The sequence below is a fragment of the Balaenoptera acutorostrata genome, chromosome 8, assembly GCF_949987535.1.
Source record: "Balaenoptera acutorostrata chromosome 8, mBalAcu1.1, whole genome shotgun sequence".
Lineage (NCBI taxonomy): Eukaryota > Metazoa > Chordata > Mammalia > Artiodactyla > Balaenopteridae > Balaenoptera > Balaenoptera acutorostrata.
This window is the reverse complement of record NC_080071.1, coordinates 98,302,166-98,446,344: the sequence shown is the minus strand read 5'-3', so window position 1 is coordinate 98,446,344 and position 144,179 is coordinate 98,302,166. Positions and strand designations below refer to the sequence as shown.

Here is a 144,179-nt window from a genome sequence, read left to right as displayed (position 1 = left end):
GCTGGAACTGCAATAGCCACCTTGCTTTCGTGGTTTGGCAAAGTATCGGCCTCCATCACCATAGGGGCCAGAACCTCTGCCTCCAAAGTTTCCTCCTTTCATGGGTCCAAAATTTGAAGATTGATTGTTGTAATTGCCAAAATCATTGTAGCTTCTGCCACCTCCAAAATTGCTTCCACTACCACCACCAAAGCCGCCTCCACCTCCTCCGTTGTTATAGCTGTCATAGTTTCTGCTCCTTCCATAGCCACTGCCCTGGTTTCCATAACCCTGTCCACCACTTCCATAGCCTCTGTTTCCTCCAGAGTAACCAGGGCCACCTCCTCTATAACCACCATCATTACCAAATCCATTATAGCCATCCCCACTGCCACCATATCCACCACCATCACAGCTGCCACCAAAGCCACCTTGACCACCGAAGTCTCCTTCACAACCAAAGTTGTCATTCCCACCAAAATCAGCTCAGTGACCACCACCAAAGTTTCCAGAACCACTTCGACCTCTTTGGCTGGATGAAGCACTAGCCATCTCTAGCTTTGAAAGGGCTTTCCTTACTTCACAGTTATGGCCATTCACTGTGTGATATTTCTGAATGACAATCTTGTCTATAGAGTCATGGTCATCAAAAGTTACAAAAGCATAGCCTCTCTTTTTGCCACTGCCTTGGTCTGTCATGATTTCAATCACTTCAATTTTCCCCAAATGTTCAAAATAATCTCTTAGGTGATGTTCTTCAGTGTCTTCTTTAATGCCACCAGCAAAAATCTTTTTCAGTGTTAAGTGGGCACCAGGTCTTTGAGAATCTTCTCTTGAGATGGCCCTCTTTGGTTCCACAACTCTTCCATCCACCTTGTGTGGCCTTGCATTCATGGCTGCATCTACCTCCTTCACAATGGCATATGTGACAAACCCAAAGCCTCTGGAGCATTTGGTGTTTGGATCCCTCATTACCACACAGTCTATGAGCATTCCCCTTTGCTCAAAATGGCTCTTCAGACTCTCATTGGTTGTTCCAAAGCTCAAATCTCTGACAAAGAGCCTCCACAGCTGTTGGGACTCTTTGGGAGACTCTGACTTAGACATGACAGCAGTAGAGGGGGGAGACTTTAACGATGCTTACTTGATGGCGTCCACAGGCAGAAAGCAGAACACTATTCCTTTAAGAAGTAACATTGCTAGCATCAGAAGAAAAAAGAAAAAAAAATTGATCTTTACAGTTGAGCAGGCACTCCCATCTTTGAGGAACTCTAGTTAATGTGTAAGGCAGACACACACTGCACATTAGGGAGGGAGGGAGGAGGCCCAAAGAAACACAGAGAGAGAATTTTATGTTTTAATTTTTTCTTGTCCTGCCTTAAAATATAAATTTTATTTCATCATCTTCCCCCTTTCGGTCATTTATCTTTCAATAGAAAGCATTAGGTGATCAAATATTTTTTCCCCCGATGCCAGGGTAGTTGCTTACCTGCCCTGGATCCATCATGTCCCTCGATGCCAGTCTTAACAGCCCAGTTCTTTCTTTCTTTTTAGGGGGTTAGTCTAGTAGAATGCTTGGCAAGGACTGAAAGTCAATTCTAGGTTGTCCAATAGGACTTATGCTAATTTTATCCCGTATGTGCATTGTGCATGCCCATTACTTTTTATAGAACTATAGATATGATCAATAGTTTCAAGTCATTTAGACATTATTATTTTAGTTGGAGTTTTGAATATACGTTGAGAGGCACAAGAGATTGATTCTATAAATGATATAGAACACAATCAATATAGCCAACAACAATAACAGAGTCAGAAGCAGAGATTTAAACTGCAAATCCCCAGAACTGAACCATTTACCAAAGATTTCATTTAGACTAGAAAGGGGACCTTTCAATGCAGAAATTAGATTTTGTATGTGAGTCATTAGATGCTTATATTAGAGAACTCATCTGATATAAAAGCACAACATTGTCTGGATTATAGCATGTTTCCCCCTGCAAAGTAGTTTTAAAAATTAAGAACCATTTGGTTTTGCAACATCATTTTCTCATCATAGAAACTTCAGAATTGAGTAGATTAATTGAATATGGTAAACAAACATGGAGGTATATGTTGATGGGGAAACATTTTATAGATTATGGGAACATCTGAAAAGTCAGTGAAAAGATTTATGAGGGACTTATATTGGCCTTGTATTGACCAAGGAATGTGATGACAAATCTGACAGTCAGTAAAATTGCCCCCAATAAGTATACTTTGAAAACTAAAGAGTTTTCTTTTCATCTTAAACATTGGGGCAAATACATAGCTAGAAATAAAACAATAACTTTTTTTTTTTATTTATAAACAGAAATTTACTTCTCACAGTTCTGAAGTCTGGAAGCCCAAAGTCAAGGCACCAACAGATTCTGCGTCTGGTGAGAGCCCACTTCCAGATTGCAGACTGCTGATTTGCTGTGTCCTCACATGGTGGAAGGGGTGAGGGAGCTCTCTGGGGTCTCTTTATAAAGGCACTAATCCCATTCGTGAGGGCTCCACCCTCATGATCTAATCACCTCCCACAGGCCCCACCTCCTAAAACCATCATATTGGGGATTAGGTTGCAACATATGAATCTGGGGGATGCAAACATTCAGACCAGTAGTGAGTGTAAATCACCAAGTGGAGAATGTGAGGTGAGAAAGAAAGAGAGAGAGTGGTAGTCAGAGACGAAGCAAAGCCCAAGGAGCTGGAGCATGTTCACACCTGTGAGGGGACAGTGAGAGAGGGAGAAGGACATGCAAACATGGGAAGGAGGGTGAAGCCCGAAGACATGGGTCTCCAAGGAGACAGTGACCTTTGTGGCATAGGTCAGTTTTCTTTTTCATTTTTCTTTTGTATATACTTAAAGTGTGCAAATTGGTGATGTGATATATATACACATTGTGAAATAGTCACTACAATCAAACTTATGAACACATCCATCCCCTCACAAGGTTACTCTGTGTGTGTGTGTGTGTGTGTGTGTGGTAAGAACACTTAGGGTCTACCCTCTGCAAATTTCAAGTATACTGCACACTGTTGTAACCTATAGTCACCATGCTTTACATTAGATCTCCAGAACCCATTCATCCTACATAACTGAAACTCGATACCCTTGACTGGAATCTTCCATTTCCCCTACCCCAGTCCCTGGTGACCACCACTCTACTCTCTGCTTCTATGAGTTCAGCTTTTTTAGATTCCACATATAAGTGAAATCATACAGTATTTGTCTTTCTGTGTCTGGCTTATTTCACTTAGTATTGAGATAATGTCCTCCAGGTCTACCCATGTTGTTGCAAATAACAAGGTTTCTTTCTTTTTTTAGGCAGAATAATATTCCCTTGTACGTATGGACTGCATTTTCTTTATCCATTCATCTTTCAGTGTACACTTGGGTTGCTACCCTATGTTGGCTATTATGAATACCACTGCAATCAACACAGGAGTGCAGGTATCTCTTCGAGATCCAGATCAATTCTTTTGGATAAACACTCAGATGTGAGATGGCTGGATAATATAGTGGTTCTATTTAAAAAATTTTAAGGAACCTCCATACTGTTTCCCACTGTGGCTGCATCAGTTTACAAATCCCACCAACAGTGCTCAAGGGTTCCAATTTCTCCACATCTTTGAAAACACGTGTTGTCTTTTGATATTTTAATAAACTATCCTAACAGGTGTGAGGTGATATCTCATTGTGTTTTTTAAAAAAATTAATTAATTAGTTAATTAATTAATTTTTAACATCTTTATTGGAGTATAGTTGGGGACATACACATATGTCCCCATATCTCTTCCCTCTTGCATCTCCCTCCCTCCCACGCTCCCTATCCCACCCCTCTAGGTGGTCACAAACCACCTAGCTGATCTCCCTGTGCTATGCAGCTGCTTCCCACTAGCTATCTATTTTACATTTGGTAGTGTATATATGTCCATGTGACTCTCTCACTTTGTCCCAGCTTAACCTTCCCCCTCCCCGTCTCCTCAAGTCCATTCTCTAGTAGGTTTGTGTCTTTATTCCTGTCTTGCCCCTAGGTTCTTCATGACCATTTTTTTTTGTTTTAGAGTCCATATATATGTGTTAGCATATGGTATTTGTTTTTCTCTTTCTGACTTACTTCACTCTGTACAACAGATTCTATGTCCATCCACCTCACTACGAAAAACTCAATTTCGTTTCTTTTTATGGCTGAGTAATATTCCATTGTATATATGTGCCACATCTTCTTTATCCATTCATCTGTTGATGGACACTTAGGCTGCTTCCATGTCCTGGCTATTGTAAATAGAGCTGCAATGAACATTGTGGTACATGACCCTTTTTGAATTATGGTTTTCTCAGGGTATATGCCCAGTAATGGGATTGCTGGGTCGTATGGTAGATCTGTTTTTAGCTTTTTAAGGAACGTCCATACTGTTCTCCATAGTGGCTGTATCAGTTTACATTCCCATCAACAGTGCAAGAGGGTTTCCTTTTCTCCACACCCTCTCCAGCATTTATTGTTTGTAGATTTTTTTTTTTAATTTTATTTATTTATTTTATTTATGGCTGTGTTGGGTCTTTGTTTCTGTGTGAGGGCTTTCTCTAGTTGTGGCAAGTGGGGGCCACTCTTCATTGCGGTGCGCGGGCCTCTCACTATCGCGGCCTCTCTTGTTGCGGAGCACAGGCTCCAGACGCGCAGGCTCAGTGATTGTGGCTCACGGGCCCAGCTGCTCCGCGGCATGTGGGATCTTCCCAGACCAGGGCTCGAACCCGTGTCCCCTGCATTGGCAGGCAGACTCCCAACCACTGCGCCACCAGGGAAGCCCTGTTTGTAGATTTTTGATGATGGCCATTCTGACCAGTGTGAGATGATATCTCATTGTAGTTTTGATTTGCGTATCTCTAATTATTAATGATGTTGAGCATTCTTTCACATGTTTATTGGCACTCTGTATATCTTCTTTGGAGAAACGTCTATTTAGGTCTGCCCATTTTTGGATTAGGTTGTTTGTTTTTTTGATATTGAGCTGCATGAGCAGCTTGTAAATTTTGGAGATTAATCCTTTGTCAGTTGCTTCATTTGCATATATTTTCTCCCATTCTGAGGGTTGTCTTCTCATCTTGTTTACGATTTCTTGGCTGTGCAAAACTTTTAAGTTTCATTAGGTCCCATTTGTTTCTTTTTGTTTTTATTTCCATTTCTCTAGGAGGTGGGTCAAAAAGGATCTTGCTGTGATTTATGTCATGGAGTGTTCTGCCTATGTTTTCCTCTGAGAATTTGATAGTGTCTGGACTTATATTTAGGTCTTTAATCCATTTTGAGTTTATTTTTGTGTATGGTGTTAGGGAGTGTTCTAATTTCATTCTTTTACATGTAGCTATCCAGTTTTACCAGCAACAATTACTGAAGAGGCTGTCTTTTCTCTACTGTATATTCTTGCCTCCTTTATCAAAAATAAGGTGACCATATGTGCGTGGGTTTATCTCTGGGCTTTTTAACCTGTTCCATTGATCTATATTTCTGTTTTTGTGCCAGTACCATACTCTCTTAGGATTTTTTTTTTTTTTTTTTTTTTTTTTTTTGGCTGTGTTGGGTCTTCGTTTCTGTGCGTGGGCTTTCTCTAGTTGTGGCAAGTGGGGGGCCACTCTTCATCACGGTGCGCGGGCCTCTCACTGTCGCGGCCTCTCTTGTTGCGGAGCACAGGCTCCAGACGCGCAGGCTCAGTAATTGTGGCTCACGGGCCTAGTTGCTCCGCGGCATGTGGGATCTTCCCAGACCAGGGCTTGAACCCGTGTCCCCTGCATTGGCAGGCAGACTCCCAACCACTGCGCCACCAGGGAAGCCCAGTACCATACTCTCTTGATTACTGTAGCTTTGTAGTATAGTCTGAAGTCCGGGAGCCTGATTCCTCTATCTCTGTTTTTCTTTCTCAAGATTGCTTTGGCTCTTCAGGGTCTTTTGTGTTTCCATACAAATTGTGAAATTTTTTGTTCTAGTTCTGTGAAAAGTGCCATTGGTAGTTTGATAGGGATTGCATTGAATCTGTAGATTGCTTTGGGTAGTAGAGTCATTTTCACAATGTTGATTCTTCCAATCCAAGAACGTGGTGTATCTCTCCATCTATTTGTGTCATCTTTAATTTCTTTCATCAGTGTCTTATAGTTTTCTGCATACAGGTCTTTTGTCTCCTTAGGTAGGTTTGTTCCTACATATTTTATTCTTTTTGTTGCAATGGTAAATGGGAGTGTTTTCTTAAATTCACTTTCAGATTTTTCATTTGAATGCAAGAGATTTCTGTGCATTAATTTTGTATCCTGCTACTTTACCAAATTCATTGATTAACTCTAGTAGTTTTCTAGTAGCATCTTTAGGATTCTCTATGTATAGTATCAGGTCATCTGCAAACTGTGACAGTTTTACTTCTTCTTTTCCAGTTTGGATTCCTTTTATTTCTTTTTCTTCTCTGATTGCTGTGGCTAAAACTTCCAAAACTATGTTGAATAATAGTGTTGAGAGTGAGCAACCTTGTTTAGTTCCTGATCTTATTGGAAATGGTTTCAGTTTTTCACCATTGAGGACAATGTTGGCTGTGGGTTTGTCTTTTATAGCCTTTATTATGTTGAGGAAAGTTCCCTCTATGCCTACTTTCTGGAGGGTTTTTATCATAAATCGGTGTTGAATTTTGTCAAAAGCTTTCTCTGCATCTATTGAGATGAAGGTTTTTGAGAAGGTTTTTCTCCTTCAATTTGTTAATATGGTGTTTCACATTGATTGATTTGCATATATTGAAGAATCCTTGCATTCCTGGGATAAATCCCACTTGATCATGGTGTATGATACTTTTAATGTGCTGTTGGATTCTGTTTGCTAGTATTTTGTTGAGGACTTTTGCATCTATGTTCATCACTGATATTGGCCTGTAGTTTTCTTTCTTTGTGACATCTTTTTCTGGTTTTGGTACCAGGGTGATGGTGGCCTCGTAGAATGAGTTTGGAAGTGTTCCTCCCTCTGCTATATTTTGGAAGAGTTTGAGAAGGATGGGTGTTCTTCTCTAAATGTTTGATAGAATTCGCCTGTGAAGCCATCTGGTCATGGACTTTTGTTTGTTGGAAGATATTTAATCACAGTTTCAATTTCAGTGCTTGTGATTGGTCTGTTCATATTTTCTATTTCTTCCTGGTTCAGTCTTGGCAGGTTGTGCATTTCTAAGAATTTGTCCGTTTCTTCCAGGTTGTCCATTTTATTGGCATAGAGTTACTTGGAGTAATCTCTCATGATCTGTTGTATTTCTGCAGCGTCTGTTGTTACTTCTCCTTTTTCATTTCTAATTCTATTGATTTGAGTCTTCTCCCTTTTTTTCTTGATGAGTCTGGCTAATGGTTTATCAATTTTGTTTATCTTCTCAAAGAACAAACTTTTAGTTTTATTGATCTTTGCTATCATTTCCTTCATTTCTTTTTCATTTATTTCTGATCTGATATTTATGATTTCTTTCCTTCTGCTAACTTTGGGGTTTTTTTTGTTCTTCTTTCTCTAATTGCTTTAGGTGTAAGTTTAGGTTGTTTATTTGAGATGTTTCTTGTTTCTTAAGGTAGGATTTTATTCCTATAAAATTCCTTCTTAGAACTGCTTTTGCTGCATCCCATAGGTTTTGGGTCGTTGTGTTTTCATTGTCATTTTTTTCTAGGTAATTTTTGATTTCCTCTTTGATTTCTTCAGTGAGCTCTTGGTTATTAAGTAGTGTATTGTTTAGCCTCCATGTGTTCGTATTTTTTACAGATTTTTTTCTGTAATTGATATCTAGTCTCATAGCGTTGTGGTCGGAAATGATACTTGATATGATTTCAATTTTCTTAAATTTACCAAGGCTTGATTTGTGACCCAAGATATGATCTATCCTGGAGAATGTTCCATGAGCACTTGAGAAGAAAGTTTATTCTGTTGCTTTTGGATGGAATGTCCTATAAATATCAATTAAGTCCATCTTGTTTAATGTATCATTTAAAGCTTGTGTTTCCTTATTTATTTTCATTTTGGATGATCTGTCCATTGGTGAAAGTGGGGTGCTAAAGTCCCCTACTATGATTGTGTTACTGTCGATTTCCCCTTTTATGGATGTTAGTATTTGCCTTATGTATTGAGGTGTTCCTATGTTGGGTGCATAAATATTTACAATTGTTATACCTTCTTCTTGGATCGATCCCTTGATCATTATGTAGTGTCCTCCTTTGTCTCTTGTAATAGTCTTTGTTTTAAAGTCTATTTTGTCTCATATGAGAATTGCTACTCCAGCTTTCTTTTGATTTCCATTTGCATGGAATATCTTTTTCCATCCCCTCACTTTCAGTCTGTATGTGTCCCTAGGTCTGAAGTGGGTCTCTTGTAGACGGCATATGTATGGTTCTTTTTTTTTGTATCCATTCAGCCAGTCTATGTCTTTTGGTTGGAGCATTTAATCCATTTACATTTAAGGTAATTATTGATATGTATGTTCCTATTACCATTTTCTTAATTGTTTTTGGTTTGTATTGTAGGTCTTTTCCTTCTCTTGTGTTTCCTGCCTGGAGAAGTTCCTTTAGCATTTGTTGTAAAGCTGGTTGGTGGTGTTGAATTCTCTTAACTTTTGCTTGTCTGTAAAGGTTTTAATTTCTCCATCAAATCTGAATAAGATCCTTGCTGAGTAGAGTAATCTTGGTTGTAGGTTTTTCTCCTTCATCACTTTAAATATGTCCTGCCACTCCCTTCTGGCTTGCAGAGTTTCTGCTGAAAGATCAGCTGTTAACCTTCTGGGGATTCCCTTGTGTGTTATTTGTTATTTTTCCCTTGCTGCATTTTTTTATAAGAGATAAATAGACTGACACCAAGCATTGTAAATGGATGACCACAACAAAAACAACAATGATTGCAATTACCAAACACGAAACACACTCATACTATGTCATAATATTGACATTCAGTCCAGTAATCCTCCACTGTAACAGCTCCTTTACTTTGCAGTGAAAATTGATTTGTATATTGTTTGCCTCTGAGTCCTTGTGGGATTTTTTTTAAAAAGTTCAAACAGAAAGTCACAAAAATTATAATCATCCTCATCAGTTCACTCAGCCCCATGTAATTAAAATTTTTTTCATCTTGATCTTTTGTTAGCACTTTATGAGTTCAGCAGTTTTTCATTAGAGTTCTGAAAATGCTTATTCATTCAGTTCAGCAGTACAGTTACCAGAAACCTGTGCTTGTCAGAGTCTTTTCTGTGAATTCCTTGAAGATGAAACCCTTTTTTTTTTTTTTTTTTTATAAATTTTATTTATTTATTTATTTATGGCTGTGTTGGGTCTTCGTTTCTGTGCGAGGGCCTTCTCCAGTTGCGGCGAGCGGGGGCCACTCTTCATCGCGGTGCGCAGGCCTCTCACTGTCGCGGCCTCTCCCGTTGCGGAGCACAGGCTCCAGACGCGCAGGCTCAGTAGTTGTGGCTCACGGGCTTAGTTGCTCCGCGGCATGTGGGATCCTCCCAGACCAGGGCTCGAACCCGCGTCCCCTGCATTGACAGGCAGGCTCTCAACCACTGCGCCACCAGGGAAGCCCGATGAAACCCTTTTATAGGAACAAATTTGCAAAAGCATCAGAGTACACCCAGAACTGTCTGTAAATGACAAAAGACTTAAAAATGACCACGGTTAAAGATTTGATGAAAGTTCATAATAGTGCAATTGACAAGGAAATTTAATTATTTCTGAGTTATACATTTTAAAGTAATAACTAGAATTATGACTTATAAGAATACCAGAACATATAAGATTTTTAGAAATTTCACGTAATGTCTGAAACAATTATTTTAACATATTTCCATACAAATAACCCAATGAAAGTTTAGTATTAGTTGTTTTGTTTGCTTGTTATTTTATACTGCAGGTTCTTATTAGTCATCAATTTTATACACATCAGTGTATACATGTCAATCCCAATCGCCCAATTCAGCAGACAACCATCCCCACCCCACCGCAGTTTTCCCCCCTTGGTGTCCATATGTCTGTTCTCTACATCTGTGTCTCAACTTCTGCTCTGAAAACCGGCTCATCTGTACGAATTTTCTAGGTTCCACATACATGCGTTAATACACGATATTTGTTTTTCTATTTTTGACTTACTTCACTCTGTATGACAGTCTCTAGATCCATCCACATCTTAACAAATGACTCAATTTCGTTCTTTTTTATGGCAGAGTAATATTCCATTGTATATATGTACCACAACTTCTTTATCTATTCCTGCGTCAATGGGCATTTAGGTTGCTTCCATGTCCTGGCTATTGTAAATAGTGCTGCAATGAACATTGGGGTGTATGTGTCTTTTTGAATTATGGTTTTCTCGGGGGATACACCCAGTAGTGGGATTGCTGGATCATATGGTAAATCTATTTTTAGTTTTTTAAGGAACTTCCATACTGTTCTCCATAGTGGCTGTATCAGTTTACATTCCCGCCAACAGTGCAAGAGGGTTCCCTTTCCTCCACACCCTCTCCAGCATTTGTTGTTTGTAGATTTTCTGATGATGCCCATTCTAACTGGTGTGAGGTGATACCTCATTGTAGTTTTGATTTGCATTTCTCTAATAATTAGTGATGTTGAGCATCTTTTCATGTGCTTCTTGGCCATCTGTATGTCTTCTTTGGAGAAATGTCTATTTAGGTCTTCTGCCCATTTTTGGATTGGGTTGTTTGTTTCTTTAATATTGAGCTGAATGAGCTGTTTATATATTTTGGAGATTAATCCTTTGTCCGTTGATTCGTTTGTAAATATTTTCTCTGATTCTGAGGGTTGTCTTTTCGTCTGGTTTACGGTTTTCTTTGCTGTGCAAAAGCTTTGAAGTTTCATTAGGTCCCATTTGTTTATTTTTGTTTTTATTTCCATTACTCTAGGAAGTGGATCAAAAAAGATCTTGCTGTGATTTATGTCATAGAGTGTTCTGCCTATGTTTTCCTCTAAGAGTTTTATAGTGTTCAGTCTTACATTTAGGTCTCAAATCCATTTTGAGTTTATTTTTGTGTATGGTGTTAGGGAGTATTCTAATTTCATTCTTTTACATGTAGCTGTCCAGTTTTCCCAGCACCACTTATTGAAGAGACTGTCTTTTCTCCATTGTATATCTTTGCCTCTTTTGTCATACATTAGTTGACCATAGGCATGTGGCTTTATCTCTGGGCTTTCTATCTTGTTCCATTGATCTTTGTTTCTGTTTTTGTGCCAGTACCATATTGTCTTGATTACTGTAGCTTTGTAGTATAGTCTGAAGACAGGGAGTCTGATTCCTCCAGCTCCGTTTTTTTCCCTCAAGACTGCTTTGGCTATTCGGGGTGTTTTGTGTCTCCATACAAATTTTAAGATGATTTGTTCTAGTTCCGTAAAAAATGCCATTGGTAATTTGATAGGGATTGCATTGAATCTGTAGGTTGTTTTGGGTAGTATAGTCATTTTCACAATATTGATTCTTCCAATCCAAGAACATGGTATATCTCTCCACCTGTTGGTATCATCTTTCATTTCTTTCATCAGTGTCTTATAGTTTTCTGCATACAGGTCTTTTGTCTCCCTAGGTAGGTTTGTTCCTAGGTATTTTATTCTTATTGTTGCAATGGTAAATGGGAGTGTTTCCATAATTTCTCTTTCAGATTTTTCATCATTAGTGTATAGGAATGCAAGAGATTTCTGTGCATTTATTTTGTATCCTGCAACTTTACCAAATTCATTGATTAGCTCTAGTAGTTTTCTGGTGGCATCTTTAGGATTCCCTATGTATAATATCATGCCATCTGCAAACAGTGACTATTTTACTTCCTCTTTTCCAATTTGTATTCGTTTTATTTCTTTTTCTTCTCTGATTGCCGTGGCTAGGACTTCCAAAACTATGTTGAATAATAGTGGTAAGAGTGGACATCCTTGTCTCGTTCCTGATCTTAGAGGAAATGCTTTCAGTTTTTCACCATTGAGAATGATGTTTGCTGTGGGTTTGTCATATATGGCCTTTATTATGTTGAGGTAGGTTCCTTCTATGCCCACTTTCTGGAGAGTTTTTATTATAAATAGGTGTTGAATTTTGTCAAAAGCTTTTTCTGCATCTATTGAGATGATCATATGGTTTTTATTCTTCAATTTGTTAATATGGTGTATCACATTGATTGACTGGCGTATATTGAAGAATCCTTGCATCCTTGGGATAAATCCCACTTGATCGTGGTGTATGATCCTTTTAATGTGTTGTTGGATTCTGTTTGCTAGTATTTTGTTGAGGATTTTTGCATCTATATTTATCAGTGATATTGGTCTGTAATTTTCTTTTTTTGTAGTATCTTTGTCTGGTTTTGGTATCAGGGTGATAGTGGCCTCATAGAATGAGTTTGGGAGTGTTCCTTCCTCTGCAATTTTTTGGAAGAGTTTGAGAATGATGGGTGTTAGCTCTTCTCTAAATGTTTGATAGAATTCACCTGTGAAGCCATCTGGTCCAGGACTTCTGTTTATTGGAAGATTTTTAATCACAGTTTCAATTCCATTACTTGTGATTGGTCTGTTCATATTTTCTGTTTCTTCCTGGTTCAGTCTTGGAAGGTTATACCTTTCTAAGAATTTGTCCATTTCTTCCATGTTGTCCATTTTATTGGCATAGAGTTGTTTGTAGTAGTCTCTTAGGATGCTTTGTATTTCTGTGGTGTCTGTTGTAACTTCTCCTTTTTCATTTCTAATCTTATTGATTTGAGTCCTCTCCCTCTTTTTCTTGATGAGTCTGGCTAATGGCTTATCAATTTTGTTTATCTTCTCAAAGAACCAGCTTTTAGTTTTATTGATCTTTGCTATTGTTTTCTTTGTTTCTATTTCATTTATTTCTGCTGTGATCTTTATGATTTCCTTCTTTCTGCTAACTATGGGTTTTGTTTGTTCTTTCTCTAGTTTCTTTAGGTGTAAGGTTAGATTGTTTACTTGAGATTTTTCTTGTTTCTTGAGGTAGGCTTGTATAGCTATAAACTTCCCTCTTAGAACTGCTTTTGCTGCATCCCATAGGTTTTGGATCATCGTGTTTTCATTGTCATTTGTCTCTAGGTATTTTTTGATTTCCTCTTTGATTTCTTCAGTGATCTCTTGGTTATTTAGTAACGTATTGTTTAGCCTCCATGTGTTTGTGCTTTTCACGTTTTTTTCCCTGTAATTCATTTCTAATCTCATAGCATTGTGGTCAGAAAAGATGCTTGATATGATTTCAATTTTCTGAAATGTACTGGGGCTTGATTTGTGACCCAAGATGTGATCTATCCTGGAGAATGTTCCGTGTGCACTTGAGAAGAAAGTGTAATCTGCTGTTTTTGGATGGAATGTCCTATAAATATCAATTAAATCTATCTGGTCTATTGTGTCATTTAAAACTTCTGTTTCCTTATTTATTTTCATTTTGGATGATCTGTCCATTGGTGTAAGTGAGGTGTTAAAGTCCCCCACTATTATTGTGTTACTGTCAATTTCCTCTTTTATAGCTGTTAGCAGTTGCCTTATGTATTGAGGTGCTCCTATGTTGGGTGCATATATATTTATAATTGTTATATCTTCTTCTTGGATTGATCCCTTGATCATTATGTAGTGTCCTTCCTTGTCTCTTGTAATATTCTTTATTTTAAAGTCTATTTTATCTGATATGAGTATAGCTAGTCCAGCTTTCTTTTGATTTCCATTTGCATGGAATATCTTTTTCCATCCCCTCACTTTCAGTCTGTATGTGTCCCTAGGTCTGAAGTGGGTCTCTTGTAGACAGCATATATATGGGTCTTGTTTTTGTATCCATTCAGCCAGTCTATGTCTTTTGGTTGGGGCATTTAATCCATTCATGTTTAAGGTAATTATTGATATGTATTTTCCTATGACCATTTTCTTAATTGTTTTGGGTTTGTTTTTGTAGGTCCTTTTCTTCTCTTGTGTTTCCCACTTAGAGAAGTTCCTTTAGCATTTGTTGTAGAGCTAGTTTGGTGGTGCTGAATTCTCGTAGCTTTTGCTTGTCTGTAAAGCTTTTGATTTCTCCATCAAATCTAAATGAGATCCTTGCCGGGTAGAGTAATCTTGGTTGTAGGTTCTTCCCTTTCATCACTTGAAGTATATCATGCCACTCCCTTCTGGCTTGTAGAGTTTCTCCTGAGAACTCAGCTGTTAACCTTATGGGAGTTCCCTTGTATGTTATTTGTCATTTTTCCCTTGCTGCTTTCAATAATTTTTCTTTGTCTTTAATTTTTCCCACTTTGATTACTGTGTGTCTCGGCGTGTTTCTCCTTGGGTTTATCCTGTATGGGACTCTCTGCGCTTCCTGGACTTGGGTGGCTATTTCCTTTCCCATGTTAGGGAAGTTTTTGACTATAATCTCTTCAAATATTTTCTCTGGTCCTTTCTCTCTCTCTTCTCCTTCTGGGACCCCTATAATGCGAATGTTGTTGCATTTAATGTTGTCCCAGAGGTCTCTTAGGCTGCCTTCATTTCTTTTCATTCTTTTTTCTTTAGTCTGTTCCGCAGCAGTGAATTCCACCATTTTGTCTTCCAGGTCACTTATCCGTTCTTCTGCCTCAGTTATTCTGCTATTGATTCCTTCTAGTGTAGTTTTCATTTCAGTTATTGTATTGGTCATCTCTGTTTGTTTGTTCTTTAATTCTTCTAGGTCTTTGTTAATCATTTCTTGCATCTTCTCAATCTTTGCCTCCATTCTTATTCTGAGGTCCTGGATCATCTTCACTATCATTATTCTGAATTCTTTTTCTGGAAGGTTGCCTATCTCCACTTCATTTAGTTGTTTTTCTGGGTTTTTTTCTTGTTCCTTCATCTGGTACATAGCCCTCTGCCTTTTCATCTTGTCTATCTTTCTGTAACTGTGGTTTTTGGTCCACAGGCTGCAGGATTGTAGTTTTTCTTGCTTCTGCTGTCTGCCCTCTGGTGGTTGAGGCTATCTAAGAGGCCTGATGGGAGGCTCTGGTGGTGGGTAGAGCTGACTGTTGCTGTGGCGGTCAGAGCTCAGTAAAACTTTAATCCACTTGACTGTTGATGGGTGGGGCTGAGTTCCCTCCCTGTTGGTTGTTTTGCCTGAGGCAACCCAACACTGGAGCCTACCTGGGCTCTTTGGTGGGGTTAATGGCAGACTCTGAGAGGGCTCACACCAAGGAGCACTTCCCAGAACCTCTGCTGCCAGTGTCCTTGTCCCCACGGTGAAACAGAGCCACCCCCCGCCTCTGCAGGAGACCCCCCAACACCAGCAGGTAGGTCTGGTTCCGTCTTCCCCAGGGTCACTGCTCCTTCCCCTGGGTCCCGATGTGCACACTTTGTGTGCGCCCTCCAAGAGTGTGGTCTCTGTTTCCCCCAGTCCTGTCGAAGTCCTGTAATCAATTCCCACTAGGCTTTAAAGTCTAATTCTCTATGAATTCCTCCTCCCTTTGCCAGACCCCCAGGTTTGGAAGCCTGACGTGGGGCTCAGAACCTTCGCTCCAGTGGGTGGACTTCTGTGGTATAAGTGTTCGCCAGTCTGTGAGTCACCCACCCAGCAGTTATGGGATTTGATTTTACTCTGATTGCGCCCCTCCTGCCGTCTCATTGTGGCTTCTTCTTTGTCTTTGGATGTGGGGTATCTTTTATGGTGCGTTCCAGTGTCTTCCTGTCGATGATTGTTCAGCAGCTAGTTGTGATTCTGGTGTTCTCGCAAGAGGGAGTGAGAGCACGTCCTTTTACCCTGCCATCTTGGTTCCTCCTTTTCCCCACCATTGCTGCTTTTAATATTTTTTCTTTGTATTTAATTTTTGATAGTTTGACTAATATGTGTCTTGGTGTGTTTATCTTTGGATTTATCCTATATGGGACTCTGTGTGCTTCCAGGACTTGATTAGCTATTTCCTTTCCCATATTAGGGAAGTTTCCAACTATAATCTCTTCAAATATTTTCTCAGTCCCTTTCTTTTTCTCTTCTTCTTCTGGGACCCCTATAAGTCGAATGTTGGTGCGTTTAATGTTCTCCCAGAGACTGTCTTCGATTCTTTTCATTCTTTTTTCTTTACTCTGCTCTGCAGTAGTTATTTCCACTATTTTATCTTCCAGGTTACTTATCCATTCTTCTGCCTCAGTTATTCTGCTATTGATCCCTTCTAGAGTATTTTTAATTTCATTTATTGTGTTGTTCATCACTGTTTGTTTGCTCTTTAGTTCTTCTAGGTCCTTGTTAAACGTTTCTTGTATTTTCTCCATTCTATTTCCAAGATTTTGGATCATCTTTACAATCATTATTCTGAATTATTTTTCAGGTAGACTGCCTATTTCCTCTTCATTTGTTAGATCTGTTGGGTTTTTGCCTTGCTCCTTCATCTGCTGTGAGTTCCTCTGCCTTCTCGTTTTGCTTAACTTACTGTGTTTGGGGTCTCCTTTTGGCAGGCTGCATGTTTGTAGTTCCCATTGTTTTTGGTGTCTGTCCCCAGTGGCTAAGGTTGGTTCAGTGGGTTGTGTAGGCTTCCTGGTGGAGGGGACTAGTGCCTGTGTTCTGGTGGATGAGGCTGGATCTTGTCTTTCTGGTGGGCAGGTCCACGTCTGGTGGTGTGTTTTGGGGTGTTTGTAGCCTTATTATGATTTTAGGCAGCCTCTCTGCTAATGGATGGGGCTGTGTTCCTGTCTTGCTAGTTGTTTGGCATAGGGTGTCCAGCACTGTAGCTTGCTGGTCGTTGAGTGGAGCTGGGTCTTGGCGTTGAGATGGAGATCTCTGGGAGATTTTTGCCATTTGATATTACATGGAGCTGGGAGGTCTCCTGTGGACCAGTGTACTGAAGTTGGCTCTCCCACCTCAGAGGCACAGCCCTGACGCCTGGCTGTAGCACTTAGAGCCTGTCATCCACATGGCTGCATATATCACAATCATTGGTCAGTGAAATTCACAGGGCAATTCTCAAGCAGCAATCAGGGGTCCATGGAAGCTGCTAGTGTTGGAAGGTCTCCTGCAGACGCAGGGGTTGGCTGTCGCTCACCGTGAGTACAAGGACACTGGCAGCAGTTCTGGGAAATACTCCCTGGTGTGAGACCTCCCAGAGTCTGCCATTAGCCCCACCTCTCATTGTGGTTTTGATTTGCACTTCCTTCGTGATTATTGATGTTGAGCACCTTTTCTTTGGCCTGTTGTCCATTGTATGTATTCTTTGGAAAAATAGGTTGGTTTTCAATGGGAACTGGGGAGTTTTAGAACCAAGTAGAACTTCAGAGTAAAGCCATCCAAGCCCTTCAGTTGCTGGAAGGAGCTAATGCACAGTAAGGATGTGGGCTGCCCAAAGTCATGGAGTAAGGGGATGGCAGGCAGAGCTCTTTTACCTCCAGGAGAGAACTGCTGTTCAAGTTTTCATTCTTGTGTTTCTGAAAATAAGCATCTGAATTACCAGTAGCAAGTTTCATGGGGCTGTAGTTGGCTGACAACTTTATATCTCTGTGTCCAAAGCTGAGTTATCCATGCATGGCTCATGATCACTCCCCAGGGACCATGGCCAGTGACGTCTGCCAGGGGTCACCCCCACAATAGTGTGGTTTCATTTCTTTGTCACTGACCTGGAAGATAGAATGGAGAACACACCCATCTACCTTGATGGATGCTGCCGAGTGAGGCAGGGGAGTTAACATCTTGGAAGAGATGCAGAATTCAGTCACTTGGATGACTTAGACAAACGATTCAAAGGGGAAAACCTTGAAAAACCAAAAAACAAGATGAAGTTCGCCAGGAATGAGATTAAAAAATAGCACCACATATGCATAGAGGATAAAGATTCAACAGGTAGAGCCCAGGAGGAAGAAATGCAACTGTGAAACGACAGTTGCTTTCAAAAGTCAGAAAATTATTTTTCCATTACCATCAGTTTTGGTCTCAAAATTCCTACAGTATTATATCTAACTTAGATCTTTGCAGTTTTTAAATTAGCTTAAAAGAACCAGGAAAAAGAAAAAAAAAATGAAAGGAGATGGGAAATACACCCTACATAAGAAAGATAAAGAATAGAACAAAAATGTTTGAGGACTATCAAGACCATCCAACAATTTTCTAGAAAAAGATATCATGTGAATATATCAATAAATGAACATAATGTCTTAAACTATTGTTTTACAGTATTCAAAGAATAAGTATTAAGGAAACTGGTTTGTCCTTCACTTTTTAAAAGAATTACTGAAGCCAGGAGCAGTGGAGCTTAGCTGATCTACAGAGAAGAGTCTGTTGCCTGGAAGTGTTATCAAAATAGACAATCAAGAGATAGTCAAGAGATGCTGTAGAATCTCCTTCCCTGGAAACTGTTAAAAATAAAAGCACTTGGTTTACTGCTTGTGTAAATTCACATCTGGAGAGCAATTTGGTTATTAAATGTCTCAAGAGGCTTATAAATACTCATATCCCTGACCCCCAAATTCCATGTATAGCACTTTGTCACAAAGCCTGAGTTCTAATTCCCACTCCTTTATTTAATGGTTCTGTGGCACTGGATATATCTGAGCCAGATGGATTTTCTTGATCCATTAAATGGACTAATAATATCAAATCAAATATTGTGTTGAGATAATCAAAATATGTATATGTGTATAACTGAATCATTTTGCTGCACAGCAGAAATTAACACAACATTGTAAATTGACTATACTTCAATAAAATAAATTTAAAAAATAAAGCAATGCATGTCCTATGTTTAGCATAGTAACTAAAGCATAATAAATGCTTAACAAATGATGGCTGTTTAGAAGGCTATTCTTGTATGCATCCATTTAGTTATGTAAAATTAGAAAATAATATTAATTAGATAATAGGTAATAAATTAAATATATATTGGTAAATCCTGCTAGTTTAACTAGTTTAACTACTAAGATAACATCATAAATGATTTGAAAAGTGGGAAAATTTCATGATATATTTATTTGTGTATTCTGGTACATTCTTAACATATATGTAAATTATAAATCTATCTGAAAGCAATACCACAAAGTTTTCTCAGGGATTATTTCTGGGTGGTGCAATAACAAGTGAAATTTTTTACATTTATGTTTTTCTATATATTCTGAATTATCTACAATGAACATATATTACTTTTGCCATCAAAAATTACAAATTGAATATTCTATTTTATTTAATTTTTTAAAAACATCTTTATTGGAGTATAATTGCTTTACAATGGTGTGTTAGTTTCTGCTTTATAACAAAGTGAATCAGCTATACATATACACACGTTCCCACATCTCTTCCCTCTTGCATCTCCCTCCCTCCCACCCTCCCTATCCCACAATTCTAGGTGGTCACAAAGCACAGAGCTGATCTCCCTGTTGTATGCGGTTGCTTCCCACTAGCTATCTATTTTACGTTTGGTAGTGTATATATGTCCACGCCACTCTCTCTCTTTGTCACATCTTACCCTTACCCTTCCCCATATCCTCAAGTCCATTCTCTAGTAGGTCTGTGTCTTTTTATATTTTTATTTTTTTAAAGCATCTTTATTGGAGTATAATTGCTTTACAATGGTGTGTTAGTTTCTGCTTTATAACAAAGTGAATCAGTTATACATATACATATGTTCCCATATCTCTTCCCTCTTGCATCTCCCTCCCTCCCACCCTCCTTATCCCACCCCTCTAGGTGGTCACAAAGCACTAAGCTGATCTCCCTGTGCTATGCGGCTGCTTCCCACTAGCTATCTATTTTACATTTGGTAGTGTATATATGTCTATGCCACTCTCTCACCCTGTCACATCTTACCCCTCCCCCTCCCCATATCCTCAAGTCCATTCTCTAGTAGGTCTGTGTCTTTATTCCCGTCTTGCCACTAGGTTCTTCATGACCTTTTTTTTCCCCCTTAGATTCCATATATATGTGTTAGCATACTGTATTTGTTTTTCTCTTTCTGACTTACTTCACTCTGTATGCCAGACTCTAACTCCATCCACCTCACTAAAAATAACTCAATTTCGTTTCTTTTTATGGCTGAGTAATATTTCATTGTATATATGTGCCACATCTTCTTTATCCATTCATCCAATGATGGACACTTTCGTTGCTTCCATGTCCTGGCTATTATAAATAGAGCTGCAATGAACATTTTGGTACATGACTCTTTTTGAATTATGGTTTTCTCAGGGTATATGCCCAGTAGTGGGATTGCTGGGTCGTATGGTAGTTCTATTTGTAGTTTTTTAAGGAACCTCCATACTGTTCTCCATAGTGGCTGTATCAATTTACACTCCCATCAACAGTGCAAGAGTGTTCCCTTTTCTTCACACCCTCTCCAGCATTTATTGTTTCTAGATTTTTTGATGATGGCCATTCTGACCAGTGTGAGATGATATCTCATTGTAGTTTTGATTTGCATTTCTCTAATTATTAATGATGTTGAGCATTCTTTCATGTGCTTGTTGGCAATCTGTATATCTTCTTTGGAGAAATGTCTATTTAGGTCTTCTTCCCATTTTTGGATTGGGTTGTTTGTTTTGTTGTTATTGAGCTGCATGAGCTGCTTGTAAATCTTGGAGGTTAATCCTTTGTCAGTTGCTTCATTTGCAAATATTTTCTCCCATTCTGAGGGTTGTCTTCTCATCTTGTTTATGATTTCTTGGCTGTGCAAAAGCTTTTAAGTTTCATTAGGTCCCATTTGTTTCTTTTTGTTTTTATTTCCATTTCTCTAGGAGGTGGGTCAAAAAGGATCTTGCTGTGATTTATGTCATAGAGTGTTCTGCCTATGTTTTCCTCTAAGAGTTTGATAGTGTCTGGCCTTACATTTAGGTCTTTAATCCATTTTGAGTTTATTTTTGTGTATGGTGTTAAGGAGTGTTCTAATTTCATAGTTTTACATGTAGCTGTCCAGTTTTCCCAGCACCACTTATTGAAGAGGCTGTCTTTTCTCCACTGTATATGCTTGCCTCCTTTATCAAAGATAAGGTACGTGGGTTTATCACTGGGCTTTCTATCCTGTTCCATTGATCTATGTTTCTGTTTTTGTGCCAGTACCAAACTGTCATGATTACTGTAGCTTTGTAGTAGGGAGCCTGATTCCCCCAGCTCCATTTTTCGTTCTCAAGATTGCTTTGGCTATTCGGGGTCTTTTGTGTTTCCATACAAATTGTGAAATTTTTTGTTCTACTTCTGTGAAACATGCCAGTGGTAGTTTGATAGGGATTGCACTGAATCTGTAGGTTGCTTTGGGTAGTAGAGTCATTTTCACAATGTTGATTCTTCCAATCTAAGAACATGGTGTATCTCTCCATCTATTTGTATCATCTTTAATTTCTTCCATCAGTGTCTTATAATTTTCTGCATACAGGTCTTTTCTCTCCTTAGGTAGGTTTATTCCTAGATATTTTATTCTTTTTGTTGCAGTGGTAAATGGGAGTGTTTTCTTAATTTCACTTTCAGATTTTTCATCATTAGTGTATAGGAATGCAAGAGATTTCTGTGCATTAATTTTGTATCCTGCTACTTTACCGAATTCATTGATTAGCTCTAGTAGTTTTCTGGTAGCATCTTTAGGATTCTCTATGTATAGTATCATGTCATCTGCAAACAGTGACAGCTTTACTTCTTCTTTTCTGATTTGTATTCCTTTTATTTCTTTTTCTTCTCTGATTGCCGTGGCTAGGACTTCCAAAACTATGTTGAATAATAGTGTTGAGAGTGGGCAACCTTGTCTAGTTCCTGATCTTATTGGAAATGGTTTCAGTTTTTCACCATTGAGGACAATGTTGGCTGTGGGTTTGTCATATATGGCCTTTATTATGTTGAGGAAAGTTCCCTCTATGCCTACTTTCTGCAGGGCTTTTATCATAAATGGGTGTTGAATTTTGTCGAAAGCTTTCTCTGCATCTATTGAGATGATCATATAGTTTTTCTCCTTCAATTTGTTAATATGGTGTATCACGTTGATTGATTTGCATATATTGAAGAATCCTTGCATTCCTGGAATAAACCCCACTTGATCATGGTGTATGATCCTTATAATGTGCTGTTGGATTCTGTTTGCTAGTATTTTGTTGAGGATTTTTGCATCTATGTTTATCAGTGATGTCGGTCTGTAATTTTCTTTTTTGTGTGATGCCTTTGTCTGGTTTTGGTATCAGGTTGATGGTGGCCTCGTAGAATGAGTTGGGGAGTGTTCCTCCCTCTGCAATATTTTGGAAGAGTTTGAGAAGGATAGGTGTTAGCTCTTCTCTAAATGTTTGATAGAATTCGCCTGTGAAGCCATGTGGTCCTGGACTTTTGTTTGTTGGAAGATATTTAATCACAGTTTCAATTTCAGTGCTTGTGATTGGTCTGTTCATATTTTCTATTTCTTCCTGGTTCAGTCTCGGCAGGTTGTGCATTTCTAAGAATTTGTCCGTTTCTTCCAGGTTGTCCATTTTATTGGCATAGAGTTGCTTGTAGTAATCTCTCATGATCATTTGTATTTCTGCAGTGTCAGTTGTTACTTATCCTTTTTCATTTCTAATTCTATTGATTTGAGTCTTCTCCCTTTTTTTCTTGATGAGTCTGGCTAATGGTTTGTCAATTTTGTTTTTCTTCTCAAAGAACCAGCTTTTAGTTTTATTGATCGTTGCTATTGTTTCCTTTATTTCTTTTTCATTTATTTCTGATATGATCTTTATGATTTCTTTCCTTCTGCTATCTTTGGGGTTTTTTTGTTCTTCTTTCTCTAATTGCTTTAGGTGCAAGGTTAGGTTGTTTATTCGAGATGTTTCCTGTTTCTTGAAGTAGGCTTGTATTGCTATAAACTTCCCTCTTAGAACTGCTTTTGCTGCATCCCATAGGTTTTGGGTCTTCGTGTCTCCATTGTCATTTTTTTCTAGGTATTTTTTGATTTCCCTTTTGATTTCTTCAGTGATCACTTCGTTATTAAGTAGTGTATTGTTTAGCCTCCAAGTGTTTGTATTTTTTACAGATCTTTTCCTGTAATTGATATCTAGTCTCATAGCGTTGTGGTTGGAAAAGATACTTGATATAATTTCAATTTTCTTAAATTTACCAAGGCTTGATTTGTGACCGAAGATATGATCTATCCTGGAGAATATTCCATGAGCACATGAGAAAAATGTGTATTCTGTTGTTTTTGGGTGGAATGTCCTATAAATATCAATTAAGTCCATCTTGTTTAATGTATCATTTAAAGCTTGTGTTTCCTTATTTATTTTCATTTTGGATGATCTGTCCATTGGTGAAAGTGGGGTGTTAAAGTCTCCTACTATGATTGTGTTACTGTCGATTTCCCCTTTTATGGCTGTTAGTATTTGCCTTATGTATTGAGGTGTTCCTATGTTGGGTGCATAAATATTTACAATTGTTATACCTTCTTCTTGGATCAATCCCTTGATCATTATATAGTGTCCTTCTTTGTCTCTTGTAATAGTCTTTATTTTAAAGTCTATTTTGTCTGATATGAGAATTGCTACTCCAGCTTTCTTTTGATTTCCATTTGCATGGAATATCTTTTTCCATCCCCTCACTTTCAGTCTGCATGTGTCCCTAGGTCTGAAGTGGGTCTCTAGTAGACAGCATATATATGGGTCTTGTTTTTGTATCCATTCAGCCAGTCTGTGTCTTTTGGTGGGAGCATTTAATTCGTTTACATTTAAGGTAATTATCAATATGTATGTCCTATTCCCATTTTCTTAAATGTTTTGGGTTTGTTATTGTAGGTGTTTTCCTTTCTTGTGTTTCTTGCCTAGAGAAGTTCCTTTAGCATTTGTTGTAAAGCTGGTTTGGTGGTGCTGAACTCTCTCAGCTTTTGCTTGTCTGTAAAGGTTTTAATTTCTCCATCAAATCTGAATGAGATCCTTGCTGGGTAGAGTAATCTTGGTTGTAGATTTTTCTCCTTCATCACTTTAAGTATATCCTGCCACTCCCTTCTGGCTTGCAGTGTTTCTGCTGAAAGATCAGCTGTTAACCTTATGAGGATTCCCTTGTGTGTTTTATTTGTTGTTTTTCTCTTGCTGCTTTTAATATGTTTTCTTTATATTTAATTTTTGATAGTTTGATTAATATGTGTCTTGGCGTGTTTCTCCTTTGATTTATCCTGTATGGGACTCTCTGTGCTTCCAGGACTTGATTAACTATTTCCTTTCCCGTATTAGGGAAGTTTTCAACTATAATCTCTTCAAATATTTTCTCAGTCCCTTTCTTTTTCTCTTCTTCTTCTGGGACCCCTATAATTCGAATGTTGGTGCATTTAATGTTGTCCCAGAGGTCTCTGAGACTGTCCTCAGTTCTTTTCATTCTTTTTTCTTTATTCTGCTTGGCAGTAGTTATTTCCACTATTTTATCTTCCAGGTCACTTACCAGTTCTTCTGCCTCAGTTATTCTGCTATTGATCCCGTCTAGAGTATTTTTAATTTCATTTATTGTGTTGTTCATCATTGCTTGGTTCCTCTTTAGTTCTTCTACGTCCTTGTTAAATGTTTCTTGCATTTTGTCTATTCTATTTCCAAGATTTTGGATCATCTTTACTATCATTATTCTGAATTCTTTTTCAGGTAGACTGCCTATTTCCTCTTCATTTGTTAGGTCTGGTGTGTTTTTACCTTGCTCCTTCATCTGCTGTGTGTTTTTCTGTCTTCTCATTTTGCTTATCTTACTGTGTTTGGGGTCTCCTTTTCACAGGCTGCAGGTTCGTAGTTCCTGTTGTTTTTGGTATCTGTCCCCAGTGGCTAAGGTTGGTTCAGTGGGTTGTGTAGGCTTCCTGGTGGAGGGGACTAGTGCCTGTGTTCTGGTGGATGAGGCTGGATCTTGTCTTTCTGGTGCGCACGTCCACGTCTGGTGGTGTGTTTTAGGGTGTCTGTGGCCTTATTATGATTTTAGGCAGCCTCTCTACTAATGGATGGGGCTGTGTTCCTGTCTTGCTAGTTGTTTGGCATAGGGTGTCCAGCACTGTAGCTTGCTGGTCGTTGAGTTAAGCTGGGTCTTGGTGTTGAGATGGCAATCTCTGAGAGATTTTTGCCATTTGGTATTACGTGGAGCAGGGAGGTCTCTTGTGGACCAGTGTCCTGAAGTTGGCTCTCCCACCTCAGAGGCACAGCCCTGATGCCTGGTGGAGCACCAAGAGCCTTTCATCCACACGGCTCAGAATAAAAGGGAGAAAAAATAGAAAGAAAGAAAGAAAGCAAGAGGATAAAATAAAATTAAATAAAGTAAGATAAAATAAAATAAAGCTATAAAAATAAAAATAAGAAAAATATTATTAAGAAAAAATTTATTAAGAAAAAATTTTTTTTAATTTTTTAAAATAAATTTTGTAATTTTTTAAAATAAAAAAGAAAAACGTTATTAAGAAAAAATTTTTTTTAATTTTATAAAGTAAAGAATAAGAAAAATTGTTAAGAAAAAATTTATTAAGAAAAATTTCTTTTAAATTTTTAAAAATAAAAATAAAAAAAATTATTAAGAAAAATTTATGAAGAAAAAAAATTTTTAAGTTAAAAAAAACAAAAACAAAAACCAAAACAAAAATGACAGACTGAACCCTAGGGCAATTGCTGAAAGCAAAGCTATAGAGACAAAATCTCCCACAGAAGCATATACATACACACTCACAAAAATAGGAAAAGGGGAAAAAATAATATATCCTGCTCCCAAAGTCCACCTCCTGAATTTGGGATGATTCGTTGTCTATTCAGGTATTCCACAGATGCAGGTACATCAAGTTGTTTGTGGAGCTTTAATCCGCTGCTTCTGAGGCTGCTGGGAGAAATTTCCCTTTCTCTTCTTTGTTCGTACAGCTCCTGGGGTTCAGCTTTGGATTTGGACCCGCCTCTGTGTGTAGGTCGCCTGAGGGCATCTGTTCTTTGCTCACACAGGATGGGGTTAAAGGAGCAGCTGCTTTGGGGGCTCTGGCTCACTCAGGCCGGGGGGAGGGAGGGGTACGGGTGCAGGGCGAGCCTGCAGCAGCAGAGGCCGGCGTGACGTTGCAGCAGCCTGAGGCGAGCCGTGCGTTATCCCGGGGAAGTTGTTCCTGGATCACGGGACCCTGGCAGTGGTGGGCTGCACAGGCTCCTGGGAGGGGAGGTGTGGAGAGTGACCTGTGCTCACACACAGGCTTCTTGGTGGCGGCAGCAGCAGCCTTAGAGTCTCATGCCCGTCTCTGGGGTCCACGCTGATAGCCGCGGCTCGCGCCCGTCCCTGAGCTCGTGTAGGCGGCGCTCTGAATCCCCTCTCCTCGCGCACCAGGAAACAAAGAGGCAAGAAAAAGTCTCTTGCCTGTTTGGCAGCTCCAGACCTTTTCCCGGACTCCCTCCCGGCTAGCTGTGGTGCGCTAACCCCTTCAGGCTGTGTTCACGCAGCCAACCCCTGTCCTCTCCCTGCAATCCAACAGAAGCCCAAGCCTCAGCTCCCAGCCCCCACCGCCCCGGTGGGTGAGCAGATGAGCCTCTTGGGCTGGTGAGTGCTGGTTGGCACTGATCCTCTGTGTGGGAATCTCTCCGCTTTGTCCTCTGCACCCCTGTTACTGAGCTCTCCTCCATGGCTCTGAAGCTTCCCCCCTCTGCCACCCACAGTCTCTGCCTGCGAAGGGGCTTCCTAGTGTGTGGAAACCTTTCCTACTTCACAGCTCCCTCCCACTGGTGCAGGTCCCATCCCTATTCTTTTGTTTCTGTTATTTCTTTTTTCTTTTGCCCTACCCAGGTACATGGGGAGTTTCTTGCCTTTTGGGAGGTCTGACGTCTTCTGCCAGTATTCAGTGGGTGTTCTACAGGAGCAGTTCCACGTGTAGATGTATTTCTGATGTATCTGTGGGGAGGAAGGTGATCTCTGTGTCTTACTCTTCCGCCATTTTGCCCAGCTCCCCTAATTTTTTTTACAAGTTTTTTTTTAGTAAAATTGCTCCACAATGTTATTGTTAGTTGTGTTAGTTTCCACTGCACAATGAAGTGAATCAGCCATATGTATATCTATATCCCCTCCCTCTTGGACCTCCCTCCCACCACCCCTTCCCACCCTTCTAGGTTGTCACAGAGCACCGAGCTGAGCTCCCTGTGCTATACAGCAGGTTCCCTCTAGCTATCTATTTTACACATGGTAGTGTATTTATGTCAAACCTAATCTCCTAATTCGTCCCACCCTCCCCCTTCCCCCACTGTGTCCACATGTCCATTCTCTACATCTATGTCTCTATTCCTGCCCTGCAAGTAGGTTCATCTGTACCATTTTTCTAGATTCCACATATATGCATTAATATATGATATTTGTTTTTCTCTTTCTGGCTTACTTTACTTTGTATGACAGACTCTAGGTCCATCCACATCTATACAAACGACCCAATTTCGTTCCTTTATGGCTGAGTAATACTTCTTTGTATATATGCACCACATCTTCTTTATCCATTCATCTATCATTGGACATTTAGGTTGTGTCCATGTCCTGACTATTGTAAATAGTGCTGTAATGAACATTGGGGTACATGTGTCCTTTTGAATTATGGTTTTCTCAGGGTATATGCCCAGTAGTGGGATTGCTGTGTCATATGGTAGTTCTATTTTTAGTTTTTTAGGGAACCTCCATACTATGTTCTCCATAGTGGCTGTATCAATTTACATTCCCACCAACAGTGCAAAAGGGTTCTCTTTTCTCCACACCCTCTCCATCACTTATTGTTTGTAGATTTTTTGATGATGGCCATTCTGAGCAGTGTGAGGTGATAACTCATTGTAATTTTGATTTGATTTCTCTAATAATTAGTGATGTTGTGCATCTTTTCATGTGCCTCTTGGCCATCTGTATGTCTTCTCTAATGAAATGTCTATTTAGGTCTTCTGTCCATTTTTGGATTGGGTTGTTTGTTTTTTTGATATTGATCTCCATGAGCTGTTTGTATATTTTGGAGATTAATCCTTTGTCCATTGCTTCATTGGCAAATATTTTCTCCCATTCTGAGGGTCGTCTTTTCACCTTGTTTATGGTTCCTTTGCTGTGCAAAAGCTTTTAAGTTTAATTAGGTTCCATTTGTTTATTTTTGTTTTTATTTTCATTACTCTAGGAGGTGGGTCAAAAATGATCTTGCTGTAGTTTATGTCAAAGAGTGTTTTTCCTACGTTTTCCTCTAAGAGTTTTATAGTGTCCAGTCTTACATTTAGGTATTTAATCCAATTGGAGTTTATTTTTGTGTATGGTGTTAGGTAGTATCCTAGTTTCATTCCTTTACATGTAGATGCCCAGTTTTTCCAGCACCACTTATTGAAGAGGCTGTCTTTTCTCCATTGTATGTTCTCGCCTCCTTTGTCATGAATTAGGTGACCATATGTGCATGGGTTTATCTCTGGGCTTTCTATCTTGTTCCATTGATCTATATTTCTGTTTTTGTGCCAGTACCATACTGTCTTGATTACTGTAGCTTTGTAGTATAGTTTGAAATCAGGGAGCCTCATACCTACAGCTCCATTTTTCTTTCTCAAGATTGCTTTGGCTATTCGGGGCCTTTTGGGTTTCCATACAAATTGTAAAATTTTTTGTTCCTATTCTGTGAAGAATGCCATTGGTAGTTTGATAGGAATTGCACTGAATCTGTAGATTGCTTTGGGTAGTATAGCCATTTTTACAATATTGATTCTTCCAATCCAATAACATGGTATATTTCTTCATCTCTTTATGTCATCTTTGATTTCTTTCATTGGTGTTTTACAGTTTTCTTTTTTAATATAAATTTATTTATTTTATTTATTTTTGGCTGTGTTGGGTCTTCGTTGCTGTGTGTGGGCTTTCTCTAGTTGCAGCGAACAGGGGCTACTCTTCATTGCAGTGTGTGGGCTTCTTATTGTAGTGGCTTCTCTTGTTGCGGAGCATGAGCTCCAGGCATGTGGGCTTCAGTAGCTGTGGCACGTGGGCTCAGTAGTTGTGGCTCATGGGCTCCAGAGTGTATGCTCTGTAGTTGTGGCGCACAGGCTTAGTTGCTCTGCAGCATGTGGGATCTTCCCAGACCAGGGCTCAAACCCATGTCCCCTGCATTGGCAGGCAGATTCTTAACCACTGTGCCACCGGGGAAGTCCCTATGGTTTTCTGAGTATAAGTCTTTTGCTTCCTTAGGTAGGATTATTCCTAGGTATTTTATTCTTTTTGTTGTGATGGTGAATGGGATTTTCTCCTTAATTTCTCTTTCTGATTTTTTGTTGTTAGTGTATAGGAATGCCAGAGATTTCTGTGCATTAATTTCATATCCTGCAACCTTACCAAATTCATTGATTAGTTCTAGTAGTTTTCTGGTGGCATCTTTAGGATTTTCTATGTATAGTATCATGTCATCTGCAACCAGTGACAGTTTTAATTCTTCTTTGCCAATTTGGATTCCTTTTCCTGCACTGATTTCCATGGCTAGGACTTCCAAAACTATGTTGAATAAGAGTGGCGAGAGTGGACATCCTTCTCTTGTTCCTGATCTTAGTGGAAATGCTTTCAGTTTTTCACCATTGAGCATGATGTTTGTTGTGGGTTTGTCAGATATGGCCTTTATTATGTTAAGGTAGGTTTCCTCTATGCCCATTTTCTGGGGAGTTTTTATCATAAATCAGTGTTGTATTTTGTCAAAAGTTTTTTCTGCATATATTGAGATGATCATATGGTTTTTATTCCTTAATTGGTTAATATGGTATATCACATTGATTGATTTACGTATGTTGAAGAATCCTTGCATTCCTGGGATAAATCCCACTTGATCATGGGGTATGATCCTTTTAGTGTGCTGTTGGATTCTGTTTGCTAGTATTTTGTTGAGGATTTTTGCATCTTTGTTCATCAGTGATATTGGTCTGTAATTTTCTTTTTTTGTGATATCTTTGTCTGGTTTTGGTATCATGGTGATGGTGGCTTCGTAGAAAGAATTTGGGAGTGTTCCTCCCTTTGCAATTTTTTGAAAGAATTTGAGAAGGATCGGTGTTAGCTCTTCTCTAAATGTTTGATAGAATTCCCCTGTGAAACCATCTGGTCCTGGACTTCTGTTTGTTGGAAGATTTTTTTAAAAAACATCTTTATTGGAGTATAATTGCTTTACAATGGTGTGTTGGTTTCTGCTTTATAACAAAGTGAATCAGTTATACATATACATATGTTCCCATATCTCTTTCCTCTTGTGTCTCCCTCCCTCCCACCCTCCTTATCCCACCTCTCTAGGTGGTCACAAACCACCGAGCTGATCTCCCTGTGCTATGCGGCTGCTTTCCACTAGCTATCTGTTTTACGTTTGGTAGTGTATATATGTCCATGCCACTCTCTCACTTTGTCACAGCTTACCCTTCCCCCTCCCCATATCCTCAAGTCCATTCTCTAGTAGGTCTGTGTCTTTATTCCTGTCTTACCCCTAGGTTCTTCATGACCTTTTAAAATTTTTCTTACATTCCACATATATGTGTTAGCATACTGTTTTCGTTTTTCTCTTTCTGACTTACTTCACTCTGTATGCCACACTCTAACTCCATCCACCTCACTACAAATAACTCAATTTCGTTTCTCTTTATGGCTGAGTAATATTCCATTGTATATATGTGCCACATCTTCTTTTTCCAATCATCCAATGATGGACACTTTGGTTGCTTCCATGTCCTGGCTATTATAAATAGAGCTGCAATGAACATTTTGGTACATGACTCTTTTTGAATTATGGTTTTCTCAGGGTATATGCCCAGTAATGGGATTGCTGGATCGTATGGTAGATCTGTTTTTAGCTTTTTAAGGAACGTCCATACTGTTCTCCATAGTGGCTGTATCAGTTTACATTCCAATCAACAGTGCAAGAGGGTTCCCTTTTCTCCACACCCTCTCCAGCATTTATTGTTTGTAGATTTTTGATGATGGCCATTCTGACCAGTGTGAGATGATATCTCATTGTAGTTTTGATTTGCATTTCTCTAATTATTAATGATGTTGAACATTCTTTCATGTGTTTGTTGGCAATCTGTATATCTTCTTTGGAGAAATATCTATTTAGGTCTTCTGCCCATATTTGGATTGGATTGTTTGTTTTTTTGTCATTGAGCTGCATGGGCTGCTTGTAAATCAGGGAGGTTAATCCTTTGTCAGTTGCTTCATTTGCAAATATTTTCTCCCATTCTGAGGGTTGTCTTTTGGTCTTGTTTATGGTTTCCTTTGCTGTGCAAAAGCTTTTAAGTTTCATTAGGTCCCATTTGTTTCTTTTTGTTTTTATTTCCATTTCTCTAGGAGGTGGGTCTAAAAGGATCTTGTTGTGATTTATGTCATGGAGTGTTTTGCCTATGTTTTCCTCTAAGAGTTTGATAGTGTCTGGCCTTACATTTAGGTCTTTAATCCATTTTGAGTTTATTTTTGTGTATGGTGTTAAGGAGCAATGGGTCTTGTTTTTGTATCCATTCAGCCAGTCTGTGTCTTTTGGTTGGAGCATTAATCCATTTACATTCAAGGTTATTATTGACATGTATGTTCCTATTACCATTTTTTAATTGTTTTGGGTTTGTTTTTGTACATCTTTTTCTTCTCTTGTGTTTGCTGCCTAGAGAAGTTCCTTTAGCATTTGTTGTAAAGCTGGTTTGGTGGTGCTGAATTCTCTTAGCTTTTGTTTGTCTGTAAAGCTTTTGATTTCTCCATCATATCTGAATGAGATCCTTGCTGGGCAGAATAACCTTGGTTGTAGTTTTTTCTCTTTCATCACTTTAAATATATCCTGCCACTTCCTTCTGGCCTGAAGAGTTTCTGCTGAAAAAGCAGTGATAACTTTTTGGGGATTCCTTTGTATGTTATTTTAATTTTGATTGATAGAGAGACAGACATTTGGTAAACAGTAAAATTGAACTGGTAGAATGAGTCTTACAGGCCTGGTCTGGACCTTTGGTTCAGCTGACCTTTGGTTCTACAACTATTGTTGTCTTCTTGTTCTAGCTTGGTGATGCTTGTCTTAGTTGAAGCCAGGTGCTAAAAACAGGGGTTAAAATCCATTCAGGTGGAGGGGGCTTCTTTAAAAATGAGAGATGTGAATCCGTGAATTAACATCTTTCACTTTGGCTGTGCATGGATTAGTTAATGCTACCTTTAAAAGTTCTTTCTATCTTGCCTGCAAAGAATCTTTCATTTGGTGTTCTTTCCAATAAATAAAATCTCCAGGTTGTAATCCACGATTATTTTCATCTCCTGGGAGCTTGCTGTAAAAGTAGTCACCATTTTTTAAAGTATCTCTATAAGACCCTGCCAACAATGTAATATATTTCCTTTGAACCATCATGAGTGCAAGTTTCCAATATATTGTTTTCCACATAAAATTATTTTCTCAGATGCCTAATGGGTTAAATAATGTACATGTTGGAGTCATGGCAATTGGGCTTCAATAGACACTATAAGTTTTGTTTCATTTCATCAGGTCTAAACCATATTTGTGTGGTGGAGTCAAAATTCCCCCTTTTTGTTGCCATGTGTGTTTCTCTTCTTTAGTGGTGATTTCTTGAGCCTCTAGAAAGAAATATTTTATTGGGTTAGCAGGGTTAATGGAGAGCAGTGGACATTCTCAAGACTGGACAGGATGAATATTTAAAGCTGCCTGTTTGGCTGCAGCATCAGTGTGCTGATTTCTTTTAGCTTCCATAGTGTCAGATTTGAAATGCCCTGTTGTTTTAATAATTGCCAACTGTTTAGGCAGTTGCATAACAATTAATAATTCTGCAACCTGTTTTTTATCTTTTTATAGGTTGTATTGCGGAGGTTAAAACCTCATTCCACTTCAAAAGCATAGTGACTGTCAGTATAAATATTTGTTATCTGCTCTTTAGCTAGTTGGCAAGCTAGAGTTAAGGCAATTAATTCGGCTTGTTGTGCTGACTTTGTTTCTGGCAAATAAAAGTTTTCAATTATGTCCACTGTGGACGTTATTGCATATCCAGCTCAATAACATCCCTGTTCATCCTTTAAGTAGGACCCATGTGTAAATTAACTTAGATCAGTCTTATCAATTGGGGTTGTTATAAGTCATTCCTGGAAGCAAGAGGGTAATCTGTTAACAAAATGCAGTTGTGGTTGTCTCCTTTCTGTAGTGCTGGAAGCAAAGTTGCAAGGTTAAGGTTATTACACGGGACCAAGGAAGTATTAGGTGCAGAAAGCAACAATACGTCATAAGAAGTTAGCTGAATTACAGAATTGTGCTGAGTGTGGTGAGAGTTTAGAAGAGACTCAACTGAGTGTGGGACATAAATTGTTAAAGGAGACCCTATTACTTTTAAGTAGCCTCACGTGAGAGAGCTGTTTCTGAAATAAGCCTTATACAGGGTGGAAGTCCTTTTGCTACCAAGTCTAATTTAGTTTTGGCGCATAAAAGCAAGTTATCCACAAGCATTTTTGTAAAAGCACCAGAATAAGACAATAACTGTCTCTAAATGACAAAAGACTTACAAAGCATGGTTAAAGACCTAATTACAATGTGATTGTCAAGGAAATTTGGCTATTTCTGAGACATACAACATTTTAAGGTAACTAGAATTATGACTGACAACATACCAGGACATTTCAAATTTTAGGAACTTCATATAATTTCTAGAACATTTATGTTAATAATATTTATCTATACAATATAATTTTAGATTTATTATTACTCATTTGACAATGTTTCCCATGTAATTTAATATACCAATTAAGCCTAAATAGTTTAATACCTCTCTTTGGGATGTTCAGGGGCCCTCTGAAGCATCCCAAAGTTACCTGGAGGTCAGAAGAAGTTTGAATTTAGAATTTGACTTGAGAAAAGTTGTCAAAGATATCAAAAGGTTTTAAACATTTGGCCAAATAGGATCATAAGTGACTGTGAAACAATACTTATTCATATAACCAAAATGACAAGAAAAGCTTTCAAAGGCAAGTGCAAAAAGTTACTGGTAAAGAAACTTTACAATCTGTTATAGAAAGCAGATCAATATTTCAAGAAACTTTGTCCTCTCAACAGAGAAAAAAAAAACAAATTCTAGTTTTAAATCATTTTACTTTTAATATTAAATTTCATTTATTTAATTAAATTTAATCTGATTTTAGTCAGTCTTGACCATGCATAAAACTCTTTTCTCAAGATTCCCTTTTAAAAATTAATTTCTAGAAATATATGCCATTTCATAGTACGATCTTTCAATAAAGCACAAAATACATTTATTAAGTTTCAAACATACGTAGTCTCTCTGTAATAAGAGATCAAAAGTAGGTAAACATAGACTTCTTTAGCAATTAATAGTTCAGTATTTTATCTTATTAAAAATGATCTAGACATTCAATTAATTTCCATCATTTAATTTAATTTAGCAGAACTCTAAAGTTTCAAGTTGCCAAAAATCTGGAGAAACTGTTTTTAGGTAGACGTACCATATAACATATTATTATTAAAGAGTTCACCCAAAAGCTTTTATCCCACTTATCTTTTTTATTACTTATGAAAATATCATCATACTATTAATTATCTTGTTGAAAAATTTTGCAACATAGATGACATGAGCTTATTGACTTTCAGGAAACCTAGGTACAATAAAAGTATTATACTTAATGGTGATGACTCTAAAGACTTTTATATTAATTAAATCCTCGATTTAAACGTGTTTTTATTCATTAAAGCATAATCCTAGATCACGTGATCCTTTAAAATTTGGGGCTAGTTTATGTTACATTTAGTTACCTAAGTTACATTTAGAAATATTTGATTTGTACAAATCAAAATTTGTAAGCACTTACTTTTAAGTCAGTTAAAGAGAGCTCTTTTACAAATTAATTTTGATAATACCATCTTAAGGTAGGGGCATATCATACTTAAAACATACACACAGACCATATATATCCAGAGACACAGAGATCTCATAATTTTCCTGCCTGAGTTTTAAAAAGCCCATTTCCTTTTTTTTTTTTTTCTTCCTTCCAGTTTTAAGTTCTATTAATTGAGCTAAGGCTGTAGTCTCAGGTGATGTTATAACTTCAAGTTTTCTCCTAGGAATACTTTTATTTTCTCCAGATCAGAATTTTGAAAAGGTGTTTTATCAAGCTGGCTTTCTCTAGAATGTCAAGAGAGCTCCATCCATGAAGCCAGCTGAAGTTCCGGTGAGTGGCTGCACATCCAGGAGCTGTTCGGCCTTTGAGGCACGGTTTCCCGTTATTAATTTGGCAGCCTAATTCAGATATGATCTGAACAACTTTCTGAGGACAGCGTGATGAATCAAATGTGTGCTGCTTCTGAGTCTAGCTCCCCAAGGAGTTACCCTTGGGTTGGTTTGACTCTCTTATGTGTCTCGATTTCTCCCTCCAACAGTCTAAAACTGCCGTGGGTGCTCAGGGCACCAGGTGATCATCCTTTATTATGCCCCCTGGGGGGCAGAATTTACTTAATGGTTGTAGTGGGGTTCTCTATGGGACTGCTACACATCACGAGGATTGATCCTCAGACACTTCCGCTAGGGTCTGTCACCTGAGAATGCCTTGTGGCCGAAGGAGCAGATGTCCCTTTTCTTTGGAGCTGAGCAGGCTCAGTCTCTCGTTTCACTAGCAGTTTGTTCAGACCATATATACATAATCTTTCCAATTTAAGCCAATTTTTAAAAAGGACAGCCAACCCAATTCACTCCAAATTTCCCCCGAGGTCCCTGACTAGGAAATGTACTGGTACCCTCTTAGGATTCCAAGTCCCAAGAAAAAGAGCTCGAGTAAAATTCAGGACGTCATTTAAAGTAATGATGTCTGGATATCAGAACTCACCAAAGCACCTGAAAGATACCAAGAAATAGGTGAGGCTCAAAGGGCCCCTGCTTGTACCAAGCACTGGTTTGGGGTAGACTCCAGGTGCTCTCTGGTGGGTGCCTCTGATATCCTGCAGACTATGACAAGAAAATGTCAACGAAAATTCAACTAACTATCAAGTTAAGAAGAAAAAAGAGAATTTTATTTGAGCCAAACTGAGGATTATAACACAGGCAGTAGATTCTCAGAAAGCTCTGAGAACTGTTCCGTCTGTTAGAAGGCATAGTCATATACATTTTTGAGACAAAGGATGGTACATCAAAATGACATACTGATATTTTACATAAAGTTCACCAAGGATACATAGTACAGGTAAGCACATACAAAGTGAGCAGCAAGTCACCCCGACCCCCTACAGAGCTGGGAAAGAACACTATTCTTTTAAGAAGTTAAACTGCTAGTGTCAGAAGAAAGAAGAAAAAACATGATCTTTACAGCTGAGCAGGCACTCCCATCTTTGTGGAGGTCTGGTAAATGTGTAATGCAGACGCACTCTGCACATTAGGGAGGGAGAAGCCCAAACAAACACACAGAGAGAATTTTATGTTTAATTTTTTTCTTGCCCTGCCTTAAAATATAAATTTTATTTCAACAAGATGTATAAATGGTAATGTATGGGAATATACTCTCAAAACAACTTTGTAATTTTTTTGCCTTAGTATATTTAAATGTGTTTGTTATTCTACATCGGTAATCACACCCTCAGGGACAGGGTGTGGACATCACTTTCTGCCACGTGGCAGTGGGGTGAGCGAGAGTAGATGGGTTCATGTGGTATTATCAGCGGGTAGATGAGGGCCGGCTTCACGCTCGCATGATTATCTGATGGGCTTACAGGCAGGAGGCAGATCAGCAGCCAGCACAGGTTTTGTCAGAGATGGGGAGGCTAGACATTAGTTGGCAGATTTTTGTCACAGTCACATACAGGCATACCTCATTTTATTGTGTTTTGCTTTATTGCACTTCACAGATATTGCTTTTTTTTTTTTTTTTTGCAAATTGAAGGTTTGTGGCAACTGTGCAGTAAGCAATCTGTTGGCACAATTTTTCCAACCTTATCTGCTCACTTTCTGTCTCTGTGTCACATTTTGGTAATTCTTGCAATATTTCAAACTTTTTCATTATTTTAATATTTGTTATGATGGTCTGGGATCAGTGATCTTTGATGTTACTACTATGATTTGCTAAAGGTTCAGATGATGGTTAGCAATAAATTATTTTAAAAATAAGGTATTACATTTTTTTTAGACAAAAATGCTACTGCACACTTAATAGAGTACAGTATAAATATAACTTTCATATGCAGTGGGAAACCAAAAATTTGTGTGACTCACTTTACTGCAATATTTGCTTTATTGCAGTGGTCTGGAACCTAACCCACAATTTCTCTGAGGTCTGCTTGTAATTTTAGACATCACTTTCTTGTTTGCTGGACCTGGGGGAGCAGCTCAACCTTAGTGAATAGGGGACCTGCTTTGCCTCAGCAGGTGGGAGGTGGCCTCTTCCTCTGCTCTAGGAGGGATGCTCTGTGGGTCTCAGTGGTGACAGGAAATGGCTGTAAGGCCATCTTACAGCTCCTTCCCAGACCTCTGTTGGATTCCACATCAATCCCTGGTGATTCAATATCAGTGCTATTATCATAGTTATTCCCTAGGTGAGGAGGGAGCACAGGACCAGCATGAGTTCAGACTCAGCTGCCCTCTTTCCAGTTGCATCATGGAAGCGGGGCATGATGTGTGTCAGAGGGTCTTGGGTTGAAGCCAGGCTCTACTACTTTCCAACAGCAGGGTACGTTATTCTTGTTGGAGCTTCAGGTTTCCCAAGTGCCAAATAAAAATAATGCTTCACTCAAAAGGTTACCCCGGTGCTGCTTGGCACTGTGAATGTAAAGTACTAGACCTGTGACCTGCATGTAGCAGTCCCCGAATGCTCCCCTGACAAGTCCCAGCCCTAGGAGCTGCAATAGTGCATGGAGGCCAGGGAAGGTGAGGACTCCAGCAAAGGTGAGGCCAGGAAGCCAGGCAAGGGTGTCGCTGTCGTTTCCCGGCTTCTCTGTGACATTGCAGATGACACAGTGACATGATGGGACTCGGGGTGTGTTCCTCCCCTTGTTGACCATTGCACAGTCATGAGTCATCTGTGCCAGGCTCCAGGTGGCTCCTGCTGGTTAGTGGGGATGTGACAGACACCTCTTGGTAAGGAAGAGGAAGATAACAGGAAAGGTAATGAGGTATTCTTGTATTTTCAGCAATTATTCATATTCTTTTGTCTTTTAATTCTCTTCTTTTTCCCTCAACTATTATCTGTGGTGCCTTCTGTAGTAGGTTCCCCCCATCTCCACTGAAGTGGAGAACCAAGGACCACTGTACTTCTCACTGTTACTTTTCCTTCACCGGTGGGTTAGGGCTTTCTCTTTCTCCAAATGGAGCACCCAGCACCCCTCCCAGAGTCTGTGCCATATATGACAGCAGCCAGCCGGCCCCTCGACCGTCTCCTGGAGCCCAGCCAGGGGCCCAGGTCTGGTTCTCATGGCTGGTCCCACCCTGGAGACTTCTGACACAATTCTGGCCGCGGAGAGAGCCCTGGCCCACAGTGACTTAGACATGTTCTGGGCGCCACCTACGGGAAGCTTGGAGGTCTGAAGGCCTGAAGTTTAAGGATCAGTGGCAGCTCGTTTGTGAACGTTCCTTCTAACTAAAGAAACTCTTTTGGCTTTGTCTCATTGATAAGTTTTTCTAAGGCATATAGGACAATTACCTACTATGCGACATTAATCGAAATCTACAAGTGATGAAAGTGAATCCAAATTGAGATCCAATTATTTTAAATATTTTTCAAATACAAGTTTTATGTTTGAATAAAGCAGCTGCTTATACATTTCTTTCATGTTCTAATCTTCAGCCATTAAAGTAATAAAACAAAAAAATCTGTTTCAGGCTTCTGTTAATGATTAGTTTGGCATTATTTATTGTCTCTTTTTTTTTTAATCAGTCATCAATTTTATACACATCAGTGTATACATGTCAATCCCAATCGCCCAATTCAGAACACCACCATCCCCACCCCACCGCGGTTTTCCCCCCTTGGTGTCCATACATTTGTTCTCTACATCTGCGTCTTAACTTCCGCCCTGCAAACCGGTTCATCTGTACCATTTTTCTAGGTTCCACATACATGTGTTAATATACGATATTTGTTTTTCTCTTTCTGACTTACTTCACTCTGTATGACAGTCTCTAGATCCATCCACGTCTCAACAAATGACTCAATTTCGGTTTTCTTTTATGGCTGAATAATATTCCATTGTATATATGTACCACAACTTCTTTATCCATTCGTCTGTCGATGGGCATTTAGGCTGCTTCCATGACCTGGCTATTGTAAATAGTGCTGCAATGAACATTCAGGTGCATGTGTCTTTTTGAATTACGGTTTTCTCTGGGTATATGCCCACTAGTGGGATTGCTGGATCATATGGTAATTCTATTTTTAGTTTTTTAAGGGACCTCCATATTGTTCTTCATAGTGGCTGTATCAATTTACATGCCCACCAGCAGTGCAAGAGGGTTCCCTGTTCTCCACACCCTCTCCAGCATTTGTTGTTTGTAGATTTTCTGATGATGCCCATTCTAACTGGTGTGAGATGATACCTCATTGTAGTTTTGATTTGCATTTCTCTAATAATTAGTGATGTTGAGCACCTTTTCATGTGCTTCTTGGCCATGTGTATGTCTTCTTTGGAGAAATGTCTATTTAGGTCTTCTGCCCACTTCTGGATTGGGTTGTTTGTTTCTTTAATATTGAGCTGAGTGAGCTGTTTATATATTTTGGAGATTAATCCTTTGTCCGTTGATTCATTTGCAAATATTTTCTCCCATTCTGAGGGTTGTCTTTTCGTCTTGTTTATGGTTTCCTTTGCTGTGCAAAAGCTTTGAAGTTTCATTAGGTCCCATTTGTTTATTTTTGTTTTTATTTCCATTACTCTAGGAGGTGGATCAAAAAAGATCTTGCTGTGATTTATGTCAAAGAGTGTTCTTCCTATATTTTCCTCTAAGAGTTTTATAGTGTCCGGTCTTACATTTAGGTCTCGAATCCATTTTGAGTTTATTTTTGTGTATGGTGTTAGGGAGTATTCTAATTTCATTCTTTTACATGTAACTGTCCAGTTTTCCCAGCACCACTTATTGAGGAGACTGTCTTTTCTCCATTGTATATCTTTGCCTCTTTTGTCATAGATTAGTTGACCATAGGTGCGTGGGTTTATCTCTGGGCTTTCTCTCTTGTTCCATTGATCTATGTTTCTGTTTTTGTGCCAGTACCATATTGTCTTGATTACTGTAGCTTTGTAGTATAGTCTGAAGTCAGGGAGTCTGATTCCTCCAGCTCCGTTTTTTCCCTCAAGACTACTTTGGCTATTCGGGGTCTTTTGTGTCTCCATACAAATTTTAAAATGATTTGTTCTAGTTCTGTAAAAAAATGCCATTGGTAATTTGATAGGGATTGCATTGAATCTGTAGGTTGTTTTGGGTAGTATAGTCATTTTCACAATATTGATTCTTCCAATCCAAGAACATGGTATATCTCTCCACCTGTTGGTATCATCTTTCATTTCTTTCATCAGTGTCTTATAGTTTTCTGCATACAGGTCTTTTGTCTCCCTACGTAGGTTTATTCCTAGGTATTTTATTCTTTTTGTTGCAGTGGTAAATGGGAGTGTTTCCATAATTTCTCTTTCAGATTTTTCATCATTAGTGTATAGGAATGCAAGAGATTTCTGTGCATTTATTTTGTATCCTGCAACTTTACCAAATTCATTGATTAGCTCTAGTAGTTTTCTGGTGGCATTTTTAGGATTCTCTATGTATAGTATCATGTCATCTGCAAACAGTGACAGTTTTACTTCTTCTTTAACAATTTGTATTCGTTTTATTTCTTTTTCTTCTCTGATTGCCGTGGCTAGGATTTCCAAAACTATGTTGAATAATAGTGGTGAGAGTGGACATCCTTGTCTTGTTCCTGATCTTAGAGGAAATGCTTTCAGTTTTTCACCATTGAGAATGATGTTTGCTGTGGGTTTGTCATATATGGCCTTTATTATGTTGAGGTAGGTTCCCTCTATGCCCACTTTCTGGAGAGTTTTTATCATAAGTGGGTGTTGAATTTTGTCAAAAGATTTTCTGCATCTATTGAGATGATCGTATGGTTTTTATTCTTCAATTTGTTAATATGGTGTATCACATTGATTGATTTGCATATATTGAAGAATCCTTGCATCCTTGGGATAAATCCCACTTGATCGTGGTGTATGATCCTTTTAAGTGTTGTTGGATTCTGTTTGCTAGTATTTTGTTGAGGATTTTTGCATCTGTATTCATCAGTGATATTGGTCTGTAATTTTCTTTTTTTTGTAGTATCTTTGTCTGGTTTTGGTATCAGGGTGATGGTGGCCTCATAGAATGAGTTTGGGAGTCTTCCTTACTCTGCAAATTTTTGGAAGAGTTTGAGAAGGATGGGTGTTAGCCCTTCTCTAAATGTTTGATAGAATTCACCTGTGAAGCCATCTGGTCCTGGACTTTTGTTTGTTGGAAGATTTTTAATCACAGTTTCAATTCCATTACTTGTGATTGGTCTGTTCATATTTTCTGTTTCTTCCTGGTTCAGTCTTGGAAGGTTATACCTTTCTAAGAATTTGTCCATTTCTTCCAGGTTGTCCATTTTATTGGCATAGAGTTGCTTGTAGTAGTCTCTTAGGATGCTTTGTATTTCTGCTGTGTCTGTTGTAAATTCTCCTTTTTCATTTCTAATCTTATTGATTTGAGTCCTCTCCCTCTTTTTGTTGATGAGTCTGGTTAATGGCTTATCAATTTTGTTTATCTTTTCAAAGAACCAGCTCTTAGTTTTATTGATCTTTGCTATTGTTTTCTTTGTTTCTATTTCATCTATTTCTGCTCTGATCTTTATGATTTCTTACCTTCTGCTAACTATGGGTTTTGTTTGTTCTTCTTTCTCTAGTTTCTTTAGGTGTAAGGTTAGAGTATTTACTTGAGATTTTTATTGTTTCTTGAGGTAGGCTTGTATAGCTATAAACTTCCCTCTTAGAACTGCTTTTGCTGCATCCCATAGGCTTTGGATCATCGTCTTTTCATTGTCATTTGTCTCTAGGTATTTTTTGATTTCTTCTTTGATTTCTTCAGTGATCTCTTGGTTATTTAGTAACGTATTGTTTAGCCTCCATGTGTTTGTGCTTTTCACGTTTTTTTCCCTGTAATTCATTTCTAATCTCATAGCATTGTGATCAGAAAAGATGTTTGATATGATTTCAATTTTCTGAAATGTACTGAGCCTTGATTTGTGACCCAAGATGTGCTCTATCCTGGAGAATGTTCCATGCGCACTTGAGAAGAAAGTGTAATCTGCTGTTTTTGGATGGAATGTCCTATAAATATCAATTAAAGCTATCTGGTCTATTTTGTCATTTAAAGCTTCTGTTTCCTTATTTACTTTCGTTTTGGATGATCTGCCCATTGGTGTAAGTGAGGTGTTAAAGTCCCCCACTATTATTGTGTTACTGTCAATTTCCTCTTTCATAGCTGTTAGCAGTTGCCTTATGTATTGTGGTGCTCCTCTGTTGGGTGCATATATATTTGTAATTGTTATATCTTCTTCTTGGATTGATCCCTTGATCATTATGTAGTGTCCTTCCTTGTCTCTTGTAACATTCTTTATTTTAAAGTCTATTTTATCTGATATGAGTATAGCTACTCCAGCTTTTTTTTGATTTCCATTTGCATGGAATATCTTTTTCCATCCCCTCACTTTCAGTCTGTATGTGTCCCTAGGTCTGAAGCGGGTCTCTTGTAGACAGCATATATATGGGTCTTGTTTTTGTATCCATTCAGCGAGCCTGTGTCTTTTGGTTGGAGCATTTAATCCATTCATGTTTAAGGTAATTATCGATATGTATGTTCCTATGACCATTTTCTTAATTGTTTTGGGTTTGTTTTTGTAGGTCCTTTTCTTCTCTTGTGTTTCTCAGTTAGAGAAGTTCCTTTAGCATTTGTTGTAGAGCTGGTTTGGTGGTGCTGAATTCTCTTAGCTTTTCTTGTCTGTAAAGCTTTTGATTTCTCCATCAAATCTAAATGAGATCCTTGCCGGGTAGAGTAATCTTGGTTGTAGGTTCTTCCCTTTCATCACTTTAAGTATATCATGCCACTCCCTTCTGGCTTGTAGGGTTTCTGCTGAGAAATCAGCTGTTAACCTTATGGGAGTTCCCTTGTATGTTATTTGTCGTTTTTCCCTTGTTGCTTTCAATAATTTTTCTTTGTCTTTAATTTTTGCCAATTTGATTATTATGTGTATTGGCGTGTTTCTCCTTGGGCTTATCCTGTATGGGACTCTCTGCACTTCCTGAACTTGGGTGGCTATTTCCTTTCCCATGTTAAGGAAGTTTTCAACTATAATCTCTTCAAATATTTTCTCTGGTCCTTTCTCTCTTTCTTCTCCTTCTGGGACCCCTATAATGTGAATGTTGTTGCGTTTATTGTTGTCCCAGAGGTCTCTTAGGCTGTCTTCATTTCTTTTCATTCTTTTTTCTTTATTCTGTTCTGCAGCAGTGAATTCCACCATTCTGTCTTCCAGGTCACTTATCCATTCTTCTGCCTCAGTTATTCTGCTATTGATTCCTTCTAGTGTAGTTTTCATTTCAGTTATTTTATTGTTCATCTGTGTTTGTTTGTTCTTTTTTTTTTTTTTAATTTTTTTTTTTTATTTATTATTTATTTATTTATTTATTTATTTATTTTTGGCTGTGCTGGGTCTTCGGTTCGTGCGAGGGCTTTCTCTAGTTGCGGCAAGTGGGGGCCACTCTTCATCGCGGTGCGGGGACCGCTCTTCATCGCGGTGCGCGGGCCTTTCACTATCGCGGCCCCTCCCGTTGCGGGGCACAGGCTCCAGACGCGCAGGCTCAGCAGCTGTGGCTCACGGGCCCAGCTGCTCCGTGGCATGTGGGATCCTCCCAGACCAGGGCTCGAACCCGTGTCTCCTGCATTAGCAGGCAGATTCTCAACCACTGCGCCACCAGGGAAGCCCCTGTTTGTTCTTTAATTCTTCTAGGTCTTTGTTAAACATTTCTTGCATCTTCTCGATCTTTGCCTCCATTCTTATTCCGAGGTCCTGGATCATCTTCACTATCATTATTTTGAATTCTTTTTTTTGGAAGGTTGCCTATCTCCACTTCATTTATTTGTTTTTCTGGGGTTTTATCTTGTTCCTTCATCTGGTGTATAGCCCTCTGCCTTTTCATCTTGTGTATCTTTCTGTGAATGTGGTTTTTCTTCCACAGGCTGCAGGATTGTAGTTTTTCTTGCTTCTGCTGTCTGCCCTCTGGTGGTTGAGGCTATCTAAGAGGCTTGATGGGAGGTTCTGGTGGTGGGTAGAGCTGACTGTTGCTGTGGTGGTCAGAGCTCAGTAAAACTTTAATCCACTTGACTGTTGATGGGTGGGGCTGGGTTCCCTCCCTGTTGGTTGTTTTGCCTGAGGCAACCCAACACTGGAGCCTACCTGGGCTCTTTGTGGGGCTAATAACAGACTCTGGGAGGCTCACGCCAAGGATTACTTCCCAGAACTTCTGCTGCCAGTGTGCTTGCCCCCATGGTGAAACAGAGCCACCCTCCGCCTCTGCAGGAGACCTTCCAACACTAGCAGGTAGGTCTGGTTCAGTCTCCCCTGGGGTCACTGCTCCTTCCCTTGGGTCCCGATGCACACACTATTTTGTGTGCACCCTCCAAGAGTGGGTCTCTGTTTCCCCCAGTCCTGTCCTGCAATCAATTTCCAGTAGGCTTCAAATTCTGTGTATGAATTCCTCCTCTCATTGCCAGACCCCCAGGTTGGGAAGTCTGACGTGGGACTCAGAACCTTGACTCCAGTGGGCGCACTTCTGCGGTATAAGTGTTTGCCAGTCTGTGAGTCACCCACCCACCAGTTATGGGATTTGATTTTACTCTGATTGCGCCCCTCCTGCCGTCTCATTGTGGCTTCTCCTTTGTCTTTGGATGTGGGGTATCTTTTTTGGTGAGTTCCAGTGTCTTCCTGTCGATGATTGTCCAGCAGCTAGCTGTGATTCTGGTGTTCTCCTGTCTCTTTATTTTTATTACATAGTCTAATAATATTGTTTCTCAGTCATTGTCAGTCTTCCATATTTTCAGTAATTTTTTAAAGCTATCAAAAACTGAGATACAAAGTTGTTGGAGAAATTAACACCTCTGCCGGAGGCCATGGGTGGGTGTCCTGCTCAGCTGGCTCTGCCACAGTGGCCCAGCTCACTTCCCCTTCAGGGGAAATTTGGAAATATCTAGGGTTTTAAACTATTTTTTAAATCACTTCAGAAGATAGAAATTGAAACAAGAGGGAAGGGGGCAGGGGACAACATTTAAAAGAATGACATAGCCCCTTGAGGACATGACATAAACTGGTCCAAGACGGCAGATCAGTCGACTTTCACTAGACCTTGAGCCTCAGTATAAGCTCATTGTAACACATCAGCTAAATGACACACCCACAGGTGCCTTGACAGTTCCAAGACCATAAAAGGTCAAGTGGGCGGTGGTCCAATTCCTGGAAATCCTCACCCCTTCCCCAAAATACCTGGAATACTCTTCTCATTAGCCTCTGAAATTACCCACCCCCTATAAAAACTGACAACCCCGTACCCTGATGCCTCTCATTTTCTGCGATGGCCCACACTCTCTCTGTGGACTGTGCATCTCTCTAAATAAATCCACTTCTTACCTCTCACTGAATTCTTACCTTTGCCTCTCACTGAATTCTTTCTGTGATGAGATATCAAGAAACTGAGCTTCATTAAGTCCAGAAACCAGGTGTGTGATCTCAATTAAAAGTTCCAGTCTGGGTTTTGGTGGGGTTCGAGTCCCGGCACATTGGTTCAATCCCAATCTGGGTTGCACGGTTTCAAAACCACGTAGGTAGCATTTCCAAATGGGCATAAACTATAAAGAAAACATTTTCTAATAAAATTGGAAAAATAAGGTTTATATTTTATTTGTTTCCTAATGGGTATTTTCTGAGGTGCAGCAAGTATGGGGATTAAATGTAATTAAAACGAGAAGCCAGAGCAAAGGTGACAACCCCACCGAGGGAACCAACTCTTTACAAACTCAGTGGCCCTGCCAGGAGAGCTTTGTTAAACAGTGTTGAAGTGGAAACCACTGTCTGAACTTTAACAAGAGAGAAGAAAAATGTACCTGAAAACGGGATTTGGTACATGGCCTGCAGATTCCTCATGGCAGTTTGTTTTTATGCCTAAATAAATAGGAGTTTTAATTGAGCCTTGGCTCCTAACAGGTTGCTGATGGTACTGCCCCAAGTCAATGAGATTAGATCCTCTCCAGGGCCCCTGGCAGTGGATACAGGGCTGGCACATGAATACCAACCTGCGGTGCTTCCCCAGCCCTCTCTCTTGGGTTGGGGCAGGGGAGTGGGGAGGAGGGTGCCTCATCCTTCTCAGGAACTGGAAGTCCATGAGCTCCACCACCAGGCCTGCCTGCATTCTGGCCAGACCCCACAGGTGCAGTCAGAGGGCTTCTAGCTTTTTCCATTCTTTCAATAGAAGTCTGTTGAGAATCTGTGAGGCAGCTAGGCAGAGGAATTGAGACTAAAAGGCAGGTAGAGGCCCTACCCGCATGGGACACACAAGACAGAGTGAACTTTTTTCTCCCTTCTTTTCTATTTTTGCAATTGTTGGTGTTGGTGTTTCCTAAATCCAGAGCGCTGGACACGTGTCAGTGATGTACTCACATGTCATCTAAGCTGAAGCAGAGTCCCAGGCACCCCTCCAACCACTGTAAGTGGGCAGAGGCCCAGAGGAGAGGTTCTGCCCCATCAGCTCTATTCAGGTGGGAAGGAGGAGCACTGCTGTGGTGGGCAGAGCTACAGTGGGACACAGGCCCTCAGGGACCACATCCAGACTCACACTGAGTCAATGGCTGAGTCATCCTGGCTGCCCCAAGGCTGGTGTCTTTAAGAGCTGTTTTGACTTTGGCTTTCATGACCCTGTAGGATGTGCAGCAGCCCTGGTGGCAAAGACCTCCCTTTTTGAGGCAGCCAAGATTCAGAGCATCCACGTGTCCCCACACGAGACCCACTTGCCCAGGGAGGAGACGTGTTAAGATGGTGGCAGACTGGAGGCTTCTCTTCCAAGCCCAAGAATAAATGCGACAGGCTGAGTGGAGAATGAAGCCAACTTGTTGCACAGCAAAAGGCTGGAAAGAGTGCCTTCCCACCCTCTACCCTTTCCACCTGGATCAGGCTGGGTGGGATTAGCAGGACTGGTCAGTGAAAGAAACCCAGACCCCAGCACAGTGGAAAGTAAACTGCCTCTGTGCATGAAGAGGTGTGTGTGTGTGGTGTACATGGGTACAGTCCCAATTGCAAAGCATTTTGGTGGGTGTGTGGCCAGCAGTCATGTTCTGTGCCCTTTGACTGCTTCAGAGTGCTACCTCATGATGCTGACTGCAGGTCAGGTGCCATGTGCAGTTTCACTGGGTATGCAAAGCAGACAGGCTCTAAATAGCTAAAAATATGCTTATTGGGATACATTTAAAGCACTTGGATATGTAAGAATTTGAATTTGGTGTCAGTGGGCTTGGGGCTAGGCCTAGTGCTCCTAGTCTACTGGTAAGAAGTAAACAACTGAGGGCCACTATACAGAGGCATCTTTACTCCATATATAGCACACTGTTGAGCCAAGCAGTTGGAAACAACTCAGAGGTCTACCTGAAATAAATTCAGAGGTCTGCTTACAAAGTACATTTCCCTGGGAAAATGTGGGTGGATCCACAATACTCCATTTCTCCAACAGTCGAGGAAAAACTGCACCAGATAAACTGAAAGAGTGTTACCAAGTCCAAGTCTGCTCTGCTCACTGCACGACAGGCCAATCAATTGGGAGATGAGATGTTGAGGCAAGGAATAGAGACTTTATTTGGAAAGCGGCAGACTGAGAAGATGGTGGACTATGGTTTCCCAAAACCCATCTTCTCGGGGTCTGGATGCCAGTTTCTTTTATAGAACTGAGAGGGGGACGAGGTGAGGAAATGTTAGGTACGTAGTCAGACATTAGCAGCAAGGAGGTGACAATGGTGCAAAGACAAGAGGGGAGTAGCCAAGTCACACCCCAACCATCTGGGGACCCTCCCCTGACCCCACCCAGAATGGGCAAAACTATAGTCGGCTGGTGGGCAACTTATCCTGATAAAGAGGGAGCACAGTAACATGAAGGAACTTCCCCGGGCTGCGCATGCCCAGACTAGACAGGCCTATGACCTATATAGTAAACTCAAACTCATTATACCATCACTATAATAAAATCCGCATGTGGTTTTGCCCCCGCCCCGTGGGCTTTTCTTAGCGAATCAAGGGTACGGGCATGCGCAATGATGAACTTATTACATAGCTCGGGACTGTCAAACAAATAATGATCTCCGTCGCTCACCCATGATTGCGCCCACCTCCTCACAGAACGCTCCTTATAAACACCCTTAAGCCTGTACAGGAGGGCTCGTTTCACTTTGCAGAAACAGCCCGCACTCTCCCTCTGAGAGTGTAAATATGCTTTAATAAACTTTGCTTTGCGCTTAAGCCCGAAGTGGTAGTCTGCAATTCTTTGCTTGCTATCACAAGGACCTAGATTGCCGGTCCGGGTCTTCTGTCGATCTCCTCGGTTTAAGCTATTTGACACAGTGCAAGCTAACCCGGTACCGAGGGGCAGGGTTCCCTGTGGCAGGCCATTATGTATGCTTACAGCTATAGACAGTCATTATAATAACAAAAGCAGTGAAACGTGGAGGTTAACGTAAAAGAAACAGATCCAACACGGAGTCAGAACTGGCTCTTCCCTGTTACAAGAGGAGCGTCAAATATATTTATTGGGGCACAGAGAGAAGAGTGGTTAATTCCAGTTACGGGCAGAAGCATGGCAAAATGAACACTTTCTTTACCTGGTGTTTGCGGATGCTCTATCATGCTTGTGCTCAGTAAGGCGGTGAGGTAATCTCTGAACTCAGCAAAGTTCTGTAGCAGTTTCTACACCAACAGCAGTGCAAGGAAGGTAAAGGAGGAAGAGGAGGGAAGAAAGCCAACAGGAGCCTCACATGGAAGAGGGAAAGCCGAGACACAGTAATTTGAATATAATGCACGAGACGGAAGAGGGGTCAGCTCCCTCCCTTTCACATCACTGCCCTACTGCAGGAGCCCAGCACCCTTTCCTGGGTAGAGTGGGGGTGGGTGGTGCTGGGAACAGTAGCCCAGACAAAAGTGAGCCTCTTGACTAGAGTATGGCACCTGCATTAATACTTTCTATTTATTTTTGGAGGGGATTCATTATAATAGCTGCCTATGGAGACACAAGATCAAGTCAAAGGCTTAGTTTTTATTTAACGTTATAATCATGAAATATAGGTAATGTCGACTAAAAAATATTTTCACAACCTAAAAGTTGAGAGTTATGTTTTATTCAGTGGGAATTTCTAGAACTTCAAGCCCGGGAGGCAGCATCTCAAGTAACCCCTAGAGAACTGCTCCAAGGAGTGAGGGGCAGGGAGCCAGAATATATAGGAGTTTTGCAACAAAGGGCGGGTAGTCTGAACAACAAAAGATTATTGTTAATAAAAGAAAACCAGATAGATCAAGTTAAGGAATTTAGTGCTTTTCTATGTATGGGAAGATGCAAGACTCTGGGATTACTGAAATCATTCCTTTAATATTCACCTCAGTAATCTGGGGCCGGTATCCTGTGTTTCCACATCCTGAGTTTCCTCAGGGCTCACCGGCTCACCTTGGAGGGCTGCAATCTCCGATGACTGTGACATCCTTTTTTATGAATATGGCAGGCAATATTCCATTTATCAGTAACAAAGGAAAAAAAAATTATATAATCCTCAGGGGAAAACATGTAAGTTTAGGCTAACTTCGTGATATCAAAGCTTAGATGACCAACTGTCTCACAGTTGTGCAGCATATGAATAACTCTACAGAATTTTTTTCTTTTGAATAAGTGTGTGTTTTGACATGGATCACTTCTTTCTGTGCTCCATTTCCCCAGAGTGATATTTGTCAGTTCATGACAGCTTATTTTTAAAATGCCTTAAGGCCAGTAACAGGAAGAAAATTTTCCAACTTCCTAGAGATTGTTTTGTGCTTTACAGCTTTCTGCACGAAACAATAAAAATGATAATAATAATAATGTTTTGCTTTCAAAACTCTCCCTTTTCTCACCTCCTTTATCTTCTTTTAATCCTTCACTGTTTCTGCCTTCGATTTACTGTCCTTTTTTATAGTTTTTAAATTCATGATTAAGAAGATATAAAAGCCAAAAACTTATTTACAGAGTGGAAAACTATGCAAGGATGCAAGATCTTATTTCAGCCAGATAGATTTTTAATGACTATTTTCATCTATGAATATTGTGCTTTTCTCACCAAGACAGCCCACAGTTTAAGAACTTCTCCTTGAACTAGAGAAATCAAGGAGGGCACAGAAGCAGACACAGAGTCTGCAGAAGCCTGGAAGTTAAAATCTTAGTACAGGAGAAAGCCTGTAACCTCTTTACATCTGGAAGGGCCAGCTGTCTTTCTCAGCGTTCCTCCTGTTGTCACCAAAAATGAAATTTCTTCGTTGAGTAGTCTTTTCCATCTTAGGTCTCTGCTCGTGCATGGTGTCAGAATAATGGCCCCACCCTCCGCCCTGCCGCCCCAAAGATGTCCATGTTCTAATCCCGAGAACGAGTGAATGTGTTATATGGTAAAAAGGAGTTTGTAGACGTAATTAAGGACCTTGAGATGGGGAGATTATCACGAATTACCTGGTGGACCCAATCTCATCATATGAGAAAAGAAGAAAAGAGAGGGAGAAGTGTGGGTTAGAGAGATGAGATGGAAGGAGGAGCGATTCAAAGCATGACTCGACCTGCCATTGCTGGCTTTGGAGATGGAGGAAGGGGGCCATGAACTGAGGAATGCAAGTAGCCTCTAGAAGCTAGGAATAACCTTTAGCTGACATCCATCAAGGAAGCAAAAACCTCAGTTCTACACCACAGGAACTGAATTCTGTCCACAACCCAATGAGAAAGGAAACGGATCCTTCCCTAGAGCCTCCAGAAGAGAACACAGCCCTGTCAATCCTGCCCACATGCCTTAGGCCAGTGAGACCCATGTTGGATGTATGACCCACAGAACTGTAAGAGAATAAATTTTTGTTGTTTTGAGCTGCTAAGTTTGCGGTAGTTTATTACAGCAGCAAGAGGAAACTGATATATGCCGTGCATTTGAAAGGTCAGGCATACATAACAGTGTCTTTCCCCAAACATGATCTCCCATTGTTCTTTCATTTTTTCTATAATCTTCTGCCCACCTGCTAAAGTGGGTAAGCAGATGATAAAGTCCTATATGATGAGTATTTTTAAAAATATGCCAGGGACTTCCCTGGTGCCTCAGTGGTTAAGAATCCGCCTGCCAATGCAGGGGACACAGGTTTGAGCCCTGGTCTGGGAGGATCCCACATGCCGTGAAGCAACTAAGCTCATGTGCCACAAGTACTGAGCCCGTGTTCTGCAACTACTGAAGCCCACATGCCTAGAGCCCATGCTCCACAACAAGAGAAGCCATCACAATGAGAAGCCTGAGCACTGAAACAGAGTAGCCCCCACTCGCCACAACTAGAGAGAAAGCCCGTGTGCAGCAATGAAGACCCAACACAGCCAAAATAAATAAAGAAAGAAAAATTAAAAAAAAAAAAAGCCAGGTCTACTTTTTTCAGGAGTTAGCTAACAGAGCATCTTCAATCAACTATTGATTGTTGAGGTGTTCTGGCTCAGCCTTGGTACAGGTTAGCTGGATTCTGTGTTCAGGGTCCCACTAGGGATCAGCTGAAGCCTCAGGGAAGAGGACATTTGTCTAACTTTTCTTCCCAATAATATGGAAAACCAAAGTTTTCTGAGAAGATATACATTTAATACATATTGAAAATATATATTGAAATGTACCTTAAAAATAAGCAAAAGAGCATTGAAGACAGACCTTGCTTTGAATTCTCTTCTCTGCATCTTGGTTACTTTGTGACCTCCAAGTGGAAAACCACTTTCATAGAAATTCCCCATCAACTGTGGGTTGCAAAGTTATCCTGAAGGTTAAAGAAAATGTATGTAAAGTTCTTAGAACTGAGATGTTACTGAGTAAATGGTGATAAAATTTTACAGGAAAGACAATAGAAAGAGAAGTACCAAAGCCTCCAGCCAAAGGCTAGCAGCAACACACCTGTGGTTGAACAAGTTGGGTTTGTTACGCATTGCAGTAAGGGGGAACAGGGGCCATGGGGATCCATGAGATTCTCAGTAAAACGTGTTTTAGAAGCTATTTAGAGGGTTAGAGCTTTGGTTCGGTGATTTAGGAGAGGGTCTAAGAAAGTGGGGCTTTGCACTACTTTCTACTAGTTAGAAAGTGGGGGAAATTCTGTGACTAACTCACTAAATCTTACCTAGAAGGAGGAGAGGCTAGAACAAGGATGAAATTATAAATTGGTAAAGAAGTAGCAGTGACTTGTTTGGTACTAACAGGGAGAGTTTGGTATTTTGAGAGGGGCTCGCTGAATTCATTTTCTCTGGGCCTAGACAAAATTATGAAGTGGCCTTGCTTTGCCTCATTCTGTCATGGTTTCAAAGTAATTCTGTCTGAGGTTAGTGTTCCATGAGATTGTTTATGCCCAATAGGAGAATAGCATGGAATAGCTGTGAGTGGGCTAGCTTGTGAGTTTCAGGGGCTGCTCTTTTCTTTCTCAGAGGTATCGGTCTTTTTACATTTTAATATATTGGTTGACAAACAAAGATGCTTCTGGTTGAAGCCCACTTCATATTGAACAGCTATACACTAGCCTAATCTAATAATAATTATAACTATTCTAAAAATTAAAACATTATCTTTTCCTTCTATACAACTTCCAGTAAACCTAAGCATACCCTCTAACATAAAATTTTGAACAAGACAAAACTGAATAAGTGAACCAATAAATTTTAACTAATATCAAACACATCTTGGGCATATGCACACAGTGAGCCAAGATATTTGCAGCATGGTGGGTTTGGGGGTGATACTTGAGAGTGGCATTATGGGGACTGGACATTTAGTCATTGTTTGATTAATTCATTACTGAGGAAAACTGCCACCCAGCCATTTCAGGAAACTGATTTTAAAACGACCACTATAGTGTTTTGCTGGTGAAACTCTCTGAACATGGGCACTCAAAGGAGGCAGAATTGAGAGGGAGGAGAAAACAGTCTAATAAAACAAATTGTGCCCAAGTGGTTTTCTCATTGAGTCACAATGACAACGACGGTGTTGGCAGGAATGAGGTTCAATCCTGACGAATGCTCTCCAGGGTGCTGATTCAAACAGCACTGAGCCCTGCTTACAATCTACTGTTCTCAAAGCAGGAGGACCCTTTCTTTTTGTAGCATCTAGTGCCTGAAGAGTGTGGCATCCCCCTCCCCCCTTTTGTGAATTTGATCATTATAAAGATTAAAAAAAATTTATTTATTTATTTGGCTGCACTGGGTCTTAGTTGAAGCATGCAGGATCTTTATTTTTAGTTGTAGCATGTGGACTCTTAGTTGTGGCATGTGGGATCTACTTCCCTGACCGGGGATTGAACCCAGGCCCCCTGCATTGGGAGTGCGGAGTCTTAGCCACTGGACCACTCTGGAAGACCCTAGAAAGATATTTATATTTATATTCCTAACTCAAGGGTATAAATTTGAGTAGCAAAAGGAGCAAGGGCACCAATGTAGGTTGGGGGGGAAGTTTCCTGTGAAGCTTCTTTTCCAAATGCAGTTTAGAGCTGTGTTGGAGAGAGGCAATTTGGGCATTCAGCATTTCAAGGCGAACACATTTTTTAATCTTTGTGATAAAGTTGAATGATAAAATACAATTTAAAAAAATAGGCTCCTCGGGTTTCATGGATATCAAAGAGAATTTAGAAAATAGCATTTTGGAGAAGAATACAAATAGGAATGCATAATATTCCAACAACCTAAGAATACACTGGAGTTTAAGAAATATTATGTGTAAAAGCATGATTCATGATTTAGAAGAGACTTAAAACATAAGGAAAAGAAAATGTAGATATTCTGACATTTCTAAATTTCCACTGGGGCAAACTGTCATTGCCTAAAGGAAAACGGACTCATTTCTTGGTATAAAGGCAATGTATTCTCCAGAGCCTTAGCCCTGTAGCATTTTTATTTCAAGTTGGAACAATTAGTGATGGATTGATTCACTGTGGAAGAATTAAAGTTCCCTACCCTCTACATATATTCTCTGTGAGCTCGTGGAGAAGGGCAGCTCTAATCACAAGACATAATTACAGATGAGTACAAGCAATTTCCCATTTCAGTTGATGAATCATACTGAAGGAAGAAGGAACTCTAGGGGAAAAGCCAATACTTTCACCTGCAGGATGCTGGAAGTCATTGCTAAGTCCAAAATATTTAATCCAAGAGAGATGCTTGATTGAAAAGTGTTTGTTAACAAGTGGCAGTCTCTACTGTTTTCAGGGAAGTATAGTCATTCAATATTCACCACAGATTTTAATACCCATAAATTTAGTTATTTGCTGATAATAAGTAACTACTACAAATCCAGGAAATGAATCAGTTATAGTGATCAGGGAAAGATAGAGGGAATCTGACAAAATGATAACTTGAGAGTGTCCCACGCCTGAGTCTTACTTGGTAAAATCCATATTCTTTAATTCCTAGTGATGGATAAACCCTGTTTGTTGGTAATGGTGATTCCTGGTTGCATTATCCCAGTGACTTTCAAACTTTAGTATGCATCAGAATAACCTGGAAGGCTTATTAAACTGAATTTCTGATTCAGTGGGTCTGAGATAAGGTCTGAGAATTTGCTGTCCTAACAAGTTACCAGGTGATGCTGTGCTTAAGGGCCACAATTTGAGAACTATTGCAGAGCCTTTAGGTCAGTGATTCTAAACCTATCTACACATTGGAACCACCTAGGAAATTTTATAAACTTCTGATGCTGGAGTCCTGTACCTAAAAGAGTCTAACTTAGTTGGTCTGTGTACCTGGAATTCAGTGTTTTTTCCAAAGTTCATTAGGTGATCATAAGGTGCAATCAAAGTTGGGAACCTCCATCTAGTAGCTCCCATCTTCTCTGAAATCTCCTAACTTCAGTTAACAGGTGCTCCTCTGACTCACTCTCACTCACAAAATCCTACACAACCCTTTCTAGAAGGCTCAGGAGGTGTCTCACAAATGTGCACAAATAAGTCTTCTCAACTCTCACACAATGACAACTACATTTCCCCCTGGCTTCAGCAGTGTCACTGAAGTCATGGGAAGGGCCCTCTCATCTCAGTCCTGGGGCAGTTCTCATTTTGTCCCTTGCCCAAAAGCCCACCCCAAAGTGACAGCATGCCAAAGCCATCCATTACTGTGAAAAAGCTCCACAGCTCTGGATTCCCAAATACCACAGAGATTTTTGTTTCAAAGAAGTTCTTTGAGTCTATAGATTTAAATATTCAGGATAAAATCTCATGCTTTCCTCAGCCTATACTGGTGCTATTTATCCCCCAAACACATTTGACCCTGAGGCCTGTGTCTTACTGTGATGCTGCACATGACTAATCATTAGTTAATATTTTTCTCAACTCTCATTTCTTTTTGTTCTTCCCATCTGTGCTTTTGTCACTGTGTGCCACTGCCTCAAAACTCTGCATCTATGAATCTATCCTTCAGAAATACATGTATCTGTAAGCAAGTTGGCCACACAAATGATCGTTTATAGCACTATTTGCAATAGCAAGAAGGGAACAGTTAAATGAAAACATCCTATGGAATATTAACATTACTGAAACAAATAAAGAACATCGATATGTATTTGTACAGCGTATAACCCTATTTGTGTTAAGAATGTAAAGTATTTGTATGTGAAGTAATACAAATACCTGCAATCACACACAACTGCATATGAAAAAGGTATAAACGGACCCTTCGCTATTAATGGTTACTTCTGTAGGGATTTGAAGGATTTGGAGCTGATCAAGGAAACCTATGTCCACAAGAGTCAGTAACACACAACAAGTTTTATCAGGTGGCACTGGAACAGGGTTGCCTGAGAGCGGAAGTTCCTTCCAGTATAAGACCTCCAGGAGTCTTACAGCGAGTGGGGTACCACCCAAAAAGGGAAGAGGGGAGGGGATATCTGGAGGAGAACTAGATGGGAGAGGGGCGTATGTGTGTAGGTAATATTGCTCAGTAGCACAATTACCTACACACATATGGGAATCTCTGGCTCAGCAGCTCTGAAGGCTACAGTGGCTTTGGCTTTTACCCTAGGTTCTATCTTTTCAAAGTCTAGCAGATGCTAGGTGAGGTTTTGCAGAGTATGCAAAGCAGGCAGGCCCTAAATGCCCCCAAATTTGCTTGTTTGGGTATTTAAAAAATAATCAGATGCGTAAAAGTTTGAATTTGTTGCTGGCAGGCTTTTGAGCTAAGGGGTACCAGCCTGCTGTGATATTTCTTCAATATTTCTTCCTAAACAACTTAGGAGCCAATACGTAGAGGTCATCTTTGCCTCATTAGCATGACAATTTCCAATGAGGGGAGCAGAATAGCAAGTGGGGTGAAAATGACTTTTTTTTACTTTATGTGCTACTATAGCTTCCATTCTTTTCACGTACATATGTATTCTTTCTTTACATGTTATTTACTTTAAATAAATGAGAAAAGTAGCCACTATATTTTGCATTGAGGAGGTCATCAGTGATGCTGGTGAGGAGAGTTTCAGTAAGTGGTAGGGATGGAAGTCTTGTTGAATTGGGTGACCAGTAGGGCAGGGAGAGGGAATGGCAATGAAGGATCAGTAGTCTCCAAATATTTGGTCCCACAATGGTTCAGTAACAATCTTTTCATGTATAATCAGGGGCAGATCCAGGATTTGTGGGACTTTATGCAATTTGGGGACAATTTCTCTAAGAAAAATTATACAAAGTTATGAATAAATATTAGGTTTTTAAGTGAATAATTATTTGAAATTAAAAAAATCACAAATGCCACAAACTAACTAATGCAGAAAAATGTCATAATAGTTATATTAATTACTTCTTGATACATTGCTATAGTATTTTCCACAGACTAGCTTCTGGCTCTGTATATCTCAAAACTTGCTTCTCCTCTGTTATTCAAGTAATCTGGGATTATGTGTCATTGGACATATTTTTATCATATGATTTTTGGCCTGGATGTCAGTACTATTGGCAGTAGCAGTCTTAGAAGCCATGCCTACACAAAGATGGCCAGAAACTAACTATACACAGCAATGATTGCAAATCACATAAATACATCCTACTAAAGCTAAGCTAAACATATTTCTCCCTACAAAAAAGGGTGACATTCCATGATTAGGTGAGAGGGCATATTTAGGAGAACTTGTGAGTACCCCCTAAAGCCTTTTACAAAGTCTACAAGATCCCATAGCTACACAACACTACCTGACTTAATAAGAACTGTGACAGAGGAGAGTGAGAAGAGGAAATCAGAAAAGAAGTGACAGTAATCTGAACAGACTGTGATTCAAACATCTTATTTTTGTAAAATTTACTATAACCTAGGAAGCTGAAAATACATTGCTAAGGCCCTTGACAGAGTCTTGGAAGCTTTAGAGCCTCCCCCTTCCCACGTAGGTGGGAAGGGGAAGGCTCTAAAGCTTAAGTTTCATTAATGTCACAGTAAATCATCCTCTGCTATACTCCTTACAAATGCATAATTATTTACAAACAATATATGTATATGTCATGTATTCCTCAAAAAATACATAAAAGCAGAAAATAAATGTTGGAGATGAAAATTAAAGGTGTAAAATATTTAAATAGATGGCTATTTTGCTGACTTCATACTGGTAATCTTCATCTGATAATATTTCAAGACATAATACACTCTTAGGGTGTTATTCACTGATATCAATAATGGAAGTAAACATATTCAATTGTCCTCCTGATATTTTTTATTTTTGGTCATTTTCTTCTCAGATCTGATGAGATTATTGTCTTTTAATCCCTTAATATGTCTGATGAAGAGCTTGTACTAAGAGTATTGGAAGTGTCTGCTCAGCTATGTTCTTATTATTTGCTTGCCTTTCAGTATCATTTTATGTTTAATCCTTGATTTATTTTCAAGTGTACTCTAGTTTGGAAAGTTGGTTTAGTTAAACTGAATAATATAATTTATAAATCTACTTGAGACACATGTAACCCACCTATATTACTACATACTGAAATTAACAATTGAGGGGGCTCTGTTAAATGTTCTTTCTTCAAGAATCCTTGAGGGAGTGAATGTAGATTGACTTTGTGACTATGTGTCAAGCAAGGCCATCAATGTCAACCCAAGCATAATTATTTGCGAAGATAAATAACTTTTTTATTGGATTAATTGTCTTGTATGCTTTTTAGATTATGGATCTAGATGATTTTTCCAGAACTCTTGTAGGTAACAGATGAAGAAAAAACAGTAACTAGGCAGAATTTTGTGGTATATAAAAAGTATTTTGCCTTTATTTCTTTAATCTAGAGTTTTAAGATGATATGGATTTGAAGATACTGCTATAATAAGAGGAAAGAACAAATGTTTCCCTAAGTTCTATCAATTTCTTGAATTTTCTCAGATCATGGTTCCTAAAATTAGGCTTAGAAATTACTATCTCATTTCAAATCACAGGCCTGAAGCCACATGTACAATGATAGAGTTGACAATAACAACAAAACATAAATGGGCCAACAAACTAATAGAAGGGGATTTCCTAAACGTTATAAAGGGCATCTATGAATTATGCACAGCTAACATACTCAGTGGTGAAGAACTGTGATCTTCCCCTGTAAGATCAGGAAGAAGACAAGGAAATGTGGGCAATTTTGCCATTTCTATTCAAGACTGTATTAGAAGTTCTAGACACAATCGGGCTGGAAAAGGAACTAAAAGGCATTCATATTAGAAAAGACGAGTAAAACTGTCTTTACTTGTGAATGACATGATCTTGTATGTAGAAAAGTCTTTAAAAGTCTACCAGAAAATTTTAGGAGCTATTAAATAAGCTCAGCAAGATTGCAGGATACAAGTTCAATATACAAAAGAACAATTGTACTTCTATACAGTAGCTTGAACACTCTTAAAGTTAGGAACACAATTCCACTTGCAATAGCAACAAAAAGAATAAACGAGAGAGTGAGATCAGCAAAATGGCAGAGTAGGGAGCTCCAAGCTCCTGTACCCCCCCACAGAAACATCAGAAAAATAAGCAGAAATTGCCAGAGTCAACACTGTTAAAAGTCTGGAAAACAAAGTTTTACAACAATCTAATGAATGCTGAATCAAGAAAAAGGCAATTTAAAAGGATAGGAAACATTAAGACTCAGAATTTTAGAAGAGTGGCCAAGATGGCAGAGTAGAAGGACCCTAAGCTCACCTCCTCTAATGAACACACAAAAATCAAACTTAACTGTAGAACAACCATTGATGAAAAAGACTGAAACCTACTATAAAAGATCTTCTACCTCTAAAGACAGACATAAAGAAGGAACCACAATGAGATGGGTAGGAGGGGTGGACTCATGATATAATTACATCTCACACTCACAAACTGAAGAATAATTATATTACAGAGGTTCTCCCACAGGAATGCAAGTTCTGAGCCTGACATTGGGCCCCCCAGCCCAGAAGTCTGGCACTGGGAAGAGGAGGCCCCAGAGCATTTGGCTTTGAAAGCTGGCAGGCTTGACTGCAGGAGCTCCAAGACTGGGGGAAATAGACACTTCAGTCTTAAAGGGTGCACACAAAATTTCATGTGCACTGGGACCAAGAGCAAAAGCAGTAATTTTATAGGAACTTGGGCCAGGTTTACCTACAGGTCTTGGAGGATCTCTTGGCAAGGGGAGGGGGGAAGGCTGTGGCTCACCCTGGGGACGTAAACACTGGTGGTGGACATATCGGGGAGCATTCATCTGCGTGAGCTCTTCTGGATGCTGACATCTTCGGACCAAGGCCTAGGCCCACCCAATAGCCTGTAGGATCCAGTGTTGGGATGTCTCAGGCAAAATGACAAACTATGAAGGGACACAGTCCCACCCCTCAGCAGACAGGCTGCCTAAAGACTTCTTGAGCCCATCACCACCTCTAGACATGCCCCTAGATACAGCCCTGCCCACCAGAGGGCCAAGACCCAAATCCACCCACCAGGGGCAGGCAGCAGCCCTTCTTACTAGGAAGCCTGCACAAGCCTCCGTATGAGCCTTATCCAGCAGGGGGCACACACCAGAAGCAAGAAAACTACAGTCCCGTAGCCTGCAGACTGAGTGCAAAAACACAGGCCAGACATTACCCTGGGATCAGCTGGCCCCTGACACTTGGGTGATGAGAGAGGAGCACACTGCTGGGATTCATAGATGTCTCCTACGGGGACCACTTCTACAAGGTTGAGAAATGTAACTAACCTACGACATACAAAAAATACAAATAGCAATTTAGACAAAATGAAGCAACAGTGGAATATATTTCAAATGAAGGAACAAAATAAAATTCCAGAAGAACTAAGTGATATGGAGATAGGCAATCTACCTTAGAAAGAGTTCAGAGTAATGATTGTAAAGGTGATCAAAGAACTTGGGAGGAGAATGGATGCACAGAGCAAGAAATTAGAAGTTTTTAACAAAGGGTTAGAAAATATAAAGAACAACCAAACAGAATTGAAGAATACAATAACAGAAATGAAAAATACACTAAGAAGGAATCAACAGTAGACTAAATAAAGCAGAAGAACGGATCAGTGAGCTGGAAGACAGAGTAGTGGAAATCATGACCATCAAACAACAACAAATAAGGAAAAGAAATGAGAACAGTTTAAGAGGCCTCTAGGACAACATCAAGTACACTTAATTCAAATTATAGGGATCCCAAAAGGAGAAAGAGAGAAAGGGCCTGAGAAAATATTTGAAGAGATAATAGCTGAAAACTTCCCTAATCTGGGAAAGGAAGCAATCACCCAAGTCCAGGAAGTGCAGAGAGTCCCGTACAGGATTATCCTGCAGAGGAATGCACAAGGACACATAATCAAAATGACAAAAATTAAAGATAGAGAGAAAATATTAAAAGCAACAAGGGAGGATTCCCTGGTGGTCCAGTGGTTAGGACTCCATGCCTCCACTGCAGGGACAAGTGTTCAATCCCTGGTTGGTGGACTAAGATCCCACATGCCACATGGTGGGACCAAAAAAAAGAAAGAAAAAAAAAAAGGAACAGGGGAAAAGCAACAAATAATATACAAAGTAACACCCATAAGGGTATTAGCTGATTTTTCAGGAGAAAACCTGCAGGCCAGAAGGGAGTGGCATGATATAGTTAAAGTGATGAAAGAGGAAAACCTACAACCAAGAATACTCTACCCAGCAAGGCTCTCATTCAGATTTGATGGAGAAACCAAAAGCTTTACAGTAAGTCACCTACATACAAACTAGTTTCATTCCAAGAGCAAGTTCATAAGTCCAATTTGTTTGTAAGTCCAACAAAGTTAGCCTGGGTACCCAACTAACACAATCAGCTATATAGTACTGTACTGTAATAGGTTTATAATATTTGTTCATGCAAATAATACATAAAAAACAAAAAAATACAAAGAATAAAGAAAACATTGTTAATCTTACAGTACAGTACCTTGAAAAATACAGTAGTACAGTACAACAAGCTGGCATCCAGGGGCTGGCATCAAGTGAACAGGCAAGAAGAGTTACTGACTGGAGAGGGGAGAGGAGGTGGGAGATGGTAGAGCTGAAGGATCGTCAGCAATAGGAGACAGAGGGCAAGCTGCAATTTCACTCACACCTGATGTTGATGGCACATGTTCTGGTTCCTTGCTGGATTCAGTTCTATCTACCCTCTTGAAAAAATGATCCAGTGATGTCTGGATAGTAGCTCTTTTTTTTCCCATCATAGATGACATGGTAGTACTGGATTGCATTCTGAACAGCTGCTGCAACCTTCGTGTACCATTCTACATTTGGGTCCTGTGCCTCAAAAACTAACAGTGCCTCCTCAAATAAAGAAAATCGCCTTGCCATTTCCTGCATCGTGAATCTCTTCAGTTCTACAGTTACTTCTTCTTCCTCTTGTTGCTCCAATCTCTCAATTATTTTCACTTTTGTTTCCATTGTTATTGCTTAGCACTTCTTAGGAGTACCAGCTACATCACTGCTGCTTTTATGTTTGCTTCTAGACATCCTAGGCTTGAAATAAGGATCCTGCACTACCGTACTCTATACAGTACTGTACAGTAAAGTAAGGAAAAACACAACCACTTGTAGAGGACGCATGCATGTGACAATATACACCAGACACATGAACTAACTTACATGACTGGACATGTGAATGCATGTTTGCAACTTGAAGGTTCATATGTAGGGGACTTACTGTACAGAAAAGCAAAAGCTAAAAGAACTCAACACCACCAAACCAGCTTTACAACAAATACTAAAGGAACTTCTCTAGGCAGAAAAGAAAAGGTAACAACTAGAAAAAAGAAAATTATGAAATGGAAAAGCTTACTGGTAAAGGCAAACATACAATAAAGTTAGGAAATCATCCACACACAAAGCTAGTAGGGAGGTTAAAAGACAAAAGTAGTAAGATCATCTGTATCCACAATAAGCAGTTAAGCGATACACAAAACAATTAGAGGTAAAATATGACATCAAAAACAGTAATCATGAAGGGAGGAGAGTACAAACCCAGGGTGTCTAAAATGCATTTGAAATTAAGAGACCAGCAAGTTAAAACAAGCACATATATAACTAGACTGCTGTACAAAAACCTCATGGTAACCACAAACCAAAAAACCTATGATAGATATACAAACAAAATAACACTAAAGATAGTCATCAAATCACAGGAGAAGAGAACAAAAGAAGAAAAGGGAAAAAAACTACAAAAAAATTTAACAAAATGGCAACAGGAACAAACATATTGATAATTACCTTAAATGTAAATGGACTAAATGCTCCAATGAAAAGACATAGACTGGCTGCATGGATACAAAATGAGGACCCATACATATGCTGCCTTTAGATCTAGAGGCACATACAGACTGAAATTGAGGGATGGAAAAAGATACTCCACGCAAATGGAAATTAAAAGAAAGCCAGAGTAGCAATACTTATATTAGACAAAATACACTTAAAAATAAAGACTGTTAGAAGAAACAAAGAAGGACATTACATAATGATCAAGGGATCAATCCAACAAGAAGATATAACAATTGTAAATATACATGCACCCAACATAGAAGCACCTCAATATATAAGGCAAGTGTTAATAGACATAAAAGGAGAAATTGACAGCAACACAATAATAGTGGGGGACTTTAACACCCCACTTACACCAATGGACAGATCATCCAGACATAAAATAAGGAAACACAGTCCTTAAAAGACACATTAGACCAGATGGAATTAATTGATATTTATGGGACATTCCATCTGAAAGCAGCAGAACACAAATTCTTTTCAAGTGCACATGGAATATTTTCCAGAACAGATCACATAATGGGCCACAAAGTGAGCTCCAATAAATTTAAGAAAATTGAAATCATATCAAGCATCTTTTCCAACCACAATGCTATGAGATTAGAAATGAACTACAGGAAAAAAACTGCAAAAACTACAAACACGTGGAGGTTAAACAATATGCTACTAAACAACCAATGGATCACTGAAGACATCAAAGAGGAAATCAGAAATACCTAGAGACAAATGAAAATGAAAGTACACGATCTAAAACCTATGGGATGCAGCAAAAGCAGTTCTAAGAGGGAAGTTTATAGCTATACAATTTTACCCCAGGAAACAAGAAATATCTCAAATAATCTAACATTACACCTAAAGCAACTAGAGAAAGTAGAGCAAACAAAACCTAAAGTTAGTAGAAGGAAAGAAATCATAAAGATCAGAGCAGAAATAAATGAAACAGACAAAGAAAACAAAAGCAAAGATCAATGAAACTAAAAGCTGGTTCTTTGAAAAGATAAACAAAATTGATCAAACTTTAGCCAGACTTATCAAGAAAAAAAGGGAGAGGACTCATATCAATAAAATTAGAAATGAAAAAGAGGTTACAATTTACACTACAGAAATACAAAGGATCATAAGCGACTACTACAAACAACTGTATGCCAGTAAAATGGACAACCTGGAAGAAATGGACAAATTCTTAGGAAGCTACAATCTCCCAAGACTGAACCAGGAAGAAATAGAAAATATGAAAAGGCTAATCACAAGTACTGAAATTGAAACTGTGATTTAAAAAACTCCCAACAAACAAAAGTCCAGGACCTGATGGCTTCACAGGTGAATTCTACCAAACATTTAGAGAAGAGCTAACACCTATCTTTCTCAAACTCTTCCCAAAAATTGCAGAGGGAGGAACACTCCCAAACTCATTCTATGAGGCCACCATCACCCTAATACCAAAACCAGACAAAGACATCACACAAAAAAGAAAATTACAGGCCAATATCACTGATGAACACAGGCACAAAAATCCTCAACAAAATACTAGCAAACTGAATACAACAACACATTAAAAGGATCTAACACCATAATCAAGTGGGATTTATCCCAGGGATGAAAGGATTCTTCAATATATGCAAATCAGTCAATGTGATACACCATATTAACAAATTGAAGAGTAAAAACCATATGATCATCTCAATGGATGCATAAAAATCTTTTGACAAAATTTAACACCCATTTATGATAAAAACTCTCCAGAAGGTGGGCACAGAGGGAAAATATCTCAACATAATAAAGGCCATATATGACAGACCCATAGCAAACATTATTATCCATGGTGAAAAACTGAAAGCATTTCCTCTACAATCAGGAACAAGATGAGGGTACCACTCTCACCACTATTATTCAACATAGTTTTGGAAGTCCTATCCATGTCAATCAGAGAAGAAAAAGAAATAAAAGGAATCCAAATTGGCAAAGAAGAAGTAAAATTGTCACTGTTTGCAGATGACAAGATACACTACATAGTTAATTCTAAAGATGTCACCAGAAAACTACTAGAGCTTATCAATGAATTTAGTAAAGTTGCAGGATACAAAACTAATACAGAAATCTCTTGCATTACTATACGCTAACAATGAAAGATCAGAAAGAGAATCCCATTTACCATCACATCAAAAAGAATAAAATACCTAGGAATAAACTTACCTAAGGAGACAAAAGACTCAGAAAACTAGAAAGAAATCAAGGATGACACAAACAGATAGAGAGATATAGCATGTTCTTGGATTGGAAGAAACAATATTGTGAAAATGACTGTACTACCCAAAGCAATCTACAGATTCAATGCAATCCCTACCAAATTACCAATGGCATTTTTCACAGAACTAGAACAAAAAATGTTACAATTTGTATGGAAACACAAAAGACCTCAAATACCAAAAACAATCTTGAGGAAAAAAAACACGGAGCTGGAGTAATCAGGCTCCCTGACTTCAGACTATACTACAAAGCTACAGCAATCAAGACAGTATGGTACTGGCACAAAAACAGAAATATAGATCAATGGAACAGGATAGAAAACCCAGAGATAAACCCAAGCACCTATGGTCACCTAATCTATGACAAAGGAGGCCAGAATATACAATGGAGCAGAGACAGCCTCTTCAGTAAGTGGTGCTGGGAAAACTGGACAGCTAGCTACATGTAAAATAATGAAATTAGAACACTCGCTAACACCATACACAAAAATAAACTCAAGGGACTTCCCTGGTGGTCCAGTGGTAAAGAATCCACCTTCTAACGCAGGGGACGTGGGTTTGATTCCTGGTCAGGGAACTAAGATCCCACATCCCACGGGGGCAATTAAGCCTGTTCGCCACAGCTACTGACCCTGCGTGTCTCAACTAGAGAGCCCATGTGCCACAAACTACAGAGCATATGTGCTCTGGAGCCTGCACGCCACAACTAGAGAGAGAAACCCACACACCACAACTAGAGAGAATCCCACATGCCACAACTAAAGCCCACACACCACAACAAAGAGCCCACGCACTGCAATGAAAGATCCCACATGCTGCAACGAAGACCTGACACAGCCAAAATAAAAATAAATAAATAAATGAAATAAATTAAAAAACCTCAAAATGGATTAAAGACCTAAATGTAAGGGCAGACACTGTAAGACTCTTAGAGGAAAACATCTGTCTTTGACATAAATTGCAGCAAGATCTTTTTTGACCCACCTCCTAGAGTAATGAAAATAAAAACAAAAATAAACAAATGGGGCCTAACTAAACTTAAAAGCTTTTGCACAGCAAAGGAAACTATAAACAAGACGAAAAGACAACCCTCAGAATGGGAGAAAATATTTGCAAACGAAGAAAATGATAAACGATTAATCTGCAAAATATACAAACAGCTCATTCAGCTCAATAACAAAAAAACAAACAACCCAATTAAAAAATGGACAGAAGACCTAAATAGACATTTCTCCAAAGAAGACATACAGATGGCCAACAAACACATGAAAAGATGCTCAACATCACTAATTATCAGAGAAATGCAAATCAACACTACAATGAGATATCACCTCACACCGGTCAGATTGGCCATCATCACAAAATCTACAAACAATAAATGCTGGAGAGGGTGTGGAGAAAAGGGAACCCTCCTACACTGTTGGTGGGAATGTAAATTGATACAGCCACTATGGAGAACAGTATGGAGGTTCCTTAAAAAACTAAAAATAGAACTACCATGTGACACAGTAATCCCACTGCTGGGCATATACCCAGAGAAAACCATAATTCAAAAGACACACGCACCCCAATGTTCATTGCAGCACTATTTACAATAGCCAGGACATGGAAGCTGCCTAAATGTCCATCAACAGATGAATCGATAAAGAAGATGTGGTATATATATATATATATATATATATATATATATATATATATATACATACATACACACACACAATGGAATATTACTCAGCCTTAAAAATAAAAGAAATTGGGTCATTTGAAGAGACGTGGATGGACCTAAAGAGTGTCATACAGAGTAAAGTAAGTAAGTCAGAAAGAGAAAAACAAATATATATCATATATATGGAATCTGAAAAAATATTCTCATTCTACATGTTCCTTTTTTATTGTTTGTTTTGTTTTGTTTTTTTTTGCTGTACAGAAGAGTTTTAGGTTGATGTAGTCCTTCTTGTTTATATTTGCTTTTATTGCTTATGCTTTTGGGGTCATATACAAAAAAAATCATTGCCAAGTGCTTTTCCCCTATGTTTTCTTTTAGGTGTTTTAAGGTTTCAAGTCATACATTTAAGTTATTAATTCATTTTGAGTGGTGTAAGATAAGGGTACAATTTAATTGTTTTGCAAGTGATTATTCAGTTTGCTAAACCCCATTTATTATTATTTTCCTTAAAGTAGTATTCTTGGCCCCCTAGTGAAAAATTAGTTTACCATATATGTGTGGGTTTAATTATGGGCTCTCAATTCTATACCACGTGTCTGTTTTGGCCTATGTGTCTGTTTTTGTCTATGTGTCTGTTTTTATGCCAATACAATGTTATCTTTTAATGTTATTTTTTATTGAAGTAAAATTGATTTAAAATATTATATTAATTTCAGGTGTACAACACAGTGATTTCACATGCTTATGCATTAAAAAAAGGTCACCATTATAAGTCTAGTTCCCATCCATCATCATACAAAGTTATTAAAATATTAATGACTATATTTCCTATGCTATTCATTACATCCCCATGACTTATTTACATTATAAATGAACATTTGTACCTCTTAATCTCTCTAACCTAGTTCCTTTATCCTTCAGAGATATGAGGTGGTTGCCTTGTATCTCTGTCAACCACTTGTTCTCTGTATATGTCTGTTTCTGTTTTGTTATGCTTGTTCATTGTTTTATTTTATTTTTTTAGATTCCACATATAAGTAATAACATGGTATTTGTCTTTTTCTGTCTGATTTACTTCACTTAGCATAATACTCTCTAGCTGTCATAAAAGGTGATTTTATTATTTTTATGCCTGAGTAATATTCCAGTGTGTGTGTGTGTGTGTGTGTGTGTATGTGTGTTTGTGTGTACCATCTCCTTTATCCATTCATCTATTTATGGGCACTAAGGTTGCTTGCTTTCCTGTCTTTGCTATTATAAATAATGCTGCAGTGAACATAAGTGTGCATATATCTTTTTGAGTTAGTGTTTTTTTCTTTACATAAATGCTAGATCATATGGTAATGCTATTTTAAAATTTTTGAAGAACCTCCATACTGTTTTCCATAATGGTTGTACCAATTACATTCCCACCAACAGTGCATGAGGGTTTACTTTTCTCCACATCCTCATCAACACTTGTTATTTGTTGTCCTTTTTTTAAAAAATAAATTTATTTTTTAAATTTATTTTTGGCTGCATTGGGTCTTTGTTGCTGCGTGTGGTCTTTCTCTAGTTGCAGTGTGCGAGATTCTCATTGCAGTGGCTTCTCTTGTTGTGGAGCATGGGCTCTAGGCATGTGGGTTTCAGTAGTTGTGGCATGTGGGCTCAGTAGTTGTGGCTCTTGGGCTCTAGAGCACAGGCTCAGTAGTTGGGGGACATGGGCTTAGTTGATCCGCAGCATGTGGGATCTTCCTTGACCAGGGATTGAACCCATGTCCCCTGCATTGGCAGGTGGATTCTTAATCACTGTGCCACCAGAGAAGTCCCTATTTGTTGTCTTTTGATGATAGCCATTCTGAGAGGTGTGAGATATCTCATTGTTTTTTGTTTTTGTTTTTTTTCTTTAAGGGCTCCCAGTGGGTTTTTTTTTTTTTTACTTTTTATTTTATATTGATTAACAATGTTGTGATAGGTTCAGGTGTACAGAAAAGTGCTTCAGTTATACATATACATGTATCTATTCTTTTTCAAATTCTTTTCCCATTTAGGTTGTTACATAATACTGAGCAGAGTTCCCTGTGTTATACAGTATGTCCTTGTTGGTTATCCACTTTAAATATAACAGTGTGTACATGTCAACCACACACTCCCTAACTATCCCTTTCCCCCACCCTTCCCCCTGGTAACCATATGTTCTTCTCTAAGTCTGTGAAACTGTTTCTGTTTTGTTCATTTGTACCATTTCTTTTTAGATTCTGCATATAAGCAATATCACACGATATTTCTCTTTCTCTGTCTGACTTACTTCACTCAGTATGACAACCTCTAGGTCCATCCACGTTGCTGCAAATGTCATTATTTCATTCTTTTTAATGGCTGAGTAATATTTCATTGTATACATGTACCATCTTCTTTATCCATTCCTGTCAATGGACATTTAGGTTACTTCCATGTCTTGGCTATTGTAAACAGTGAACATTGGCATGCATGTATCCTTTCGGACCTTGTTTTTCTCTGGATATATACCAAGGAGTGGGATCGCAGGATCAAATGGTAGCTTTAATTTTGGTTTTTTAAGGAACCTCCATACTGTTCTTCATAGTGGCTCTACTAGTTTACATTTCTACCAACAGTGTAGGAGGTTTCCCTTCTCTCCACACCCACTCCATTTATTTTGTGGATTTTTTTGATGACAGCCATTTTGACTGGTGTGGGGTTATATCTCATTGTAGTTTTGATTTGCATTTCTCTAATAATTAGTGATGCTGTACATCTTTTCATGTATTTGTTGGACATCTGTATGTCTTCTTTGGAGAAATGTCTATTTAGGTCTTCTGCTCATTTTTTGATTGGGTTGTTTGTTTTGATGATATTAAGCTGTTTGTAAACTTTGGAGACTAATCCCTTGTTGGTCACATGATTTGCAAATATTTTCTCCCAATCTGTGGGTTGTGTCTTTTTGTTTTGTTTATGGTTTCTTTTGCTGTGCAAAAGCTTTTGAGTTTAATTAGGTCCCATCTCTTTATTTTTGTTTTTATTTCTATTACTCTGGGAGATGGATCAAAAAAGATATTGCTGTGATTTATGTCAGAGAGTGGAAGCCCTTCCTAGTGCCTGGGGAGGCAGGGGCTGGTGTGTGAGGAGAGAGGCTGCAATGGTAGCCCTGCCCCTGTGCATCACTCAACAATGGCACTTTGCTCCTATGTCGGTCTGGGCTTCCTCAACGAGCATTCCCAGTTGTGGAACTCCTCACTCCTGTCCCCTCAGGCTATCTCCTCACAGCCAACAACAGTACCCCCACCTGGTCTGCTCTCCACACCCACCCTGTTCCAGCCCCCAGCCCCCATGTGCACTGGCAAATACATCTCAGGCTTGGGCACGCAGGGCTGTGGTAAGGACTATCTGTGTAGGTCTCACTCTGTCCTGCCTGCCACAGGCCAGTTGCTGCACTCTCCTCCGATAGCCCCCAAAACTCCCCTTCTGTCCCAAAATATCTCCCTGCTAGTGAGGGGGCTTACCTGAATGCAGGAACATCTCCTCTCCTTCAGCTCCTCCTCCAGGGGCACACATCCCATCTCACTTCCTCTCCTCTTCCTTTTCCCTTCTTCTTTCTTTCATCCTACTTGCTTATGTGGGGATCTTTCTTGTCCTTTTAGGTGTCTGAGGTCCTCTGCTAGTGTTCCAGGTGCTCTTTGGGAGCTGTTCCATTTGTGGATGTATCCTTGTTGCATTTGTGGGGAGAGATGAACTCCACATCTTCCTATTCCTCCACCATCTTGACTCCTCTCCTCCATTTATTGTTTGTGGGAAAAAGGGTTTTCACCTCCTAGGCATTCCCTGGGGTTCCAAAGGGCAGATTCCAACAGTTACTAATTAGGGGAGTGAGGGAAGGCAGAAATAAAGGAAAAGCAGTCAAGAAACAATAGTGCAGCAATGGGGCAGAGTCCTGGTTCCTACTCAAGGAATATATATAACAATCTGATACATACTTCTGAGTTCTTCTATAGGAGCTAAGGCCTCCACTCAGGTGGAAGATGGTAACTTTAGGCTAAGCATAAGCACATGGACCCCAGACTGGCTGGAACCAGAAGGCTGATAGTTGAGATTTCTGGATCACTACCCTGTTACCTCACCACAAATCAATCAGAGTATAGTCACATGCCCTGCAGCTCTCCCTCCAAATTTTGCCTATAAAAACTCTTCTCAGAAAACCAGTGGAGTTTTAGGGCTTTTTGAGCATGAGTTGCCTGTTCTCCTTGCTTGGCCCTTGCAGTAAACTTTTCTCTGCTCCAAACTCCATGATGTTTGGTTTGTTTGGCCTCATTGTGTGTTAGGCACACAAACTTGGGTTCGACAACAAGTGTGACACAACTTAACATTCCCTGTTTCCCCTTTCACAACCCCCTTACTTGTTCCTCTCTGCTCCCCACCTCTGCAAAGAAGCCTATGTAACTTCTTTCAGAATTCAGCTCAGCATCCTTCTTCTAGTGAAAAAACTGTCCCCATTGTAACAGGGAAGAGCCAAATCTGACTACACATTGGATCTGTTTCTTTTACTTTAACTTTTGCTTTCCATTACTTTTTGTTCACTAAAAGGATACTGTCTACACATAATGGCATGACTTGGTAAACCCTGCCCCTCTGCCTGACTGTTAAACCAAAGTGCCTTTGTTCAGGGAAAAATCTGGACCCTGTCCACCTGTGGATGACTGCAAGAAAGAAGAAATTAACACATCCCCTCCCTGAGGCTGGCCATTCCAGGTGATATTTGCAAAACTTATGGCCTTTTTACTTTACTTCTTTGTCTCCTCCCCCTCTCTGTGCTATAAAAGAAACTGGCATCCAAACCCCGATAAGATGGTTATTTTGAGACTTTAGTTTGCCATCTTCTCGGTCTGCTGGCTTTCCAAATAAAGCCGTATTCCTTGCCTCAACACCTCATCTCCAATTTACTGGCCTGTTGTGCGGTGAGCAGAGTGAGCTTGGACTCGGTAACACCATCACAGACCCCTAGTTAGGCTGCTTTCCTCTCTACCTTCCTTTGCACCTGCACACTGCTTCAGTTTACCTCTTTAATGACACTTATTGCCTGCCTGGTCCCCACACATTTTCACTATTTCTGTATGCCTGTCTCATCCAAGAGTGAGTCCCTAAGTCAGAGACTCTCAGTCTTGGCTGTGTATCAGAATCACCTATGGAGCTTGTTAAAAACAAAGATCAGATCCTACTCCAGAACCATTAAATCAAAATTTTTGAGTGGGATTGTAACCCAACCAAACTTGGGTCTACTTACCCATGTGCAGTAAAGCCAATCTACTGAACCAGTCTGGGTTCTACCTGCTTGTGCACAGCATATAGTTAATGTCTTCAACCTGATGGGGGTTTCAGTGTTTGAAAAACAGCACAAAGGATATGAATCAGAATATTATCTATAACTCTTGAGGAGAAAGTAAAGGTCTGTGACTTTGTTTAATGGCTGGCTAAACTATTATTATTTTGTCTTGCTTAACTGTTTCCCTTTGTTTCTGCATTTTCTCAGTTCTCTGATGAAATTTATTCTTTGGAACTCTGGGGAAGGCCTAGGAGGCTAAAGTTTTTCTACAAACAAGAGGCAGGCAGAGGATATGGTGTGGTCTGTCCTGGGAAGGACCCATAGGTTCTGCTTCGTTACAGGAACAGATTTTTCTAATGATTAGAAAGAGTTGAGAAACAGTCACTTAACGGGTGATGAGCATTCAATGTTCAGAGGAAAGTCCCATATAAGATAATAAATATTTCTTGAATGGAAAGAATGAAGGAATGAGTGATAAAAACTTTGGAATTGATGTTTTTCTATTTAACCATTGGACACCAAATAATGAAGAAGAAATGTCAGAGATTATTCAAGGAATTTTAAAAAATTCTCCTAAAGGGAACCATCCTACACTGTTGGTGGGAATGTAAATTGGTGCAGCCATTATGGAAAATAGTATAAAGGTTCCTTAAAAAACTAAAAATAGAGTTGCCATATGATACAACAATCCCACTCTTGGGCATATATCTTGGGAAAACTCTAATTTGAAAAGATACATGCACCCCAATGTTCACTGCAATATTATTTACAATAGCCAAGACATGGAAGCAAACTAAACTTCCATTGACAGATGAATGGATAAAGAAGATGCGGTGTATATACACAATGGAATGTTACTCAGCCATTTAAAAAAAATGAAACAGTGCCATTTGCAGTAACATGGATGGACCTAGAGATTATCATACTAAGTGAAGTAAGTCAGACAGAGAAAGACAAATACCATAGGATATCACTAAATATCTAACATATGACACAAATGAACTTATCTACAAAACAGAAACAGACTCACAGACATAGAAAACAAATTTATGGTTACCAAAGGGGAAAAGGGGTGAGGGAGGGATAAATTAGGAGTTTGGGATTAGCAGATACAAACTACTATATACAAAATAGATAAACAACAAGGTCTTACTGTATAGCACAGGGAAATATATTCAATATCCTATATTAAACCACAATGGAAAAGAATATATATATATATATTTATCACTTTGCTGTACACCAGAAACTAACAAAATATTATAAATCAACTATACTTCAATATAATTTTAAAAAAAACCGTGATTTTACTCTTTCTGCTTGATATGCCATCTGAAGTATTCATGCGTTCTTAGACCTTATTTTATTTATTTTATTATTTATTTGTTTAGTTAGTTTTTGGCTGGGTTGGGTCTTCGTTGCTGTGTGCAGGCTTTCTCTAGTTGCAGTGAGTGGGGGCTACTCTTCATTGTGGTGCGTGGGCTTCTCTCATTGTGGGGTCTTCTCTTGTTGCAGAGCATGGGCTCTAGGCACACAGGCTTCAGTAGTTGCAGCACGTCGGCCCAGTAATTATGGCATGCAGGCCCTAGAGTGTGCAGGTTTCAGTAGTTGCAGCATGTGGGCTCAGTAGTTGTGGCTCGCGGGCTCTTGAGTGCAGGCTCAGTAGTTGTGGTGCACGGGCTTTGTTGCTCCATGGCATGTGGAATCTTCCTGGACCAGGGACTGAACCCGTGTCCCCTGCATTGGCAGGTGGATTCTTAACCACTGCACCACCAGGGAAGCCCTCCATTCTTAGATTGAAAGTGTCTCTTATCTTCTATTATGTGAAAGCAATTTGGTAAATTCTAAATGAAGCTTTGTTATTGAACGTTGCCATATTTTGGTGACATCAATGAAATTTTAAAAAGTTAAATAGACTTTCTTTTCAAATGCAATTTATGTGCATCAGAAACAGGGTACAGAGGCATTTTTTGGAAGGGACTCACTCCTTCACTGTTGCACTGGCACACAATGCACTGTTGCAATTGTGAGTTCTGTGGAGCAGAGTAATGCATGGAAAAAGCTGCTCAGCCCAGCTGGTCTCTCCTTTATTCTGATGGAGTTACAGGCCCAAGGGTCTGGAGTGGGGCCACAAAGCCTTTGGCAGTAGGGTAAATTAACATTCCATCCCTGAATCAGACTTTCAGAAAGTCATTCAGGCCTTCACCCTGGGCAGATATGCTGCACTTGTCACAGAGCAGTGAGGCATGCTTTTAATCTGAGAAAATAGACTGATCTGAGCTTTGCTCAAGATTGGGTCAACAATTCCTCCTCCGTGACAGCTAGTTGTTGGAAGACTTAGAAACAGAATTGATGTTGTCCATTTCTCTTCTTTTCTTGGCAAAATGAAGCTAGGCTAAAAAACCTGAGATAGTACTATAATGTTCTGGGATTTTAACAGTTTTGTGAAAATCAAGAAAAAAACCATCATGGTCAAAACTGCCCTGGGTATGGGTAGGTCAAAGCCTTTTCTGACCTGGTTAAGTGTGTCATTCTTTCACCTATTAGCAGTTCTTGTTAAGAATAGAATAAATACAAAAAGGAAAAACACCAAAGGCCTGGGGGATGGGGAAATAAGATAGCAGGTATTGCTGAATGAGTGAAGATAGGCATTAGGCGGGTTTAGATGTGTGAGCAGTTCTGAGTAGTGAGGTGTTCTTTGACATGCTTACTTCAGCTGTTTATTTCTCATCCACTCTCTTGTTCATTTAGGAGACACACAGAAATTTTTCTCATGCACTTGCATGTGCTGGGCAACTCTATTTACATATATAATTGAGCTGTAGATCTTCTTTACATATTTTGGATTAAATTATTTTCTCAGATGTGTGATTTGATTATATTTTCCCCAGTCTGTGTTTTTTCACTTTCTAAATGGTATCTTTTGAAGTGCAAAGGATTTTAAGTTTAATAAAGTCCAATATTTCAATTTTTTCTTTAATGGTTTGTGCTTTTACAGTTGTGTCAAAGATCTCCTTGCCTAAGCCAAAATTATGAAGATTGTCTCATGTTTTCTTCTAGAAATGTAATACTTTGAGCTGTTACATTTAGATGTGTGATCCATTTTGAATTAATTTTAGTGTATTGTATGAGGTAAGAATCTAAGTTTGTATCATTGCATATGGATATAGAATTGTCCCAACACACTTTGTTGAAAAAGACTATTCTTTCCATATTTATCTTGTCCCCAGTATTGAAACTCAATAGACCATAAATGTGAGGGTTTATTTGTAGACTTTATATTGTTTTCTGTTGATTTATATGCCCATCCTTTCACTAATATTATTTTGTGTAAGTTTTTAGTAAGTTTCAAAATCAGAGACTTTCTTCTACTTTGCTCCAACTTCATTTTAATTTTTTTAAAAATTAATTAATTAATTAATTTTGGCTGCGTTGGGTCTTCGTTGCTGCACACAGGCTTTCTCTAGTTGCAGCGAGTGGGGGTTACTCTTCATTGCAGTGCACATGCTTCTCATTGCGGTGGCTTCTCTTGTTGCAGAGCATGAGCTCGTGGCACATGGGCTCAGTAACTGTGGCTCACGGGCTCTAGAGCGCAGGCTCAGTAGTTGTGGCACATGGACTTAGTTGCTCCACAGCATGTGGGATCTTCCCAGACAAGGGCTTGAACCCGTGTCCCCTGCATTGGTAGGCGGATTCTTAACCACTGCACCACCAGGGAAGTCCCTCATTCTACTTTTTAATAGTTGTTTTAGCTACTTTAGGTCCTTTGCATTCCCATATGAATTTTAAAATCCGCTTGTCAATTTCTATAAAAAGCCTGCTAAGTTACTGATAGGGATGTTGTTGAATCTATATGTCAATTTGAAGATTATTGCCATTTTAACAATATTGAGCCTTCAAATTCGTGATGTTTGTCCATTTATTTAGACACTACTGTTGCAGCAAAAATAGAAATGAAGTTTTCCCTCTCCTGAGAACAAGGAAAATAAAGGGAACAGTGAAAAGGCTAGAGAAGAAACATAACCTGGCCTGAAAGAGTTAATCACTCCTAGTGTTTTTTTTTTTTTTTAGCTGTTATTAATCTGTAGTGTCTGTAACTAGTCACTCCTTTTAGCATTTGCATTTCAGAAAAAAGGTCACAAGCCAATAACCAAGAGACAGAAGGACCCAATTAACGGGCTGCCTGACACCAGGTGTGATTGTTTTGAAAAAATGCAGAAAGAAGAATGCAAGTCCTTCATTACTTTGATCCTTATCATATACCCTGGACTGAGAGCCCCACATATAAAATCTTCTCCGATTCCCGAAGGTGGGAGGGGGCACAGTTCTGGAGGCCCTAGCCTGCTGCGTCTTCCCTTCTGAAAGCCATCTCTCTCTTCCTCCAAAATCTATCTCCGTATTTCTGTTTGGCATTGGTGCACAGAAAAGCGGAGATTTCGGCAACACTACTTTATTCCTCTCAGCACTGTTTTGTAGTTTTCAATGGACAAGTGTTAGTCTTCTTTTGTTAGTTGCATTCCCAAGTCATTATTCTTTATGGAATTGATTTTTAATTTAATTTTTGGATGGTCTGTTGCTAGCTTATTAAAAAACTATTGACTTTTTTTAAAAAAAGTGTCTTTATTGACTTTGTTACAATATTGCTTCTGTTTTATGTTTTGGTTTTTTGGCTGTGAGGCATGTGGGATCTTAGCTCCCTGACCAGGGACCAAACCCACACCCCCTGCATTGGAAGGGGAAGTCTTAACCACTGGACCACCAGGGAAGTCCCTACAACTGATTTTTGTATCTTGATCTTGTATCCTACACTGATAAATTCATCTATTAGTTCTAGTAGTTTTATTGTGGATTCCTTAGAGTGACCATGTTTTTTGCTAATAAGATTTACTACCTTCCTTTCATGTCTAGATTCCTTCTCCAGCCTTAATTGCACTGCCTAGAACCTCCAGTAAAAGGTTAAACAGGAATGGCTAGAGTAGATATACTAGTTCCTTTCTTCTATTTCTAATTTGTTGAGAATTTTATGAATGAGTTACATGAATGAGTGTTGGATTTTATCAAATATCTTTTCTATACCTATTGAAATGATTTTTTGTTTTTTTGTCTTTTTTCCATTAATATGATGCATTATTTTATTTGATTTTTAGATATTGAAAAAATTGCATTCCTGGAATAAACCCCAGATAGTCATGGCATATAATCCTTTTAATATACAACAAATTACTAAATATGCTAATATTTTGTTAATGATTTTCTTTCTATGTTCATGAGGAATGTAGTTTTCTCATGATGCTTTTTTGGTGGCTTTGGTATCAGTGTAATATGATCTAATAAAATAAACTGGGACATGTACCATTTTCTTCTATTTTATAAAATAATTTGTGAAGGATTATTATTATTCCTTCTCTCCATATTTTATAGAATTCACCAGTTAAGTCATCTCAGCCTGGGCTTTTATTTATGGAAAGGTTTTTTTTGTATATTACTAATTCTATTTCTGTACATGTTACAAGTCTATTCAGATTTTCTATTATTTGTTGAGTTAGTTTTGGAATATGTGCCTTTCTAGAAAAGTGTCCATTTTGTCTGAGCTGATTTGTTGGTATGAAGTTGTTCATAATATTCCCTTATTATCACTTTAACTCATATGGGGTTTTTAGTGATGTTTTCTCTTTCATTTCTGACTTTGGTAATTTGTGCATTCTCTCTTACTTTCTTGGTTAATCTAGCTAAGTTCTGTCGATTTTGTTCATGTTGTCAATGAAGCAATTTTTTTTTTTGGCTTTCCCTTTTGTTTTTCTGTTTTCAATTATATTGATTTCTTCTCTAGTCTTTATTATTCCTTCTGTTTTTTTAGATTTAGTTTCTCTTCTGTTTCTAGTTTCTGAAGTTGAAAGCTTCAGCATATTGATTAAAGACCTTTCTTTTCTTCTTATATAGATACATGGCTGATGGGTCTTTATGTCTCCTGTTTTGGCTCATACACTGCTTCCTCTGAAAGAATAGAAGCTGAGTGTCCAAAGGGTTGGACTATATTTTTCTATCAGATAGATTTTTCTCCTTCTCTGCTGTTGTGAACTGCGCCCCCCCCCCCAAAAAAAAACCCAGAATGGACCTTCCGGACACCACCCCCACCTTGAAATTTTCATTTACATGTTGAGATTGAGAACACTGCATGTTTACCAAGAGGGTATGAGAAAATTTATTACTCATATATGAAGTTTTCTGGGGAGAGCAGAGCAGGTTCTTAAGCAGGTCCAGAAATGGCTTGAGAGAACAGAGGAAGGAGCCTGGCTTGGGATTTTTTTGATGGTGAAAGGGTAGGAGAGGAGAGAGTTTCCTCACAGGCAGGGTCTTCCATGGTCTGAACATACCTCCCACTGGCATCAAAGGAGGGAGCTCCCATTCTTTATAATTAGACTATCCAGAGGTGAGACACAATGGGAAACAGTCAAACATCAAAAAATGGAGTCAGACTTTTGAATAAACCTGCCCTTCTCTGTAACCTGGTAGGCATATGGACTGTATCCCTCAACTCCCTTGATGGCAAGCTTCTTGTTGGGTTGAGGTGATGGGAAACACCAGCAGGTGGCAGGAGAGAGCAATAGGAATGGATCTGCATCCACACTGTTTCTGATCCCAAGGATCTTCTGCATGTGTGCATCCTCCCTGCGCTGCTTGGGATCTCACTAGATCTGGTAACACCCTTCAGATTAAGAAGTCATTATGGTTTTCTGCTGTTTCTATCCTCTGCATGCCTTGACATCCTTTTGGGATTCCACACCTCTATTAATTGTGCTTTTATAAAATTCTCTTAAAAATTACAGCTGAGTATGCCTCCCCTGCTTTGTCCCTGAATGACATTAGATCATATCACAGTTATTCTTCTAAAAAATTATTTATTCTTGAATAAACTTCAAATCCATTCTACAACCTACAGGACCCTACATACTCTGACCCCTGACTACCTCCTCACACCCACCATGGGGCCATCCCAGGTCCTGTCATTTCTCAGTAAATCTAGCTGTACTGGCCTTTTGCAAGTTCCTGAAACTTGAGTAACCAACCATCCCAGTTTGTTCAGGACTGAGGGGTTTGCTGGCACATGGGGCTTTCAGTGTTAATCATGCTCAGTCATGGGCAAAGTAGGGTGACTGGTCACCATGTAGAACACAAGCTTTTCACTGCTCAGTGCCTTTGTATGCATTCTTCTTTCTACCTTGAATTTTTCTTGCCCTTTTCCTTATTGCAGATCTGGTTTCCTCTCATCAGAGGATCCTTCCTTGACTCCTTATCTAAAGAAACATCCTCTTTCTCACCTCCATCTCTGCTGTTTTTTCAAGATCACAGCACTCTGATGATTTTCTTTCAGAGCAATGGGTGCAACTTGTGATTACTTACTTATGTTTTTTTCACTAGTTTTCTTAACCTTTTTCCAGTGAGATGTCAGGGACCTCACCCACCTTCTTCCCTTCTTCAAAACACAGAGCCTGACACCTAGTAAATGCTCAGGAAATATTTGTTGAATGAGAGAATGAATAAGAGGATTGGGGTTTATTAATTTACATAAGGGTTTATTAATTTACATTGGGGTTTATTAATTTACATAAGGGGCTTATTAATTTACATTGGGGTTTATTAATTTACTGGAGGAGGAGCAGGATGACTTGTCAAGAGAGGTAATTTTGAGTTCTATTTGGGACATGTGCCATCACCCTTATTAAATCAATGGTTTCCACAGTGGGCGTGTGCACTAAGAATGTGAATGCATGGAAATTTATTGGAGTATGAAAGAATTGGGTAGTAGTTTTAAAATTTTAATATATTTTATCTAAGTTAATAAGAAAGAAATAGTTTTTCTAATTTTTGCTTAACAGCAGCATGAGGCAAATTATTTATTGTTCTATGATCATTTCTTTGTCCACCCATCCCCACTCCACCCCACCAAAAATCAGAAACCCAGTCAGATTTGCTAAAGCAAAAATCAGAGTATTTGCTGGAAACTTTTTTTATTGGAAATTAGTTACTTCATCTCACAAATCATAAGAGCAGGAAGCAAGGTAGTTTCTCGACAAAAGAGGAACCTGGTATTGGAACAAATGTTAATGTTCCAGTTCCCTCTCTGCCTCTCTCTGCTCTCCAATCCACTCCCCACTCCCACTCCAAGTACTGAGCTTTCCTTCCTGAGTATGCCCAGGGGAATGAATGGCTGTCCCAACCCCACTTCTGCTCTTTTGTTTGTTAAATTTCTTTAGGCTTAGGTTCCAGCTTGGTATTTGTATTTGTGGGGTCTTTTGTCCTTCACTATCAGCTATGTCCAAAAAGGATATGAACCGATTTACAACAAATAGAGCCCAGAGCTGTGGGGGGAATCAATTTTCTAAGAAGCAGTAAGCACAAGGAGTGCTAGGTCAAAGAAGTCATTGGTACCGATTGCACATACATCGTAATACCATTTATGACTCAATGTCTTAAGCTTATTTCAAATATGAGCAACTTGAAACTGACTATCTTACTATATATATTACAAATACTATGAATTTCTAGATTCCTTGGATCCAGTAACTGTCAACAGAATATAAAAGGAGTTTTCAATCAATGGCAGAAAAAAAAAATGGTTCTTAAAACCCAACTCAGCCAATAATTCTTACAGACTAAGTTATCATTTATTTTGCCAAAGGGGGGAAAAAAAGAGTACTGTAAGCATTTTCTGCTTCTTTAAAGAAGAATGCAATGTGTTTAGCAGATAGGCTTAACTGGACAGTATCTTCAAAATACTAGTACCTTCTGGTTCTATCAAGGTGATTAAATGATTTAATTACATAGCATAAGTCACATTGAATGCTATCAGTTCATTGATACTTGCAGAATAGTGACTGAGGCTAAAAAAATGGATTCTTCTAAACTCACTGAGTTTGGTAAAAGGCTTTTAAAATAAAAGAATCCAACATTACATGGCTGGGATGTTGCTCAATGACTAGCACACCCTGAGGAAAGACGTGGCTGGCATCCTTACCAAAACCAGCCCTTACACCAAAAGCACTGGACACACCCAGTCTACACAAGATGCTCCCATATGAAAAAAACCCCTTCAAGACCAAAGTACATAATTGTTTCTCCTAAATTCATAGAGACAGAGAAAGTTAAGTAAAATGAAAAGGCAGAGGAACTACTCCCAATTAAAAGAACAAGAGAAATCCCTGGAAAAAACAAACAGTGAAACAGAGCTCATCAGTCTACTAGACCTGAGTTCAAAAATGTGGTAATAGGAAAGACCTTCAAGATGGTGGAGGAGTAAGATTTGGAGATCACCTTCCTCCCCACAAATACATCAGAAATACATCTACATGTGGAACGACTCCTACAGAACACCTACTGAACGCTGGCAGAAGACCTCAGACTTCCCAAAAGGCAAGAAACTCCCCACGTACCTGGGTAGGGCAAAAGAAAAAAGAAAAAACAGAGACAAAAGAATAGGGACAGGACCTGCATCTCTGGGAGGGAGCTGTGAAGGAGGAAAAGTTTCCACACACTAGGAAGCCCCTTCACTGGCGGAGACGGGGGGTGGCATGGGGGTGGGGAAGCTTCAGAGCCATGGAGAAGAGCTCAGTAACAGGGGTGGAGAGGGCAAAGCGGAGAGACTCCCGCACAGAGAATTGGTGCCAACCAGCACTCACCAGCCTGAGAGGCTTGTCTGCTCACCCGCCGGGGCGGGTGGGGGCTGGGAGCTGAGGCTCGGGCTTCGGAGGTCAGATCCCAGGGAGAGGACTGGGGTTGGCTGCGTGAACACAGCCTGAAGGGGCTAGTGTGCCACAGCCAGCCGGGAGGGAGTCCAGGAAAAGTCTGGACCTGCCTAAGAGGCAAGAGATGATTATTTTTGGGTGAGCAAGGAGAGGGGATTCAGAGCATCGCCTAAATGAGCTCCAGAGATGGGCACGAGCCATGGCTATCAGTGCGGACACCAGAGATGGGCATGAAATGCTAAGGCTGCTGCTGCAGCCACCAAGAAGCCTGTGGGCAAGCACAGGTCACTATCCACACCTCCCCTCCCAGGAGCCTGTGCAGCCCGCCACTGCCAGGGTACTGTGATCCAGGGACAACTTCCCCGGGAGAACACATGGAGCATCTCAGGCTGTTGCAACGTCATGCCAGCCTCTACCGCTGCAGGCTCGCCCCGCATTCTGTACCCCTCCCTCTCCCCAGCCTGAGTGAGCCGGAGCCCCTTAATCAGCCGCTGCTTTAACCCCATCCTGTCTGAGTGAAGAAAAGATGCCCGCAGGTGACCTACACATAGAGGTGGGGCCATATCCAAAGCTGAACCCCAGGAGCTGTGCGAACAAAGAAGAGAAAGGGAAATCTCTCCCAGAAGCCTCAAGAGCTGTGGATTAAATCTCCACAATCAACTTGATGTACCCTGCATCCCTGGAATACCTGAAGAGACAACGAATCATCCCAAAATTGAGGTGGTGGACTTTGGGAGCAACTGTAGACTTGGGGTTTCTTTCTGCATCTAATTTGTTTCTGGTCTTATGTTTAGCTTAGTTTAGTATTTAGAGTTTATTATCACTGGTAGATTTGTTTGTTGATTGGGTTGCTCTCTTCCTTTTTTTCCATATATATATTTTCCTTTTTCTCTTGTTGTAAGTGTGTATGTGTATGCTTCTTTGTGTGATTTTGTCGGTATAGCTTTGCTTTTACCATTTGTCCTAGGGGTCTGTCTGTCCTTTTTTTTTTTTTTTTTTTACTATAGTTCCTAGCGCTTGTTATCATTGGTGGATTTGCTTTTTGGATTGGTTGTTCTCTTCTTTCTTTCCTTTTTTTCTTTTTCTTTTTTTTATTAACCTTTTAAATTTTTTATTTTTAATAATTTTTTTATTTTTTATTTTGATAACTTTATTTTATTTATTTTTTTCTTTCTGTCTGTCTTTTTTTCTCCCTTTTCTTCTGAGCTGTGTGGTTGACAGGGTCTTGGTGCTCCGGCCTGGTGTTAGACCTGTGCCTCTGAGGTGGGAGGGCCGAGTTCAGGACATTGATCCACCAGAGACCTCTCAGCTCCACATAATATCAAAAGGTGAAAGCTCTCCCAGAGATCTCCATCTCAACACTAAGACCCAGCTCCACTCAATGACCAGCAAGCTACAGTGCTGGACACCCTATGCCAAACAACTAGCAAGACAGGAACACAACCCCACCCATTAGCAGAGAGGCCGCCTAAAATCATAAGGGCACAGACACCCCAAAACACACCATCGGACGTGGTCCTGCCCAACAGAAAGACAAGATCCAGCCTCATCCACCAGAAGACAGGCACCAATCCCCTCCACCAGGAAGCCTACACAACCCACTGAACCAACCTTACAGACTGGGGGCAGACAACAAAAATCAATGGGAAATATGAACCTGCAGCCTGCAAAAAGGAGACCCCAAACACAGTAAGTTAAGCAAAATGAGAAGACAGAGAAACACACAGTAGATGAAGGAGCAAGGTAAAAACCTACCAGACCAAACAAATGAAGAAGAAGTAGGCAGTCTACCTGAAAAAGAATTCAGAGTAATGATAGTAAAGATGATCCAAAATCTTGGAAATAGAATGGAGAAAATACAAGAAACAAGGACCTAGAAGAACTAAAGAGCAAACAAACAATGATGACCAACATAATAAATGAAATGAAAAATTCTCTAGAAGGAATCAACAGCAGAATAACTGAGGCAGAAGAACGCATAAGTGACCTGGAAGATAGAATGCTGGAATTCACTGCCACAGAGCAGAATAAAGAAAAAAGAATGAAAAGAATTGAGGACAGTCTCAGAGACCTCTGGGACAATATTAAACGCAAATCATAAAGATCAGATAAGAAATAAATGAAAAAGAAATGAAGGAAACAATAACAAAACTAAAAACTGGTTTTGAGAAGATAAAATTGATAAACTATTAGCCAGACTCATCAAGAAAAAAAGGGAGAAGACTCAAATCAATAGAATTAGAAATGAAAAAGGAGGAGTAACAACTGACACTGCAGAGATACAAAGGATCATGAGAGATTACAACAAGCAACTATATGCCAATAAAATGGACAGACAACCTGGAAGAAATGGACAAATGCTTAGAAAATCACAACCTTCCAAGACTGAAACAGGAAGAAATAGAAAATATAAACAGACCAATCACAAGCACTGAAATTGAGACTGTGATTAAAAATCTTCCAACAAACAAAGTCCAGGACCAGATGGCCTCACAGGCGAATTCTATCAAACATTTAGAGAAGAAATAACACCCATCCTTCTCAAGCTCTTCCAAAATACAGCAGAGGGAGGAACACTCCCAAACTTATTCTACGAGGCCACCATCACCCTGATACCAAAACCAGACAAAGATGTCACAGAAAACAAAAACTATAGGCCAATATCACTGATGAACACAGATGTTAAAATTCTCAACAAATTACTAGCAAACAGAATCCAACAGCACATTAAAAGGATCATACACCATGATCAAGTGGGGTTTATCCCAGGAATGCAAGGATTCTTCAATATATGCAAATCAATCAATGTGATAAACCATATTAACAAACTGAAGGAGAAAAACCATATGATCATCTCAATAGATGCAGAAAAATCTTTCAACAAAATTCAGCACCCATTTATGGTAAAAATCCTCCAGAAAGTAGGCATAGAGGGAACTTACCTCAACATAATAAAGGCCATATATGATAAACCCACAGCCAACATCGTTCTCAATGGTGAAAACTGAAACCATTTCCTCTAAGATCAGGAACAAGACAAGGATGTCCACTCTCAAAACTATTATTCAACATAGTTTTGGAAGTTTTAGCCACAGCAATCAGAGAAGAAAAAGAAATAAAAGGAATCCAAATCAGAAAACAAGAAGTAAAGTTGTCACTGTTTGCAGATGACATGATACTATACATAGAGAATCCTAAAGATGCTACCAGAAAACTACTAGAGCTAATCAATGAATTAGGTAAAGTAGCAGGATACAAAATTAATGCACAGAAATCTCTTGCATTCCTATACAATAATGATGAAAAATCTGAAAGTGAAATTAAGAAAACACTCCCATTTACCATTGCAACAAAAAGAATAAAATATCTAGGAATAAACCTACCTAAGGAGACAAAAGACCTGTATGCAGAAAACTATAAGACACTGATGAAAGAAATTAAAGATGATACAAATAGATGGAGAGATACACCATGTTCTTGGATTGGAAGAATCAACATTGTGAAAGTGACTATACTACCCAAAGCAATCTACAGATTCAATGCAATCCCTATCAAACTACCAATGGCACTTTTCACAGAACTAGAACAAAAAATTTCACAATTTGTATGGAAACACAAAAGACCCCAAATAGCCAAAGCAATCTTGAGAAAGAAAAACAGAGATGGAGGAATCAGGCTCCCGGACTTCAGACTATACTACAAAGCTACAGTAATCAAGACAGTGTGGTACTGGCACAAAAACAGAAATATAGATCAATGGAACAGGATATAAAACCCAGAGATAAACCCACGCACATATGGTCACCTTATTTTTGATAAAGGAGGCAAGAATACACAATGGAGAAAAGACAGTCTCTTCAATAAGTGGTGCTGGGAAAACTGGACAGCTACATGTAAAAGAATGAAATTAGAACACTCCCTAACACCATACACAAAAATAAACTCTAAATGGATTAAAGAGCTAAATGTAAGGCCAGACACTATAAAACTCTTAGAGGAAAACATAGGCAGAACACTCCATGACATAAATCACAGCAAGATCCTTTTTGACCCAGCTCCTAGAGAAATGGAAATAAAAACAAAAATAAACAAATGGGACCTAATGAAACTTAAAAGCTTTTGCACAGTAAAGGAAACCATAAACAAGACCAAAAGACAACCCTCAGAATGGGAGAAAATATTTGCAAATGAAGCAACTGACAAAGAATTAATCTTCAAAATTCACAAGCTGCTTATGCAGCTCAATATCAAAAAACCAAACAACCCAATACAAAAATGGGCAGAAGACCTAAATAGACATTTATCCAAAGAAGATATACAGATTGCCAACAAACACATGAAAGGATGCTCAACATCACTAATCATTAGAGAAATGCAAATCAAAACTACAATGAGGTATCACCTCACACCAGTCAGAATGGCCATTATCAAAAAATCTACAAAGAATAAATGCTGGAGAGGGTGTGGAGAAAAGGGGACCCTGTTGCACTGTTGGTGGGAATGTAAATTGTTACAGCCACTATGGAGAACAGTATAGAGGTTCCTTAAAAATCTAAAAATAGAACTACCATATGACCCAGCAATCACACTACTGGGCATATACCCTGAGAAAGCCATAATTCAAAGAGTCATGTACCACAATGCTCATTGCAACACTATTTACAATAGCCAGGATATGGAAGCAACCTAAGTGTCCATCAACAGATGAATGGATAAAGAAGATGTGGCACATATATACAATGTAATATTACTCAGCCATAAAAAGAAATGAAATTGAGTTATTTGCAGTGGGGTGGATGGACCTAGAGACTGTCATACAGAATGAAGTCAGAAAGAGACAAACAAATATCGTATGCTAATACATATATATGGAATCTAAAAAAAAAAAAAAAGGTTCTGAAGAACCTAGGAGCAGGACATGAATAAAGACACAGATGTAGAGAATGGACTTGAGGACATGGGGAGGGGTATGTGTAAGGTGGGATGAAGTGAGAGAGTGGCATGGACATATATACACTGCCAAATATAAAACAGATAGCTAGTGGGAAGCAGCCACATAGCACAGGGAGATCAGCTTGGTGCTTTGTGACTGCCTAGAGGGGTGGGATAGGGAGGATTGGAGTGAGATGCAAGAGGGAGGAGATATGGAGATGTGTGTATGTGTATAGCTGATTCACTTTGTTGTAAAGCAGAAACTGACACACCATTGTGAAGGAATTATACTCCAATAAAGATGTTAAAAAAAAACCCAAACTAATATATGCTTGAAAGTTGCCAAGAGGGTAGATCTCAAATGTTATCACACACAAAAATTGGTAATTACATGAGGTTATTAAAGTTTTAACTAAACTTTAGGTAATTGTTTCACACTATACATGTGTATCAAATAACCATGTTGTACACCTTAGACTTACACAATGTTATATATCAAGTATATCTCAATAAAGCTGAAAAAAATTTCAAGAGGGTGACAGCAGAGCATGGAAACAAGCATGGGCTTTTTTGAGCAAAGGACCTTGTGTGAGAGCAAAAGTGTCATACCCATGAAGCTGGCCCTTGTTGTACCTGCAAAACCGCATCTAAAACCTCTCCACCTGTCACCACCTCTATGGCTAACAACCTGGCCTAAGCTCCCACCTGGGTTACTACAGTCTCCCAACTGGTCCTCTGATTCTGCTTTTGCCCCTTCAGTCAGTTTTTAGGACAGCAGCCAGAGTAATTCAGATAACTAACCTCCTCTGCTTAAACCCTTTCACTGGCACCTCATTTCACCCAGAGTAAAAGCCAAAGTTGTGACAATGGCTGACAAGTCTCGTCTCTTCACAACCCCCAGGACTCTCTCCCTTGCTCACTTAACTTCAAACACACAGCATTCCTGACAGTCCTCAAACAAGCCAGGCATGTTTCTTTCTTGCGGCATTTTACCTTGCTCGTCCTGGAATCTTTGTGCACACTCTGCATGCCCTCCCTCACAGCTTTTAAGTCTTATTCACAAGTATTTACTGAGCACAGACTGTGCCAGACACTACTTCAGGCACAGATGTTTGGATCCAGAGTCTCTCTGATCATTACTGAGATGGAACATCATTTCATAAACTCGTTATCTATTTTATAGCTATTTTTCTGAAAAAAATAAATATGAGAGTGTAGGAATCTCTCAGGCATAAACCCTAAAAATTGATATAGGTGTTTAACTATCAGGGATGTGGAGCATAACTTTCCCCTCCTTAATGTACCTTGTAGAAGACAGCACCATTTTATTATTATTATTTTTTAAATTTTATTTATTTATTTTTGGCTGCATTGGGTCTTTGTTGCTGCATGCGGGTTTTCTCTAGTAGCAGCGAGCAGGGACTACTCTTCTTTGTGGTGCATGGGCTTCTCATTGCGGTGGCTTCTCTTGTTGTGGAGCTCAGGGTCTAGGCACGCGGGCTTCAGTAGTTGTGGCTCATGGGCTCTAGAGCACAGGCCCAGTAGTTGTGGCACATGGACTTAGTTGCTCCACCGCATGTGGCATCTTCCTGGGCCAGGGCTCGAATCCGTGTCCCCTGCATTGGCTGGCAGATTCTTAACCACTGTGCCACCAGGGAAGTGCCCCCACTCCTTAAATGTGGGCTGTGCATAGTGTCATCCTTCCAAAAAGTATATATAGACGGACTGGGGTAAAGAGGAACTTTATAGTGGAGAAAGCTGACAAACCCTACCTCAGCCAGGTGATCAAGGGTAACATCAAGATGAACCGGTTTGCAGGGCAGAAATTGAGACACAGATGTAGAGAAGAAACGTATGGACACCAAGGGAGGAAAGTGGTGGGGGGTGCAGTGGGGGGGTGGGGGTGGTGATGTGATGAATTGGGCGATTGGGATTGACATGTATACACTGATGTATTGATGATGACTGATTGATGATTGATTGATGACTAATAAGAACCTGCTGTATAAAAAAATAAATAAAATAAAATTCAAAAAATAAAAAAAAAAGGGGGTAACATCAAGAGTAACAAGGCATCTTCACAGCAATTGCCCTGTATATGAAGTGTTGTGAAGGACATTTATCCTCTGTGGTCTTCCTCTCCAAAAACACATAATCCCAGGTTAATCACGAGGGAGACATCAGGTGCAGAACATGCTACAAAATTCCTGGCAAGTAGACTTGAAAATTGTCTACATCATCAAAAACAAGGGATGTCTCAGAAACTCTAGCAACCAAAAGTGTCCTAAGGAGACATGATCACTAAATAGAGTGAGGTATCAGTGGGATCTTTGAGAAGGAAAAGGTAAAACTAAGAGAATTGGGAAAAGACAGGAGTGAAGCTAATAGTCACATATTAACATTGGTTCATTAATTATAACAACGTACCCCAATTATATAAGATGATGTTAAGATAGGAAACTGGGTCTGGGTTACTTGTAGAATCCCACACTGTCTTTGCAAAATTTTTATAAATCTGAAATTATATTAAATTAAAATGTATTAATCAAACACATCAGCTTTTTACACTTTATCTAACACATTATTTCTAACACCACTAGTAATTACTATAAATTTCCCCTCTCACCTAGTTTTATTACTTTTAAAAATTGGATTTATGTTACTGAAGTAAATAACCCAGGATTACATAATTTCTGATAGCATCCATATTACATATTTTAAGTTAAATTATTAATGCACATGTGTACAATTATTTATTATACATCATGTTATTTAGGAGTTTTCTTGGTTGTTGTTGTTTTACTGGTTGGCTGTGTCCTTTGTTCACTCTCTAAAAAGCCTATCACAGGGATATAGGTCAGGATTCAGACTGTAGTGAGCGTATTTCACTTCATTGCTGAACGTATACAATAGACCAGTTTATAAAATAAAAATAAAATGACTAATGATTCACTGTGGCTGGCTCACTTATTCCAGGAATGCTTGTTTTAATTTTGTTTCCATGTTTACATTGTAGGACTAATAACACAAAATCAAATATTTGCCAGCTCAAATAACAGATAAGAATAATGAGAAAGGTTGTGACTACAAAGATTCAATTTCTCATCATGATTATTTCTAACCAGAAGTGCTTAAAAAATATTCAAACTCATCAGTTCCTAAGTGATATCAATAGGAGAAAGTGACAAAATCAGAGAACCAACAATGGCAGACTATTTTGCAAGTGACTTCAGATGCTGCTATATTTCGTGTCAGAAATAAGTTGCCTATTGTAAGATCACATGGAATTACTAAAGTTCAAAGCCTAGAATGTTTCTCAATTTAGTTGAAATTACATGTTACTTCAATGTCTATAAAGTTAGCAATGTAAGTCAACATAAAAAGTGATCTGTTCCTTTACGTTTAATATACTTCAAAAAATATATATAGTGCTCCTGGGACTTCCCTGGTGGCGCAGTGGTTAAGCATCCGCCTGCCAATGCAAGGGACACGGGTTCGAGCCCTGGTCCGGGAAGATCCCACCTGCCGTGGAGCAACTAAGCCCACGCACCACAACTACTGAGCCTGCGCTCTAGAGCCCGCGAGCCACAACTACTGAAGCCCACGTGCCACAACTACTGAAGCCCGGGTGCCTAGAGCCCGTGTTCCACAATAATAGAAGCCACCGCAATGAGAAGCCCGTGCACCACAATGAAGAGTAGCCCCCACTCGCTGCAACTAGAGAAAACCCGCGTGCAGCAATGAAGACCCAACGCAGCCAAATATAAAACAATTAATTAATTAATTTAAAAATGTATATATATAGTGCTCCTAAGAAATCAGGTTAGATCTTAAATACAGTTGAAAATATAAAAAGCAAATACTTTTCCTTGCTTTGATTATACAAGAGAATGAGAGCATGGTAAACAAATATGTCACCTGACAAGGTATGTTCATGTTAAGAACACATCCATTACACAGAAGAAAAATTGATTAATTGTATTGAAATGATAAAAAACCCCAAATGTACTGTAAATTGGAAAAAGATAATGTCGACATGAAAATGCTCATCATCACAGATATTATACATGAGTGACTATGGCAGTTGCACACAGAGGTAGACACCATTATTCTTCAACTATATATGAATATGCCAAATGTATGCCTTGTTAAGCTCACAATCTTTTTCTTTTTTTTCTGGCCACCCCGCGCGGCACGTGGGATCTCAGTTCCCCCACCAGGGATTGAGCCTGTGTCCCCTGCAGTAGAAGCACGGAGTCCTAACCACTGGACCACCGGGGAATTTCCTCAGCTCACAATCTTAAGAGACAAAATATTTGCTCCTAAAAATTAAAACATGATAACCTTTAAAATATTGTTCAATTTATAAACATGTTTTGTGAATTCAGTGAGTAGAGTGGATATTTTCACGTCTGTTATAAAAGATACTTTAAACACTCATAAGAAAGCCCAGTGGGTATCAAGATCAAATGCAATCAGCTACAGTCCCATACAAATTAAAGACATCTAGCAAATACTGATATATGTGTCCACATAAGAAAGCATATATAAGTATATAATATATAACATAAAATCAAATACTATATTATTTTATTAATACTTAAAATAAAATCATATTAGAAAATGTACCATGGTGAAATCAGAAACATCTTGGTATAAATAGATTACAAATATTTATGCAGGTTTCGTTATGGGATGATAACTGTGAACCAAGTGGAAATTGTAAAGGAAGCTCTCCATGGAAAAATCCTGACTATATATTTAAAATGCATGCTTATTAGAAAGTCTCTCCCCTTGTTTACAGTGGGAGAAAGTACCTTTGAAATACATTAGAAAAATGAAAAGCTTTAACAAGACACAGGAATACATTTTCTTTCTTTTTTTAAAAAATTTTTTAAAAATTTATTATTTATTATCTTTATTTTTTTTTTGGCTGTGTTGGGTCTTCGTTTCTGCGCGAGGGCTTTCTCTAGTTGCGGCAAGTGGGGGCCACTCTTCATCGCGGCGCGCGGGCCTCTCACTACGCGCGGGCCTCTCACTATCGCGGCCTCTCGTTGCGGAGCAGAGGCTCCAGACGCTCAGGCTCAGTAGTTGTGGCTCACGGGCCCAGTTGCTCCACGGCATGTGGGATCCTCCCAGGCCAGGGTTCGAACCCGTGTCCCCTGCATTGGCAGGCAGACTCTCAACCACTGCGCCACCAGGGAAGCCCCCAGGAATACATTTTCTGATATAGAAAATAAACAAAAAGGAAAAGCAAAGAAACAAATGGGCAATGACAAATCTACAGAGAAAAATATCAATTCTTATGGGAAAGGGGCTTATTATTTTTAAAAAAGGAGATTATAGATATTCTAATTTACCATTTGAATAGATATGCAAAATTAAGCTAAATGCCTTCAGATTTTGAATTTATTAGGATAAAGTTTATTTGCAATTATATATCTAACTTACATTCTATCCGTATTGTCTGCCCATAACAGGTGTCTAAACACCTGTTGTCTAAGCCCTTGAGGATAAGGGGAGGCAAACACTCTTCTACGCCACCCAAGAAAATAGACATTTTAATAACATTTTGTGGGGCATATGAGGAAAAATAATGAAAGTATGTTCATAAGTGTAAGCTTTCCCCCTTTCGCCCCGGGATTCTGTATGTCTTGCCAGGCATGTGCCGGTGTCCCCAGCTAATTCAACTCACTGGACTGGAAGGTCCCTATAACTTGAATTTTCCTTCTACGACTCTCCACGTGTTTCGGTCTCTCTGAGTCTGTGCAGCGTTTTCTCCCACAAAAGAACCCCGAGTCTGTGACAAACCCCACGGCATGCATTTCCTCCCGCCAAGCCGCTTAAAGCCAGATCCTGCTGTAAAATAAGCCTTGTTAAAATATTACCTAAAAAGCAGGGAGTAAACTACCGGGGGAGCATCCAGAAAAGCAAGGCTCTGCGCTATTTAAGAAAAAAACCGTCCTGGACGAGCGCTCCACAGCCCCTCCTCAGACGCTGGGGCGCAGACCGGGAGCGCTTGTCTCCGGCAGACGTGACCACACGCAGGCACTTGTGGTGCTTCCTCCGTTGGTCCCGAAGAAAAAAAAAAATCTCTCGACCTCAGGGAAGAATGGCCACCGAGCATGTGGACGGGTTGCGCATGAGCCCCGCACGCAGAAGGGCGGGGTGGGGGTGGGGGGGGCTCGGCGCCACCTGCCGGCCGTTGAGGGCAGAGCAGGACGGTCAGAACTCCATCTGAAGGGCACGCGCCCCCCCCCCGCCCCCCCTCCCCCAGCCTGGCTGGAACGCTAAAGCCCCATACTCTTTCCCGATAGCACTGGTGATAGTCCGCTCCAGCCAAGCCTAGAAAAGCGCTGCCCATTTCCACCGTCAGATTCTCCACCGGATCTTCCGTCTCTTAGGCACAGAGGACCACAGCTCTGCTCAGAAAAAAATCCTCCTTGATAAACTCCTGTGCAATCTTGATCATAACCACAAACAACTGAAGCAGAAGACAAAAGTTGAAAATCTTTGTGTAACAGGGAAGAGCTGAATTGGACTCCATGTTCCATTTACTTCTTTGACTTTAAACTTTGCTTTTCGTTGCTTTTGTTATTATAATCATGCCTAATGGCCTGCCTCGGGGAACCTTGCCCGAGCCTGAAAGTTAAACTAAAGGGCCTCTGTTCAGCTCACAGGGAGACCATCTGACCCCGCCCACCTGTGGACGGCTGCAAGAAAGGAGAAATTAACACATCCCCTCCCCGAGGCTGGTCATTCCAGGGGATATTTGCAAAACTGGTGGCCTTTTTACTTTACTTCCTCATCTCCTCCCCTTCTCTGTGCTATAAAAGAAACTGGCATCCAAACCCTGATAAGATGGTTTATCGGAGACACTAGTCTACCATCTTCTCGGTCTGCCTGCCGGAATAAAGTCATATTCCCTGCCTCAACATCTTGTCTCCGATTCATTAGCCTGTCGTGCAGCGAGCAGAGAGAGCTTGGACTCGGTAACATTTGGACGTGTCAGCATTTGGGTATTGAGGCCCAGAGGTGATTCCAAGAAAGCAGTGGCTATCTGAAGCAGTGGAATACAGCTGTCATGCCTTGGAGCTTGTTAGAAAAGAAATCAAACTGTGCTTTTCTCTCATTAAGCAATTCCTCCAAAATATAAATAAATAAGGAAGAACATTATGCTCATGACCCTCTCTATTCAATTATATTTTTATGAACAAGAAAGTAATCTGCACTCATATGAGCTATAAAATATCTGAAAACAAAATAATGGTCATAGATTTAAAATATGATTCATCTTGATTATAACAAAAAATTATTTAAAGAGAACATGATCTATGTGTCAAATAAATAAACTTATGAATTATATTTTTAATTTATTCTTCAGAACTTCAAGTGGTATTTGCTGTTTTCAGATTTTGGAATAGATGTTTTCTTGAAAAACCTTCTTCACAATATTCTTTAAAGTTAGCTAAAGTAAGAGATATACATGAAGATATCAGTCATTTGAACTTTTTATAAACTTCTGTTTACTTTATATAACACCTCAACACGGGCTTTCAAATAGGAAATGACTCTGTTAGTTGATTTCCTACTAGTCAGAAATTCAGCGACCCAGCGACCTTCAGTGTGTCGATTTTCCATCCCAGCATGTGGCTTCAAATCTCAGCATGTTCCTTGGGTTTATTCTACTCAGTTGTAGAGGTGAAACATACAGCACACCATGGGGCACATTGTCATGACCTGAGCCTGTATACAGCAAATATCACTTCCACATCGATTTACTTGCTGAGAACTACTTCAATGTAAATTATCCTGGCCTCATAGCTCTAGAGGATGTGGGCACTTAAAGATGCAGATGGGGCATCACCAAGAGCTCACCTCCTGAGCAGAGCCCTTGGCCCATTGTACCACCTTGTGCAGGGAGGTGGGTTTCAGGGGCACTCACTGTCCTGGGGCCTGCCCATGGCCACTCGTTTGTGACCTCAGCAAGATTCCTGGCCACTCCTGCTACATATCCACCTGCATCTGCCCACATTAGAAGGCCTGTGAACCTGTGCCTGCCTGAGCCCACACACACCAACATCCCACCCAGTGCTGATGGAGCCTGAGAACATGCCCACCCAAGTGCATGCTTATGCAATTCTGCTTCCAAACTCCCTTCGTGTAGTTGGGAAGCTGAGGCCCTGAAAGAGGTAAGGACTGGTTTAGGGTTCAGTTCATGGGCAGAATCCAGAAGAAAAGTGATGATTCCAGTTCCCTAGGCCAGGACTCAATCCTTCCTATCATATTTAGTTTGGAAATAAAAGCCCCTAAGATTTTGGTGACCCCTGTCATCACCTCCCAGTTCAGGCCATTTTTCTCTCTGTATCTCCATAAGCACAGAGGGGTGCACAAACAGAAACAGACTTTGTAGTTGGGAGCCATGAGGCAGTGGTTAAGGAAGAACAGACACACTGTAAGTGACAAGGGAGAGAGGAGAAAAAGGTTGGAGACATCTCTGCCATGGATCAGGCACATCCATTCCCCTGACAATATGTCCAGAGGCCCATAGCATGAGGGGGATTCTGGGCTTGGGCCATCTCCCTAGTGTTCTCCAGGGGACAGGGCCTGGGGCCTTACAGCCTACCATTCTCAACTCCTAGAACTGAGCTCAGCACACATCCCATCTCCCAGTATAGTCAAAGGCTACAAGTGAGAGGGACTATTTCTCTATGAATTGGGTGCTTGCCTTGGCTGATGCCAAGTATTCTCCATGCTTGGAAAGTCTGTTTGAACTTGATCTTCCACCAATGACCCTCTGTGCTCTGAGAGCTTGGGAAAATGCTTTCAACTCATGGAGGTCCTTCAGCAGAGAGGAGCTTGGGGGTTGGAGAATGAGGACTTGTGGTAGAGCAGAGTGGGGCACAGCCATGGGCCAAGAGTCAGGGGTCCAGGAACAAGACCAGTTCTAGTTGAATCCTAGGGGTCTTCATTTGGCAGTGTCAACTTAAAGACAAATGAGTTTCATGAGTATAAGTTTTATTCAGGGCCTTACTGAGGATTATAACCCAGGAGACAGCCACTCAAAAGCTCTGAATACACTGCTGCAAAGAGGTAGTGGAGGAGCAAGTATGTATATGAATTTTGGGGGTATTAGTAGTATACTACTCCAAAGTAGTAAAGATGTATGCTTGACTACATGTATACATGTAGTCAAGCATACCTCTTGGTAAAAGATTACTGCTAGTCACAAAGAACAGATATCTCAAGGTCATGTTTTTAGTACTTTTCTATGTGTAGAAAGATGCAAGAATTTGGGGTTATTGAAATTCTTCCAGAGATATGCATCTTACTATCTAGGGTCCCATTTACCCAAAGCACAGAGTGCCTCATCCTGTTCTTTTCATCATGAACTCCTGTTAGGATTTACTGTAGGTGGGTGACTACAGTGGACTGCGACTTCACCCTTGTATAACTTGCAGGTGAGCAATGCTCTTTGATTTTGTGGTTGCTGTTCACAGAAGTAGGGGGTTTTATTGCCCTGTCTGAGGTGAGGATGCCTAAACCCCAGAGTGTGGGGGGCAAAGAAGGGAAAGAGTGGTTTCTGACATCCAGGTCACAGCTGAGAAGCATGCAGGTTGTGCTCTTTTACCCCTGGGACTCTGGAGAGCTCTACCTTGAGGATCCCCAAATAAAGACTCAGACCTGGTGCTGCAGTGCCAGCGCTGGCCACCAGGGGGCAGGGAGCCTCCCGGGTCAACGTTGCCCACTGAGATTTCCCAGAGCTACAGGAGCAGGCAGAGTATTGCAGAGGTCATTCTGGCCATGCCCCTGCCTCAGGAACAGCATACACCTCCTATTACAAGTGATCATACCTACAGACTGAGATGGACAGAAGCAGGAAGGGGAGCTCCAAGATCTTCCCATTTGTTTATTCAGTAAGTATGCTCTTAGAACTCACCCTGTGCCTAGTTAGACCATGTGCAGTGTTGAAAATGACCAAGTGGTCCCTGCCTTCCAGGAGTCTGAAGGAGAGAAGGACAAAAGGATAAAAACAAGACATGTGAAAGAAAAGAGCAACTGCTCTACCAAAAAAAACAGGGTGTTGTGAGGAAGGCTTGGGAGTCCCTGGGTGGGAGGGTCTGAAAGCCTCATTGAGGTGATATTTCCTGGGCCCAGAATGGAAAGTGGGAACCAGCCCTGCACATGATGGGGACAGTGTGTCAGCGAGAAGGCACCACTGGTGCAGAGATCCGTAGGTAGAAGTGAGTTGGCCAGAGGAGGTACATCAGGTGACCAGTGTGGCTGAGGGAGCCTGAGAGGTGAGAACAGGAGACAAGGGTAGATGGTAGGCCTGGTAGACTGTGGTAGGCCTGGTAGACTGTCTTTTAGCTGTTTGTCCTCTCTGACAATATTACTCCAAACTTAGCACTTATAAAGCAAAAATGTTTAATTGCTCACAGTTTCTGTGGACCAGGAACAGCTTAGCTGATGCTTCTGCCTCGAGGTCTCTATGTACTTGGGGCCTCCACTGAGGCTGAATAGTGGGAGGCTTTTCTTCCAAGCTCACTCACCAGAAAATTGGACTAAGGGCCTGAGTTCCTTTAATTCTGTTGTTATTGGAACTCCCTCTCTTTTCTCCTCTGTGGGCCCCTCCATAGGACAGCATCTAACATCTATGCCTTTGCCCCCAGATCCAGGAATATAAACAGAGAGAGAGAGACAAAGAGACAGAGACAGAGAGAGACTGAAAGAGAGAGAAACAGAGGGAGAGAGATAGGGAGTGAACATAAGAGAATGAATAAGAGGGAAGTGACAATCTTTTTGTCATTAAAACTTAGATGTGACATCCCATCACCTTGACTGTGTTCCTTTGGTCAGAGACCACTTACTAACCACTTAATGGTGAGAGTAGGATGTATGTATCAGGGCTGGGGATCAGTGGCAGCCATTGTGGAGTGAACATGGTGATATATTCACTACAATTCACCCAGAGCAAGAAACTGAGGTAAGACTTTGATTAACGGATATTATTGATATTAAAAACTAGAATGTGCTCCCTGGGTGTCATAATTATGGTCTCATCAGGCTGAACATAAGTCTACATTAAAGATAATTAAAAAGCCCAAGGGCAACAGTGAAGTATAGTAATATGGAAGGATCAGTACCTATTTCAATGGTCAAGTAAAAGGTAAAGTCCATAACATTTTATGTGTAAAAGAATTTTACTTAAATAATTCATATTACAGCTCTATCACTCTGGTTTTTAAATTCTACAAGGTTATGTGTCCTAATGAAGTAAATTTAAACAGAATTTGCATCACTTGTTTTATAGATTAAGCAATATTTGATTATATACCCATTGAATTCAGAGTTGCAAGAGGTTTTGGAAAAATATTTAGTATCCCTACCTATCTCCATTTTACAGATAAGTAAACTGAGGCCTAGCGAGGTCACCACTTGAACAATGACACAAATAAGATTCTCTGGCACCTGGTTTACATTCGTTGCTCATTGAGGGAAAAGGAAGTACTTTCCTTTCTAGAAGTTTAATAGACAAATTCTTTGTGTCATTTTTAAAGAAGAATGACATCAGTGAACATTTGAAAGATATAAAGAAAATTATCTTAAAGAAAAGTTTAGGATCTTGTTTTTTCCCCAAAATGTAAAATATAAGATAATTACTGTTCTTCCCATTAGCACTGATGCAAAATAGGTTTTTGAGATGCGGGAACTCTCACAGAATGTTAGTGTTTTCAGTTTAGCCTTCAACAGGTTTTTTAAAATGTCTTAAGTTTCAGACCCCTTGCCCTTCTAGTCAATCCCGGGCACCATAACTGGGTTGTAACACACATTTTTTTCTCCAATACGAGTCACCTTATGCAGGTAATATCAAGACTAGCAGTAAGACTTACTACAGGTGTGCACCTGACAGCACTTAAAGTCTCTTTCTCAGATTCCCATGCAGGTGGCACAAACTGTGGTGGATGATTGTTTTACCTTTGATCAGTTCTTTCACCTGTAGGATGACTGAGGTTAGAGTCTACATCTCATTCATAAAGGAGATGTAACACTCCAATGCACCTTCACATATGTCCAGTTCATCTCTCCCATTTACAAACTAGAACTCAATGGAAATAAACAGGGGCCACAGAGCAACATACAGTTCAGTCTTGGGGTTTGAGCCCAGTTTCTTCCAGTCATTCCAAACTCTTCTAAAATTGACTCCAGACTCTGGATATACCACAATGAGAGGGATTATGAGTTCTTGCATGCAAGAGTCATCCCACACTCTCTTTATTACCCTACAAGATAAGCCTCCTCTCATGGGATTGAGAAACTCTAAACATCAGTGGAATCAGTGAAATGAATGGCTAACTTTTAAAAAAAAATAAATTTATTTATTTTTATTTTATTTACTTTTGGCTGCATTGGGTCTTCGTTGCTGCTCGTGGGCTTTCTCTAGTTGCGGCGAGTGGGGCTACTCTTCATTGCAGTGCGCGGACTTCTCATTGCAGTGGCTTCTCTTGTTGCAGAGAACGGGCTCTAGGCATGCAAGTTTCAGTAGTTGTGGCTCTCGGGCTCTAGAGCACAGGCTCAGTAGCTGTGGTGCACGGGCTTAGTTGCTCCACAGCATGTGGGATCTTCCTGGACCAGGGCTCGCACCCGTGTCCCCTGCATTGGCAGGTGGATTCTTAACCACTGCGCCACCAGGGAAGCCTGAATGGCTAACTTTGAAGATGAGGTGACACTGGGCACAATCCCAGCCATATCTCTCACTGCTCCCATCATCTATGAAGACAGTACACACATTGGAGAAGGTACCATTTCTTGTGCTCATCTCATGCTTGCCCACCAAACATATTCTTCTCGTCATGCCATCACATTTCATGGCCCCATCCTCATGCCATTGCTTCTAGACTTCAGGCTGCTGCCTTATTCCACCAACCAGATCCTTTTTACATCTGAAATTGGAGTTCAATAGTAAACATCTTTAGCAGCTTGACAAAGCAGGTTTTGGCAGTGATTTAATGGATATGACCTCCAAGGTGCAGGCTATAAATTAAAAAAAATTTTTACACACTGGATTTCATAAATAACAAAAACTTTTATGTCTCAAAAGACATTATCAACAGAGTGAAAACACAACTTACAGAATGAGAGACCATATTTGCAAATCATATATCTGATAAGGGCTTAATACCTGGAATAGATAGAGAACATTTAAACTCAAGGAAAAGAGCAAACAGCCCAAATGAAAAATAAGCAAATGATGTGTAGAGACATTTCTTTAAAGAAGACATATATATATATGGTTAATAAGCATAAGAAAAGATATTCAACATCACTTATCATTAGGGAAATACAAATCATCACACAATGTGATACCACCTCACATCCATTAGAATGACTCCCATCCCCCCAAAAAAAAGAGAGAGAGAAAGAAACAAAGAAGTGGGGAAATTGGAACCCTCGTGCATGGTGGTGAAAATAAAAAATGCTATAGTTGCTCTGGAGAGCAGAATGGTAGTTTCTAAAAAGAAGTTAAAACTAAAATTACCATATGATCTAGCAATTCCACTTCTGGCTATATACACAAAATATTTGAAAGCATGGTCTTGAAGACATATCGGAACACTCGTGTTCATAGCATCATTATTTCTAATAGCTAAAACATGGAAGCAACCCAAATATCTGTCCAGGGATGACTGGATAAGCAAAATGTGGTATATACACACAAATAATGAAATATTATTCAACTTTAAAAAGGAACAAAATATTGACATATGCCACAACATGGATGAACTTTTAGGATATTATGCTAAGTGAAATAAGATAGTCACAAAAATGCAAACCTTGTGTGATTCCAATCATCGGAGGTACCTAGATAGTCGAATTCATAGAGATGGAAAGTAGAGTGATGTTTGCCAGGGGCAATGGGAGGTAATGGGAAGTTATTGATTAATGGGTGCACAGTTTTAGTTTTGCAAGATGAAAGACTTCTGAAAATGGATAGTGGTGATAATTGCATAACAATATTAATGTATTTAATACACTTAAGATGCACTTAAGGACATGTGCACACAAAATAATTAAGATGGTAAATTTTATGTCGTGTATTTTGCATCAGTAAAAAATATTTTTATCTTAAAACTTCAAGTACAGAGACATGAGACGAGAAAAATTTTATCTTGCCAAATTTACTCTTCTATTTTGACCCTGCTAATTTTGTCCCAACCATTTCATCTGAGACAACTTTGATCAAAGTATTCTGATTCTGTGCCTACTAAAGCCTTGGAATCAGAATTATATGAAAAAAAAGAGTAAAATATTTGCTGAAAATTTATTTTTCAGAGGTAACTTAATAAGACATTTTAATTCTTAGATCAACTTTTTTCCTAGCTAATATCTGTAAGTTACTATTTTATATAGAATAAAATATGTTTAAGGAAATTGGATTAGGTAGTCAGTAATATGTTTAATACACCAAAAAGATGTATACAGATCATACATTCTAATGTGATATGATTTTGTTCACATTGTTAAAATGTATAATTCTGGCCAAAGTGGTTAGTTAACATTTGAGTTTATAATATATTGCAGCAAATTCTGGATTAATAAGATAGCATTTTTCTTTGTATTACCTTTTAACTATATTGGATAAATCTCTCCTTTACTGTTCTTTGGAATGGGTATTTTCATGAACCATATTATATTACAATGCTTGATTTATCATTAGCTTAACCTTTTCTGAAAACCTCCTGTTGAAAGATGGAACATTTTGTTAAATAAAACTTTTACTAAAAAAAGCAGTCCAACAAAATGATTTTTGACTATAGGCTTGCTTTTACAATGGACTGTTTATAAAAATGCTTTCTTCTTTTCGTATAAAGATAGGTTACAAATATATTATTGTCATTTTCAATTACAGACAATGACATAATATGCATTTTAATTTTTCATGGCTAGTATACTATTTCTGAAAAAAGCTTCTTTTAGTCTATGACTATACCTGAAAACAAGAATAATCTAGGAAACCTCGTAATAATTGATTCATTATTTATTCATTTTGATGTCTCTTTCAGGACAGTTTTTTAAAAGTCCAGTTTTTCTAAAATAGGCCATCTCATAAAGTGTTTGAAATAGTGATGAAATAAACATGAGAATCAGATGATGCTCCATTTTGTTATTTCTATCATTTTCCTTTTCTTTTTAAATGAAGTATAGTTGATTTACAATATTGTGTTAGTTTCAGGTATAGAGAAAAGTGATTTATATATATATATTAGATTACTTTCCATTATAGGTTATTACATTCCCTGTGTTACATAGTAAATCCCTGTTGCTTATCTATTTTATGTATAGTACTTTGTTCTGTTTATCCCATACTCCTAATTTATCCCGCCCACCCTCCCTTTGGTAAACATAAGTTTGTTTTCTATGTCCTTAGTCTATTTCCATCTTGTATATAGATTCATTTGTATTATTTTTTAGACTCAACATATAAGTGACATCATATAACATTGTCTTTGCCTGACTTCACTTAGTATGATATTTTCTAGGCCCATCTATGTTGCTGCAAATGGCAATATTTCATTACTTTTATGGCTAACATTCCATATATATACTATATATATATATATATATATATATATATATCTCACATCTTCTTAAACCAATCATCTGTTGATGAACACTTGGGTTTTTTCTGTGTCTTGGCTAGTGTAAATAATGCTGCTATTGAACATGGGGGTCCAGGTATGTCTTCTACGTAGTTGTTTTACGTTCAAGATATATACCCCAAAGTGGATACATACCCAAAAGTGGAATTACGGGATTATATGGTAGTTACATTTTGCATTTTTGAGGAATATTCATACAGTTTTCTATAGTACCTGCAACAATTTACATTCCCGCCAACAGTGTAGAAGGGTTCCCTTTGATTCACATGATTGCCAGCATTTATTATCTCTCACCTTTTTTTATGGTAACCATACTAACATATACAAGTATAAGAAAAGTATGTGGGGAGGGGGGGAGAGGGAGAAGGCCTCTGAGACACATCTTAATTGGTCTCTTGTCTTGTTTGCAGGGATTCTGTTGGTTGAATGCCTGCAAGGGGAGGTGGAATGGCCTTCAGATTGTACCAGCTTAACTAGCATTGCAAACCACCTGTTGTAGGCTCTGAAGATAACCATCGTGAACCCGCCACCCCCCAGCCCCCGCCAAAATCACTAATCATCAGGGAAATGCAAAGCAAATTTTTTCCCCAATCAATATTGAGTCAGTGATCAATTTTACCACATGCAATGGTAAAATGCAAAATCAACGATGATAAAATTTACCAGAATTTGTATAATTCTGATATTAACCAATATCAATTTCATATTGTGTGGATGATTTTAACTAGTATTATTCACCTTGTGGGTTCAAAGTCTCCATGGAGTATATATGGTGGGATCAAAGCTTGTATAACTTTGATATACAGGGATTCAATTTTGACTCAGAGTTTCAGGCTTGTTGCCTAAACAGACTCTAAAATCTCAAGCCTGCTTCACTCCTTTTATGAAATAGAAAGGATTTACTCAGATCTACTTACCAGGCACAGGTGGGTGAAGCCATACAAGTGGTTCTAATCATTCTACTGGGAACAGAAAGCAGACATCTCACTCGTATTTCCTGGTTTGGAAACAAGACTTTTTGTTTTTCTGTGAATGAATTAAAAAGCTAGAAAAGAGAAACTGTGGTAGGTGAAAAAAATGTCCAATTTCTCTGACAATATCATTATCTCCTCCTCTTCATCCTGAAAATAAGTTAGGGAGAGAGAACTGGTAATTTCCACTGTTTTTATTCTCCCTTATCTTTGAGAACAGCAAGTTAGATTTCTTTCGGGAATCAATTCAATAAACTAAAAGATAAAATTCTTGACAAGTCTTGCAATTAAGGATTACCGGACAAAGTTCAGGTCAGTGACGTCTGACCAGATGTAAATGTGGGACTTTGGGGAGGCTCCTCAAAAGGAACTAATAGAGCTGGGAGGGCCTGCTTTGCCTCTTTCTCTTCTCCTTCCCGTGGTCTGAAATGCAGACATAGTGCCTGATACAGGGAAGAGATCCAGCAGCCATCCCAGATCATGAACAGCCTCGATGATGGAAGTCACATACTAAGATGCTGGAGCAGAAAGACAGATGATCTGTGACCTGACATGATGGGAATTCCAGGATTAGTTTGGAGTGCCTGCCGCTAAGGTTCTTTTATAAGAAAAAGAAATAACTTTCTCCTGATTATGCCACTAATATTTCTGGATTTCTAGACTAAAAGTACAAGTTTTCCATTGAATAACTGTTTGACCTTGGATGAGAGAGGTCCTTTCTTTGGGACATATCCCCTTATGCAATCACACAGAGCAAGTGTGGAAGCAGATTGTAGAATTCTGATATCTGATGTTTTTGCCTGATTGCCATCCCTGTTTCTTCTATAGGGAATAAAATGAGTGTGAAGGGGTGAGGAGGACAGGCACTCTGCTGCATATGCTTTGGTATATTGTTCATGTATGCATGGGAAACCGGGCTCACAGGCCAGAGCTGTCTTTTGGCCTTCGCATGGACACAGGGACTGGTGACTGGCAGGTTTCCCCCATTTCCCCAAATGTATTAGTTTCCATGACACCTTTTGAACCTGCATGCAATGAAGAGTTTTCCATAGTAACCAGAAGATCTTTTTAGCAAGCTACCACCACAAAGCATTTAAAACACTGTTTTTTTTTTTTTTTTCCTGTGAAGGGAAGTTTTACCCAGTATGTGATACATGTAGTAATTGATTAGTTCTATAAACATGTAAATTTAGCATTAGTAATTCCTATGTGATGTTGACCTAAACTAAGTGTGCTCAATGCCATTGGAGGGTAAAGCCTTGCAGATAGCACAGTTAAAGTGTTTCTCATATAAGGAGCGTAGCTGATTGTATCTTCCCATGAAAAAGAAATACTATGAATTGTGTTTCTTTCATTGATTGGAAGATGTATTTGAAGTGTGTTGCATGTAGTATATTGTTTAAGAGATCTGTAATACTGCTCTTTCTAGAGGTAATTTAAGCTGTGCTCAGCTCTGTGTTTTAAAGATACATAAGAATGAAGGCTGTTCACACAGTGGAAGAGGCTTATATTCCATAGAGAAAATGTATGTGCTTCTTACAAGCTAGATGCTCTAAGTTTATACAGATTGTTCTTACAGTGTATGGAACTTGTACCCACAAATGGGAGTAGCTAGTGAAATGATCAAGAGACCTGCAAATCTACCCTTTCTAATGTTTAACTGAAAGCTGTGTGAAGTTACCAGCACAAAGTTTTCTAAGTGTTCTTTCTGTGAAGTGAAGTTATAACCAGTGCTTGATACATGTAGTGATTTCTTCCATACTCTTGTAAATTGAGCCTTTGTAGTTCCTATGTGATTTGAACTAAACTAGGTGTGCTTAATGCAATTGGAAGGTAAAGCCTTTCAGAATGCACAGTCAAAATGTCTCTCATATAAGGAATGAAGCCAAATGTTTCCTGCCATTAGAAAGAAATGTGTCCTTTCATTGAATGGAAGATATATTTAAAGTGTGATGCATGTAGTATACAGTTTAAGAGATCTATAATATTACTCTTTCTAAAGGTACTTTAAAGCTGATCTAATCTCACTGTTCTAAAGACGAATAAGACTGAGGGCCTTTAACACAGTAGGAAAAGGCTTGTTTCCCATAGAGAAAATGTGTATTTTTTACAAGTTAGATTAATGAAGTTTTATACAGATTGTACTTTCAGTGTATGTAACTCAAAGGCTAAGTTGAGTCTTTCCTCAAAACAGGCACCTGAGAATATAAGCAAAGACATTTTCATTTTTCTTTATTTTTATTTAAAAAATGTATATGTAGATTATATAGTCTTTTTGTATGCAGACTTGCCTTACAGTAGACTACAATCATTCCAAAATGTTCAGTCTATTTAAGTTATTGTTATTAAATAAGATGTACACAGTCTAAATGGATAAAACACAATATTCAGTTCAAAGCAAAAGCCTTTTGAACTCACAATAAAGAGCTTCCCATAGTAAACAGAGCACCTTTTCACCAAGCCACCAGCACAAAGTTTTCTAACAGTGTTCTTTCAGGAAAGAGAAGTTATAACGTGTGTGACACATGGTAGAGAAATGTGCCATAAAAGTGTGCGTGAAGTATCTATACTTCTTATGTGACGTTGAGCTAAACTAAGTGTGCTCAATGTGACTGGAAGGTAAAACCTTTCAATAGCAGTTAAAATGTTTCCCATATAAGGAATGCAGATGATTATTTCTTGCCATAAGAAATACTATGCACAGTGTTCTTACATTGAGTGGAAGATATACTTGAATTGTGAATCATGAAGCATATTGTTTAAGAGATCTGTAGTATTGCTCTTCCTAGAGGTAAAGTTGCACTAGCTTATGTGTCCTAAATGCGAATAAAGCTGAAAGCCTTTCACAAAGTAGGAAGAGCTTTGATACCAACTGAGAAAGTGTATGTATTTCTCACAAGCTAGATGAAAGAATTTTTATGTATCCCGTGATTTCACTGTATGGAACCTGTACGTAAGATTTGGAATAGCTAGTGAAATGTCTGAGGGGCAGGCAAATCTACTATCTTTAACGTTTAATTGAAAACTGCTTAAATCTCTTTGTTCAAAGGACAAATAGGAGTGAGACCCTTTTAGACTGCAGGGAAAGACTTTTTTTGCAGTTAGTAAAAGTATGTGTTTCTAACTAGCTAGATGAAAGAACTTTTGGCACAATGTTCTTTCAGTGAATGGAAGTTAGGTCAAGTGTTTGAAACAAGGAGTGTTCTCACAGACTTGAAAAACTAGTGTTTCTATTAGCAAAAATCTTTACTCATAACAGGTGTGAAACTGAGAATATAAGCAAAGGTCTGTTGAACCAGTATAAAATGAAGTGTGTCAAAGCAACCAAAAAAAATTTTTATGAAACTATCAGAAGAATCTTTTTCTAACACTGTTATTTCTGGAAAGAAAACAGGTTGGTGATACAGGTAGAAATTTTTTCCCTAAACTTGTAAATCTAGCATTTATAAGTCATCTATGATGTTGAGCTAAATTAAATGTGCTCAATGTGATTGGAAGATAAACGCTTTTAAAAAAAAGTTAAATGTTTCTAATATAATGAATGGAACCCACTGTTTACTGACATATGAAAGAAATACTATGCACTGTGTTCACTAGCTACTACCTTTATGCACTGAGTTCTTTTAGTGTATGGAACTTAAAATAAGTGGCTGAAGGAGTTTCTATGGGCTACTTTGAGTCTTTCTCAAAACAGGTACTTAACTGAAAATAAAAGCAAAGGTATTTAAACCTGCATACCCTGAAAACTTATCCATACTATCCAGAAGAACTTGAAACCACGGAATTAGCCCAGATTTATTATGAGTGTTCTTGCAGTTCATTGGAGATATATGCAGTCTCGGATACACGTAGTGCTGTGCTCTATCTCTATACACAGTTCGTGGCTGAAGCAGGTAAGGTTTTGTTCCACTGGTTTCGAAGATTTGAGTTTCTTATGAGCCACTTTGCGTTCCTTCCTCCACACAGGTACGCATGACTGAGACCACGGGCACTGATTCTGGCTTTCACAACCTGGGTACCCCGAAACGATTTCCATGCTATCCTGGAGACCTGTGTACCATGGACCCAGCCCAAGGTTTGTCAAAGCGTGTTCTTTGTGTGCATGCAATCTGAAATGCAATCACCTAGTGACTTGCTTTATATAGACTTCGCAAGCAAGCACTGGTCATCTCAATGGGAGGTTGGATGCCCATGCTCGGGGACGTCAAGCCTTTCTGGAGGCCTAGCAAACAGGTCTCTCCTAGAAGGAATGTCCAGTAGGTGTGTCTGGCCACGAGAGAGTGGTACTTACTACGCACTGTGTTCTGTCTTCAAGTGGAAGTGATATTTGAAGCGTGAGGCAGGTAGGATGTGGTTTAGGAGACGGGCAAGGCGGCTCTCCCTATGGTGCTTGAAGTCACACTAAGCTCTGTTGTTCAAACAGGCAGGGTGTGGTGAAGGCCATTCGAAGAGAAGGAAGAGGCTTGTTTCCCACAGAGGCAGAGTCTGTGTTCTGACACGCTAGATGAATGAAGTTTTGCACAGAGAGTCCTCTCCGGGTAGGGAGCTGGTACCTGGGATTTGCAGTAGCTGCAGAAATGTTTGAACGGCCTGCAGAAGGCCGGCATTTCCCCAAGTTGAGTGCAGAGCAGCGTCGAAGCTCCATGTTCCAAGCCCAAAGAAGAGTGGAAAGCCTTCCAGGATGCTGGGAAGAAAGGCTACTTTCCCGTTTAGTAAATGTGTGTGTTTCTCACAAGCCTGTGGAAAGAACATTTATGCACTGTGTTCTTTCAGGGTAGAGACCCTAAGCCAAGCGGCGGAAGTAAAGTAGTCTTTTCCTTCACAAGGTCAAAAACACTTAGTGTTTCTATAAGCTTTCCTGTGACTCTCCCGCAACAGGTCCCTAACCGGAGATGAACGCAAAGGCATTTGGGCCCCGCGTGAAAACGCAAAGTTTCCCACGGTAAAGAGAACACAGTTTTGTCTGTTGGTCTGTCTTTAAGTGAACTACCAAGAGGCAGAAGGGTTTTTCAACAGTCGTCCTTGTGAAAAGTGATTTATCAGCGGGGCGGAACACAGGTAGTGATTTGTTCCCGGAACTCGTGAGTCAAGCCGGTCTAGTTCCTCTGTGATGTTGAGCTAGAGTGAGTGGGCTCATAGTGATTGGAGGTGGGCCTTTCAGGCGGCCACAGTTACCATGTGTCTCATAAAAGGAATGTGCCCGTTTGGCTCTTGCCATAAGAAGGATTGCATAATCGAGTTAATGCCCTAGGTAGACCTACGTGACACTGGATCTTCCCAAGGCCTAGCAATGCTAAGGGAAAAACAGTACATTTTTTAAGGCTGACTTTAAAGTCGAGTTTCTGCTTGGGGTGGAGAGATGTCAGGTGTGAGTTCCCAGAATGAATGCTCAGCACAGTGTTTATTCAGTGCAGCTCAGGTTTAAGCACACAGGCACACTTGCAATGCACATAATAGCGGCTAGAATGGTGTTCATGAGGCCGTTTGAAAGCTTTGGAAATCTAGGAATCCAACGAAGAGAGCAGTGCGTTGTCCTTCACTCTGCATACAAAGAGGTGATCCCAACAGCTTATGTGGCTGGATGTTGCTCAGAAGCCAGAGAAGAGACATTCGGTATACAATGTGCCTGCATAGGAAAAGGTACGTAGGCGAGAGTCCTATGAATCCTGAAGGGAAACTAGCGTTCAAGCACTATATTGACTAAGCATTCTTGGAAAGTAGAGCCTGCCCATTTCTTTTTTAAATTTTTTCTTTTTTTATTGGGATATAGTTGTTTTACAAGTTTGTGTTAGTTTCTACTGTATAGCAAAGTGAAGTAGTGTTCCCTTTGCTATACAGCAGGTTCTTGTTAGTGATCTATTTTATACATATTAGTGTATATATGTCATCCTAATCTCCCAGTTCATACCCCCCACCCCCATATGCCCAACTTTCTTGATGGAGAAACTGGAGCTTACTTTGTGGCTAGTGGTCAGGTTAATTTGCCCTTTAGGCCAAGAGTGCTGTGGGATGAGCTCGCAGCAAGGAATTGCAAACACCCTGTTTCATTGGAAAAAACTCCCTTTTCCTCACAGAGGATTTGGTTCAGTGAATAGAAGATGGGCAAAAACAGTGATTTTCAGGCAGCTTTGAGGCCACAACTATCCAGCTTGCATGGAGGGAAAAATACTGCTTTTCCCATCAGGCCCCAGTTTCAAAGGTGACAAACAGCTTATGAAACTACAGTTTCTAACCAGCAAAAAGACACACATGCAACACACTGGGACCTTCCATGAGAAAACTGTGGTACGCAGGAACTTCTACATGTGGGGAATTGCCTAATAGAGTTAATGCCATTGCTAGGCCTAGGTGACATTGGATCTTCCCAACACCTAGCCATGCTAAGGGAAAAACTATACTTTTTTCAGGCTGGAATTAAAGTTGAGTTTCTACTTGAGGTAGAGAGATGTCAGGTGCGAGTTCCCAGAATGAACGCTAAGCACAGTGTTTTTTCAGTGCAGCTCAGGTTTATGCACACAGGCACAATTGCTATGCATGTAATACCAGCTAGAACGGTGTTCCTGACCTGTTTGAAAGCTGTTTAAACCTAACACTCCAGGGAAGAAAGCAGTGTGTTGTCCTTCACTATACATTCAAAGAGGTGATCTCAATGGCCTTTGTGGGTGGATGTGGTTCAAATCAGAGAAGAGGTGTTCGGTACACAGTGTGCTTCCAAGAAAATGGTGTGGAGCTGAGAGTCCGATGAGTCCTGAAAAGCATACTAGTCTGAAAGCAGTACATTGACTGAGGTTTCATAGAAACTGCTACATGACCAACTCTTTTGATGGAGAAAATGGACCTTATTTTGAGGTAAGGTCAGGTTGAATTTGCCCTTTAGGTAAAGCGGCCTTGGGGATGAGCTCCTACCCAAGAATTGCAAGCACCCTGTTTCTTTTGAGAAAATACTCTGTTCCTCACAGAGGCATGCCTGCAGTGAATAGAAGCCGGGCAGCCTCAGTGTGTTTCAGAGAGTTCCAAGGTTGCAATTACCCAGCTTTCCAAAGGGGAAAAGACTGCTTTTCCAATCAAGGTCCCTATCCTAGTTGACACCCAGCATAAATACCTGCAGTTTTGGACCCGTGAAGTGAGACACACGTGACAGACTGGAAACTTTGCTGAATCAATTTAACTGCACAGGAATTCTGGTGTGGTGAATCGCCTAACCCAGTGAAGGCCCGAGGAAGGTCTAGGAGGCACTGGATCTTCCAAAGGCCTAGCAGTGTAAAGTGAAGAATTGTGTTTTTTGGTCAGGCTGGATCTCACGTTGAGTTTTTGCTTGAGGCAGAGAGACGGCAATATGAGTCGCCAGAAGGGACACTGAGCAGAGTGTGTTTCTCAATGCAGGTCAGGTTTCGGCACTGAGGCCCTGTTGAATGACACATAAGACCGGATCAAACTGTTCCTGAGCTGTTTGCAAGCGGTGTCAACCTAGGTCTCCAAGGAAGAGAGTAGTGTGTTGCCCTGGACTCTGCATGCAAGAAGTGTTCTGAAGGGCCTACACGGCTGCTTGTTGCTCAGCAGGCAGAGAGGAGACTTGGGGTACTCAGTGTACTTGCATGGAAAATGGTGCAGACGCGAGAGACCTAGGAGTCCTGAAAGGCGCACTCGCGTTCCATTTAAGCAGAACAACGAGGAAGACCTCATGGAAACTGCTGCATGCCTAAATTGCCTGATGGAAAAATTGAACCTTACACTGAGGCTAGTGGTCACCTTGTGGTTTCCCAGAACTACCGAGGGCTGCGGGATGAGCACCTACACAAGAATTGCAAGCACCCTGTTTCTTTGGAGAAAATACTGTTTTCCACCCACAGATGTGCCTGCAGTGAATAAAGCCGGGCAGCCTCAGCATGTCTCAAACAGCTCCGAGGCCGCGAGTATGCAGCTTTCCACAGGGGGGAAGACTGCTTTTCCAATCAGGGCCACCTATCCTAGTTGACACCCAGCACAAGTAACTGCAGTTTTGGGGCCACGGAGCACAACACATGCGACACACTGGGCCCTTCACTGAATCAATTTTACTGTGCAGGAGTTCTGGGTGTGGTGAATTGTGAAACCGAATGAAGGCACGAGGAAGGCCTAGGTGGCTTTGCATCTTCCAAAGTACCAGCAGTGTAAAGTTAAGAATTGTGGTTTTTGGTCAGGCTGGATCTCACGTCGAGTTTCTAATTGAGGTAGAGAGATGGCAGGTATGCGAGCCCAGAAGGCATGCAGAGCAGAGTGTGTTTCTCAGTGCAGGTCAGGTTTCAGCACTGAGGCCCCGTTCCGTGGCTCATAAGACTGGTTCAAACTGTGTTCCTGAGCTGTTCGCAGGCTGTGTCGGCCTAGGTTTCCAAAAGAGAGCAGTGTGTTGCCCTGGACTCTGCAGGCAAAGAGGTGTTCCAAAGGGCAGGCATGGCTGCTTGTTGCTCAGCAGGCAAAGAGGTGACTTGGGCTAATCAGTGTAGTTGCATGGAAAACAGTGTGGACACGAGAGACCTAGGTGTCCTGAAAGGCATACTCGTGTTCCCTTAAAGCAGAACAATGACAAATGCCTCATGGAAACATCTGCATGCCTAACTTGCCTGATGGAAAAATTGGACCTTACACTGAGGCTAGTGGTCAACTTGTGGTTTCCTGGAACTACCGAGGGCTGTGGGATGATCTCCTCCCCAACAATTGCAAGCACCCTGTTTCTTAGGTGAAAATACTCTTTTCCTTGCAGCGGCGAGCCTGCTGTGAGTACAAGCAGGGCAAACTCAAGGTTTCTTAAACAGCTCTAAGGCCGCAAATATCCAGCTTCCCCAAAGGGAAAAGACTGCTTTTCCAATCCGGGCCCCCTATTCTAGTTGAACACTGCATAAGTACCTGCAGTTTTGGAGCTGCAAAGTGAGACACGTGACACAGTGGACTCTTCACTGAATCAATTTTACTGCGCAGGTGTTCTGAGTGTGGCAAAATGCTGCACAGAGTGAAGGCCCGAGGAAGACCTAGGTGGCGTTTCATCTTCCAAAGGCCTACCAGTGTAAAGTGAAGAATTGTGCTCTTTGCTTAGGCTGGATCTCACATCAATTTTCTGCTTGAAATAGAGAGACGGCAGTATGAGTTCTCAGAGGGAGTGCAGAGCAGACTGTGTCTCTCAGTGCAAGTCAGGTTTCCGCAATGAGTCCAACTTGCACAGCACATAATACAATCTAGGACTGTGTTCCAGAGCTGGTTGCAACCTGTGTCAACCTAGGTCTCCAAGGAAGAGAGCAGGGTGTTGTCCTGGGCTCTGTATGCAACAAAGTGTTCTGAAGGGCCTACACGCTGTTTTTTGCTCAGAAGATAGAGAGGAGAATTGGGGTACTCAGTGTAGTTGCATGGAAAACGGTGCGGACGTTAGAGACTAGGAGTCCTGAAAGGCCTACTCGCATTCCATTAAAGCAGAACAATGAAAAATTCCTCATGGAAACTGCTGCAAGCCGAACTTGCCTGATGGAAAAATTGGACCTTAACTGAGGCTAGTGGTCAACTTGCGGTTTCCCAGAAATACTGAGGGTTGTGGGATGAGCACCTCCACAACAATTTCAACCACCTTGTTTCTTGGTGGAAAATACTCTTTTCCTCCCAGAAGCTTGCCTGCAGGGAATACAAGCGGGACAGCCTCAGGGTTTCTCAAACAGCTCCGAGGCCGCAAGTATGCAGCTTTCCAAAGGGGAAATGACTGCTTTTCCAATCAGGGCCCCCTATCCTAGTTGACACCCAGCATAAGTACCTGCAGTTTCAGAGCCATGAAGCAAAACACACGTGAAACATTGGGTCCTTTGCTGAATCATTTTACTGTGCAGGAGTTCTGAGTGAGGAAAATTGACTAACCAAGTGAAGGCCCAAAGAAGGCCTAGGTGGTGTTCCATCTTCCTAAGGCCTACTAGTGTAAAGTGAAGTATTGTGCTGTTTGCTCAGGCTGGATCTTGTGTCAAGTTTCTGCTTGAGGTACAGAGAGAGCAGTATGCATTCTCAGAAGGAATGCAGAGCAGAGTGTATCTCTCAGAGTAGGTCAGGTGTCCGCAATGAGTCCAAGATACACGGCACATAAGATCAAGGACAATGTCCCTGAGCTGTTTGCAAGCTGTTTCAACCTCGGTCTCCAAGGAAGAGAGCAGTGTGTTGCCCTGGACTCTGCATGCAAAGAAGTGTTCTGAAGGGCTTACATGTTGTTTGTTGTGCAGCAGGCATAGAGGAGACCTGGGATAGTCAGTGTAGTTGCATGGAAAACAGTGCGGACGTGAGAGAACTAGGTTCCTGAAAGGCATACTGGCATTCCATTAAAGCAGAACAATGAGGAAGGCCTCATGGAAACTGCTGCACACCTAACCTGCCTGATGGAAAAATTGGACCTTACACTGAGTGTAGTTGTCACCTTCTGGTTTTCCAGAACTACCAAGGGCTGCGGGATGAGATCCTCCCCAAGAATTGCAAGCACCCTGTTTCTTTGTCAAAAATAGTCTTTTCCTCCCAGAGTCATGCCTGAAGTGAACACAAGAGGAGCAACCTCAGGGTTTCTCAAAGAGCTCTGAGGTTGCAAGTATCCAGCATTCCCAAGGGGAAAAGACTGCTTTTCCAATCAGGGTCCCCTATCATAATTGACACCCAGCATAAATACCTGCAGTTTCAGAGCCGTGATGCAAGACACATGTGGCACACTGAGCATTTTGCTGAATCAATCTTAGTGTGCAGGAGTTCTGAGTGTGGCAAAATGCCCATCTGACTGAAGGTCCAAGGAAGACCTAGGTGGCATTCCATTTTCCAAAGCCCTAGCAGTGTGAAGTGAAGAATTGTGCTGTTTGCTCAGGCTGGATCTCACATCAATTTTCTGCTTGAGGTAGAGAGACAGCAGTATGAGTTCTTAGAAAATATGCAGAGCAGAGTGTGTTTCTCAGTGCAGATCAATTTTCTGCAATGAGTCCAATTTGCATGGCACATAAGACCGTCCAGGACTGTGTTCCTCAGCTGTTTGTAATGTGTGTCAAACTAGGTCTCCAAGGAAAAGAGCAGTGTGTTGCCCTGGGCTCTGCATACACAGAAGTGTTCTGAAGAGACTACACAGCTGCTTGTTGCTCAGCAGGCAGAGAGGATACTTAGGGTAATCAGTGTAGTTGCATGGAAAACCGTGCGGCCTCGAGAGACCTAGGAGTCCTGGAAGGCATACTTGTGTTCCATTAAAGCAGTACAAGGATGAGCACCTCATGGATACTGCTGCACGCCTAACCTGCCTGATGGAAAAATTGGACCTTACACTGAGGCTAGTGGTCACCTTGCGTTTTCCCAGAACTAGCAGGGCTGCAGGATGAGCTCCTTTACAAGAATTGCAAGCATCCTGTTTCTTTGGCAAAAATACTCATTTCCTCCACAGGCGTGCCTGCAGTGAATAGAATTCAGGCAACCTCAGAATTTCACAAACAGCTCCAAGGCCGCAAGTATCCAGCTTTCCAAAGGGGAAAAGACTGCTTTTCCAATCATGGTCCCCTATCCTAGTTGACACCCAGCATAATACCTGCAGTTTTGGAACTGCAAAGGGAGACCATCGCGACACACTGGGCCTTTGGCTAAATAAGTTTTATTGTTCAGGCTTCTACGTGTGGCAAGATCCCTAACCGAGTGAAGGCCTGAGGAAAACCGACTTGGCACTGCATCTTCGAAGGGCCTGCCATTGTAAAGTGAGGAATTGTGCTCTTTGTTCAGGTTGGATCTCACCTCGACTGTGGTGGCCCCCAAGCTGTAAGCTTATTCAGCTTTCTGCTTTCCGGAGAACTGCTTGTCTCTTTCTTGGTATGCACCCCTGACGCTGCGGTATTGAGCGTAAAAAAGGAAAATGGCTTGCGGCCAGTTTCGCTCCAGGTGCCTGCTCTGCATCTAAGAGCCCCTGGTTGTTCCCCAGAAGAAGGACGTGCTGCCCTGAGGGGGAAGTCTGTATCTCCAAAGAATGGCCCATAAGGCATGCTGTCGCATAGATAGTGGTGCATAGGTAGTGGTGCATAGATAGTGGCGACAGAATTATGCGGAAATACAAGGTTTACTGATTTATTGTCTGATATTCGTTCCGTAGTAAACCTATATATACATTCATGCTCTTTGAATAAACTTGCCTTGCAACCATCCGTTGTCTTGGCCCTTCTGACCCCATACTGGTGCTTTTCAGTTCCTTACCCCTCACCGCCAGGAACTTCTAGCTTTCTGCAGCCGGTCTGCGGCAAGTGGCGCCCGAACAGGGACCTGAGTGCGTGAGGCATTTCGGAAGATTTCAGGTAAGTAGAACTCTCGAGTGAGATAGTGTGGCCACAAGAAATAATTTCGTTTTTAGGACGGTAACTCGAGAAAGAGTCAGAAGTAAAATAATATGGGACAAAAGGGCTCTAAGGAGCGTGATTTATTTGCTCAGGTTTTGCTTTCAATGTTAAAAGCCCGTGGAACTAAGGTAACTACCTCACAACTTCTGGAATTTTTGCAATTAGTATATGATGCTTGTCCTTGGTTCCCTGAAGGAGGATCAGTGGACTTAGCAATTTGGACTCGTGTAGGAGATGAGTTATCTAAATATCATGAAGCACATGGACCATCTTCTGTTTCAGTTTCCATTTTTAGCTTGTGGAATTTAATAAGAGATTGTTTTAATCCAATTTATGATTCAGTTCCAAAATTAACAGCTGAATCTGTAGGACATATTGGTGCAGTAGCTACTGCTCCTCCGTTGCCACCGAGGATAAAGAGTGTTAATTCACTTGATGATGATGACTTTTCTTTTGATTTAGCGGGTGAAGAAGCCAAATATGAGGCTGAAAAATATCCTGATGAAAATATTCTTCCGCGGTTACAGCAATTACATGTCTCTGTCCCTATCCCTCCTAAGCTTAGTCCTTTACAACAAGCAGTACGGGGAGCTCTTAATAGAGGGGAGGATCCTTTATTCTGCTGCCCGGTGGTGGAACGACCTAATCCTCAAAATCCACAGCAAAATAATCGGTAATATCAGCCTCTCTCCTTTAAGGTTTTGAAAGATTTAAAAGCAGCCTGTGCACAATATGGGCCTATAGCCCCTTTCACTATTACTATGTTGGACACTATTGCAACAGAAGCATTGCCTCCAGCAGACTGGAAATCTATTGCTCGTGCTTGTCTCACTGGTGGCGACTATTTACTTTGGAAATCAGAATATTATGGAAAGGCTGCTGAACAAGCTGAAAGAAATACTGCACATAATGTGCTAGTAAATTATGAGATGTTGATTGGGGAAGGACAACATCAGTTATTACAGGATCAATTAGCTTTCCCTTTTGTGGCTTATGCTCAGATCAATCATATAGCTCTACATGCATGGAAACATTTACCTGCCTCCACTAGGACTGAAGACCTTGCTAAAATAAGGCAAGGGGCAGATGAACCTTATGCTGATTTTGTGGCTAGATTATTACAGGCTGTTAATAGAATTATTTCTGATGGTCCTTCTGGAGCAATTATCGTCAAACAATTGGCTTTCGAAAATGCTAATAATATTTGTCAAGCAGCTATACGTCCATGGAAAAGGAAAGGAAATTTAGAGGATTATATTCGAGTTTGTTCTGATATTGGATCATCTTACTTACAGGGAGCAGCTATAGCTGCAGCCCTAACTAAGGCAGGATTTGGGCCAAATGCTAAAAGTAAAAACTGTTTTAAATGTGGGAAGCCAGGTCATTTTGCAAAAGATTGTACTGTTGATACTCCTAATATGCCTGTCGTAAATTCTGTGCCTCAAGGTAAATCTCCTCCTCCCACAATTTGTCCCCGATGCCAAAGAGGACGGCATTGGGCTAAAGAATGTCGATCAGTGACTCATAAAGATGGAACTCCCTTGTCGGGAAACTTCCGGAGGGGCCTGCTCCGGCCCCATCAAACAATTGGAGCAATGTCAATAATCCCCCCACAACCTGCTTCACCGCCTCCAGCTCAGACCTTTGTTCCTCAGGGAATGGAATCTCTTCCCTTCAAAGGGCCACGCCAAATAGTGCAGGACTGGACCTCTGTACCTCCACCCAATTCTTATTAACCTCGGATATGGGACCCCAAGCCCTTCCTACGGGAACTTTTGGGCCTTTACCCCAGGGAACGGTTGGTATAATCCTTGGAAGAAGTAGTATGTCTATGAAAGGCTTAAGGGGTGATTGATGCTGATTATGAAGGGGAATTAAAGGTTATGGTTCAAACATCAAAAGGATCTTTTCTTATCACGCCCGGTATGCGAATAGCTCAGCTTCTATTAATTCCATACATACCAGAAGGAAAAATTTTACAACATAACAAAAGAGGAACTGGGGCTTTCGGTTCCTCTGATGCAGTTTACTGGATTCAACAAATTGGTAGGGAAAGACCACAATTGGTATTAAAAATAAATGGAAGGCCTTTTTCTGGGTTATTAGATACTGGTGCTGATGTTTCTGTTATTTCGTTTATACATTGGCCAAAAAATTGGCCCGTGCACCAAACCATTACACAGTTGCAAGGTATTGGCCAATCTAATTCTCCACAACAAAGTTCGCAATACCTACATTGGCAGGATGCTGAAGGTAATCAAGGAATATTCAAACCCTACGTATTGCCCGGATTGCCAGTTAACCTTTGGGGAAGAGATATATTACAACAAATGGGAATCCTATTGCTTAGTCCCAACCCTACTGTAACTAATATATTGTTAAATCAAGGGTATGATCCTAGGAATGGTTTGGAAAAAAATCAACAGGGAAATAAATTACCCTTACAGACTGAGAATAAACGGGATAAAACAGGCTTGGGTTTTTTCTAGGGGCCTTGGATTCTCCTCCACCACATGCTGACCCTATAACTTGGATTTCTGATAATCCTGTCTGGGTGGACCAATGGCCCCTTTCTAAGGAGAAATTAATGGCGGCCCATAATATAATTAATGAACAGCTTGCTTTGGGCAGACTAGAAAAGTCTAATAGCCCTTGGAATACTCCTATATTTGTTATAAAGAAAAAATCGGGAAAATATCGTTTATTGCAAGATTTACGTGCTGTTAATCAAACTATGGTAATTATGGGAGCTCTGCAACCAGGTTTGCCTTCTCCTGCAGCCATACCTAAAAATTATATGATTATTATTATTGATCTTAAGGATTGCTTTTTTACTATTCCTCTATTTCCGGCTGATAAGTTGTGATTTGCTTTTAGCTTACCCTCTTTAAATTTTATAGAACCTATGCAACGTTATCAATGGAAAGTGCTGCCTCAGGGTATGGCTAATAGTCCTACTTTATGTCAACAGTTTGTAGCTCAAGTTATTGCCCCTGTTCGTAAACAGTTCCCTCAGATATATTTTATTCATTATATGGATGACTTATTACTTGCTTATTCTGATAAACATATTTTACTTAAGGCTTATAATTCCCTTCAAAGTCATTTGTCACGATCAGGACTAGTCATTGCTGCTGACAAAGTACAGATGAACCCACCTTTCTCATATCTTGGTAAGTATATCACAAATTATAATATTACACCTCAGAAGATAGAGATACGGACTGACGTTCTTAAAACTTTAAATGATTTTCAAAAGTTATTAGGAGATATTAGTTGGCTGCGACCTTCTTTAAAATTAACTACGGGTCAGTTACAGCCTCTTTTTAATATCCTAAAGGGAAGTCCTGATCCTTCTTCCCCTCGTATTTTAACTTCTGAAGCTCAACAAGCACTCAAGCTTGTAAACAAAGCAATACAATCTGCTCAGCTAACTAGAATTGAGCCTTCTTTACCTATACTATTAATAATCTGTGCTACGTCACATACCCCTACCGCCTTATTATGGCAAGAAACAGGAATTCTTGAATGGATTCATATGAAAAATACGCCTAATAAAGTCATTACACCTTATTATGAGTTAATAGCAACCCTTGTTCAATTGGGTCGTAGAAGAAATATTCAGTTGGTAGGATATGAACCAAATTCTATTATTATACCTTATACTACTTATCAATATTCTTGGCTATTATTTGTCTCTGATTTTTGGGCTCTTGCTTTTGCTGGATATTCAGGAATTATTGATAATCATTATCCTTCTAATAAGCTCCTTCATTTTGCTACTCAACATCTATTTATTTTTCCTAAAACTATCTGTTCAACTCCTATTCTCAATGCCCCAAATGTTTTTACTGATGGTTCTGCCAATGGCATCGCTGTGGTTATTTCTGATGACTTACTTCATAAAGAACAAACAGATCATACCTCTGCCCAACGAGTTGAATTACATGCGATTTCCTTGGCTTTTCAAATCTTTTCACACCGTTCTTTTAATCTCTATACGGATAGCCATTATTTGGTTACTATTTTGCATAACATAGAAACTGCTATAATTGGCAATACTGTTGATTCTCAGTTGTTTCAGACTTTCTTTCAACTACAAAAGATTATTCGTCAGCATGACTTTCCTGTAGCCATATTACATATTCGAGCCCATTCAGGTCTCCCTGGCCCATTGTCTTTGGGAAATCAATTGGCTGACGAAAATACAAAGATTATAGCCTTAAGTTTATCTCAACCTCAGGATCTTGCTACTCAATCACATAATTTACATCATCAATCTCCTGCTATGCTTCAAAAACAATTCTCTATTTCTAGAGAAACAGCCCGATACATTGTTAAGTCCTGCTCTAAATGTTTACCCCACCTTCCTGTTCCACAATTTGGAGTCAATCCTCGGGGTTTACTCCCTCATCATCTTTGGCAAATGGATGTTACTCATATTCCCTCTTTTGGTAAATTACAATTTGTTCATGTAACTGTTGATACTTACTCTAATTTTATATGTGCTACGCCTTTGGCTGGGGAATCTACTAAATATGTAATTACTCATTTATTTCATTGTTTTGCATCTGTGGGAATTCCTAAAGCTTTAAAAACAGATAATGCTCCAGGATATACGAGTAAAGCTTTTGCCAATTTTTGTGCAACTTTCCATATTTCACATAAAACAGGCATTCCCTACAATCCTCAGGGTCAAGGTATTGTAGAACGTGCCAACCAACAATTAAAAATTACATTACAAAAAATAAAAAAGGGGGAATATGATAGATCTCCTCAGATTATGCTTAATCATGCTTTATTTATTTTAAATTTTTTAACTTTAGATGCATTTAGTCACACGCCTTATGAACGATTGTTTACAGGTCTTTCTGGAACTCCTCCTGAAAAAGCGCTTGTTAAATGGAAAGATCCGATGACTAACCTTTGGCATGGACCAGACCCTGTTTTAGTATGGGGCCGAGGCCATGTTTGTGTTTTCCCTAGGGAGGCAGACTCTCCTCGGTGGCTCCCGGAGCGCTTGGTTCGACATTATCATGCCATCACCAATAAACACCCTGACTCGAAGAATGCGTCGCCTGAGGCTCTCGCAATCGACCACAGCACACCCCAACCGGTTCCCCCGGCGGATGAGAAGAATGCGGCGACGGAGTAGGAGACAACTTGTCAGGGAGGCGAGGGGAGATCGAAATCAAATTACTTGGTATCAATTGCAATGTTTAGTATTTCAAGCACGTAGGATTATGGAGGAGAGTGCTCATCCTCGCTCTCCTCTTACCTTTTTTTTAGCCATGATAGCTGTATTGGCAGCCCCACCTATAGAGGCTAAATCTTATTGGGCTTATGTACCCGATCCTCCTTTATTACAACCTGTTACATGGTCTGAAGCTGACCTTCCAATTTTCTATAATGATTCTACTTTTGGAAGAGTGCTAGGAAATTTGCCTATTACTAATACTTCTGTTAATTACTCTAATTGGTTTAATACTCCCCCTGTTTGTTTAAGTCCTATGAGTACCAATTCGGGTTGTGTTAAGGCTGTTGCTTTAGAACATGCTATTTCTTACCAAACCACTATAAATTCTCAATTTTTTACTCATTTACGTAAAAATTATAAAGCTGTGGGATCTAATATTTGTCTTCCTTGCAAACAGACTGTTTCTAGACGAGAAGATTTATCCACCTTTGTATTTTGGTATAAGGATAACGTTCCCATTCACACGAATGCTAGAGTAACTAAGCTTGCTTCTAATACTTCGTTGGATCATTCTCTATGCATATATCGCTTGAGGATTGAAGATACTGGACATTATTTGTGTATTGAAACTACCATAGGTAATCAAGGGACGTTATTAGCTGGACATCAAATTACAGTCGTAAAGACTGTCACAGGACTACACTTTCCTGCTTTTATGGCTTCTGAATTCCCGCAGTCTGATTTTCCTGTTTGTAATGATACATGGACTAAAGCCTCTGTCTGGTGGACTTTAGATTATGATAATGGCACCATACTAGTTTCTTCGGTCCCCGTTAATAATAACAGCCTTGTTTTTTACAAGCAATGGGAATTCTGGAAACTTGCCTATCCTTTTCTTATAGACCGGTGATTACTTGCGTCGCTCCTCCTTATGCTTTATTGATTGGAGATTTAATTGTAGAAAACACTATGAATCCTATAGGTTATAATATTACTTGTGTTAATTGTATCTTTAGTAGTTGTGTTTTGCCCGTTAAAGGATCTACATCTGTTATGATTATGAAGCAACCTTCTTATATAATGTTACCTGTTAATTTGTCTGAACCATGGTATCATAACACTGGCATGCAAGCCTGGCTGGAATTGACTGAAGCATTAAAACGACCAAAGAGATTTATAGGTGTTCTAATATGTGCAATCCTAGCCTTAGCAGATTTAACTGCTACTGTGGCCACTGCTGGGATTGCTCTTTCACAAACTATTCACCAGGCTCATTATGTTAATCAGTTATCTAAAAATACTAGTGTAGCATTAGCCCTACAAAGACATATTGATACCCAACTAAAAACGGAAGTAGATGAATTAAAAAATGTTCTAATAGGAATAGGGGATCAAGTTATGGCTTTAAAATTAAAAATGCGTTTGATTTGTCATGCCAAATATACCTGGATTTGTGTAACTCAACATTTATATAATGATTCACAATGGGATTGGGAAAAAGTAAAAATGCATATATTAAGTATATGGACTGATGGACACATTAGCCTTGATATTCAAAAGTTAAATGCCGAAATACAAGCTATTCAAGAGGCCCACCTGGACGAAGATGGACCCCAGAATTTGATTCAAGAATTATTAGATCAACTACAAGGTCTAAATCCGATACAATGGATTCATGGAGGGCTCTCAGGCCTCATATCAATTGGTGTACTACTTTTATTGGTGATCGGTTTATTACCTTGTGTTGTTAGATTTGTAATGGGGCGCTTCGCTGTCTTGCGTCAGGATGTTCATGGCTTAAAACTACATTATCAAGCTTTAAAAAATAATAAAAAAGGGGGAAATGTGGTGGCCCCCAAGCTGTAAGCTTATTCAGCTTTCTGCTTTCTGGAGAACTGCTTGTCTCTTTCTTGGTATGCACCCCTGACGCTGCGGTATTGAGCGTAAAAAAGGAAAATGGCTTGCGGCCAGTTTCGCTCCAGGTGCCTGCTCTGCATCTAAGAGCCCCTGGTTGTTCCCCAGAAGAAGGACGTGCTGCCCTGAGGGGGAAGTCTATATCTCCAAAGAATGGCCCATAATGCATGCTGACGCATAGATAGTGGTGCATAGAGAGTGGCGCATAGAGAGTGGCGCATAGAGAGTGGCGACAGAATTATGCGGAAATACAAGGTTTACTGATTTATTGTCTGATATTCGTTCCGTAGTAAACCTATATATACATTCATGCTCTTTGAATAAACTTGCCTTGCAACCATCCGTTGTCTTGGCCCTTCTGACCCCATACTGGTGCTTTTCAGTTCCTTACCCCTCACCGCCAGGAACTTCTAGTTTTCTGCAGCCGGTCTGCGGCACTCGACTTCCTGCTTGAGATAGAGAGCGGGGAGGTATGAGTTACCAGAAGGAAGGAGGAGGAGAAGGTTTCTCTCGGTGTAAGTCACTTTTCCGCACTGAGTCCAAGTGGCCCAGCACATGAGACCGTGTAGGACTGTGTTCCAGTGCTCTTTGTAAGCTGTGTCAACCTGGGTTTCTAAGGAAGACAACCGTGTGTGGCTTTGGATTCTGCATGGCAAGAAGTGTTCCAAAGGGCCTACACGGCTGCTTGTTGCTCAGCAGACAGAGAGGAGACGTGGGGGGGATCCGTGTGGTAGCATGGGAAACGGTGCGGAGGCCAGAGTGCTTGGAGTCCTGAAAGCTATCCTCGCGTTCCATTGAAGCACAGCAACGGTAGAGACTTCATGGAAACTGACGCACGCAGAGCTTGCCCGGTGGAAACTTAGGCATTACCCTGAGGCTCAGGGTGGCCTTGCACTTTCCCAGGAGGAACGAGGTCTGCGGGATTAACTCTCCTCCAGCTTGGCAGGAACCCGGTTTCTCGGGGGAAAGTGCTCGTTTGCTACGCAAGCGTACCTGCGGAGGCTATAACCTGGGCAACTTCAAGGTTTGGCAAGCAGCCCCTGAGACACTAGAATCCAAGCTTCCAAAGGGAAAAGGCTGCTTTTCTCGGCAGAGCCACCTACCCTTGTTAGCACCCAGCATAAGTACCTGCAGGATGGGAGCTGCGAAGGGAAACAAACGGGACACACTGGGCACCTGAGAAGCTCCCCTCGACACTTGCAAGCAGCCTGTTTATCTGGGGGACCATACTCATTTCCTCCCAGGGCGTGCCTGCAGTGAGTAGAAGCTGGGCCTTCCTAGGGTTTCGCAAACAACTCCGAGGCTACAAGAATCCAGATTTCCAAAGGGGAAGAGACTGCTTTTCGAAGCAGGGCCACCTATCCTAGTTCACAGCAAACATGAGTCCCTGCAGTAGTGGAGCTGCCGAGGGAGAGCATGGCGAAACCCTGGGAACTTCGCTAAGTACCTTTTACTGAGCAGGCTTCGAAGTGTGGCAAGATCCCTGAAGGAGGACTGGCCTGAGCGAGGCCTAGTTGGCTCTACCTCTTCCGGGGCCCTAGCAGGGTAAAGGAGGAATTGTGCTCTTTGCTCAGCTTGGACCTCACATCGACGTCCTGCTAAACCAACGAGCCAGTCGGTGTGAGTCCCTGGATGGAAGGCTGAGCAGAGTGTTTTTCTGAGTGCAGGTAGGGCACTTGTCCTCACTGAGTCCACGTTACCCAGCACATGAGAGCGGCTCTGACTGTCTTCGTGAGCTGGGGCAAGCTGCAGCAACCTAGGTTTCCAAAGGAAGAGAGAGAGCAGTGTGCCGCCTTGGGCTGTGCATGCAAGAAGTGTTCCGAAGGGCCTACACGGCTGCTTGTTGCTCAGCAGGCAGAGAGGAGACGTGGGGGGGATCCGTGTGGTAGCATGGGAAACGGTGCGGAGGCCAGAGTGCTTGGAGTCCTGAAAGCTATCCTCGCGTTCCATTGAAGCACAGCAACGGTGGAGACTTCATGGAAACCGAGGCACGCAGAGCTTGCCCGGTGGAAACTTAGGCACTACCCTGAGGCTCAGGGTGGCCTTGCACTTTCCCAGGAGGAACGAGGTCTGCGGGATTAACTCTCCAGCGTGGCAGGAACCCGGTTTCTCGGGGGAAAGTGCTCGTTTGCTACGCAAGCGTACCTGCGGAGGTTAGAACCTGGGCAACTTCAAGGTTTGGCAAGCAGCCCCTGAGACACTAGAATCCAAACTTCCAAAGGGAAATGGCTGCTTTTTTCGGCACAGCCACCTACCCTTGTTAGCACCCAGCATAAGTACCTGCAGGATGGGAGCTGCGAAGGGAAACAAACGGGACACACTGGGCACCTGAGAAGCTCCCCTCGACACTTGCAAGCACCCTGTTTATCACGGGGAACATACTCATTTCCTCCCAGGGCGTGCCTGCAGTGAGTAGAAGCTGGGCCTTCCTAGGTTTTCGCAAACAGCTCTGAGGCTACAAGAATCCAGATTTCCAAAGGGATCAGACTGCTTTTCGAAGCAGGGCCACCTATCCTAGTTCACAGCAAATATGAGTCCCTGCAGCAGTGGAGCTGCCGAGGGAGAGCATGGCGAAACCCTGGGAACTTCGCTAAGTACCTTTTACTGAGCAGGCTTCGAAGTGTGGCAAGATCCCTGAAGGAGGGCTGGCCTGAGCGAGGCCTAGTTGGCTCTACCTCTTCCGGGGCCCTAGCAGGGTAAAGGAGGAATTGTGCTCTTTGCTCAGCTTCGACCTCACATCGACGTCCTGCTAAACCAACAAGCCAGTCGGTGTGAGTCCCTGGATGGAAGGCTGAGCAGAGTGTTTTTCTGAGTGCAGGAAGGGCCCTTGTCCTCACTGAGTTCACGTTACCCAGCACATGAGACCGGCTCTGACTGTCTTCGTGAGCTGGGGCAAGCTGCGGCCACCTAGGTTTCCAAAGGAAGAGAGAGAGCAGTGTGCCGCCTTGGGCTGTGCATGCAAGAAGTGTTCCGAAGGGCCTACACGGCTGCTTGTTGCTCAGCAGGCAGAGAGGAGACGTGAGGGGGATCCGTGTGGTAGCATGGGAAACGGTGCGGAGGCCAGAGTGCTTGGAGTCCTGAAAGCTATCCTCGCGTTCCCTTGAAGCACAGCAACGGTGGAGACTTCATGGAAACCGAGGCACGCAGAGCTTGCCCGGTGGAAACTTAGGCACTACCCTGAGGCTCAGGGTGGCCTTGCACTTTCCCAGGAGGAAAGAGGTCTGCGGGATTAATTCTCCTCTAACGTGGCAGGAATCCGGTTACTAGGGGGAAAGTGCTCGTTTGCTATGCAAGCGTACCTGCGGAGGCTAGAACCTGGGCAACTTCAAGGTTTGGCAAGCAGCCCCTGAGACACTAGAATCCAAGCTTCCAAAGGGAAAAGGCTGCTTTTCTCGGCAGAGCCACCTACCCTTCTAAGCACCCAGCATAAGTACCTGCAGGATGGGAGCTGCGAAGGGAAACAAACGGGAAACACTGGGCACCTGAGAAGCTCCCCTCGACACTTGCAAGCAGCCTGTTTCTCTGGGGGACCATACTCAATTCCTCCCAGGTCGTGCCTGCAGTGAGTAGAAGCTGGGCCTTCCTAGGGTTTCGCAAACAACTCCGAGGCTACAAGAATCCAGATTTCCAAAGAGGAAAAGAATGCTTTTCGAAGCAGGGCCACTTATCCTAGTTCACAGCAAACATGAGTCCCTGTAGTAGTGGAGCTGCCGAGGGAGAGCATGGCGAAACCCTGGGAACTTCGCTAAGTACCTTTTGGTGTGCAGGCTTCGAAGTGTGGCAAGATCCCTGAAGGAGGGGTGGCCTAAGCGAGGCCTAGTTGGGTCTACCTCTTCCGGGGGCCTAGCAGGGTAAAGGAGGAATTGTGTTCTTTGTTCATCTTGGCGCTCACATCGACGTCCTGCTAAACCAACGAGCCAGTCGGTGTGAGTTCCTGGATGGAAGGCTGAGCAGAGTGTTTTTCTGAGTGCAGGTAGGGCACTTGTCCTCACTGAGTCCACGTTACCCAGCACATGAGAGCGGCTCTGACTGTCTTCGTGAGCTGGGGCAAGCTGCAGCAACCTAGGTTTCCAAAGGAAGAGAGAGAGCAGTGTGCCGCCTTGGGCTGTGCATGCAAGAAGTGTTCCGAAGGGCCTACACGGCTGCTTGCTGCTCAGCAGGCAGAGAGGAGACGTTGGGGTGGGGGTGGGGGGGCAATCCGTGTGGTAGAATGGGAATCAGTGCGGAGGCCACAGTGCTTGGAGTCCTGAAAGCTATCCTCGTGATCCTTTGAAGCACAACAACGGTGGAGACCTCATGGAAACCGAGGGACACAGACCTTGCCCGGTGGAAACTTAGGCACGACCCTGAGGCTCAGGGTTGCCTTGTGGTTTCCCAGGAGGAAAGAGGTCTGCGGGATTAACTCTCCTCCAGCGTGGCAGGAACCTGGTTACTCGGGGGAAAGTGCTCGTTTGCTACTCAAGCGTACCTGCGGAGGCTAGAACCTGGGCAACTTCAAGGTTTGGCAAGCAGCCCCTGAGACACTAGAATCCAAGCTTCCAAAGGGAAAAGGCTGCTTTTCTCGGCAGAGCCACCTACCCTTGTTACACCCAGCATAAGTACCTGCAGGATGGGAGCTGCGAAGGGAAACAAACGGGACACACTGGGCACCTGAGAAGCTCCCCTTGACACTTGCAAGCACCCTGTTTATCACGGGGAACATACTCATTTCCTCCCAGGGCGTGCCTGCAGTGAGTAGAAGCTGGGCCTTCCTAGGTTTTCGCAAACAGCTCCGAGGCTACAAGAATCCAGATTTCCAAAGGGAACAGACTGCTTTTCGAAGCAGGGCCACCTATCCTAGTTCACAGCAAACATGAGTCCCTGCAGCAGTGGAGCTGCCGAGGGAGAGCATGGCGAAACCCTGGGAACTTCGCTAAGTACCTTTTACTGAGCAGGCTTCGAAGTGTGGCAAGATCCCTGAAGGAGGGCTGGCCTGAGCGAGGCCTAGTTGGCTCTACCTCTTCCGGGGCCCTAGCAGGGTAAAGGAGGAATTGTGCTCTTTGCTCATCTTGGCGCTCACATCGACGTCCTGCTAAACCAACGAGCCAGTCGGTGTGAGTTCCTGGATGGAAGGCTGAGCAGAGTGTTTTTCTGAGTGCAGGTAGGGCCCTTGTCCTCACTGAGTCCACGTTACCCAGCACATGAGAGCGGCTCTGACTGTCTTCGTGAGCTGGGGCAAGCTGCAGCAACCTAGGTTTCCAAAGGAAGAGAGAGAGCAGTGTGCCGCCTTGGGCTGTGCATGCAAGAAGTGTTCCGAAGGGCCTACACGGCTGCTTGCTGCTCAGCAGGCAGAGAGGAGACGTGGGGGGGATCCGTGTGGTAGCATGGGAAACGGTGCGGAGGCCAGAGTGCTTGGAGTCCTGAAAGCTATCCTCAAGTTCCATTGAAGCACAGCAACGGTGGAGACTTCATGGAAACCGAGGCACGCAGAGCTTGCCCGGTGGAAACTTAGGCACTACCCTGAGGCTCAGGGTTGCCTTGTGGTTTGCCAGGAGGAACGAGGTCTGCGGGATTAACTCTCCTCCATCTTGGCAGGAACCCGGTTTCTCGGGGGAAAGTGCTCGTTTGCTACGCAAGCGTACCTGCGGAGGCTAGAACCTGGGCAACTTCAAGGTTTGGCAAGCAGCCCCTGAGACACTAGAATCCAAGCTTCCAAAGGGAAAAGGCTGCTTTTCTCGGCAGAGCCACCTACCCTTGTTAGCACCCAGCATAAGTACCTGCAGGATCCTAGCTGCGAAGGGAAACAAACGGGACACAGTGGGCACGGGAGAAGCTCCCCTCAACACTTGCAAGCAGCCTGTTTCTCTGGGGGACCATACTCAATTCCTCCCAGCGCGTGCCTGCAGTGAGTAGAAGCTGGGCCTTCCTAGGGTTTCGCAAACAGCTCTGAGGCTACAAGAATCCAGATTTCCAAAGGGGAACAGACTGCATTTCGAAGCAGGGCCACTTATCCTACTTCACAGCAAACATGAGTCCCTGCAGTAGTGGAGCTGCCGAGGGAGAGCATGGCGAAACCCTGGGAACTTCGCTAAGTACCTTTTACTGAGCAGGCTTCGAAGTGTGGCAAGATCCCTGAAGGAAGGCGGGCCTGAGCGAGGCCTAGTTGGCTCTACCTCTTCCGGGGGTCTAGCAGGGTAAAGGAGGAACTGTCTTCTTTGTTCATCTTGGCGCTCACATCGACGTCTTGCTAAACCAACGAGCCAGTCGGTGTGAGTTCCTGGATGGAAGGCTGAGCAGAGTGTTTTTCTGAGTGCAGGTAGGGCCCTTGTCCTCACTGAGTCCACGTTACCCAGCACATGAGAGCGGCTCTGACTGTCTTCGTGAGCTGGGGCAAGCTGCAGCAACCTAGGTTTCCAAAGGAAGAGAGGGAGCAGTGTGCCGCCTTGGGCTGTGCATGCAAGAAGTGTTCCGAAGGGCCTACACGGCTGCTTGTTGCTCAGCAGGCAGAGAGGAGACGTGGGGGGGGATCCGTGTGGTAGCATGGGAAACGGTGCGGAGGCCAGAGTGCTTGGAGTCCTGAAAGCTATCCTCAAGTTCCATTGAAGCACAGCAACGGTGGAGACTTCATGGAAACCGAGGCACGCAGAGCTTGCCCGGTGGAAACTTAGGCACTACCCTGAGGCTCAGGGTGGCCTTGCACTTTCCCAGGAGGAACGAGGTCTGCGGGATTAACTCTCCTCCATCTTGGCAGGAACCCGGTTTCTCGGGGGAAAGTGCTCGTTTGCTACGCAAGCGTACCTGCGGAGGCTAGAACCTGGGCAACTTCAAGGTTTGGCAAGCAGCCCCTGAGACACTAGAATCCAAGCTTCCAAAGGGAAAAGGCTGCTTTTCTCGGCAGAGCCACCTACGCATAAGTACCTGCAGGATGGGAGCTGCGAAGGGAAACAAACGGGACACACTGGGCACGGGAGAAGCTCCCCTCGACACTTGCAAGCAGCCTGTTTTCTCTGGGGGACCATACTCAATTCCTCCCAGGGCGTGCCTGCAGTGAGTAGAAGCTGGGCCTTCCTAGGATTTCGCAAACAGCTCCGAGGCTACAAGAATCTAGATTTCCAAAGGGGAACAGACTGCTTTTCGAAGCAAGGCCACCTATCCTATTTCACAGTAAACATGAGTCCCTACAGCATTGGAGCTGCCGAGGGAGAGCATGGCGAAACCCTGGGAACTTCGCTAAGTACCTTTTACTGTGCAGGCTTCGAAGTGTGGCAAGATCCCTGAAGGAGGGCTGGCCTGAGCGAGGGCCTAGTTGGCTCATACCTCTTCCGGGGGCCCCTAGCAGGGTAAAGGAGGAATTGTGCTCTTTGCTCAGCTTGGCGCTCACATCGACGTCCTGCTAAACCAACGAGCCAGTCGGTGTGAGTTCCTGGATGGAAGGCTGAGCAGAGTGTTTTTCTGAGTGTAGGTAGGACCCTTGTCCTCACTGAGTCCACATTACCCAGCACATGAGAGCGGCTCTGACTGTCTTCGTGAGCTGGGGCAAGCTGCAGGCAACCTAGGTTTCAAAGGAAGACAGAGAGCAGTGTGCCGCCTTGGGCTGTGCATGCAAGAAGTGTTTCGAAGGGCCTACACGGCTGCTTGTGCTCAGCAGGCAGAGAGGAGACGTGGGGGGGATCCGTGTGGTAGCATGGGAAACGGTGCGGAGGCCCAGAGTGCTTGGAGTCCCTGAAAGCTATCCTCAAGTTCCATTGAAGCACAGCAACGGGTGGAGACTTCATGGAAACCGAGGCATGCAGAGCTTGCCCGGTGGAAACTTAGCACTACCCTGAGGCTCAGGGTGGCCTTGCACTTTCCCAGGAGGAACGAGGTCTGCGGGATTAACTCTCCAGCGTGGCAGGAACCCGGTTACATAGGGGGAAAGTGCTCGTTTGCTACGCAAGCGTACCTGCGGAGGCTAGAACCAGGGCAACTTCAAGGTTTGGCAAGCAGCCCCTGAGACACTAGAATCCAAGCTTCCAAAGGGAAAAGGCTGCTTTTGTCGGCAGAGCCACCTACCCTTCTAAGCACCCAGCATAAGTACCTGCAGGATGGGAGCTGCGAAGGGAAACAAACGGGACACACTGGGCACCTGAGAAGCTCCCCTCGACACTTGCAAGCACCCTGTTTATCACGGGGAACATACTCATTTCCTCCCAGGGCGTGCCTGCAGTGAGTAGAAGCTGGGCCTTCCTAGGTTTTCGCAAACAGCTCCGAGGCTACAAGAATCCAGATTTCCAAAGGGAACAGACTGCTTTTCGAAGCAGGGCCACCTATCCTATTTCACAGCAAACATGAGTCCCTGCAGCAGTGGAGCTGCCGAGGGAGAGCATGGCGAAACCCTGGGAACTTCGCTAAGTACCTTTTACTGAGCAGGCTTCGAAGTGTGGCAAGAATCCCTTAAGGAAGGCGGGCCTGAGCGAGGCCTAGTTGGCTCTACCTCTTCCGGGGGTCTAGCAGGGTAAAGGAGGAATTGTGTTCTTTGCTCATCTTGTCGCTCACATCGACGTCTTGCTAAACCAACGAGCCAGTCGGTGTGAGTTCCTGGATGGAAGGCTGAGCAGAGTGTTTTTCTGAGTGCAGGTAGGGCCCTTGTCCTCACTGAGTCCCACGTTACCCTGCACATGAGAGCGGCTCTGACTGTCTTCGTGAGCTGGGGCAAGCTGCAGCAACCTAGGTTTCCAAAGAAAGAGAGGGAGCAGTGTGCCGCCTTGGGCTGTGCATGCAAGAAGTGTTCCGAAGGGCCTACACGGCTGCTTGTTTGCTCAGCAGGCAGAGGGGACGTGGGGGGGATCCGTGTGGTAGCATGGGAAACGGTGCGGAGGCCAGAGTGCTTGGAGTCCTGAAAGCTATCCTCAAGTTCCATTGAAGCACAGCAACGGTGGAGACTTCATGGGAAACCGAGGCACGCAGAGCTTGCCCGGTGGAAACTTAGGCACTACCCTGAGGCTCAGGGTGGCCTTGCACTTTCCCAGGAGGAACGAGGTCTGCGGGGATTAACTCTCCAGCGTGGCAGGAACCCGGTTTCTCGGGGGAAAGTGCTCGTTTGCTACGCAAGCGTACCTGCGGAGGCTAGAACCTGGGCAACTTCCAAGGTTTGGCAAGCAGCCCCTGAGACACTAGAATCCAAGCTTCCAAAGGGAAAAGGCTGCTTTTCTCGGCAGAGCCACCTACCCTTGTTAGCCCCAGCATAAGTACCTGCAGGATGGGAGCTGCGAAGGGAAACAAACGGGACACACTGGGCACGGGAGAAGCTCCCCTCGACACTTGCAAGCAGCCTGTTTCTCTGGGGGACCATACTCAATTCCTCCCCAGGGCGTGCCTGCAGTGAGTAGAAGCTGGGCCTTCCTAGGATTTCGCAAACAGCTCCGAGGCTACAAGAATCTAGATTTCCAAAGGGGAACAGACTGCTTTTCGAAGCAGAGGCCACCTATCCTAGTTCACAGTAAACATGAGTCCCTGCAGCATTGGAGCTGCCGAGGGAGAGGCATGGCGAAACCCTGGGAACTTCGCTAAGTACCTTTTACTGTGCAGGCTTCGAAGTGTGGCAAGATCCCTGAAGGAGGGCTGGCCTGAGCGAGGCCTAGTTGGCTCTACCTCTTCCGGGGGCCCTAGCAGGGTAAAGGAGGAATTGTGCTCTTTGCTCAGCTTGGCGCTCACATCGACGTCCTGCTAAACCAACGAGCCAGTCGGTGTGAGTTCCTGGATGGAAGGCTGAGCAGAGTGTTTTTCTGAGTGTAGGTAGGACCCTTGTCCTCACTGAGTCCACATTACCCAGCACATGAGAGCGGCTCTGACTGTCTTCGTGAGCTGGGGCAAGCTGCAGCAACCTAGGTTTCCAAAGGAAGACAGAGAGCAGTGTGCCGCCTTGGGCTGTGCATGCAAGAAGTGTTTCGAAGGGCCTACACGGCTGCTTGTTGCTCAGCAGGCAGAGAGGAGACGTGGGGGGGATCCGTGTGGTAGCATGGGAAACGGTGCGGAGGCCAGAGTGCTTGGAGTCCTGAAAGCTATCCTCAAGTTCCATTGAAGCACAGCAACGGTGGAGACTTCATGGAAACCGAGGCATGCAGAGCTTGCCCGGTGGAAACTTAGGCACTACCCTGAGGCTCAGGGTGGCCTTGCACTTTCCCAGGAGGAACGAGGTCTGCGGGATTAACTCTCCAGCGTGGCAGGAACCCGGTTACTAGGGGGAAAGTGCTCGTTTGCTACGCAAGCGTACCTGCGGAGGCTAGAACCTGGGCAACTTCAAGGTTTGGCAAGCAGCCCCTGAGACACTAGAATCCAAGCTTCCAAAGGGAAAAGGCTGCTTTTCTCGGCAGAGCCACCTACCCTTCTAAGCACCCAGCATAAGTACCTGCAGGATGGGAGCTGCGAAGGGAAACAAACGGGACACACTGAGCACCTGAGAAGCTCCCCTCGACACTTGCAAGCACCCTGTTTATCACGGGGAACATACTCATTTCCTCCCAGGGCGTGCCTGCAGTGAGTAGAAGCTGGGTCTTCCTAGGTTTTCGCAAACAGCTCCGAGGCTACAAGAATCCAGATTTCCAAAGGGAACAGACTGCTTTTCGAAGCAGGGCCACCTATCCTAGTTCACAGCAAACATGAGTCCCTGCAGCAGTGGAGCTGCCGAGGGAGAGCATGGCGAAACCCTGGGAACTTCGCTAAGTACCTTTTACTGAGCAGGCTTCGAAGTGTGGCAAGATCCCTGAAGGAGGGCTGGCCTGAGCGAGGCCTAGTTGGCTCTACCTCTTCCGGGGCCCTAGCAGGGTAAAGGAGGAATTGTGCTCTTTGCTCATCTTGGCGCTCACATCGACGTCCTGCTAAACCAACGAGCCAGTCGGTGTGAGTTCCTGGATGGAAGGCTGAGCAGAGTGTTTTTCTGAGTGCAGGTAGGGCCCTTGTCCTCATTGAGTCCACATTACCCAGCACATGAGAGCGGCTCTGACTGTCTTCGTGAGCTGGGGCAAGCTGCAGCAACCTAGGTTTCCAAAGGAAGACAGAGAGCAGTGTGCCGCCTTGGGCTGTGCATGCAAGAAGTGTTCCGAAGGGCCTACACGGCTGCTTGTTGCTCAGCAGGCAGAGAGGAGACGTGGGGGGGATCCGTGTGGTAGCATGGGAAACGGTGCGGAGGCCAGAGTGCTTGGAGTCCTGAAAGCTATCCTCAAGTTCCATTGAAGCACAGCAACGGTGGAGACTTCATGGAAACCGAGGCACGCAGAGCTTGCCCGGTGGAAACTTAGGCACTACCCTGAGGCTCAGGGTGGACTTGCACTTTCCCAGGAGGAACGAGGTCTGCGGGATTAACTCTCCTCCATCTTGGCAGGAACCCGGTTTCTCGGGGGAAAGTGCTCGTTTGCTACGCAAGCGTACCTGCGGAGGCTAGAACCTGGGCAACTTCAAGGTTTGGCAAGCAGCCCCTGAGACAGTAGAATCCAAGCTTCCAAAGGGAAAAGGCTGCTTTTCTCGGCAGAGCCACCTACCCTTGTTAGCACCCAGCATAAGTACCTGCAGGATGGTAGCTGCGAAGGGAAACAAACAGGACACACTGGGCACGGGAGAAGCTCCCCTCGACACTTGCAAGCAGCCTGTTTATCTGAGGGACCATACTCAATTCCTCCCAGGGCGTGCCTGCAGTGAGTAGAAGCTCGGCCTTCCTAGGGTTTCGCAAACAGCTCTGAGGCTACAAGAATCCAGATTTCCAAAGGGGAACAGACTGCATTTCGAAGCAGGGCCACTTATCCTACTTCACAGCAAACATGAGTCCCTGCAGTAGTGGAGCTGCCGAGGGAGAGCATGGCGAAACCCTGGGAACTTCGCTAAGTACCTTTTACTGAGCAGGCTTCGAAGTGTGGCAAGATCCCTGAAGGAGGGCTGGCTGAGCGAGGCCTAGTTGGCTCTACCTCTTCCGGGGCCCTAGCAGGGTAAAGGAGGAATTGTGCTCTTTGCTCATCTTGGCGCTCACATCGACGTCCTGCTAAACCAACGAGCCAGTCGGTGTGAGTTCCTGGATGGAAGGCTGAGCAGAGTGTTTTTCTGAGTGCAGGTAGGGCCCTTGTCCTCACTGAGTCCACGTTACCCAGCACATGAGAGCGGCTCTGACTGTCTTCGTGAGCTGGGGCACGCTGCAGCAACCTAGGTTTCCAAAGGAAGAGAGAGAGCAGTTTGCCGCCTTGGGCTGTGCATGCAAGAAGTGTTCCGAAGGGCCTACACGGCTGCTTGCTGCTCAGCAGGCAGAGAGGAGACGTGGGGGGGATCCGTGTGGTAGCATGGGAAACGGTGCGGAGGCCAGAGTGCTTGGAGTCCTGAAAGCTATCCTCAAGTTCCATTGAAACACAGCAACGGTGGAGACTTCATGGAAACCGAGGCACGCAGAGCTTGCCCGGTGGAAACTTAGGCACTACCGTGAGGCTCAGGGTTGCCTTGTGGTTTGCCAGGAGGAACGAGGTCTGCGGGATTAACTCTCCTCCATCTTGGCAGGAACCCGGTTTCTCGGGGGAAAGTGCTCGTTTGCTACGCAAGCGTACCTGCGGAGGCTAGAACCTGGGCAACTTCAAGGTTTGGCAAGCAGCCCCTGAGACACTAGAATCCAAGCTTCCAAAGGGAAAAGGCTGCTTTTCTCGGCAGAGCCACCTACCCTTGTTAGCACCCAGCATAAGTACCTGCAGGATCCTAGCTGCGAAGGGAAACAAACGGGACACAGTGGGCACGGGAGAAGCTCCCCTCAACACTTGCAAGCAGCCTGTTTATCTGAGGGACCATACTCAATTCCTCCCAGCGCGTGCCTGCAGTGAGTAGAAGCTGTGCCTTCCTAGGGTTTCGCAAACAGCTCTGAGGCTACAAGAATCCAGATTTCCAAAGGGGAACAGACTGCTTTTCGAAGCAGGGCCACTTATCCTAGTTCACAGCAAACATGAGTCCCTGCAGTAGTGGAGCTGCCGAGGGAGAGCATGGCGAAACCCTGGGAACTTCGCTAAGTACCTTTTACTGAGCAGGCTTCGAAGTGTGGCAAGATCCCTGAAGGAGGGCTGGACTGAGCGAGCCCTAGTTGGCTCTACCTCTTCCGGGGGCCTAGCAGGGTAAAGGAGCAATTGTGCTCTTTGTTCATCTTGGCGCTCACATCGACGTCCTGCTAAACCAACGAGCCAGTCGGTGTGAGTTCCTGGATGGAAGGCTGAGCAGAGTGTTTTTCTGAGTGTAGGTAGGACCCTTGTCCTCACTGAGTCCACGTTACCCAGCACATGAGACCGGCTCTGACTGTCTTCGTGAGCTGGGGCAAGCTGCAGCAACCTAGGTTTCCAAAGGAAGACAGAGAGCAGTGTGCCGCCTTGGGGGGTGCATGCAAGAAGTGTTTCGAAGGGCCTACACGGCTGCTTGTTGCTCAGCAGGCAGAGAGGAGACGTGGGGGGGATCCGTGTGGTAGCATGGGAAACGGTGCGGAGGCCAGAGTGCTTGGAGTCCTGAAAGCTATCCTCAAGTTCCATTGAAACACAGCAACGGTGGAGACTTCATGGAAACCGAGGCACGCAGAGCTTGCCCGGTGGAAACTTAGGCACTACCCTGAGGCTCAGGGTGGACTTGCACTTTCCCAGGAGGAACGAGGTCTGCGGGATTAACTCTCCTCCATCTTGGCAGGAACCCGGTTTCTCGGGGGAAAGTGCTCGTTTGCTACGCAAGCGTACCTGCGGAGGCTAGAACCTGGGCAACTTCAAGGTTTGGCAAGCAGCCCCTGAGACAGTAGAATCCAAGCTTCCAAAGGGAAAAGGCTGCTTTTCTCGGCAGAGTCACCTACCCTTGTTAGCACCCTGCATAAGTACCTGCAGGATGGTAGCTGCGAAGGGAAACAAACGGGACACACTGGGCACGGGAGAAGCTCCCCTCGACACTTGCAAGCAGCCTGTTTATCTGAGGGACCATACTCAATTCCTCCCAGGGCGTGCCTGCAGTGAGTAGAAGCTGGGCCTTCCTAGGGTTTCGCAAACAGCTCTGAGGCTACAAGAATCCAGATTTCCAAAGGGGAACAGACTGCATTTCGAAGCAGGGCCACTTATCCTACTTCACAGCAAACATGAGTCCCTGCAGTAGTGGAGCTGCCGAGGGAGAGCATGGCGAAACCCTGGGAACTTCGCTAAGTACCTTTTACTGAGCAGGCTTCGAAGTGTGGCAAGATCCCTGAAGGAGGGCTGGCTGAGCGAGGCCTAGTTGGCTCTACCTCTTCCGGGGCCCTAGCAGGGTAAAGGAGGAATTGTGCTCTTTGCTCATCTTGGCGCTCACATCGACGTCCTGCTAAACCAACGAGCCAGTCGGTGTGAGTTCCTGGATGGAAGGCTGAGCAGAGTGTTTTTCTGAGTGCAGGTAGGGCCCTTGTCCTCACTGAGTCCACGTTACCCAGCACATGAGAGCGGCTCTGACTGTCTTCGTGAGCTGGGGCAAGCTGCAGCAACCTAGGTTTCCAAAGGAAGAGAGAGAGCAGTGTGCCGCCTTGGGCTGTGCATGCAAGAAGTGTTCCGAAGGGCCTACACGGCTGCTTGCTGCTCAGCAGGCAGAGAGGAGACGTGGGGGGGATCCGTGTGGTAGCATGGGAAACGGTGCGGAGGCCAGAGTGCTTGGAGTCCTGAAAGCTATCCTCAAGTTCCATTGAAGCACAGCAACGGTGGAGACTTCATGGAAACCGAGGCACGCACAGCTTGCCCGGTGGAAACTTAGGCACTACCGTGAGGCTCAGGGTTGCCTTGTGGTTTGCCAGGAGGAACGAGGTCTGCGGGATTAACTCTCCTCCATCTTGGCAGGAACCCGGTTTCTCGGGGGAAAGTGCTCGTTTGCTACGCAAGCGTACCTGCGGAGGCTATAACCTGGGCCACTTCAAGGTTTGGCAAGCAGCCCCTGAGACACTAGAATCCAAGCTTCCAAAGGGAAAAGGCTGCTTTTCTCGGCAGAGCCACCTACCCTTGTTAGCACCCAGCATAAGTACCTGCAGGATCCTAGCTGCGAAGGGAAACAAACGGGACACAGTGGGCACGGGAGAAGCTCCCCTCAACACTTGCAAGCAGCCTGTTTATCTGAGGGACCATACTCAATTCCTCCCAGCGCGTGCCTGCAGTGAGTAGAAGCTGGGCCTTCCTAGGGTTTCGCAAACAGCTCTGAGGGTACAAGAATCCAGATTTCCAAAGGGGAACAGACTGCTTTTCGAAGCAGGGCCACTTTTCCTGGTTCACAGCAAACATGAGTCCCTGCAGTAGTGGAGCTGCCGAGGGAGAGCATGGCGAACCCCTGGGAACTTCGCTAAGTACCTTTTACTGAGCAGGCTTCGAAGTGTGGCAAGATCCCTGAAGGAGGGCTGGACTGAGCGAGCCCTAGTTGGCTCTACCTCTTCCGGGGGCCTAGCAGGGTAAAGGAGCAATTGTGCTCTTTGTTCATCTTGGCGCTCACATCGACGTCCTGCTAAACCAACGAGCCAGTCGGTGTGAGTTCCTGGATGGAAGGCTGAGCAGAGTGTTTTTCTGAGTGTAGGTAGGACCCTTGTCCTCACTGAGTCCACGTTACCCAGCACATGAGACCGGCTCTGACTGTCTTCGTGAGCTGGGGCAAGCTGCAGCAACCTAGGTTTCCAAAGGAAGACAGAGAGCAGTGTGCCGCCTTGGGGGGTGCATGCAAGAAGTGTTTCGAAGGGCCTACACGGCTGCTTGTTGCTCAGCAGGCAGAGAGGAGACGTGGGGGGGATCCGTGTGGTAGCATGGGAAACGGTGCGGAGGCCAGAGTGCTTGGAGTCCTGAAAGCTATCCTCAAGTTCCATTGAAGCACAGCAACGGTGGAGACTTCATGGAAACCGAGGCACGCAGAGCTTGCCCGGTGGAAACTTAGGCACTACCCTGAGGCTCAGGGTGGCCTTGCACTTTCCCAGGAGGAACGAGGTCTGCGGGATTAACTCTCCAGCGTGGCAGGAACCCGGTTACTAGGGGGAAAGTGCTCGTTTGCTACGCAAGCGTACCTGCGGAGGCTAGAACCTGGGCAACTTCAAGGTTTGGCAAGCAGCCCCCGAGACACTAGAATCCAAGCTTCCAAAGGGAAAAGGCTGCTTTTGTCGGCAGAGCCACCTACCCTTCTAAGCACCCAGCATAAGTACCTGCAGGATGGGAGCTGCGAAGGGAAACAAACGGGACACACTGGGCACCTGAGAAGCTCCCCTCGACACTTGCAAGCACCCTGTTTATCACGGGGAACATACTCATTTCCTCCCAGGGCGTGCCTGCAGTGAGTAGAAGCTGGGCCTTCCTAGGTTTTCGCAAACAGCTCCGAGGCTACAAGAATCCAGATTTCCAAAGGGAACAGACTGCTTTTCGAAGCAGGGCCACCTATCCTAGTTCACAGCAAACATGAGTCCCTGCAGCAGTGGAGCTGCCGAGGGAGAGCATGGCGAAACCCTGGGAACTTCGCTAAGTACCTTTTACTGAGCAGGCTTCGAAGTGTGGCAAGATCCCTGAAGGAGGGCTGGCCTGAGTGAGGCCTAGTTGGCTCTACCTCTTCCGGGGCCCTAGCAGGGTAAAGGAGGAATTGTGCTCTTTGCTCATCTTGGCGCTCACATCGACGTCCTGCTAAACCAACGAGCCAGTCGGTGTGAGTTCCTGGATGGAAGGCTGAGCAGAGTGTTTTTCTGAGTGCAGGTAGGGCCCTTGTCCTCACTGAATCCACGTTACCCAGCACATGAGAGCGGCTCTGACTGTCTTCGTGAGCTGGGGCAAGCTGCAGCAACCTAGGTTTCCAAAGGAAGACAGAGAGCAGTGTGCCGCCTTGGGCTGTGCATGCAAGAAGTGTTCCGAAGGGCCTACACGGCTGCTTGTTGCTCAGCAGGCAGAGAGGAGACGTGGGGGGGATCCGTGTGGTAGCATGGGAAACGGTGCGGAGGCCAGAGTGCTTGGAGTCCTGAAAGCTATCCTCAAGTTCCATTGAAGCACAGCAACGGTGGAGACTTCATGGAAACCGAGGCACGCAGAGCTTGCCCGGTGGAAACTTAGGCACTACCCTGAGGCTCAGGGTGGACTTGCACTTTCCCAGGAGGAACGAGGTCTGCGGGATTAACTCTCCTCCATCTTGGCAGGAACCCGGTTTCTCGGGGGAAAGTGCTCGTTTGCTACGCAAGCGTACCTGCGGAGGCTAGAACCTGGGCAACTTCAAGGTTTGGCAAGCAGCCCCTGAGACACTAGAATCCAAGCTTCCAAAGGGAAAAGGCTGCTTTTCTCGGCAGAGCCACCTACCCTTGTTAGCACCAAGCATAAGTACCTGCAGGATGGGAGCTACGAAGGGAAACAAACGGGACACACTGGGCACCTGAGAAGCTCCCCTCGACACTTGCAAGCACCCTGTTTATCACGGGGAACATACTCAATTCCTCCCAGGGCGTGCCTGCAGTGAGTAGAAGCTGGGCCTTCCTAGGTTTTCGCAAACAGCTCCGAGGCTACAAGAATCCAGATTTCCAAAGGGAACAGACTGCTTTTCGAAGCAGGGCCACCTATCCTATTTCACAGCAAACATGAGTCCCTGCAGCAGTGGAGCTGCCGAGGGAGAGCATGGCGAAACCCTGGGAACTTCGCTAAGTACCTTTTACTGAGCAGGCTTCGAAGTGTGGCAAGATCCCTTAAGGAAGGCGGGCCTGAGCGAGGCCTAGTTGGCTCTACCTCTTCCGGGGGTCTAGCAGGGTAAAGGAGGAATTGTGTTCTTTGCTCATCTTGGCGCTCACATCGACGTCTTGCTAAACCAACGACCCAGTCGGTGTGAGTTCCTGGATGGAAGGCTGAGCAGAGTGTTTTTCTGAGTGCAGGTAGGGCCCTTGTCCTCACTGAGTCCACGTTACCCTGCACATGAGAGCGGCTCTGACTGTCTTCGTGAGCTGGGGCAAGCTGCAGCAACCTAGGTTTCCAAAGAAAGAGAGGGAGCAGTGTGCCGCCTTGGGCTGTGCATGCAAGAAGTGTTCCGAAGGGCCTACACGGCTGCTTGTTGCTCAGCAGGCAGAGAGGGGACGTGGGGGGGATCCGTGTGGTAGCATGGGAAACGGTGCGGAGGCCAGAGTGCTTGGAGTCCTGAAAGCTATCCTCAAGTTCCATTGAAGCACAGCAACGGTGGAGACTTCATGGAAACCGAGGCACGCAGAGCTTGCCCGGTGGAAACTTAGGCACTACCCTGAGGCTCAGGGTGGCCTTGCACTTTCCCAGGAGGAACGAGGTCTGCGGGATTAACTCTCCAGCGTGGCAGGAACCCGGTTTCTCGGGGGAAAGTGCTCGTTTGCTACGCAAGCGTACCTGCGGAGGCTAGAACCTGGGCAACTTCAAGGTTTGGCAAGCAGCCCCTGAGACACTAGAATCCAAGCTTCCAAAGGGAAAAGGCTGCTTTTCTCGGCAGAGCCACCTACCCTTGTTAGCCCCCAGCATAAGTACCTGCAGGATGGGAGCTGCGAAGGGAAACAAACGGGACACACTGGGCACGGGAGAAGCTCCCCTCGACACTTGCAAGCAGCCTGTTTCTCTGGGGGACCATACTCAATTCCTCCCAGGGCGTGCCTGCAGTGAGTAGAAGCTGGGCCTTCCTAGGATTTCGCAAACAGCTCCGAGGCTACAAGAATCTAGATTTCCAAAGGGGAACAGACTGCTTTTCGAAGCAAGGCCACCTATCCTATTTCACAGTAAACATGAGTCCCTACAGCATTGGAGCTGCCGAGGGAGAGCATGGCGAAACCCTGGGAACTTCGCTAAGTACCTTTTACTGTGCAGGCTTCGAAGTGTGGCAAGATCCCTGAAGGAGGGCTGGCCTGAGCGAGGCCTAGTTGGCTCTACCTCTTCCGGGGGCCCTAGCAGGGTAAAGGAGGAATTGTGCTCTTTGCTCAGCTTGGCGCTCACATCGACGTCCTGCTAAACCAACGAGCCAGTCGGTGTGAGTTCCTGGATGGAAGGCTGAGCAGAGTGTTTTTCTGAGTGTAGGTAGGACCCTTGTCCTCACTGAGTCCACATTACCCAGCACATGAGAGCGGCTCTGACTGTCTTCGTGAGCTGGGGCAAGCTGCAGCAACCTAGGTTTCCAAAGGAAGACAGAGAGCAGTGTGCCGCCTTGGGCTGTGCATGCAAGAAGTGTTTCGAAGGGCCTACACGGCTGCTTGTTGCTCAGCAGGCAGAGAGGAGACGTGGGGGGGATCCGTGTGGTAGCATGGGAAACGGTGCGGAGGCCAGAGTGCTTGGAGTCCTGAAAGCTATCCTCAAGTTCCATTGAAGCACAGCAACGGTGGAGACTTCATGGAAACCGAGGCATGCAGAGCTTGCCCGGTGGAAACTTAGGCACTACCCTGAGGCTCAGGGTGGCCTTGCACTTTCCCAGGAGGAACGAGGTCTGCGGGATTAACTCTCCAGCGTGGCAGGAACCCGGTTACTAGGGGGAAAGTGCTCGTTTGCTACGCAAGCGTACCTGCGGAGGCTAGAACCAGGGCAACTTCAAGGTTTGGCAAGCAGCCCCTGAGACACTAGAATCCAAGCTTCCAAAGGGAAAAGGCTGCTTTTGTCGGCAGAGCCACCTACCCTTCTAAGCACCCAGCATAAGTACCTGCAGGATGGGAGCTGCGAAGGGAAACAAACGGGACACACTGGGCACCTGAGAAGCTCCCCTCGACACTTGCAAGCACCCTGTTTATCACGGGGAACATACTCATTTCCTCCCAGGGCGTGCCTGCAGTGAGTAGAAGCTGGGCCTTCCTAGGTTTTCGCAAACAGCTCCGAGGCTACAAGAATCCAGATTTCCAAAGGGAACAGACTGCTTTTCGAAGCAGGGCCACCTATCCTATTTCACAGCAAACATGAGTCCCTGCAGCAGTGGAGCTGCCGAGGGAGAGCATGGCGAAACCCTGGGAACTTCGCTAAGTACCTTTTACTGAGCAGGCTTCGAAGTGTGGCAAGATCCCTTAAGGAAGGCGGGCCTGAGCGAGGCCTAGTTGGCTCTACCTCTTCCGGGGGTCTAGCAGGGTAAAGGAGGAATTGTGTTCTTTGCTCATCTTGTCGCTCACATCGACGTCTTGCTAAACCAACGAGCCAGTCGGTGTGAGTTCCTGGATGGAAGGCTGAGCAGAGTGTTTTTCTGAGTGCAGGTAGGGCCCTTGTCCTCACTGAGTCCACGTTACCCTGCACATGAGAGCGGCTCTGACTGTCTTCGTGAGCTGGGGCAAGCTGCAGCAACCTAGGTTTCCAAAGAAAGAGAGGGAGCAGTGTGCCGCCTTGGGCTGTGCATGCAAGAAGTGTTCCGAAGGGCCTACACGGCTGCTTGTTGCTCAGCAGGCAGAGAGGGGACGTGGGGGGGATCCGTGTGGTAGCATGGGAAACGGTGCGGAGGCCAGAGTGCTTGGAGTCCTGAAAGCTATCCTCAAGTTCCATTGAAGCACAGCAACGGTGGAGACTTCATGGAAACCGAGGCACGCAGAGCTTGCCCGGTGGAAACTTAGGCACTACCCTGAGGCTCAGGGTGGCCTTGCACTTTCCCAGGAGGAACGAGGTCTGCGGGATTAACTCTCCAGCGTGGCAGGAACCCGGTTTCTCGGGGGAAAGTGCTCGTTTGCTACGCAAGCGTACCTGCGGAGGCTAGAACCTGGGCAACTTCAAGGTTTGGCAAGCAGCCCCTGAGACACTAGAATCCAAGCTTCCAAAGGGAAAAGGCTGCTTTTCTCGGCAGAGCCACCTACCCTTGTTAGCCCCCAGCATAAGTACCTGCAGGATGGGAGCTGCGAAGGGAAACAAACGGGACACACTGGGCACGGGAGAAGCTCCCCTCGACACTTGCAAGCAGCCTGTTTCTCTGGGGGACCATACTCAATTCCTCCCAGGGCGTGCCTGCAGTGAGTAGAAGCTGGGCCTTCCTAGGATTTCGCAAACAGCTCCGAGGCTACAAGAATCTAGATTTCCAAAGGGGAACAGACTGCTTTTCGAAGCAAGGCCACCTATCCTAGTTCACAGTAAACATGAGTCCCTGCAGCATTGGAGCTGCCGAGGGAGAGCATGGCGAAACCCTGGGAACTTCGCTAAGTACCTTTTACTGTGCAGGCTTCGAAGTGTGGCAAGATCCCTGAAGGAGGGCTGGCCTGAGCGAGGCCTAGTTGGCTCTACCTCTTCCGGGGGCCCTAGCAGGGTAAAGGAGGAATTGTGCTCTTTGCTCAGCTTGGCGCTCACATCGACGTCCTGCTAAACCAACGAGCCAGTCGGTGTGAGTTCCTGGATGGAAGGCTGAGCAGAGTGTTTTTCTGAGTGTAGGTAGGACCCTTGTCCTCACTGAGTCCA

The 144,179-nt window shown here is 42.2% G+C and overlaps 1 protein-coding gene across 1 annotated transcript in view; it reads right to left on the bottom strand.

Annotated features, from left to right (window-relative positions):
• LOC102997263 (heterogeneous nuclear ribonucleoprotein A1-like) overlaps positions 1-1,086 on the bottom strand; it is a 1,122-nt gene extending 36 nt beyond the window's left edge. Inside the window, 1 exon segment of the mRNA XM_057551807.1 lies at positions 1-1,086. This exon segment is cut by the window's left edge and continues 36 nt beyond it. Within this exon segment, the coding sequence (XP_057407790.1) occupies positions 1-1,086 (1,086 nt within the window).
• Between the last annotated feature and the right edge of the window lie 143,093 nt (positions 1,087-144,179).